Source organism: Odontesthes bonariensis, chromosome 13, assembly GCF_027942865.1.
Source record: "Odontesthes bonariensis isolate fOdoBon6 chromosome 13, fOdoBon6.hap1, whole genome shotgun sequence".
Classification (NCBI taxonomy): Eukaryota; Metazoa; Chordata; class Actinopteri; order Atheriniformes; family Atherinopsidae; genus Odontesthes; species Odontesthes bonariensis.
The window spans coordinates 36,639,838-36,784,016 of NC_134518.1; the positions used below are offsets into that span (position 1 = coordinate 36,639,838).

The 144,179-nt window shown below is 45.0% G+C and overlaps 3 protein-coding genes across 10 annotated transcripts in view; 2 read left to right on the plus strand and 1 right to left on the minus strand.

Moving 5' to 3' along the window:
* Positions 1 to 640: 640 nt before the first annotated feature.
* Positions 641 to 33,382, plus strand: sparc (secreted protein, acidic, cysteine-rich (osteonectin)). The gene is made up of 10 exons (XM_075482018.1): positions 641 to 734; positions 15,191 to 15,256; positions 16,861 to 16,941; positions 20,023 to 20,110; positions 24,018 to 24,139; positions 26,458 to 26,578; positions 29,484 to 29,617; positions 31,094 to 31,242; positions 31,620 to 31,768; positions 32,975 to 33,382. Exons 2-10 carry the CDS (start codon positions 15,200 to 15,202, stop codon positions 33,001 to 33,003), a joined length of 930 nt encoding a protein of 309 aa, XP_075338133.1. The 5' UTR covers positions 641 to 734; positions 15,191 to 15,199; the 3' UTR covers positions 33,004 to 33,382.
* A 6,331-nt stretch (positions 33,383 to 39,713) lies between these two features.
* Positions 39,714 to 58,982, plus strand: g3bp1 (GTPase activating protein (SH3 domain) binding protein 1). Of its 8 annotated transcripts, none has more exons than XR_012772754.1 (14): positions 39,714 to 39,838; positions 43,889 to 44,005; positions 44,103 to 44,184; positions 44,606 to 44,779; positions 44,871 to 44,961; positions 48,221 to 48,311; positions 50,739 to 50,982; positions 51,068 to 51,172; positions 51,352 to 51,469; positions 52,278 to 52,403; positions 53,689 to 53,798; positions 57,268 to 57,928; positions 57,994 to 58,019; positions 58,072 to 58,982. XR_012772754.1 is itself a non-coding variant. In XM_075482020.1 (12 exons), exons 2-12 carry the CDS (start codon positions 43,911 to 43,913, stop codon positions 57,505 to 57,507), a joined length of 1,476 nt encoding a protein of 491 aa, XP_075338135.1. In that variant the 5' UTR covers positions 39,714 to 39,838; positions 43,889 to 43,910; the 3' UTR covers positions 57,508 to 58,982. The 8 variants fall into 8 exon arrangements, 1 of the variants encoding a protein (XP_075338135.1); XR_012772753.1 differs by having other exon boundaries at positions 57,268 to 57,850; positions 57,890 to 57,928; positions 57,994 to 58,982; XR_012772749.1 differs by having other exon boundaries at positions 57,268 to 58,045; positions 58,111 to 58,982.
* Positions 58,983 to 108,652: 49,670 nt separating this feature from the next.
* Positions 108,653 to 144,179, minus strand: part of glra1 (glycine receptor, alpha 1) — a 209,729-nt gene continuing 174,202 nt past the window's right edge. Inside the window, exons 7-9 of the mRNA XM_075482019.1 lie at positions 142,268 to 142,482; positions 137,858 to 138,004; positions 108,653 to 108,978 (exon numbers count right to left, since the gene is read on the minus strand). Of these exons, the coding sequence (XP_075338134.1) occupies positions 108,685 to 108,978; positions 137,858 to 138,004; positions 142,268 to 142,482 (656 nt within the window). The 3' untranslated portion in view covers positions 108,653 to 108,684. The remainder of the gene's footprint in view (positions 108,979 to 137,857; positions 138,005 to 142,267; positions 142,483 to 144,179) is intronic.

A 144,179-nucleotide genomic window follows, 5' to 3' on the forward strand; every position in this document is an offset into this window, starting at 1 on the left:
TATCACAATAAAGGAAAAAAACTACTTCCTTACCAGGAATTTGGAGAAATCGATCAGCTTTTTTTCAAACTGAAATACTTTGAGGTGATTTCATTCACATTTCCCTCCTGATAAAGGGTCAGACTGACTGCTCATACTCACATATATTAAAAATATTCCAAATAAAACATGATATCAGAAGGCTCCAACATTAGATTTACCTGCAAAGATGCACATTAACGGTTATTTATCTGATGAAAATAACATTTATTGACAAAGAACCTTTCAAATTCAGAATATTTGATTAATTAAACCCCTTTTCACTGAATGTATGAGCAGTGATGAAGGTTTTACTGAGTCAGCTTCACCTCTGACCTCTGACCTCTGAGGGAAACAGCTGAGTGGGGATATAAATGGGCAACAGACCTTAAGATAAACACACATGTTTTCCCAAATTCTGTGACTTTATAGCACCAAAAACCTGCTTCTGCTCACTGGAATTGTGTTTTAATGATCTTAAACACAAAAGCTCTGACATGGCGACCCTCACAAACTTTAAAGAAGGCTTTTCTGCTCAGACTGTGGAGGCAGAGAGTTAACATTAAGCCCCTCCCACCCGGGCAGGAAAGCAGAGGGGGGGGTCTGTGTCCACACTGGGACGTCCCACTGGAAATGTCTTCTGCGTGAACTGCTGAGCCAGTTAGATCTTCCCGGGCCCCGCACACGACTGACTTCTCTGCTCTGCAAAGCCGAAGGTAAGAGGTCTCACTCTGTGGCCACTTTTACGGGACTGTTTTATCTCACTTTCAGAGCTCTGAATCAAAGCTTTCCACTTCTCCGTGCAACCCTGCTGCGGCGTGTGGCCGTTTAACCTTTTAAAAATAGAGTAAATTCATGTCATTTCATACAAATCTGCATTTGTAAGGTAAAAGCTTTGGGTTAGTCTTACTTAAGGGCAGTAAAATCTAGTTAAATCACACATTTATCACCTACTATAACTCTCAGAATCCCACCTGAGAGATTCAGCAGCACCTGTTTGCTTTGTTGTTAGATTTCATTTCCAGGTTTAAGAATAATAACTCAGACGTCTGATGTGTGGTTTCAAAGGCAGGCAGCTTGTGTTACTGTTAAAGCAGCTGCAAAGGTCTGTGTTTAGGAGGATTCATTCTCTGAGGGGGCATTGTGTGCCACATCGGCAGCAGGGGGGGGGGGGCTATGGTTTAAGGTTGGGAGGAGGACGGATGCAGACGGTTTCATTATCTAATATCTCTTTGTTTCGTCTCATCCTCTGGGTTCGTGGTCCACTTTTAAATGGTTGGAGTTTAGTTTGGCTCCCTTTGTGAGTCTCAAAAATGGGTTGAACCTGACATGGTCTGCCATACTTTTTATTTGTGTTTTCTTTTTTATGTTCACTTTGACCCTAAGAAGCAATAATCAGAGGGTCTGCTCTGCTGGAAACATGGCGAAAAAAAACATTGTGGCCGTTTTAGTGTATGTACCCTTCATTTTTTTGACAGAAAACGTTGGAAAAATTACAATTTTCCACAAATCCTCAGTGGGTTGGGTCAATAAATGCATTCCAGATGCACAGAACACACGTGGACACGACATCCGATTAAATTATGACTCTTTTGGCTCAATTTAATGCAAAGAAATCAGGCGTTTTTTCCACTTTTTTCCTAATATTTTCATCTTTACTTCATCGGCAATCAATTATTCCCCCAAATTATGACATCAGTCAATATGCCATTCTGTTCACCAAACAGTATACTCATTCCATAGAAAAAAATCCAACCAAAATCATTGGATCTGTGATGATTTCACTGCTCGGCCTCAAGAACCTCAGTAGAGTTTTAGACTATTCTCAAAAATCCGAAAGACTTCCTGGATATTTTGGCTCTTAGTGACTTCTCAGCCACTGACGATAATAAAAGAAGGGAATAATAATAAAAGAAGGGAATAATAATAAAAGAAGGGAATAATAATAAAAGAAGGGAATAATAATAGAAGAAGGGAAAGGGTGGAAGACATTCTAACAAAGCCCGACAGACACAGGCGAGCGTTTTCCCAACAAACATCCCTCTCTGCTCCATCTCCCTCCCTCCATCCCCTCACCCCGACTCCCACTTCTCTGATTACTCCGAAGTGAAGGAATGCGGGTTGCCGTGGCGACCAGCCACCAGCTGTTTCTCCGAGTTAGTTCAGATGCCTTGGAAGTGTCGGGGCTGTGCGACCTACAGAAAAAGCTCTATAAGTTGTTCTTCTGGGAGCAGCTTTTAACCCCAACCCAGAAAAATGGTTTTTAAACGACAAGGGAAACATCAGCTGTGGACCAGAACTCTGTGTCAGAGAAGCTGAAATCACCTTAAAGCTGTGGAAACTGTGGTTCTCACACTTCTTATTTTGGTTATAAGGTAACTATGATGAAAGACTGGGCAAAAGTGGAATAAAAATCACTTAAAATATCTGAATATAATTTTTTTAGATGAAAAATGTTCATTAATTCGTCTTTTTTTATGCACGTTTTCTTTATTCACACTAAAAACATCTTTAGCTGAAATCATCTTAAAGCTGTGGAAACTGTGGTTCTCACACTTCTTATTTGAATTAAGATAACTATGATGAAACTGGACAAAAGTGGAATAAAAAGCACTTAAAATATCTGAATATGTGGAGAAATACATTGATTTTTCTATTTTTAGAAGAAAAATATTCATTAATTCGTCTTTTTTTATGGAGGTTTTCTTTCTTCACACTTCAAACAGCTTTAAAATCTGTTTTTTATCTGTCTTAACTTAGAATTATTCTACACGTCTTTGTGTTTTTCTAACTTTTGGATCATCACCAGTCGTTCGAGTCGTCGTTCCGTCTCTAATTTCTTCTTTTAAGGCTCTAAACCCACAAAACAGCTCGATGCTCTCATCCTCCTTCATGCTCAATTTCACATTTCTTGAGACAAAGTTTCAGAAAACACAGATCTCATCCCCTTCCTTTCAGTCCAGAGGAAGTTCTTCTTTTTTTCCCCGTTTCTCACACCTGTCAAGGATTTCTCTGAGCCCTCTCTGGAAAGACTAAAAAGACTCTGGAAAGTGTAACGTGTTGGCGTCAGCGCCAGCGAGGTGGAGACGGAGCGTCACTGCTGCTTAATTGTTGAGGTGGCAGGCCTGGACTGAACTGAACTGGGAGGAGGAGAAGGAAAAGAAAAGAGGAGGAGGAGGAGGTGTAATAACAGGCCAGCTTGGCAAGCTGCAGAAAAGCGCTAATCCCCCCGACAGGAAGGAAGGATTCTGCTGCCGTCTGAGCTCGATGTGGAGACCAACAATCTGCAGTTTAGTGTCTGTGAAAAGGACAAAAAAAGGAGGAAGAATGAAAGAGAGACAGCAGAGATGAGAAACAGAGTTTAAAAAGTGGACAGACGGTAGACTAACCAACACAAAAAGCAGCAGATGCCACCAGGCGGGACTTTCTTCTGGAAGTTTTATACGTATACTGATGCACGGACAGCTGGAAAAGCTCCTTTTACATGAAGTAAAATGATGAGTTTTTGAATAATGAACTAAAAATGATGATAAAATAATCAAAAAATGAACTAAAAAAATCCTAAAAGTGAGGATAAGTGAATTTAAACTGCAAATTTATCTGATAAGAAAAGCATCGAGATGAACAAATGTTGCTCTGAAATAGTCACAACAATCATGTAAAATAAAGGATGAAAGCAAAGAGAGTTAAGAAGAACGAGAAAGCTGCAAGCAGCCTTGAGCGGGGAGGGGTTTTTGAACATTTCTAGGGGGCGCCACTGAGCCATTTAGCTCCGCCCACACACGATACCCTTTACATACGTACGAGGTCGTCAGGGTGGACGTGTGTGCCAAGTTTCATGACCTCACGATGATGATAAGGCTTTCAAATCACAAACGCCATCACACGATTTTCACCGCCTGGCCACGCCCACACCGTTCAGAGTTTGGAAAAGTTTCTCCATGAATGTTTCCCCCCCCCCCCATGTCTTAAGAGTAACCTGGCCAAGTTTGAAGTCTGTAGCATTAAATCTGTGGGACGAGTTCGATCAAATGCAAGGCGTGGAATCGGTCAAAAATGGCACCAAAACGCACTTTCCATCCAAAATGGCCGCCTTCCTGTGGACGTGGGACCATGGCGGCAAGAGACTTTTTTGTGCGTCTGGGCATGATGAATGAGTGTACCGAATTTCGTAGTCCTACACGAAACGAACCCCATTGCAGGGACCATTTTTAAGCATCGTAGGGGGCGCTACAGAGTCAATGAGCGACTCCCAAAAATATAAAGTTTAGATTCTTTCATGTCGTTGACGCAAAATTTCAAGAGCTTTCGAGCAACTTTTGCAAAGAAGAAGAAAGAAAGAAAGAAGAAACCTTACAGATAGAATAGCAGTTTCTCTGCTCGGTCCCTAATTATCTGGAATGAGCATCACACAGCAGCAAAGGTAGCACGTTCGTTTGGATTCCATTTGCAGAGATGATGACAGAAAACTCAAAAAGATGAAGAAGTTGCAGATTCTGGGCGTGCAGGATCTGATCCGATTAACGGAGGAGGTCAGGTGACTCCCAGCTAACAAAGATTCTGACTATCCCTCCCAGTTCTCCCCCATTCATCCTCCCTTATTCGTGCTCTTTGTGCTCAGTGATACAGGTGACTGCTTCTCCCATTATAACCGCTTCTTTGTCCAGGAAACTGGAAAAGAGCTCCAGCTCGGTCCCTGGAGGGAAACTGAATCTGTCGGGTGTCTAATTACAGCAGTTCAGCCGTCTGACCGAGCGAACCAGCCAGTACAGCGCACATCTGGAATCTGCAGAGCTTCTTTAACTTCTTTAATTCCTCTGCCAGCTTCACACTGCAGATCAAAGAGTGTTTGACTGGAAGAATAATCTGTGGGAAACGTATTTGGAAAGCATATTTCACCATCTGAGCCTTTATAAGGGACTGAGCAGTGAAAAAGTGCAAGGACCCTGTTGTATCTGTAAGGATTCTTCTTTCTTTCTTCTTCTTCTTTGCAAAAGTTGCTCAAAAACTCATGAAATTTTGCGAGCGCCACCTGCCAGCCGACGACATGAAAGAATCTAAACTTTATATTTTTGGGAGTCGCTCATTGGCTCTGTAGCGCCCCCTATGATGCTTAAAAATGGTCCCCGCATTGGGGTTAGTTTAGCATGGGACAACGAAATTCGGTACACTCATTCATCATGCCCAGACGCACAAAAAAGTCTCATACCGCCATGGTCCCACGTACACAGGAATGTGCGTTTTCGTGCCATTTTTGACCGATTCCACGCCTTGCATATGATTGAACTCGTCCTACAGATTTAATGCTACAGACTTCAAACTTGGCCAGGTTACTCTTAAGACATGGGGGGAAAGAATCATGGAGAAACTTTTTCAAAACTTAAAGGGCGTAGCCGTGGCAACGCCTCAAAGTTCGATGACTCGCCACAAAAAATGAAGTCGCTTAAAACTCCCACATACATTATCCAATCTGTCCCAAACTTCATACGGTGAATGCTGGACCCAGCCTGAACGCGCACATATAACATAGTGACATCCTCCTATAGCGCCACCTGCTGGTGGCTGGAAATGTCTTTTTTTTTTCACACCTTGCATTTGATCGAACTCGTCCTACAGATTTAATGCTACAGACTTCAAACTTGGCCAGGTTACTCTTAAGACATGGGGGGAAAAAATCATGGAGAAACTTTTCCAAACTCTGAACGGTGTGGGTGTGGCCAGGCGATGAAAATCGTGTGATGGCGTTTGTTATTTGAAAGCCTTATTATCATCTCAAAGTCATGAAACTTGGCACACACGTCCACCCTGACGACCTCGTACGTATGTAAAGAGTATCGTGTGTGGGCGGCGCAAAATGGCTCAGTGGCGCCCCCTAGAAATTTTCAAAAACCCCTCCGCATTGGGGTTATTATGTGCTCATACGTATGAAAAGGGTATCGTGCGCGTGCCCCAACGTGCGCACATCTCGGTCCCGCATACAGCTGCTCGCAGCTTTCTAGTTTAAAGTTAAAACCATCTTCCATCAGATCACAGACTCTTTGTAATTCACCAAGAAGAGCTCCATCTCTGCTGACTTTCCAGCACCTGGTTGACCTTTTGCACAGCTGTTAGGCCCCTCCCCCTTTTATCCATTTTCTTATTTACGAAGAATAAGCAACGCGTCGATCATGAAATTATCCGACAGATCTGCTGAAAATGAGTGCAGATGGTGCGTATTTGGACGCAGCCTTGAACATTTAAAGTTTATAATTATTTTCAGTGTGGTATCAGCTGCAGTCTTCCTCTCAGAGTTCCGTTCTCAGAGTTTTTAACTGAATATTTGCTCGTGCTCGGAGCGGTTTGTCGTCAGAGAGACGACAACAGGTTGTTTATCCAGGCCTCCGAGGCCCGACTGTTATGTCACCGAGGAGCAGCAGGAGAAGGAGTTCCTCTCAATCTGTTCCCCTTTAAAGCCTCAGCGGAAAAAGCAACAGAAGCACCAGCGTATCGCAGCGACAGCGGGGGGTGATATCTGAATTAGCGACAGTTCCAGCTCGGGTTGTTTTCCTCCAGAGCGAGTTTACACACTTGCTTACCTAACTAACCCAAATTAAATACCTTTGCGGGGGAAAAGGGGCCCCTTTATGAGCCTGAAGTTTCCCTTTTAGCCCGGGTTTCTGTTTGATTATGAGAGCGGCTTTCCAAATAAAATAATTTGCTTTACTGTTACATCAGTTTGCCCGGCCTCCTCCTTCCTGCTGAGCCAAACAGGAACGTTTTAAAGCACATATGATCGGAGCACCGAGTCCCTCCAAACCAAACACTGAGCCCACACTTCCTGGGGAGGAGACCAGACGCTTTTTCCTCCCCTTGCAGTTACATTAAGCTCTATTTTCTTTTACTTATATAATCTGTTGGAGGTTCTTCTCCCTTTTCTTTTTTTATTCTGTCCTGGTGCAGACGTCCCCGTCTGCGTTGCCCTGCCAGGGTTCCTGTAAGTTTCCACGTCCCAGCCTGCTTTTGACTGCTCAGCTTGACGTTTTTTGTGCTCTCACACACAGTGGGCACCACTGTAAAAAGGTTCTGCTCCGACACCGGTGCCAAAAGGTCGCAGCGGCTCTTTGTTCTCAGTCACAAGAAACTGATTTCATTCCTGATTATTTGCACCGAGTTTGCACAGAACCAAACCACGTTATAACTCTAAGGAAACAAGCCACGCTGGTATCCAAACTCCCACATACTTTTAGCTCCAGGCAAGCTTCCAAACAACTGGAAAGTTTGAGCCTTTGTCTGGTGGCACTGTCTAAAGGCAAGGCATCTTTATTAATACAGCGCATTTCATACCACAGGCAACTCAATGTGCTTTACATAAAGACAAGGCATTTAAAAGAACAGCATAAAGCAGCATAAAAACAAGCAATTTAAAGAGAATAAAACAGTTAAAAGCAATCAAAGAAGAGGGGGAAAAAGAAAAATATCAAACAATTTAAGAGGATTTATAGCATTGTGCTTTAAAATGATTTAAAGGAACTCAACCATAAGCAAACGCAAAAGAGAAATGTTTTTAACCTGGATTTTCATACATTTAAAACCTGAAAATCCATTCCCCCATCATAATTACCTCCAAACTAAATTCTAAAAGCCCATTCCTCAGTTAACCTGAACCCTAAAACCTATTCTGAACTCTCAGCAGATCTATGGGCCAAGCTCTGATCTTTTTTCATGTTTTTTTGTCATTTTATCCACATAAAAACGACTTGAAAATCAGTAAAAAGTCTCTCATTTAGATCTTAGTTCTGGCCTCAGTGTTCATATCTGTTGGTTTAATTTGTTATCAGTGTCCAGAAATCATCAGTTCGGAAGAAGGAAAGAAAAAGAAAAAGATAAAAACAAGCAATTTAAAGAGAATAAAAAAATTAAAACACACACTTAAAAGCAATCAAAGAAGACGGGAAAAAGAAAATATAAAACAATTTCAAGAGGATTTATAGGATTGTGCTTTAAAATTATTTAAAGGAACTCAACCATAAGCACACGGAAAGAGAAATGTTTTTAACCTGGATGTAAAAGTGCTTACAGTTGTGGCTGATTTCAGTTCTGCTGGTAGTTTGTTCCAGTTGTGTGCAGCATAACAGCTAAAAGCTGCTTCAGCGGGTCCAGTTTGAACTCTGGGCTCCACTATCTGCCCTGAGTCAGCAGATCTCAGAGCTCTGCTGGGTTTATACTCTGCCAGCATGTCATTCATGTGTTCTGGACCTAAAAGCCCACAAAGATCTGAAAAATCTTTCTTCGTTAAATACGTTTTACAGTCACTTTGATACTAATTAGGATAGATTCAACAACATTTTCAGATTTCTTTTTATCCATCTTCTGCAACCTCGTGCTGCTGCATCAAAGCTACAGGAACAAAAAAAAAAACAACTTGTTTGTGGTTGTTGTTTTCCTAAAAAATATGGTTTTTAATATGATGATGAAAACTCTAAAATCCTTAAACAAGCGGTGAGATTTAGAGCTGCAAACCCCGACAATCACAGCCGATTGTTTCTCTCTGCACCACAGGAAGTGAGGACAATCATACTTTTCAAATCTGAGTTTTTGGGGAATTTTAAACTTCCATCTCAGGGTGAGTAACCATAGCGTACAGGAATCAATCCAGATGTTGCACGGCTGCAGTTCGTTCCACGAACAACAAACTATTTTTGTTTTCTAGCCATCTGAAAACGAAGAGCTGACTGCACCGTTATTTGCATCCTTGGAGTAATGAGATATTATATATGTGCATGTAAGACACGGCTCTTTATAGACCAGACTGCACATTTTACATTGCAAAGTTCTAGTTAACAGTCTGAAAACCAAGAATAGAAGTATTCCTAAGTGCTATAAGGGTAAATGTTCAGTATTTGCATGTAAAACAAAAGATTCCATGAAGAAATATTAAGAAAATACTTTAGAATAATCCCCTTAATTCAGTGTAACTGTAAGAGTAACACGGCTCTCTGGTCATGTTCTGCCATCTGATTGTGAAACTTGCTCCATGGAAAGAATGCCGACTTCAAACAAGCCTTTTCAAGCTAAAGCAAACACGCGTCAGTCCTTTCTATGAGACGACATGGAGTATTTGCAGTGCAGCATACCAAACTTCTATCATCCAAATGTCATGTTTCTCTCCAGGGTTTAACCAAACCACACTTTACTGCACAAATGCAAAAACTTTGCCCTTTTCAGTGCATGTGTCCGAACATGTCGTCCTATTCCCAGCTGGGCGAGGCGTTCCTCCACCCAGGGCCGGCCCAAGCCTTTATGGGGCCTTAAGCAGAATTTCATTTGGGGCCCCCCTACCATCACCTCAGCTCCAGATGCCTCATTATTCCACAGGCTACACTGTTATGTGTGTAACGGACCCACAATCATTAGCATTATTTGTAATCCTCTTACATTATACAGGTGTCATTCTTGTTTTTAACCTTAAAGGGATAGCAAACTCATAAATATGGTTTAATTAACTTCAACATAAAGAGTGATGTATAAGCATGGCTCATTAATTTAACTATTTGAAAGTAACATCAGCAGGCTGGAGACTGCATTTATAATAAACACATTAAATAGTTTAATTTCTTTCAGATGTGCAATGGTGTGCAAAATGTTCAAAATACAAAATAGAATCAAATGACATTCACATTATCTTACAGAAAAATAAAGTTGTAATCAAAATTAAATACTTAAATAATAAATACAATACTTAAATAATTTTGCCCAACAGTGGCAGCAGCCAACAGGAGGCGTAATACAATTTAGTTTAAATTATTCAATGTTATTTTAATTTCATGTATATATTTACTTTTTTATCACAACGTCTCGGTGCTCTCTGGGGCCCCCTGGTAGCGTGGGGGCCCTAAGCGACCGCATAGTTGGCATATGTCTTGAGGCCGATTTACCCCCATGGCGTCGTCGCTGGTGTCATACATACTACATGCACTGGAGGATGGTTTAATTAGGAGGTTTAATTTGTATGGCTAAGCTTTATTAATCCATCGTTGGTTTGGTTTAAAGCTGCTGGCTTCTTAAGCGAGATGCAGGAATTCAAACTATGCACGGCTCTGTTTTGTAAATCTGAACGTCCCTTCCTGATCTCTGCCAGCGTTGGGCATGTTTTACAAACTGTTTCAGCCCACTTCATTGTTGTCACGCCGCATGAGAGATTTCCCTGAAGGCAGACGAGACAAAAAGACTTTTTCATTCCAGACGACAGAGCAGACTTTGAACTGTGAATTCAGCCTTCGCCAAAACACTTAAACTCGCCCCTATCAGTCGGTGATGGGACCGAGATTATTTCAGATGAAACGGCTGATTTCATGGAGATAATATACATCTAGAAACAGGAAGACTAAGCAGTGTAATGGTCCGTTACCAAACCTTAAAGATGAGAGGAAAAGAGAAGCATTTCACACACAATGGAGGCTCAGACGGGCAACAGGATGGGAGAGGGAGGCCGATCCAGACAGAGACTTCTCTCACGACAGCCACATTCAACAGGAAATTTATAAGTTTCCTATCTGAAAGAGTAGATGTTTTCCAACTTATACAGTTTATTGCAGCACCAGGACACCAGGAAACCCAAATAATCCCTTCAGTCAACATGTCCTGAGACTGCTAAAACAAAAAGTACATTTAACAAAGATAAGAGGGCACAGGTGGCTCTGTGAAACCTAAACAGCTCCCAGATATATAAACAGAAATGTTGGCCTGTTGTTATGGGGAAGATGCTCGATGAAGAGTTATTTTAATCATTCATCTCAGAACTACATTTCAGGCTAATCTGTTACACATATGTAAACATTATAAAACAAAATTACTCTTTTATTAGGAAGCTTTTAGACTTTATTTTCAGGGAAAATAAAGTTGAGTAACGTCTGATTTATTTGTTAACACAAGCATTCAATCAGACAGACAAAAATACTAAATAATCATCTTTAGGCAAATTAGAGTTCACCTTATTGATAAAATAAATTAAAATGAATTTATTAATTACAAAATAGCTTAAATTAAAATAATCCAGGTAAATTCAAGAACTTTAATAAAAGATAAAAGAGACTTAGGAAATGTTTAAAACATATGTAACCCATATGTAACCTAAAAAACAAACATTCACCTATCCATGGGGGAAAAACGAGTTTAGGAAACTTAGCGCTACATGTTTCCTCAAGTTAGATGTTGAGTTTCTGCTGAAATGTGCGTTTGTTTTGGTTGACACAGAAGACACATAATGTAGCTGCTGTTTCTCACTCTTTGTAAGGTAAACATGCTTTCAGTATGAGGCCTCGTCTGCGTCTTCATTGTTTGCTACAACTGTAAACTGTAAAGCTAACCCGTCCCGCCGCTGAGATTGAGTATGGTCACGTGACCAGACTGCACGGCTGCGTCTGATTGGTGAAACACAGTCAGGTGGTAGAGCCTTTGGCGGAAGTCTCTGGCTGTGTTCGAAACCGCATACTTCTCCTACTACTCATACTAACTTTCTGAGTTAGTATGTGAGTTTGAGTAAGCAGAAGTTCCCGGATGCATACTAGATTCTCTGAAATGTTGGGTATGCATCATGAGGTTACTACTCATACTCAAACTACCCAAGATGCAACGTAACGTGACGTCGCCGATCGTCATTTCCTGTCAAAACGGCAGTTTCAAGCTAGCTACAACGAGGGTAGGTTCACTTCCTGTTTTCAAAACAAAAGCACCAATTGTATGGTAATGGCTTTCCCTATGATAAAAGGCAACGGGTATTTTATTTTGTGAAAATAACCGGAAGTGCGTTAGCTCACTGCGGCTAGCTTTAGTAGCGCCGAATTCGTGGGAACAAAATTGTAAACAGCCGGTATTTTGTCAGGTTTTCAACACGTTGGGGATCTAAACGACTACTTTCTCACCTGAAAATGTTTCAAATGTTGCTAAAGTTTACAGAGTTTAGAGCTTAAGAGAAATCAGCTTCAGGCCGGCTGAGCGAAATGCATTGTGGGTAAACGCTCTGCATACTGTCTGATCGATGAGTATGTATTATGCAGAATGGAAGTATGCAGTATTTAGTATGCGGTTTCGAAAACAGGCTCTCTCTCTGTCAGAATAAAACATTAAAATGAGGCGTACGCGGGGGGATAAAAATAATGAGGCGTAGAATACCAAAGAGGTAAGAAGAAAAGTAACCAGCTCATTGTAGCCTAATGTAGCGGAGTAAGAGGACAGTTTCTGCTGCACACATCTACTCAAGGAAAAGTAAAAAGCATAGAGATTTAAAACTACTCCTAGAAGTATAATTATTTTTAAAAACTTACTCAAGTAAATGTAACTGGTTACTACCCACCTCTGGCTGAGAGTTAAATAAGTAGATGGGTTCTCACAAAAGTGTGAACTCTGTGAATGTGTTGTAGATGCTGAACACATAAAAGATAAAGGAAAATTTAATGCTACATGCTTGTAGAAATGAGGCGTTTGGCGACAACTGTGCACATTAACTGGAGAGGGAACGAAGTCCTGCTTCATGTTTTAAGGTCCCTGCACTCCATCATCCCGGTCATGTTATTACTTTCCTGTCGGGGTTTTTTCAGAGCGTATGTGTGTTTAGAGAAGCTGTTTCTCCTAAACAGAGGCCTGGAGGAAAAACCAGGGAAAACGTGTTGCCTCAGGCCGTGGAAAAAAGTCGCCGCGAAGGAGCACAGCTGTTTACGGGCCCGTTTTCCACCCAAACGGCAGAACAATGCGCCGAATGCACAGCTGCTTCAGGAAGGCCGTGTGAGACGATTAGAGATGCTCAGATGTATGATTCTTGCTGCTGTGTTGAAGAAAGAAAAGGAATATAGTGTTTTAAATATCAAACTTTACTTTGAGAGAATCCAGGCCCCAGAAAAAGTCTTTTGAAAGCTCAACATTTTGTTCTTTTTCTCCTACTTTGGTTTCATCTTAAACTATTAAAGGGAATATAAACACTGCTCCATTCTGTGTCAAACAGGCCGACTTTTAGTGCTTTTCAGATGCATTACACACATTATAATGTTTTAATCAGTCTGTTAGAGTGAGTTAATACAGCTTAGGTCACATTTACTTAAAGGGATAGTTTGCTAGCCTGATAAACCAGCCTAAATGGATTGGATGTCTAATTTAGTCTGGCACCGATCAATGGATACAACGGAACATTGTTGATGAGCACAACCCGTTGTCTTTCAAATCGCGTCTGTGCCTATAGGCCAACGCTCTGACCAATCAGCACAACTGACTGTGACGTAGTAAGCGCGACAGAAAGCTTTGGTGGGAGGGGACTCTTCCAAAACTGATGCCAAGCACATACTCTATAATAGGACAGATACGCCACTCACGGTGCATTTCCGGTTTCCAACGAGGCGATTTTGGTTGCAGTTCCACCTTCTTTCCACGTGGGGCGCCCAATTTTGGAGACCAGAATTAATGGAGTCCTATGGAGCTATACGCCCTAGCGTGCCCTTATCTCAAGATATAATTTTTTCTCTAGTAATTCGAATGTTGTTTTCGAAAAAGGATGTTTAGAAAATACCCATGGCTGAGTTTTAGATTTTTAGAGCCACTCATTTGCTTAAAAAAAGGATTTGAAGTGTATATGACGTCATACATAGCTGGTCGACCAGCTGTCATTAGCACAATGCTAGCGCGTTGTGGACAACAAGAAGCCAACCAGTAAGAAATCAAAGGGATATATGTACTCGTTCAGTAGATTTTTTACTTGAAACCCATGTTGAGCTCTCAGAAACTACATTCAAATCTGAGCGCTCTTGAGGAGACTTAGGTGAAACTGACCATTTGTAGCATCTAGCTCCATTGGGCCCCATTCATTCTGGTCTCCACCGACGCTCCCAGTGGAATTCTGGTGGAACTGCAGCCAAAAAGCCGGTACAATGGGGCTTAATACAGAGTGGCAAGGCTGTTCGTTATAATGGCTGTGTGCCAAGGCTGAATCAAACGAGCACTGTTCCATCGCCGCCGCCATTTTTCTTGTTGTGCTTTCGCTTGTCTATGTTCGCTTCCACTGCCCAACGTCGCACTGCTCTGTCGTCACTCCCTCAGAACCCTCTGGCCCGCCCGCGTTGATTCAAAACACATCTCTGCGTTGTGATTGGTTTAGTTGCCATCTGCCAGATTCAGGGCAGTATTTTCAAAATGACAAGTGGATCGAGGCCAGACCCAACCGCAGGCAAAACATTTTGCCGTCCAGCAGTTGGCGCTGGTTTTCCAGGCTAATAGTTCGCCTCTTCTGACATGAAGCTGTGTGACATCCCATATCAGCAACATCATTTCTGAACATCTTCTTACCCCCTGCTGCGTCCTGTGAGCAGAGTTCCAGCCTCGTTTTGGTGTTGATGAAGGTAGTCCGGCTAGTTGGCTGGGGTTTAAAAAATAAAGCGTTTTGCTTCTCAGAACAATATGCGTTCAACAGAGTAATACATTTGCATCACAAAATGGTTCTCCAGGAAAAAGTCAGGTATATATATAAAAATATTATATTCTTATAATATTTTATAAAATAATAATATATTTTATTATTATTATTTAATATTATTTATTACATAATTATTAAAATGTATTGAATAATAAATAAATAATAAAGAATTTATTAAATAATAAATTAAATTCGTATCACTGCCTGCTTCCGAGCAGCAAACACCGTAAAAGACGCGGCTGTCGGCAGGCGGCAGCAGGCAGTGATACGAAGGGAGAGAAAATAGGGCCAAGAGATGTGAGGTCTGACTTTTTCCTGGAGAACCATTTTGTGATGCAAATGTATTACTCTGTTGAACGCATATTGTTCTGAGAAGCAAGACGCTTTATTTTTTAAACCCCAGCCAACTAGCCGGACTACCTTCATCAACACCAAAACGAGGCTGGAACTCTGCTCACAGGACGCAGCAGGGGGTAAGAAGATGTTCAGAAATGATGCTGCTGATATGGGATGTTATACAGCTTCATGTTAAAAGAGGCAAACTATCCCTTTAAGGGTTCCTCTTGGTTTCATTCAGACACATGCATGAGAAAGGCAGGAAGAGCGACGGTATGTGCATGGTTTGTCACGTAAAGCTCTCTGAGATTGAATCTGGGAAACCTTCCCCGAGAGGAGTCGATTCTGCTCTGTAAGTTAACGTGAACGCTAACTGGATAAACTTTCTCTCTGTGTTCACAGACTCTGAAGATGAGGGTGTGGATCGTCTTCCTCCTGTGCCTGGCTGGCCACGCCATGGCTGCTCCTGTAAGTTGCACTGAGTGTCTGAGCTGTCGTCCTTTTGGGATTCTGTTTGGTGAACTCTCTCCTTTCCTGTGACATCACCACGAGTGACAGTGCGAGTTAGCGTTTGTTAGCGTTTGTGTGCTATCACAGCTGTGAGTTCCTGTAGGTTATTACATGTGAGTGCAGTCACATATAAAATCTGTTTAGATGAAATGTTTGTTTTCCTAAAGCCAGTCGAGTGTAACTCTACACTGCAAATTAATTTGGTTCTTACCAAGAAAAAAAACCTTACATTTCGAAGTGCTAGATATTTTTTCTTGTTTTAAGTCTTCAACTTAACAGTATAATCTTATATCAAGCAAAACTTTACTTTTTTGTCTCAGGCAGGGAATCATAAAATGAGACAATTAACACTTAAAAATAAGATGTATTACGTTTCTCCTCCAAAGTCTCATCAAAATAAATCTTGTTTTAATATTCAATAACAAACTCAACATGCTTGATTCAAGAGTCACACAGAAAATATCTGAAAACACACTTTATTCCTTGGATTTTAAGCATATGACAAATGTTTGTTCACAAAACTGCCTTTGTTAAATCTAGAAACAAGACTCCTACAATCTCAATTTAAGAAATCTTGCCAAGTCAAATTATCTTGCTGCATGGACAGATTTTTTCACTTGTTTTGAGTACCTTTTCCCTTAGTTTTAATTTTTTTTATCTTGTTTGAAGACCCCTCTTTTTTTGCAGTGTATGTGCTTGTTCATGTGCATGAAGCTTCCCATTTTAGGGATAATCTGTGAGATCATCGTCTGACTCCCTTCACTCGAGTGTGTTATAATGTGTTATAATGTGTGTGTTATAATGTGTGATAATGTGTTATAATGTGTTATAATGTGTTTTAACGTGTTATAACGTGTTATAATGTGTTATAACGTGTTATAACGTGTTATAATGTGTTATAATGTGTTATAACGTGTTATAATTTGTTATAACGTGTTATAATGTGTTATAATGTGTTATAATGTGTGTGTTATAATATGTCATAATGTGTTATAATGTATTATAATGTGTTTTAACGTGTTATAACGTGTTATAATGTGTTATAATGTGTTATAACGTGTTATAACGTGTTATAATTTGTTATAACATGTTATAATGTGTTATAATTGTTATAATGTGTGTGTTATAATGTGTTATAATGTGTTATAATGTGTTGTAATGTGTTATAATTTGTTATAACATGTTATAATGTGTTATAATGTGTGTGTTATAATGTGTTATAATGTGTTATGTGTTGTAATGTGTTATAATTTGTTATAACGTGTTATAATTTGTTATAATGTGTGTGTTATAATGTGTTATAATGTGTTATAATGTGTTATAACGTGTTATAATGTGTTATAATGTGTTATAATTTGTTATAACATGTTATAATGTGTTATAATGTATTATAATGTGTGTCTTATAATGTGTTGTAATGTGTTGTAATGTGTTGTAGTGTGTTATAATGTGTTGTAATGTGTTATAATGTGTTGTAATGTGTTATAATGTGTTGTAATGTGTTGTAGTGTGTTGTAATGTGTTATAATGTGTTGTAATGTGTTATAATGTGTGTGTTGCAGACCGAGGAGGTTGTGGAAGAGCTGGTTACAGAGGAGCCATTTGTTGAGGAGGAGCCAGTTATTGAGGAGCAAGTTGATGAGGTCAGTCCAGATGTTGCTCTGGGTTAGAGAGCTCATCAGTCACGGCTTTCTTTAAAAAAAAAAAAAAATCCTTTTCTGGAGGAAACCAAAACAAGTTCCCCTGAAAAGAGGCGATTTTGAGCCACTTAAAAGAAGACGGTCAACTTATAAATTCTAATTTGTGGGTCCGTCTTCCTCCCTCTCTGCTGTGCTTAAGCTCTGCTTTTAAAAAAAGCCGCTCCCTGCATAGGAGTTTATTATATTATAACGCAAGAAAGTAACCGTGGCACCTGTAGAAATGTCATCAGACACGTTTACACTACCTGTACACTACTCTGCGGGCTAAAACTAGCTTCAAGACAGCGGGTGCATGTGGTCTGGGACCTGGATTATAGCAGTAAAATGCCACCCAGAATATACTACATAAATCCTGTATATACCCTGTAAGTAAAACTGTTCATCGTACAGTTAATGCACAGAGATGTGAAGTCCTCAGAGATGGGCAGTTCTTCTTTTAGCTTGTAGAAGAAGAAGAAAAATCACAAGCTGCAATAGTCCAGCAGCAGAGGGACGGAGCAGTCTCCATGTCCAAGGACCCTGTGAATAACGTCAAACCATTGGAATTCCTTCCCGGAGGCCAGTTTGGGAACTGTGAAGTTTGGCGGCCCGGGCTGGCTTCACAAAGTTCTTTTTCCATTTCTCACAGACCTGCACAGTTGTCTTCTGGATATCCAGCTTGGTTAGATCCACAGCTGTGTCTGTTTCCTCAGACGAGCCGTGCACACCGTCTGTTTTTGGCAGAAAGAATAAGCAGGATGGGCTGCGTAACTTCCTTGTTTTTAAGCAACTAGTCTCCCCACATCACCCCACAGGTAAATCCCTTCTTCTTTGGCGCCTCTTCATAACAGAGTAGCCCCCCGTTTGGCACGTAGGGCGTTTGTCTGGGCCAAGATCCCAAGCTGCGAGGCAGGGAGCTGCGATCGAGCCCTGCAGCAGCACAGGAAGGGAGAGTGGAGATGCGATTTGTCCTGACGTGCACCGGCTCGCTTTGCTCCGATAGTATAGATGCTGCTGCTTCTTCTGGCTATAACTCAGGCAGGATGGATTCTTAAATACTATGAGGGCACCTTCATCAGATACAACAAAAATGTGTTTTTATTCCACTGTGAAGATTTTATGATCAAGGAAGCCACAGATTTCTGATAAAGCAGCTGACGGACTGAGGAACGAAACACTTTAATTCTTTATAATTAAGTTCTTATTTTGGTTTAATGAGCTAAAAATGTGACGACGTCCCCCAAAACAAACCAACATAGCCGTTTATCTCCCAGCTGGATGAATGCTTCTTTAGGATAATCTACTCAAATACTTTTACTGTCATGTGACTGTCATGTGAGTCTGATTTAACATCTGCAGTCTGAGCCACGCAGCTGCTCAAATCTAATCTGTGACGGAGCTTTGGGGTTTTAACTCGACAGCTAAACAACTCGCTCTTAAAGGGACAGTTCGCCTCTTCTGACATGAAGCTGTGTAACATCCCATATCAGCAGCATCATTTCTGAACATCTTCTTACCCCCTGCTGCGTCCTGTGAGCAGAGTTCCAGCCTCGTTTTGGTGCTGATGAAGGTAGTCCGGCTAGTTGGCTGGGGTTTAAAAATAAAGCCTTTTGCTTCTCAGAACAATAGAATAGAATAGAAATAGACACATACTTTATTCATTCATGGGGGAAATTCAAATTAGTCAAGTAGCTCAAAAAATTTATAAATATTTACAATGATTGTATATTAAAAATAACAATAATAATACCAATTCTGGTAAAAATACTACTACTAACTAATAATAATAATAATAATAATAATAATAAACGAGTAAATAAACAAATAAATAAAAAAAATTAAAAATCAATCAATTTGAGAAGAACTCAGCAGTCACTGTTAAAAAGCCTTATGGCTTCCAATATGCGTTCAAAAGAGTAATACGATAATATAGTAATACGCAGTGATACGAAAGGAGAGAAAATAGGGCCAAGCGATTGTGAGGTCTGACTTTTTCCTGGAGAACCATTTTGTGATGCAAATGTATTACTCTGTTGAACGCATATTGTTCTGAGAAGCAAAACGCTTTATTTTTTAAACCCCAGCCAACTAGCCGGACTACCTTCATCAACACCAAAACGAGGCTGGAACTCTGCTCACAGGACGCAGCAGGGGGTAAGAAGATGTTCAGAAATGATGTTGCTGATATGGGATGTCACACAGCTTCATGTCAGAAGAGGCGAACTGTCCCTTTAAAGCCTCAGTCTCAGTAGAAATCAAACAATCAGCCACCACGGTCCCCGTCACTTGGGAGTTAAAACCGTGGCTTTCAATGTTTCTGTGGCCTGTGGATCCTTAAAATAATCCTTCCCTCAAACCTCTGAAGAATTCTGGGCAGTTCAACCAAAGAATATGTTTTTCCTGAGGACAGTTAGAGAAAAACTGTTGTTTCTCTCTCATATTCTAAATTTAAATAGTCAGATTTAGCCGAGCTGCATGGTTATGATTGGTTCCTACTTTAAAGACCTGCTGTCAGCGTAACCTTTTAACGTTGGAGATCCTGAACCAACATCCAAAGCGGTTTCCCCCTGAAGCCTTTTAGCGAATATTCCATCTCTTTCTGTGTTTTTTAACCTTATTAGGGAACGCACAATGCCCTCCCTAATCAGCTGTGACTAACGCCACGCTGCAAACAGAAACTGGAGCTCTCGTGTGAACATTTTACGGTTTCCTGCTCCAGAGGTCCGGCGGGACCAGAGATCCCACAGCTGGTAATTTTAGCCTCTGGTTCGGCTGGTCAGGAAGCCGTTGGTTTTTTTTTTCATAGCCTCACCACATGTGGACCCAGCTGCATGTAAACGTTGGATATTTACAGCCTTCCATCACGTCTTTATTGATGACATTTGAAGGTTTTCTTCAGGGTTACCAGGCAGAGTTAAGTGGTTTAAGTGGACATCATGCAGAGATAATAATAAGTAAATCAGGGGAACAGTTTTTTTCTTTTCTTACTTCAATGATCCATGGAGAACTTAAGCATCTCATCCTCTGACCTTTGACCTTCCCCAGGAGACCGAGGTGGGAGCCAACCCAGTGCAGGTGGAGGTTGGAGACTTTGATGAGGCCATCGATGTTGTTGAAGACGTTGCTGCAGAGAGTAAGTGCACAACTTGTCTGTTACTCAGGAGTCAGCTTGAACTGTTTATCCTAACCATAACATCCCTCACACACGCATAAGCCAGCTTTCAAACAAAAATTCACTGTTATTAGCTCGTAAGGACCAGAATTCCATCTCCAGACGGTGACTGTGTAAACGTTTTCATACATTTAAAACCTGTAAATCCATTCCCCCATCATAATTACCTCCAAACTAAATTCTAAAAGCCCATTCCTCAGTTAACCGGAACCCTAAAACCTATTCTGAACTCTCAGCAGAACTATGGGCCAAGCTCTGATCTTTTTTCATGTTTTTTTGTCATTTTATCTCAATGACTCAAAATAAGTAAAAAGTCTCTCATTTAGATCTTAGTTCTGGCCTCAGTGTTCATATCTGTTGAACTGCATACTGCATACTACATATGCAGTATGTTGTATGTAGTATGCAGTATGTAGTATGCAGTATGCAGTATGCAGTATGCAGTGTGCAGTATGCAGTATGTAGTATGCAGTATGCAGTATGCAGTATGCAGTATGCAGTGTGCAGTATGTTGTATGTAGTATGCAGTATGTAGTATGCAGTATGTAGTATGCAGTATGTAGTATGCAGTATGCAGTGTGCAGTGTGCAGTATGCAGTATGTAGTATGCAGTATGCAGTATGCAGTATGCAGTGTGCAGTGTGCAGTATGTAGTATGTAGTATGTAGTATGCAGTATGCAGTATGCAGTGTGCAGTGTGCAGTATGTAGTATGTAGTATGCAGTATGCAGTATGTAGTATGTAGTATGCAGTATGTAGTATGTAGTATGCAGTATTGGAGTATGTAGTATGTAGTATGCAGTATGCAGTATGTAGTATGTAGTATGCAGTATGCAGTATGTAGTATGTAGTATGCAGTATGCAGTATGTAGTATGCAGTATGTAGTATGTAGTATGCAGTATGCAGTATGTAGTATGTAGTATGTAGTATGTAGTATGCAGTATGTAGTATGTAGTATGCAGTATGCAGTATGTAGTATGTAGTATGCAGTATGCAGTATGTAGTATGTAGTATGCAGTATGCAGTATGTAGTATGTAGTATGCAGTATGCAGTATGTAGTATGTAGTATGCAGTATGTAGTATGTAGTATGCAGTATGCAGTATGTAGTATGCAGTATGTAGTATGTAGTATGCAGTATGCAGTATGTAGTGTGTAGTGTGTAGTATGCAGTATGCAGTATGTAGTATGTAGTATGCAGTATGCAGTATGTAGTATGTAGTATGCAGTATGTAGTATGTAGTATGCAGTATTGGAGTATGTAGTATGTAGTATGCAGTATGCAGTATGTAGTATGTAGTATGCAGTATGCAGTATGTAGTATGTAGTATGCAGTATGCAGTATGTAGTATGTAGTATGCAGTATGCAGTATGTAGTATGCAGTATGTAGTATGCAGTATGCAGTATGCAGTATGTAGTATGTAGTATGCAGTATGTAGTATGTAGTATGTAGTATGCAGTATGTAGTATGTAGTATGCAGTATGCAGTATGTAGTATGTAGTATGCAGTATGCAGTATGTAGTATGTAGTATGCAGTATGCAGTATGTAGTATGTAGTATGCAGTATGTAGTATGTAGTATGCAGTATGCAGTATGTAGTATGCAGTATGCAGTATGTAGTATGTAGTATGTAGTATGCAGTATGCAGTATGTAGTATGTAGTATGCAGTATGTAGTATGTAGTATGCAGTATGCAGTATGTAGTATGCAGTATGTAGTATGTAGTATGTAGTATGCAGTATGTAGTATGCAGTATGTAGTATGCAGTATGCAGTATGTAGTATGTAGTATGCAGTATGTAGTGTGTAGTAGGCGGTTTCGAACACAGCCTGCAGCTCTTTCCTTTATGAGTTCCACCTTATCTGCACACCAAAGACGTCGCTGTTAGCCCACCTCTGCTCCTCTCTCGTAACTCGTACACACTAAGCAGAGGCGTCTCAGCACCTTATCAGCATGTGATCGCATCGCAGAATCAGCTCCAGAGTTACAGCTACAACAGAAGCTCCTCCAGATGAAAAGATTTCAATCCTTCACCGTCGATAAGCCGTCTCCATCTAAGAAAAGCCAAACCTACGTTTACTTATGTTTTGTCTCTCTTTTTTTCCCCCCCATTTTCTTTTTTTTATTAAAATAAAAAGAACAGAGGGATGTAACAGAAACGTACGTGGTATGTTGGGACATCAACATCTGGGTTTCTTTAAACAATTAAATAAAATATCAAATAAAATAAACAGGAGACAGAGCAACCTTTTCCTTAGACAGAAGAGCTGTGTATCAGATTATGAGAAAAACTGAAACAAAACAAATAAATCCCGAGAGTTAAACAAAATCAATAAATAAAACAAACAAAAAGATAAAAACACCGCCACAAAAACCAAATCTATCAATTTGTTAAATCCACGAAATCTGGCCGTGACTGTTGTACATAGGAGACCCATTCTGACTTCTTTTTTCTTTCTTTTTTTAGTCATATAGGTACTTTTAATAATATTAATATTTACTTACCAGGAACTTCCACTGTTAATCTAATAACTGTGCAGGCTACTGCCTCCTTTTTCTTCTTCTTTGCATCGTATGTGGGTGTTTTTTCAATGTCATAGATGTTGCTTTTTCTCACTTTTTCTCATCACTTGTGGAGTTTTCGATATCATAGAAAAGTTTTTCTACAAACTGAACTCCAACTTCCACAAATAACTCGTTTCAGTAACTCGTATTTTCTGCACCGACAGCCTCTACACCACCACAAGTGTTTGATTTAGCTGCGTCTTATTCACCAGATCCTGCACCTACACGGGTTTCAGGGTTCAGAAGAGCCTCAAACTGGCAACTCAAACAGTTATAATGACAGAGTGTCTCGTTCTGCAAGCAGACGGCTGTGATTATATGTTCCACCCGACTTTAAGAGGCAACTCAGCCACAGCCATGACAGCAACTGTGGATGGTACATGCTGTTCTGAGCAGGGCAGCGCCGCTAACTCTACTCTGAAGTGTCAGAAATACAGTCATCAGTCATTAGAAAATACTCAAGCCATCATTTAACATGTTCAGATGATTTTTATTAAGTTTTCAGACTATGTTTGTTAGTTGTTTCTTCTTTTCTGACCCGTTTTTCAAGCCTGATTTAGCATTTATGTCTGATTTCTCTACATATTGATGAAAATAAAGGCAAAAATCAATGTCTGGCAACAAAAACCAGATGGTTTTTATATCATAATGACAGATTCTTCAAAGACAGAGAAAGTGTGATGCCAGTGGACAGATTTATGAAAAATAAAATGTAGAAAAATAGAATTATTTAGAACGGTACATGAACCAAAGTATCTTAATTATCTTATCTTAAATCATAACACTGAAGAAAACGTTTCTCTCCTAAAGATGAACAGTTTGAAGAATTCAATCATTTCATTAAAAGATAAAGATGTTTGAAGTAGTGACATTTATAGTATTTCTGATATCTTTTGACTAATTTTAAATGTATCATATGATTATCAAGCTTATTCTGCTGTAGAATTAATACATGTCATTATTTACACTCTTATTGTGATGACTCAGTTTTAGTGCTACTTGCAATAAAAGGTATTTTATTTAAAAAAAACTGCCATTTTTATCTTTATATAACTTTTGTATCCGTTTGCCTTCATCCTCTCCCACAACCGGGACAAATCTGACCTTATCTGCATGTTGGTTATGATTTCTGGCTGATTTTATCCATGTTACAGCCTATATCAGCTGATACTGATTACACGCCTATATTTTTGTGCATCCCTAATTATGAGTCCACCTTCTGAGCCCAAACCGTCCCAGTTTTCTTTTATCAGTGATAACTGGGTCAGTTTCACAGCTCAGCTTCTGTTTTTCTCCTGCAGATCCCTGTCTGAACTATCACTGCAAGAAGGGCAAAGTGTGCGAGGTCGATGACAGCAACACCCCCATGTGTGTGTGCCAGGACCCCTCCACCTGCCCCGCTGCTGAGGCCGAGTACGAGCACGTAAGTTCAAAATCAGCCTCTTAAAATCTTCATATGATCACAGGACAACAAGTCACCTAATTATTTTAGTTCACGTGGGATGTTAAAAACCATAAAAACACATTTTCATGTAAGTTGATGCATCAATAATGGAACAAAATTCAATGTTTTTGCTACCGTCTCGTGTGACTGAAATTCGGCTAATAGCTAATAGCTAACAGTCACGTGATTATGATGACGCGCGAAGGCGGCGCGAGTTCAGACGGAGGACAGGAAGTAAAAATGGAGAAGCTCATTCATTCTTAGAGATTATAACAAATGTGAAAAATCAACTATTCGGACAAAATACTTAAAATTCCCAGTAGTTAATTAAAAAAAATATAAACAACATCTATCTCTCAAATGAATTTTTAAAAAGAAGATTTAAATTTGTTGTAGAAAACTGTTATAATTGCAAAACAAATCTGGAAACAACATATTTTATGAGTGTGAGACTGTCCAAAATTTGTGGAAATCTCTACATGACTTATTATCGTCCAGTTCCATAAACACAGATTTCTGCTCTTTTCAAAACATCCAAGTAGGTGTAATCCTCAAAGATAAAAAAAAAACAGAGTTCTTGATAAATAACCTCATCATCATCACTAAATATTATATTCACAGGTGTCGATATGCCAAATCCCCACCTTCATGGCTTGCATTAAAAAATTATATATCCTCATTACAAAAATGTCTGAAACATATAAATAATCCCCATGCAGATAAATTATACACACTCATAGAAAATCTTAACCTGTCCTAACCCCCCTGTAACTGTTTAGAATGGACTTACCTTTTATTTTCTCCTCGTTTTTTTTTTAATTTTTAAGATTTTGATAATTTTTTTTATTATTTATTATCACCTTTTTTTTTATGTTGTGCATTTAAGATCCTTCATTTTTTTTTCTATATGTGAAGGTGTGAATATGTAAAGTTAAAAAAACAAACTGTTTACTTTTGAGTACGTCATTGTTTTGTCTTTGTGACATGTTTCAATAAAAAAAAAAAAAAAGAATTTCCCGCTCTCGCGACGCAGCAATGTGACATCACGTGAAAGCGACTTTTTTTAAAACATTTGTTTTTTATTTACTTTATTTAAACAGATATAAGTATACAACAAACAAACGAATGAAGTAAACAATAAAACATGACAGTTATGTAAACAAACAAACAACCAGAAGAAAACATGCAAAGATGTACATATAGAAATTGTCCTTAGAGCCTTTTCATTAGTAGAGTCTGTTATTGATTTAAAGTATAGTTCTATATCTTTAATAAAATGGGGAAAATATGGCGTTTTATTAGCAAATTTCCATTTATGAATATGAAATTTAGTAAAAAGAAGAAGCTAGTTTATTATGAATTTAGCATCCTTTCTGGGGAATCTATAGAAACAAAATAAAACATTTTCCCAGCATAAGGATAAATTCCTTAAAATATGGCCATTAATAAACCTGCTAAACTCCGTCGAAAACCTTCGTGTGAAAGGGCGGAGCCTAAAAAGATGCGTCACAGTTTCTGGAAGGCCAGAATGCAACCTATTCTAAGTTTTTAGCAAAAATGATCAGTGCTTTAAGAAGTATTTAAACCGGACAAAAAATGTCTGAATGACAGAAGTAGAAAAATTAAGTTTTCTTTGAACAGCACAGTGATCTGAATCTGAATCTGAATCTGAATCTGAATCTGAATCTGAATCTGAATCTGGATCTGAAGCTGAATCTGAATCTGGATCTGGATCTGGATCTGAATCTGGATCTGAATCTGAATCTGGATCTGGATCTGAATCTGGATCTGGATCTGGATCTGAATCTGGATCTGAATCTGGATCTGGATCTGAATCTGAATCTGAATCTGAATCTGAATCTGAATCTGGATCTGAATCTGAATCTGAATCTGAATCTGAATCTGGATCTGAATCTGGATCTGAATCTGAATCTGAATCTGGATCTGGATCTGAATCTGAATCTGGATCTGGATCTGAATCTGAATCTGAATCTGGATCTGGATCTGGATCTGGATCTGAATCTGAATCTGAATCAGGATCTGGATCTGGATCTGAATCTGGATCTGGATCTGAATCTGAATCTGAATCTGAATCTGAATCTGAATCTACATCTGAATCTGGATCTGGATCTGGATCTGAATCTGAATCTGAATCTGGATCTGAATCTGAATCTGGATCTGAATCTGAATCTGAATCTGAATCTGAATCTGGATCTGGATCTGGATCTGAATCTGAATCTGAATTGAATCTATTTCTATGTAATGGTCCTTCACAATGAGCCGTTTCCTGTTTCCAGGTCTGTGGCACCGACAACAAGACCTACGACTCCTCTTGCCACTTCTTCGCCACCAAGTGCGCCCTGGAGGGAACCAAGAAGGGCCACAAGCTGCACCTCGACTACATCGGACCTTGCAAATGTGAGTTTTGGTTCAGAAATAAATATTCACATACTCTGTGGCATAAGAAACCCTGTTAGCCTGAACAAAAATCACTTATTTTTATTCTACTTCTACATTTTTTACTCAATAAAAAGTGCGTGGTTATGGTTAGTCATTAGATAGTACTTAGTTATGGTTTTGGAATAACGTTACTTGGTTAAAATGAGGAAAATATCATGGTTTGGCTTTGAAATACACAATGAAATACATTTTATTGTGGAAAGCTTTGCCAAATTTCTGTGTTACAATAATGACGGAACAGGAATAACCTGCAAATCCAAGAAAAAACTCTCAGTTTGGCACAAAGAATTCAGCTGGTTCCTGAGTAAAACATGTAAGCAGACCTACGAATTTTCCCTTATTTTTTATTCTACTTCTACATTTTTTACTCAATAAAAAGTACATGGTTAAGGTTAGTCATTAGAAAGTACTTAGTTATGGTTATGGAATAACGTTACTTGGTTAAAATGAGGAAAGTATCATGGTTTGGCTTTGAAATAATAATTATAATAATGTTGTATTTTATCTATAAAGCACTTTACATCAATTTAATGACCTCAGAGTGCGAAATACAGAATGCACAAAGAATTCAGCTGGTTCCTGAGCAAAAACATCAGTGTCTGAGGAGCTGATTTCAGTCTTTAACTGGGTTATAACTGGGATACAGTTACTGCAGAACGGGCACACGCTACAGTGATAAAGTTGTAATGAACCAGAGAACAGTACTGAGTGGATCAGAACAGCTGATGATCATTTGTGTGAAATGCAAAACAAATGAAAAATCTACGAGTGTTAAAAGTGTCAAACCTTAAAAAGCAGACGAAATAAGGAGTCGCTTAACGACAGGCGATGTTTAAAAGTGTCATTAAGTTAAGCTGCTAATCCAGCCCGGTCTGAGGGCTGGTGGGAATTAAAGCGTCTGAGAGTAAAATGATGCTTTGTTTGTTTGCACATTTCATTGTTTTCAGCTGAAATACTACCATTTGGGATGGAAAGCTGAAAACGGGTTTGAGAACTCTTCTGTTTGTTCTGACACGGTGGCCTAGGTTTCTGTTTTAAAGTCTGTTTGCTGACGTGGAGAAATCAGACGTCTGATATGTTCCTGCTCTGTTCCGCTCGCTGTCTTCTCACGTGTGTGATAAGTTAAAGAGCTGAAGGCGTGCTGTTTGTTCTCCGTGTCTGCGCCCTGAAAGCTGTGATGGATGGCTGGGTGGGCCCGCGGCAGGGAGGACCCGTCGGGGCACGCAGGCTGCGTTTCTCCCCCTGAAAGACGCACAGAGTGTGGGGAGATGAGCCAGGGCTGAGGGGCTGGGATGGAGCTCCTGGCAGGGTCGAGTGCACGGGAAGAAAAGTGGACTCAGGGTGTGGCTGTGGCACGTTTCTGGCTGAACATTTCCAGGAAGACTGCAGAAGACTGCATGCAGGATTCAAATGAACCTTAAAGGGACAGTTCACCTCTTTAAAGGGACAGTTCGCCTCTTCTGACATGAAGCTGTGTAACATCCCATATCAGCAGCATCATTTCTGAACATCTTCTTACCCCCTGCTGCGTCCTGTGAGCAGAGTTCCAGCCTCGTTTTGGTGTTGATGAAGGTAGTCCGGCTAGTTGGCTGGGGTTTAAAAAATAAAGCGTTTTGCTTCTCAGAACAATATGCGTTCAACAGAGTAATACATTTACATCACAAAATCGTTCTCGGAGGGCCTGGACTGAACTGTTGTTAGTTTCTGGGTCTCTTTGGACTGTTTTAGGACTCTTTGGGACTGTTATAGGACTCTTTGAGACCGTTTTAGGACTCTTTGGGACTGTGTTAGGTTTCTTTGGGCTGTTTTAGGACTCTTTGGGCTGTTTTAGGACTCTTTGGGACTGTTTTGGGACTCTTTGGGCTGTTTTAGGACTCTTTGGGCTGTTTTAGGACTCTTTGGGACTGTTTTAGGACTCTTTGGGACTGTTTTGGGACTCTTTGGGCTGTTTTAGGACTCTTTGGGCTGTTTTAGGACTCTTTGGGACTGTTTTGGGACTCTTTGGGCTGTTTTAGGACTCTTTGGGACTGTTTTGGGACTCTTTGGGCTGTTTTAGGACTCTTTGGACTGTTTTAGGACTCTTTGGGACTGTTTTGGGACTCTTTGGGCTGTTTTAGGACTCTTTGGGCTGTTTTAGGACTCTTTGGGACTGTTTTAGGACTCTTTGGGACTATTTTAGGTCTCTTTAGGACTGTTTTGGGACTCTTTGGGACTGTTTTAGGACTCTTTGTGACTGTTTTAGGACTCTTTGGGACTGTGTTAGATTTCTTTGGGCTGTTTTAGGACTCTTTGGGACTGTTTTAGGTCTCTTTGGGCTGTTTTAGGACTCTTTGGGACTGTTTTAGGACTCTTTGGGACTATTTTAGGTCTCTTTAGGACTGTTTTGGGACTCTTTGGGACTGTTTTAGGACTCTTTGGGACTATTTTAGGACTCTTTGGGACTGTTTTAGGACTCTTTGGGACCGTTTTAGGACTCTTTGGGACTGTTTTAGGTCTCTTTGGGCCTGTTTTAGGTCTCTTTGGGACTGTTTTGGGACTCTTTGGGACTGTTTTAGGTCTCTTTGGGACTGTTTTGGGACTCTTTGGGACTGTTTTAGGTCTCTTTGGGACTGTTTTAGGACTCTTTGGGACTGTTTTAGGTCTCTTTGGGACTGTTTTGGGACTCTTTGGGACTGTTTTAGGACTCTTTGTGACTGTTTTAGGACTCTTTGGGACTATTTTATGTCTCTTTGTAACACAAAGTCAGTGCATAACGACTGTTTGGTCTCTAAATCCTCTTGTTTTGTGTGAAATACCTTTTTGGGAGCAGAAAATGGAGCCGCTGTGCTCGGGTTTGTCTCACTGACTCGTTCCCGTCCCGCAGACATCGAGCCCTGCCTGGACAGCGAGCTGAGCGAGTTCCCCCTGCGCATGAGGGACTGGCTGAAGAACGTCCTGGTGACCCTGTACGAGCGCGACGAGGACAACAACCTGCTGACCGAGAAGCAGAAGCTCAGGGTGAGGAAAACCTGCATTTCCTTTTCTGTTGTTTTAAACAGCCATTACGCCCTGAAATGCAGAAGAAGAAGAGAAATATCATTTATTTATTCCACTGACTGATCATTTCCTCACTGTTGGGCTTATTAGATAGATAGATAGATAGATAGATGGATAGATGGATAGATGGATGGATGGATGGATGGATGGATGGATAGATAGATAGATAGATAGATAGATAGATAGATAGATAGATAGATAGATAGATAGATAGATAGATAGATAGATAGATAGATAGATAGATAGATAGATAGATAGATAGAGATAATTACTTTATTCATCCCAATTTGGGTAATTGTTTTGTTGCAGCAGCATACAGTAAAGATATGAAAATCATTTAAATTAATTTAAAAACAAGCAACAATAGTGAATAAACATTAGCTATAGATTAAACTTATATATTTATACAATGTACTTTTTCTTCTACTCCTCCGAGAGACATATTATAGACAAAAACAGCAACAACAAAACAAAGAAGAACTGTTAATGATAAGAACTAATGTCCACAGCAACATGCTGCCCAGTGCAGGATATATAAATGTAAATGTGCTTTATTCATACAGCCCTTTACAGACAATCCTTACGGTGTATCAAAGTGCTTTACAGCAGGTAATAGATTAAGAGAAGAAGAAGTAAAACAATAAAAGAACAGTGAAAGCAATAAAACAAAATCAATCGATTAAAAGGGCAGCAGCGTTCTGCACAGGCTGGATATATGATGCTGTTACATGCTGTGAGCGTTCCACCATCCATCCAACTCCTTTATTCTCACGTATCGTCCCTCTTGATGTTCTTTTAGCCGATAAACTGAAAGCATTTCCATCAACAAAGAGTGAAAACACAACATGGATCCATCGCAGCTTTTCTCCATTTAGCTGAAAGCTAAAACTACCTATACACTGGAAAAAATGCCTCTCCAAAAATAAGTAAAAAACAACAAATAAAAGACGTTTTTGCTTGAAATAAGCAAATAAATCTGCCAATGGAACTAGTGAAAATCGGCTTGTCCAGATTTCTTGAAATAAGATGTGATATTTGGGACTTTTGAGATAAAAGTGATCTTGAAATTAGCTTAAAAACCTCTTCAAATGTAAAAAAAAAAAGCTTGTTTCATATGAAATCCGATTCAAAACAATTTGTTTTCAAGACTTTTTCACTTAACAAGATATTCCAGATGTATTGTCTTCAAACAAGTCCCTATATCTGGCTGAAATGGTGCTTGTTAGGCAGTTGTGTCTGATATTAAGTGTAATGAGATATTTTGACGAGAAATGAGACAAATATACTTAATAAGACTTTGATTTTTTCCAGTGTATAGAATATGTATTTCCCCCCACACTGCACTGTGTAAACCCCTTCTTACTGCTTGTGGATGATGATTCAGTGACTTCATTCTGGGTTTTCTGAGCTGTTGACCTGATGAAATGAATCCTTCAGGTGAAGAAGATCTTCGAGAACGAGAAGAGGCTGCAGGCGGGTCAACACTCTCTGGACCTGCTGGCCCACGACTTCGAGAAGAACTACAACATGTACATCTTCCCCGTCCACTGGCAGTTCGGCCAGCTCGACCAGCACCCCGTCGACGAGTACGTGCACGTTAAAAGATGTTAAAAAGATGGTTTTATGGACGATGCAGCCTCTGATGTCACAAAAGATCAGAACTAAAGTCTGAAGCATATAAATGTGCACCAGGACAGACTTATGGATCTAAACTGCAGCTCTGAACTGAAACCAGAGAAGGAGCCTTTAGAATTTCGCCAGTGCAATATATATATATATATCTATATATATATATAGATATATATATATAGTGGTAATATATCTAGTTTTTTATATCTAGTATCCACCAGTTACAGAAACACAAAGTCCTCACAGCTTTTAGACCAGTCCAACAACCCTGGTGATGGACACAGTTTCATTTAATGCATTAAATCCCTGCCTGTGTCTGTTCTGACGTCCTCAGGTACCTGACCCACTCAGAGCTCGCCCCCCTGCGCGCCCCCCTCATCCCCATGGAGCATTGCACCACCCGCTTCTTCGAGGCGTGCGACGCCGACAGCGATAAATACATCGCCCTGGAGGAGTGGGCCGGCTGCTTCGGCATCAAGGAGCGTGAGTGTCCATCAGCCGACCACCGCCACACCGGTTCTTACATCCGTGTTTTATTTTAGACACAATCTGCCCTGAGAGGCACTTTATTACCTCTGCAGGACAGTTCCAGGTGTGCTGCCCCCAGCTTCAGAGAGGACGTTTCTCTGGGGTCGGATTATAAATAACGTTACAAATATTTAGCCTCTGAAACGTCCTGAAGATGCTGTGGGCCAAATAGTTTCATTTTAGGAAACGTCCTTAAGAAGGCAATAAAATCATTAAAAATAAAAATAAATTAAAAATAAATAAAAATAAAAATAAAAATAAAAATAAAAATAAAAATAAAAATAAAAATAAAAATAAAAATAAAAACAAAAATAATAAATACTTAAAAAAAAACATTGAAAATAATAATTAATTAATTTAAAAGTGAAGAGTGCAGATAAAATACTTTCAGGTGTCATATGCACAGCTAAACAGAACTGTTTTCAGCCTGGATTTAAACATTGTCAGAGTTGAGGCCTGTCTCACATCTTTTGGAACACTGTTACAAACACTGAAACATCCTTTCTTTGGTGTCAGATTATAAATAACGTTACAAATATTTAGCCACTGAAACATCCTGAAGATGCTGTGGGCCAAACAGTTTCATTTTAGGATTTAGTTGCCGTTTCTTTACACTTTTCACTCACCGTTTTTTTTAACCTAACGTGGTTAAGTTTAGGAAAACATCTTTGTTTCCATGGCAACAGACTCTGTAATAACGTTACATTTACAGATAAGGATCTGTTTCACTTTATATCAGTTAAATATGTGTTCAGACACACGTTTCTCTCCTTCATATGACGGAGCTGTAGATAAGTAGTAGCATTTAGCTCTGAATAAGCTCATCACAAATCTTTATTTTGATATTATCTGCATTAATAATAATAATAATAATTAACAGACTGTGAAACACTTTAAAACAGGCCTGACAGTCTTTCTTTTTACCCAATGTTTTTAATGATCTATCCTGTATTTATTTCGTTTTTGCATTTAAAGGACTCACTACTTTTATTTGTGTATCTTATTTGCATTTTACTGTCCCTGCTTTTGAACCTAATATCTGTCTTTTATCCCACTGTAGCACTTTGAGATTTTATTGTAAATGTAGAGTGCGTTATAAGTAAAATCTATTATTATAATTAATAAAGTTATTAACCTGTCCTGACTTCTTTGTGTTTGCAGAGGATGTGGATAAAGACCTCATCATCTAAGCTCCTCTGACCAGCAGCAGCATGGCAGACAACTCTGGTCGCTACTAACCGGACAAGGTGCTGATTCAGAATTAAAAATAAAAGACACACCTGAGGTGCTAATTGCAAATTCTTCTTATTCTTATTGTCTAAAGATGATCTTTCTTACCTATACCACTAAAAAATGATTCCAAAAGAGAAATGTGCACAGTCTGTACTAACATTTGTTGAACAAAAAAAACACCCAGTAAAGAAAAACTGAAGACCTCTGATGTAAATTTACGTCGTTGACCATATTTTATGCTGTATTTGTGTGTTCAGGGCTTTTAAATTGGATCAGGTTGACTCATTATCTTAAGGAGACGAAGCTGTAAAGTCAGAAATAAAGTTTCTAAATAAACGCTCCCTCCGCTTGCTTTCTACAACTCAAATTGTTCAGTTTCTGCACTCTTTCCGTGGTTTTTTCTTTGGTCATTTTGTGTTTTTGAGTTCTTTTTGAAACCTTTTGCCTCCTGAACTGGAAAAAATCTAAATCTTACCAAGTATATTTGTCTCATTGAGTCTCTCATTACACTTAATATGAGACACAACTGCCTAACAAGCACCATTTCAGCCAGATATAGGGACTTGTTTGAAGACAATACATCTGGAATATCTTGTTAAGTGAAAAAGTCTTGAAAACAAATTGTTTTGAGTCACATATCATATGAAACAAACTTTTTTTGACATTTGAAGAGGTTTTTAAGCTAATTTCAAGATCACTTTTATCTCAAAAGTCCTAAATATCACATCTTATTTCAAGAAATCTTAACAAGCCGATTTTCACTAGTTCCATTGGCAGATTTATTTTGCTTATTTCAAGCAAAAACGTCTTTTATTTGTTGTTTTTTTACTTATTTTTGGAGGGGCATTTTTTCCAGTGTGCTGGAAGGGTTTTGGTCCTCCGTGCAGGTTTCCGTGTCCTCGACGCTGTTTCGTTGTTTAACTGAGGGGGAAATCTCGCAGGCTGAGAGTTTTCCCCATAAATCACATGCTTGTTCTGACACTGAGAACAGGACGATTTCTCTCCACGAATAAAAGACTATGAAAAGATCTGGAAATCTCTGCATGCCTTCGTATCTGCATCACGAGCGTGTTTACAGGACAGAGTTTGCTGTGTCATCGGTAGGGATGGGAATCGAAAACCGGTTCTTGTAGAGAATTCTTTGGAATTGGTTGCCAATTTTGCCAACGATTCCCTTATCGATTCCAGTGGGCGCGAAAGATATCCGCCGCAGCCAGCAGTCAGCAGTAACCATGGCGCCCGAGCGCTACACACGCTCAAAAGTTTGGTCACACTTCACTAAAAAAAGAGGACAACCGGGCAACTTGTAATACTTTCAAAGTGGATATTTCATCAAAGGGAGGAAATACACATATGAAATGACTATGAATGAATGTCGCGCTTTCGATCCGCTCCGGACTAACGTTGGTGAATCTGAACCCAGCAACGTTAGCAACGTTAGCAGCGTTAGCAACGTTAGCATGTCCTCGGCTAACACTGCAGGTCACTAACTAACTAACACTGCCTATCATGTTAGCGCCATTTGCCTCATTGTAAAACCTGTTAGTAACGGTTAATGTTAAATGAATGCCTTCTCATGCATTACAAATTATGCTAAGTCAGAGAATGTCAAAGTTGCATGTTTTCCTCTAAGTTAACCAGATGTTTCAGTCAGTCATTCATTCCCATTAATATATTTTCTAGGGAGACGACAAAGATTCTCAACCCTGAGTAAAAAGCCCCAAACACAGACGGTTTAACTAACATGACTCGTGATACTTCTAAACTAAACAAAGTTGATGCTAATCAACCTGTTTGTTGTCCTTTTTCCTCCAAATGAGAATCAATAAGGGAACCGAATCATTAAGCAGAATCGAAAATGGAATTGGAATCATAAAAATCTTATCCATTCCCATCCCTAGTCATCGGTTACATTTTCTATTTCCTGTGAAACACAAAAATCTGTTTTTAAGCAGCTTATCTTCTCGTATTTTAGTGCCGCCTTCAACACTTCCACGAGCTTCTTCATCAGCTTCCACTGCACCTTTAATCCCACAGAACATCTGCTTTTTCCTTCATCGGTCTGCAGAATCAATTGGGAGTCGTTTGGACTCCATCTTATTATCATTGCGGCTCATTTATAATCAACGAGGGGAAACAGCAGTTGTGAGAGTTTCGGAGGATCCTGGAAACGAGTTGATGTATGAAACCGTGATGTTCTTCTGTGTTGAGCTTCATCATCTGATCTTCTCCATGATTTACCACTTAAACAATGCTGATCAATAAGAATCCTTATTAATAATAAGGGCGATCAGCTGGTGCTTATAAAACGCTCGATGCAGGAATACATTTACACATCATCAAATCAAATCAAGTCAAATTTATTTATAGCTCATTTCATGTACAAATAGTTCAAAGTGCTTCACATAAAATAAAAGCATTGCAGCAGGCAGTGGAAGAAGCATTAAGATACAAAAAAGAATATAAAGAGAAACAAATAAAGTAGTTTAAATGAATTTAAAAACCAGCAACAGTCCAGATAAGTTCAAAGATATCGTGCAGATTTCATCCATAGACACATGAGAACAGAAATGGAGCCACTGACTCTCTACTGGGTCAACCTACACTTAAAACAGGCAGAAAACAGGCAGAAAACAGGCAGAAAACAGGCAGAAAACAAGCAGAAAACAGGCAGAAAACAGGCAAAAAACAGGCAGAAAACAGGCAGAAAACAGGCTGAAAACAGGCAGAAAACAGGCAGAAAACAGGCAGAAAACAGGCAGAAAACAGGCAGAAAACAGGCTGAAAACAGGCAGAAAACAAGCAGAAAACAGGCTGAAAACAGGCAGAAAACAAGCAGAAAACAGGCAAAAAACAGGCAGAAAACAGGCAGAAAACAGGCAGAAAACAGGCTGAAAACAGGCTGAAAACAGGCAGAAAACAGGCAGAAAACAAGCAGAAAACAGGCTGAAAACAGGCAGAAAACAAGCAGAAAACAGGCAAAAAACAGGCAGAAAACAGGCAGAAAACAGGCAGAAAACAGGCAGAAAACAAGCAGAAAACAGGCAGAAAACAGGCAGAAAACAGGCAGAAAACAGGCAGAAAACAGGCAGAAAACAGGCTGAAAACAGGCAGAAAACAGGCAGAAAACAGGCAGAAAACAAGCAGAAAACAGGCAGAAAACAGACAGAAAACAGGCAGAAAACAGGCTGAAAACAGGCAGAAAACAAGCAGAAAACAGGCAAAAAACAGGCTGAAAACAGGCTGAAAACAAGCAGAAAACAAGCAGAAAACAGGCAGAAAACAGGCAGAAAACAGGCAGAAAACAGGCAGAAAACAGGCAGAAAACAGGCTGAAAACAGGCTGAAAACAAGCAGAAAACAGGCAGAAAACAGGCAGAAAACAGGCAGAAAACAGGCAGAAAACAGGCAGAAAACAGGCTGAAAACAGGCAGAAAACAGGCTGAAAACAGGCAGAAAACAGGCTGAAAACAAGCAGAAAACAAGCAGAAAACAGGCTGAAAACAGGCTGAAAACAAGCAGAAAACAAGCAGAAAACAGGCAGAAAACAGGCAGAAAACAGGCAGAAAACAGGCTGCATAATATCCCGACACGACAACCAGTAACGAAGTAGAGCAAAGACTTCAACTTTGTTCAACAAAACATGAAAAATTAATTGTAGAAAAACTTAAATCAATACAATCTCAAGTCCCTGTTGCTAAACAAAACCCCAGCAGGTGACATTTCATAGAAAAGCATAGAAATATATCAGTTTCATGAAAGGATCATATGTAGTGTAAATATCTAAGGCTGGAACATTCCCACGGAAACATGCATGTAGCCAACAAAATCAGATCCAACTTTTATAAAAGATCCAACACTGAACTAGTAATGAAGAATGAATGATGTGGTGGACAATGCAGATTAAAAATACTCAATAAAAGCTCTTAATTCGTCCTTTTGGACTCCACAAAACGTCCCATTTGCCTAGAAGAAGCAGCTAAAAACTCGCACTTCAGAGGCACAACTTCAGCTTCTTAAAATCTCAGGAAACAAACATGTTAAGACGTCGAGCCTCCAGAGACTTTTCACCATAATATGATGCTTTTTCCAGGGTTTCCTGAGCCTAACCCTGTAACATGCTGTAACAAGTGAAGCCCAAACAGTTTCAGCTGGCTTATTAGCTCAATTCTGCGAGTCTTTAAGAGTGCGGCCTGTTGAAGGATCACTAGATAAGATACGTTAGTGTTTATTAACACATTTCTTTATCTCGTTTAATAAGGGGGAAACATAGACGACACAATTACAGAATGTAAAAACACCCCAAAACATTGATAACACACCAATTTTACAAGGCTAAAATAGTCTTTCATGCTCCATCAAGCACCATAAAAACTAACTTTATTGGGCTCTAGTGTGCATAATAAATCATATGAGGATATATGGGTCATAAAGGCAGTTGGATACCGTCTGAAAAGCTTTATATTTCAAACATAAACACCTTTTATTTGTGTCTTTTTTCTTCTTTAGACCATTTAACACTGCATCTGGAACAAATTACACATATATGAGTGTATGTTTGTGCAAAGAGGATGTAAAATAAGGCAGATTAAAAGATGAGAACATTGTGTTCGCACAGAAATGATGTGACGCCCGTACATGGCTGAGCCTGTACGTGCAGCATTCTTCTGTCTGGTGTCGGCGTGTTCAACTGTGTTGCACTTTGGCTGTTTGAGTTTTCACTGGCTGACTGTGCACAAAGCTGTTCATGGTCCCCTGGGAGGCTGCAGAGGGAGAGACAGAGCACCCTGTTACCATCCCCACCCGCTCATCCAGGCTCCAGCGTCAAGAATGTGAAACAACAGCCGGGCCTCCTCCACAAAGCCTGAAGCCTCCCCGTCTGCCACAGCAGGAACAGCTCCTCCTGCACGCCGTCTCCAGCCGGGGCCGAGCAAACAAAGGGGCTGCTGGGAACGTCAGACGGCTGGAGTCCCTCCACTGGGAGCTGGCTTAGTTAGTCCTTCATGGGCTGCAGACAGAGCACAAACCAGGGTGGATATTTAGGAAGTTAGTTGGTGGGATTACCTTATCTTCTACTTAAAAATGTCAGATTGTACCTGATTTGATCAAATAAAATAAGATAAAATCAATTTATATAGCACATTTCATGTCCAAAACAGTTCAAAGTGCTTTACATAAAATAAAAGCATTGCAGCAGGGAGTGGAAGAAGCATTAAAAATACATAAAAGAATATAAAGAGAAACAAATAAAAGAATTTAAAAACAAGCAACAGTCCAGATAAGTTCAAAGATATCGTGCAGATTTCATGCATAGACACAGGATTTAAAAATGTCTACATTTGGTGAAAGTTTAATCTATTGATTGAATTATATATATATATAATATATGTATATCTGTACATCTCCTGAATAATCCATCCTACCATACTGTGAACTCTGTATTCATATTTATATTTACTATCCATCCTTGCACCATGCACCAATTTGCACTTTCTACTTTAGCCTTGTTCTCTGTCTATTTTTGTCTATCTTTGTATTTGTTGCACTAAAGAGAGCGAGGTGTAACCGGAGTCTAATTCCTCATGTGTGTCCACATACCTGGCAATAAAAGCGATTCTGATTCTGATTCTGATTCTGAATTGATGACAATTCAATTAGATTTTCTAAATAAAAGGTCATAAATAGAAGAATTATTACAAAGAAAATATATGTAGAACACATAAACGTTGGATATTAACCTACATGATTGTTTCTTGCAAACTTTTTCCATAATAAACAGCAACTCTAAACCACAATAGTCTATTATATTGGATTAAATTCATTCACCTTGTTGCAAAATAAAATAATCTTTACTCGTCTTTGTACAACGAATGTGTCAAAAAGAATTGAATGAATCGCCTGATCTAATCAACTAGTATTTTTGGTTTTATAAAGAGTGATGCTCCCACTGAAAAAAGAATATTTTTTAATTAATCTCATTTTAATTCTTGCTAAGTATTACATCCACAAATGTAAATTTGCCAAAGTGAAACCCAATTTTTGTGCTTTTATGATAGAACTCCAGATGTATTTCAATTTTCAAATTTCCTCCTCTAATAACAAGAAAGCTATCAAAACTATAAATCTAGTCACTTTGAAATCTTTAACTCAATGTAACCCTCATTGTTCATGTCCCCTGGTATATTCTCTCTCTCTCTCTCTCTCTCTCTCTTCATTTATTATTTAAACTACTTATGTATGTATTTATTTTGGTATGCTTATTTGTTCTTCATTTATTATTAATTATACTTGTCATGTTTTTGCACTGTTTTTGTATCTTGTAAAGCAAAATAAAGTTGTATTAAAAAAAAAAAAAAAAAAAAAAAAAGACCTAATCAACTAACTGCACACTTTTGTCGCCTCCAAGCGTGGAAACGGCTCCAGTGCACTGCGTGCTGTACAAAAACACCGGCAGACGCCGGCTCTTAAAACCACCGCACCTTCAACCATTGCTGCGATGCGATTGGTCCACTTGAGAAACCAACTGGCAATATGACGCGTAACGATTGGCTGTACGTGTGGAATCCCTGTTAACGTATCAGCCCATTGGTCACTTACTTACAAAGGCTGAATCCTATTGGTTAGAAAAGGTTTAACAGGCGGGACCTTCATGTTTGGTTGCAGGGGGTGAAACCGGTACCCGGGCAGTCCAGCACGTTGTGAAGCCGCTAGTGGTCTGGCTGCCGCTAAAAAGCAACAAAAACTCACTTGTTACGAAACAACGTCGTTTAAAAAAAACTAATTGACCCCATTGGTAAGTTCTTATTTTCTCTAAAGTGTTTATTATACGACAGAAATGTTAAAATTTGATACGTTAAGCTTGGTTGGTTTGCTGGGGTCGCTCCTCTGGGGGTCCGTCTACATCCTGGAAACGGAATGGTCGTCGTTAGCTTCCTTTTGACATTGTTGCTCCTTTTATCACGTTTTTAAGAGCTCAAATTAAACAACCGAGCTCTGAATTTACAATAAAACGATGTAGTAGAGCATCCGAAGTTGATTTGTGGGATTTTTAACGACCGCATTGAGCGCTTGGTTTCACTTTAAGGCCCCGGGAAATACCCACCGCCCATGTGTAGCCCACTTTTAGCCTCGTTTCGGTCGTGACTCCCTCCCTCCCTGACTTTTAATTCCCATTTTTTCTTATTCCTTTATAATTTTAACAATTTTTATTTATTTATTAATTTTGGTTCGGCTTTCTTCGTGTTTTAGACTAAAATAACCGGCTCGGGAGGATTGTTGGAAGTGTGTCTGAGGACACGTGTTTGGGGGGGCTGGAGCTCCTCTTTGCCCCAGTTTGGGGGGCCGTGGGCCCGTTCAGCTGTCACGGTTTGGCCCCGCAGTGTGGCCAGGCAGCGGGCCATGTGAGCCCAGGTTATATCTGGAGCCTGCCGGCGGACTGGCCCCCCGGGTCCCCGGGAGTGGCGGCGCCGCCATGTGTAGGCCGGTGTCCGCTCTGAGTGGCCCCATCACTCCCGGCGTGGCCTTTTGTTTGTGATGCAGATTGTGGAAACACGGAGTTCCCTTCCTTTTCCTTTTTAACCTTCGTCTTGTGTTGGGGTCGGCACCGACCCGTTTTTAGGTTTTAAATGGGACCCAGATTTAGCCAGAAACACATTAAGAACTCATGTAGAAGTCATCTGTATATGTAATATCCAATGATTATAACACCAAATTATTGCATAAAATATGAAAAGTTGTTCAAAACGTTACCTTGGTTTAGGTAACTTTTTACTAAAATAAAAGCTTACCTTTTCAACATTCATTACCAATTACTATTAATTACTGGAAAACATCCATACAAATATCAAAAACACATAAGGATATTATTATTATTATTATTATTATTAACACAGGATATTACATATACACAGGGTGCTTTGCGCAAGTCTTGAAAGTCTTAATAAGTATGGAATTTTGTAGCACTGTTTTCCAGACCTTGAAAAGTTGAATTTTGTGTGAAAGTCTTAATAAAGTATGGAAAATAAATGTATGGTAGAATTTCACAGTATGCTCAAAGGCATTGTGAAATGAGAAATAGGAAGGTGGGCTATAAGTATCAGTATTAAAAAAAAGTCTGGAATTTTAATTTGGAAAAAGAGCAAGCACCCTGTATACGGATGACTTCTACAAGAGTTCTTAATGTGTATCTGGGTCCGTTCCGGTCTGTTCCTACCCTAACCCATTATTTTTTTTATTGAAATTGAGGGGTATGCTGACAAAAACAAGGCCGAGGGGCCCACACCAAAAATATTAAAACCAATATTTTTATGGATAAGGAAGCCTAACAAGGTAACCAGGAGATGAGAAACAAATGGGATGATAGATCATTGTTTTTAGTGTATTTTCCAACTAAATTAAAACGCGGGTCAAAACCGACCCGTTAACACAAAAGGACTCGCTTAGCCCGGTTGGATCAGTTAATCCGTGTTGGTTGTGTGCAGGGTTGCTAACTCCCTGAAAAATAAAACGGGGACCCCTCATTAGAAGGGCCGGTCGACCCAATTGCCTTCACCTTTCCTGGCCTGGTGAATTTTTTAGCCCCTTTTTTTTGTGAGTGAAACTATTTTTAACTATTTTTTTTTTTTAAACTATTTAACTCTCACCTGAATTGAATTAGATGCATATTTTTTTGAGTGACATGAACACATGGAAAACAAATTATTATTCAGGAATTCACTTTAATGCAAAATAACAAAATTAACTGAATAAAATAAGTATCTTTCTTAAAGGAGAAGTTCTTTTTTTTTTTTAAACCTGGACCTTATTTCTGGCATAAAATACCTTCATCTACTCACCGATAACAGTTTGGTGAAAGCCGGCGTCCTTCGGGAGATATTTAGATCACTGGAGATCAGCGTATATCCATATAACGGGAGAGAACAGGGCAGAGACAGAACAGCCTCTAAATAAGGCATTATCTGTCTTTATTTCACCAATGAATGAATGAATGAACGCGTACTGTTAGCTGTTAGCTCAGAGCTGCCGTGTTGTTGTTATTTTGTAGCAGAGTGGTGCAAAAAGTCTACATTAAGTGGTTTCAGAGCTGGTTTAAAAGCTGTAAAAGCATTCAGAAAACAATACAGCAACGTACTGATATTAGAAAACGTACTTTGTACTTTTGAATACTTACGTATTTTTAAAAGTAAGTTCAACAGTACCTCCTCGACCAATGAGCTGACAGCTCGTGTGTGACTATGCTGTCAGCTCATTGGTCACAGAGCAGGACAGGGCCTGGGAACAAGTTTACATTTTCATATAAAGCCCCGTTATTCATTTCCATTGGCATGATACTGACTATTTTTAGACTCTCACAGTAATACGGGACAAAGTGCTTTTGTTTCTAAATACGGGACGATTCCGTTTTTCAAGGGACGGTTGGCAACCCTAGTTGTGTGTGTTGGAACAGCAGATTTCATGCACAGGTGTGGCTGACCGACCATTTTAATAAAAACCCCGGTTCCCATTGGTTTGGAGAACTTGTGTTTGCACCCTTTTAATTCTCATTAAATAAATTCATCATTTGGGTGCTGCTGGGAGATATTTCCCTTCCAGGCAGACATGTGGCTTTAATTCCTGTCGGAACAGAGTGAAGCAACACAAGCAGAGACCTGTAGCTGTGTTTTAATGGATGTTCTGTCACGTTCCCCCAACAGCAGCAGCAGCGTTTAACACTTATTCTATCACATCTGAGGAAAGCGTGCAGAAACACAACCTGCTGCAACCTGTAATGAACCCGAGCAGGTTAATCAGAGCCCTGATTTTATAATATTTATAATGTTAAAATCAGACATCTTGTTTCATTACAACCTGAGCCATCAGTTTATTTACTGCAGAGATTTCACATGAATCCCTCAGATGTTTCTCACAGCAGGATGAACATTTCTGCCTTCTGAAAATCAGATTGAGGAGCATTAAAGGTGCCAAACTTTGACTGCACACCTGGAGGGGCTCAGAGTTGGATACCCTAGAACATTTGGAGGCTCCTGTGCACGTCTGAAAATGTCCTCAAACAAATAATTAACTCCCCTGTGAGTTTATTGTTGATTGCTAACTTATCCAGAACCCCGTTTTGGATCCTAACTGCACCTCTGAGAGCAACCGGTGCATCTTTAGGTGTGAATAAGGCAGCAGAAGTGGAACAGATCCTGTTGGAAGTGATGGAGCTCGAGTCTTTCTAATGTCCCGGTTTGTTTCTCCTGGCCGGAACGAGCCGCTTCCACGTCTGTGCACCCAGATGGGCAATAAGCGCCCGTCAGGTTCAGCTCGTTTTGCACCACAGACCCAAAGAAACATATTTAAAAATGAGCAGATAATAACGCGGTGAGTCAGGACATGTTTACTGCGCCCCAGATGGCTCAGAGGATGGAACGAGTCCTCGTGACTCATCACAACACGATCCATTCTGAGCTTTTTCTCATGAAACTTTAACCGATGCTCGAGTGAAATGTGGAACAACTGTGACCGACTCCTGGTTTTAAAGTTAATTAATTACATTCGTGCATCTGTTGTTCTGTCGTGTGGGATCGAGTTGCGCTGCTTATCCGCTGTCGGTCGCGTTTGTAACTAAAGTTTCAGCCTGAAACATCCAAAATGAGCCTGTTTTCTCTCCTCGTGATGTCTCCACCCCCTGAAAAGTGACCTGTTGATTAAACCAAACGGCTTTGGAGCTCATTCTGGTTATTATGAAATACTTCTCTAACAAACCGAGCAGGAGACGGATTCTAACGGGCAGATATGAGACTTTATTGGACCACTTTGTTCTGCTTACAGTTTAACTTGAGCTCACTCTCTCCCGTTTCTGCAGAGACTTCCAGTTGACCAAAGAAATGGTGATGGAGAAGCCAAGTGCCCAGCTGGTCGGGCGAGAGTTTGTCCGACAGTATTACACGCTGCTGAACCAGGCCCCCGACTACCTGCACAGGTGAGGCCTTCGTCTCTGGAGCTAAGTTCTACTGAAGAATAAGACCTGTGATCATCAGAACTGTGCGTTTAAAGCGCGTCTGTGTGTGTTTGCTCAGGTTTTATGGGAAGAACTCCTCGTACGTGCACGGAGGGCTGGACGGCAACGGCAAACCGGTGGAGGCCGTTTATGGACAGTCTGTAAGTGGGCCTGATAAGAGCTTTTAAAGTGTTTTTAAAGGGTTTTCAGCGAGCTTCAGGCTCCAGTGGAAGTAAAGCAACGGATAAAAGTTTCTTTAATGGATTTTAAAGGGAAATCAGAGTTTAATCTTTTTAGAAAGATTTTAAATCTGAATTTCTTGGGCCATTAATGAGTTGCTTTATCCTTATTTATAAATGTATCCTGATTCTAATTCAGTCTTTGTGGCTGATGCAGAATATAAAAGAGCAGGAATGTAACTGCAGCCAGTTTTAACAGCAACATGTTTTCCTCTTTTATGGCTGGATGAATGGTGGATTCTTTAGATAACTATTAATCATGTGGATCGTTCCGTTCTTTTCTTGCTCCTCCGTCGGGCGTAAACTGTTGGAGGTCTTTTGTTGAACCTCTTCTCTTCTGCAGGAGATCCATAAGCGGGTGATGGCTCTGAGCTTCAGGGACTGTCACACTAAGATCCGGCACGTGGACGCCCACGCCACCCTGAATGAGGGGGTGGTGGTGCAGGTGATGGGGGAGCTCTCCAACAACATGCAGCCCATGAGGAAGTTCATGCAGACCTTCGTGCTGGCGCCTGAGGTCGGTGAAACGGATCATCTTCATGCTCGTTTTGCTTTAAAAGATGTGTTTAGAACTAACTGGTTTGTGGTTTTTGTTGCTTTCCTTTCAGGGCACAGTTGCAAATAAATTCTACGTCCATAACGACGTGTTTCGTTACCAAGACGAGGTGTTCGGCGACTCCGACTCGGAGCCCCCAGAAGGTCTGAACCTTTTTCTAACATTTTTCAGCTCGTAAAAGTCATTTTTCTGGCTTCTTCTGGTCGTATTTCATTGATCTGTTATCTAGTTACAGAGAAATTAAGTGTGAGATCAATGCCGGCTGGACAAAATGTGTTGAATCCGAAGCACAGCAAGAATAATTTTATCAGAAAACAACACACTGCGAGTACGAGCTCCACTTTCTGGCTTCATAGTCGATTCAGACGTGAATCGTACTAGAATAGAAAAATACTTTATTCATCCCCCAATGGGGGAAATTCAATTTAGTCAAGTAGCTCAACATTTTTTTTAAATATTTACAATGGTTATTAACCATAATAATACCAATTCTAGTAAAAAAAAAATACTACTACTAACTAATAATAATAATAGACTAAATAAACAAATAAATAAAATAGTTGTTTATGTATTTGATGTTTTTGTCAGGTTTCACACCTCAGAGCTAAGATGGAAGGTTAAAAATAAAGGGAGAAACATAAAGTTTACCCCAAAAGGAAACTATAAATGCAGAATAAGTCGGATATCTTATCCGGGAAGCTGCAACAAACATGTCTGGAAGTACAGGAGATGCGTCTGTTCAGTGGTTTGGGTGAAGCGATGATTAATTATGGCGAGCTACACGGGCTGCGTGTAGAAAAGGAACGCTTTCTGTTTGAGTTTCCTTAAAGGGACAGTTCGCCTCCTTAAAGGGACAGTTCGCCTCCTTAAAGGGACAGTTCGCCTCTTCTGACATGAAGCTGTGTAACATCCCATATCAGCAGCATCATTTCTGAACATCTTCTTACCCCCTGCTGCGTCCTGTGAGGAGAGTTCCAGCCTCGTTTTGGTGTTGATGAAGGTAGTCCGGCTAGTTGGCTGGGGTTTAAAAAATAAAGCGTTTTGCTTCTCAGAACAATATGCGTTCAACAGAGTAATACATTTGCATCACAAAATGGTTCTCCAGGAAAAAGTCAGACCTCACAATCTCTTGGCCCTATTTTCTCTCCCTTCGTATCACTGCCTGCTGCCGACAGCCGCGCCTGTTACTGTGTTTGCTGCTCGGAAGCAGGAGACTGCTCGCTCTGTGCTTTGCTCTGCACAGCAGGCAGTGATATGAATTTAATTTATTATTTAATAAATAATTTATTATTTGATACATTTTTATAATTTAATAAATATTAATATATTTAATCATGATGAAATAATAATTATTTTAATAATATTATTCTTGTAATATTTTATACAATTATATAAAAATATAATATCTCTACAAAATATATTTTATACATGGCACTAGCTGGAGAGAAAATAGGGCCAAGCGATTGCGAGGTCAAAATCAATCAATCAATTTGAGAAGAACTCAGCAGTCACTGTTAAAAAGCCTTCTGGCTTCCAATATGCGTTCAAAAGAGTAATACGATAATATAGTAATACGCAGTGATACGAAGGGAGAGAAAATAGGGCCAAGAGATTGTGAGGTCTGACTTTTTCCTGGAGAACCATTTTGTGATGCAAATGTATTACTCTGTTGAACGCATATTGTTCTGAGAAGCAAAACGCTTTATTTTTTAAACCCCAGCCAACTAGCCGGACTACCTTCATCAGCACCAAAACGAGGCTGGAACTCTGCTCACAGGACGCAGCAGGGGGTAAGAAGATGTTCAGAAATGATGTTGCTGATATGGGATGTTACACAGCTTCATGTCAGAAGAGGCGAACTGTCCCTTTAAGGTTTATCATCTCTTTGCTGCTCTTCAGATTTCTGACGTGGTTTTAAAGCTGCTTTCCTTTGATTATGGTGGAAGCTGAACATGTCTGGTGCGTAAATGAGTTTTGGTGCTTTTCTGTAACGTCTGGAGATGATAATCGGATGAGGGCGACCCGGTAGAGTGCGCAGAATCTGCTCTGCTGCGGCGGCGGTTAATTTTATCTTCTGATGAGCTGCTCAGAGGACGTCTGTTCACTGGCTGAAGCTTCGTGTTCTCACCCACATTCATTCGGTTACTGTAACACTGAGAAAGAGGTGAGAACCGCACCGACTGCTCCCTTCAACACTTTGCACCGTCGCCGTGTGAATATGAAATTCCATGGTGACACGATGTGTGAAAACTGTAGAAGGACTCGAACATTCCTGAGAAGCTGAGAGGAACATGAAGGGAAACGGGACTAATGGCCGTCGTTAACAAACTGAAGCCGTTAATGTTTCTGGGTCTGAGCGAGCGAGATGATGCTGAACACCAACGGAAGTCATCACAGCTGATCCGAACGGCTCGCTTCATGTGCGTTTCACCATCTGAAAGTGCTCGTTTAGTATTGTAAGTAAGCTTTATTTGTACAGCGCCTTTCACAGAGCAGGGTCACAAACACCGAACATCAGAAAAAAGAGGCAGAGTTTAGGCGGGACCGTGTATTTAGTCACAGATGTTGCTCCCCCATAAAAGAATGTACAGAAACCGAAAAAGAAAACAAAAGTTCCACCTGACTAGTCTTTATAAATGTCTTAAAAACAATAATTTTGTGGAATTATACACGAGCCAAATTAACCCTTGTTACACAAGTACACTGAAAAAAATGCCTCTCCAAAAATAAGTTAAAAAAAACAACAAATAAAAGATGTTTTTGCTTGAAATAAACAAAAAAATCTGCCAATGGAACTAGTGAAAATCAGCTTGTCCAGATTTCTTGAAATAAAATGTGATATTTAGGACTTTTGAGATAAAAGTGATCTTGAAATTAGCTTAAAAACCTCTTCAAATGAAAAAAAAAAAGCTTGTTTCATACGATATGTGACTCAAAACAATTTGTTTTCAAGACTTTTTCATTTATTTAGATATTCTAGATGTATTGTATTAAAACAAGTCCCTATATCTGGCTGAAATGGTGCTTGTTAGGCAGTTGTGTCTTATATTAAGTGTAATGAGATACTCAATGAGACAAATATACTTGGTAAGATTTAGATTTTTTCCAGTGTATAAGTTTAAAAGGCAACTTGGTGACAATCATAGCAGCCCCAAGACAATTAAGCAAAAACCTGAACCAATAAATAGGTCTTAAGTTGCCTTTTGAAGGCGTGGACAGATGGTTCCAAAGCCTGGGAGCAACAGCCTGGAAGGTAATAAATAAAGACAAAAATAAGTAAAAACAATAAAAGAACAGTGAAAGCAATAAAATATAACAAAATCAATTAAGATAAAATAAAAGTGTCATCATACTACTGGGTATTAAAAGCCATCCTAAATATTCCCCGCTTTTGTTTTTCAGAGTCTGAGGATGAGGTGGAGGAACTGGAGAGGGTCCCCTCCCCCGATGTGGCTCCAGAGGAGTCGGCTCCCTTCTACGACCCGGCGATCTGGTACGTCAACAGAACCGCGTCTTCCACCTGTTGCAAACGGTCACATGACTCTGTAGAAGCCCAACTTCGTACATTTGATGCACTGCAACACGTTTGCAAGTCTCAACGTAGCCTGTAACCCACCGGCGGCCATTTTCCAACAACACTGGATGTGTTCGAAACCGCATACTACATATTACATACTACATACTTCCATACTACATACTCATCGATCAGACAGTATGCAGAGCGTTTACCCACAATGCATTTCGCTCCTGCCCGAGCCGAAATCAGCCGGCCTGAAGCTGATTTCTCTTAAGCTCTAAACTCTGTAAACTTTAGCAACACTTGAAACATTTTCAGGCGAGAAAGTAGTCGTTTAGATCCCCAACGTGTTGAAAATCTGACAAAATATCAAGATGTCAAATGTGGCAACTGTTGAGGTCATCAGTGGAAACATCAGCAGCAGCAGCAATGACGAGTGTATGGCTCTATATTTTATGATTTGTCATTCGGGGCTTGGCTCTAGGGACCATTGTTGCCGAGATGATTCACAATAACAATACTCAGAGCCGTTTCTAGCTTTGTGGGGGCCCTCAGCATTCGCCTAGTTCGCCTATAGCAAGAAACGGGCCTAACAATACTGTCATGATGTGGATGTAAAACCTGAAAATGATTTTCTTCGTTGTTTTTTGCAGTTGAATTCAATTTAAAAATTTTCACAACGGGGTGGGTTGGTAGGACACGGACTGGGTTTTATTCACAAAAAACTAAGTTAAACTAAAGGCGCGGCTCAACTGGATAACAAGACTAAACTGTGGATTAAATACATGAATATTATTGAGACAAAACAAAAAGACTTGACATGAAAGACACTTTAAGGTCGTAGCTTCACGTGGTAAAGGAGAGGTGATATCTGGGGAAAAGATCTCACAAAAAGACAGGGCAGCCTGGAAACTAAATGGGGAACTGGGAGTGATTGTGAATGAGTGCAGCTGGGGACAATGAACAAACAGGTGACGTGAGTGACAACTAATAACCTGGCATGGGAAGTGAGGGGGAAAAGAAATGGCAAGACCTGACCAAAACATCAAACTAAAAACATGGGGAAAACCCCATGGGCGTAACAACAATTTTCAGGTGAGAAAGTAGTCGTTTAGATCCCCAACGTGTTGAAAACCTGACAAAATACCGGCTGTTTACCATTTTGTTCCCACGAATTCGGCGCTACTAAAGCTAGCTGCAGTGAGCAACGCACTTCCTGTTATTTTCACAAAATAAAATACCCGTTGCCTTTTATCATAGGGAAAGCCATTACCATACAATTGGTGCTTTTGTTTTGAAAACAGGAAGTGAACCTACCCTCGTTGTAGCTAGCTTGAAACTGCCGTTTTGACAGGAAATGACGATCGGCAACGTCACGTTACGTTGCATCTTGGGTAGTTTGAGTATGAGGAGTAACCTCATGATGCATACCCAACATTTAGGAGAATCTAGTATGCATCTGTTACCGGCACCAGACCTAGGGGAAAGCACTGCGCAGCCAAGATGTACATGAGCTAACTCTGTGGATCAACAAGGAGAGGACGAGAGTTGGTGTTGCTCATCCTCGTTTATTTCTGATACAAATGCAAAATATAAACTCAACACATTCCATAAAAGAAATTGGTTTAACTCGTAATATGCATCAAACAATACATATTCACTTTTCTTTCTGAATTAATCAAACTCACATCATACATATACAATCCTACTTAAACTTATCCTACACTAACACCATATAAACATCTGTACAATACGATTACCATCTCTCTCTTTCTCACACACACGTATGGACGACGCTTAACAAAATGCCGATATCGTGCCATAACCGTGAATGTCGTTGTAACCTGGCGTTTCCTCTGATTTCAGCTTCTACACCGCTCACAGATACTTTTAACAATAGTTCCCCACATTTTCTCATGTTACAGATGGCTACTATTGCTTATACTCTCACAAGCAACACTCAGTGAAACCAAGCTGATGAAAACAACTCGCCGACACATGTCGGGACAATTAACTCAAAAACGAACTTACAACGCATTCGACTGGTCTCAAAATCATCTCGAAATATTGCAGAGTAATTGATGAAGCATTCACAGTAGTTATGGATCTATGCTGAAAACCAAAATATGAATTTTTACTGTAAATCAACAAGGAGAGGACGAGAGTAAGCGTTGCTCATGCTCGTTTATTTCTGAGCGGAGCCAGATGGCTGTTCTCCCTGGTGATATCTACAGCAGCACAGTTTACATTAAAAACTAAATATAGCATTTTCCAACCTATTACACATCCGGGAACTTCTGGCTTACTCAAACTCGCATACTAACTCAGAAAGTTAGTATGAGTAGTAGGAGAAGTATGCTGTTTGGAACAGCCTCTGACTCGCCCTCTTCCTCGGTTGTGCAGTTCAGAGCCGGCAGCTCCCGGTGAGGAGGAGGAAGTGGCTGCGGCGAGTCCGGAGCCAGAACCGGAGGTGGAGAAGGAGGCGGAGGCCGCTGAGGTGGAGCTGAAGGCGGAGACGCTGCTGGAGACGCAGACCGAAACGCACACGGCCGACGAGCCCACGGAGAAGAGCCCCGCCACCCCTGTCCCCCCCACAGAACCCGCCTCTGCACCTGAACCTGCCCCCAGCGCTCCAGAAGACAACAGGGTGGGTCTGAGGGGCTTAATCAGAGACCACCGGCGGTGCTGGTGTCTCAGCGAGGCGTAACTTTCTGCTCTGATTTCTTCTGCAGCCGTTCTCCTGGGCGTCCGTCACCAGTAAGAACCTCCCTCCCAGCGGGGCCGTCCCCGTCTCAGGACTCTCCCCACATGTCGTCAAAATCACTCCCACAGCACCAGTAGGTCCATGTTCCTCTCTTTGTTGTATTAATCTGAGGATTATCTCACACCAGGTCACAGATGTGTCAAATAAGCAAAGAAACTGTAAAGATGGAAGTGTTGATCGGAGCAGAGAATCTCCTGTTGGCTCCGACTTTACTCTGAATTCATCATTTATCTATTTTCTTCACTCTTGCAGCCGAGAGCGGAAGTCAAGTCAGAGTCCCAAACAGCAACACAGAGACCACAGAGAGACCAGAGGCCGCGGGAACAGAGGCCTGGAGGGCCGCCGCCGGCCCACAGAGGCCCCAGACCAGGTAAGGGCCTCCAGGCTCAGGTGGAACAAACACCTGGAACTGACCAGCAACCTTCAGGCCTTTAGATGATGCGCGTTATCTTAGAAGAGTCGGGGTGTGCCAGAACCAGAGCTCAGTTCTGCTTCTGTGTTTGATACCATGTTTACTTAAAGGGACAGTTCACCTCTTTTACCATGAAGCTGTGTAACATCCCATATCAGCAGCATCATTTCTGAACATCTTCTTACCCCCTGCTGCGTCCTGTGAGCAGAGTTCCAGCCTCGTTTTGGTGTTGATGAAGGTAGTCCGGCTAGTTGGCTGGGGTTTAAAAAATAAAACGTTTTGCTTCTCAAAACAATATGCGTTCAACAGAGTAATACATTTGCATCACAAAATCGTTCTCCAGGATAAAGTCAGACCTCACAATCTCATGGCCCTATTTTGTCTCCCTTCGTATCACTGCCTGCTGCCGCCTGCCGACAGCCGCACCTGTTACGCTGTTTGCTGCTCGGAAGCAGGGGACTGCTGGGACTGCACAGCAGGCAGTGATACGGATTTAATTTATTATTTAATACATTTTTATCATTTAATAAATAATAGATAATATTAAATAATTTTTTGATAATAATGAAATGATTATTATTAAAATAATCTATTCTATATAAAATTATATAAAAATACAATATTTTTATAAAATATATTTTATACATGTCGCTAGCCGGAGAGAAAATAGCACCAATGAAACCTGTAGCTGAGCCACATGATTCAGACTTTTTCAGAGTTTCCTCAGAACGGCTCATGAGTTTTCTGTTTGTTCTGTTTGTTTCAGCTCGAGAAGGTGAGCAGGGCGAGACGGAGAGTCGCAGGGTGGTCCGGTATCCTGACGCCCACCAGCTCTTCGTGGGCAACGTTCCCCACGACGTGGATAAGAACGAACTCAAGGAGTTCTTTGAACGTGAGTCGGATGTGATGAAGTTGGTGTAAAACTCATGATCTGTTGTGTGAGGCGTTCATAAAAGGGAGAAGGGTTCCGTTTAAACGTTGGAACAAAGTAAATGTATTTTATTCATACAGCCCTTTACAGACGATCATTACGATGTACCAAAGTGCTTTACAGCAGGTAATAAATAAAGAGAAGAAGAAGTAACAACAATAAAAGAACAGTTACACTGACCTTGAACTTATTTCTCAAGGTCATGACCACTTAAAAACATTTTAAGTTTGGCCAGGAGACGCAGCTGGAAAAAAAACTAGTCCTGACCACATTGTTCATTTGTTTGTTCAGATTAAAGGTCAAAGGTCACTCCCAGATTTCTTTTTACATAGATATCTTTATTAGGTTGTGAATATACAGTCCAAGATCAATCTGAAAGGATACATTTCACCTATTTTTCCCCTTTTTTTTAAAAAACTCCCACAACCACCTCCCCAACCTAGAGTCACATTTACTCGACTTAGTCACATAACAATGGGTAATAATGCTAATAAGCAAACAACTCTAACCCTAACCCCAAAGGAAAAATAAATAATAATAATAATAATAAAAGGGGAACATTCAGAGGAGTCCAAACAGCACAAATACGTTCTGACCACCACTACATTGAATCATAAACACACCGGCTTCTTACAGAACTCTGACAGGATATACACCCCCAGATTTCTGACGGTTGAACAAATTAAACATGAATGAAGGATTAAAATGAGCCTTTTTGTTCCAGCAGGGTGGCCGCGGGTCCTTAAAAAGTCGTAAATCAATTTTCCTGAAAATAAGACCTTTAAAAAGTATTAAATTGACTTAAATTCAGATTGCATGGGTCTTAAATATTTGTGTATTTTTCTTTTTGCTCTAAAGGAACAGTATTTTTTTTATTTTTTTTTAATATATTTACTTGATTTTAGAAGCATTTGTTAACTAAATGTTCTGAAAATAATGTAATAAATTTAATTTAGGACAGTGATGACATTTTTGATGTTTTCGCATGACACACATTTAGTCGATGTTCTTAAACTCAACCGTCATTTTACCGTTTTACTGTCAGCGTGTTTACTTGGTGTTTCCATCGTACGTTTGCTCTTAAATTTCATTTAGAAGTGGTATTAAAAGGTCTTAAAGTCTTAAATTTAACTTGTTTATACCTGTATACACCATGCTCCCAGATTTCTGGCGGTTGAACTGAGATAAACATGAATGGATGGATGGATGAATGAATGAAGGGTTAAAATGAGCCTTTCTGTTCCAGAGTACGGCACAGTCCTGGAGCTGAGGATCAACAGTGGAGGGAAGCTGCCCAACTTTGGCTTCGTGGTGTTTGACGACTCTGAACCTGTGCAGAAGATCCTCAGCAACAGGGTGAGGAAGGCCACTTGTCAACACTGAAATATGGGCAAAAGACTGCAGGAAACACACTGAAATATGGGGAAAAGACTGCAGGAAACACACTGAAATATGGGGAAAAGACTGCAGGAAACACACTGAAATATGGGCAAAAGACTGCAGGAAACACACTGAAATATGGGCAAAAGACTGCAGGAAACACACTGAAATATGGGGAAAAGACTGCAGGAAACACACTGAAATATGGGCAAAAGACTGCAGGAAACACACTGAAATATGGGGAAAAGACTGCAGGAAACACACTGAAATATGGGCAAAAGACTGCAGGAAACACTGAAATATGGGCAAAAGACTGCAGGAAACACACTGAAATATGGGCAAAAGACTGCAGGAAACACACTGAAATATGGGCAAAAGACTGCAGGAAACACTGAAATATGGGCAAAAGACTGCAGGAAACACACTGAAATATGGGCAAAAGACTGCAGGAAACACACTGAAATATGGGGAAAAGACTGCAGGAAACACTGAAATATGGGCAAAAGACTGCAGGAGACACACTGAAATATGGGCAAAAGACTGCAGGAAACACACTGAAATATGGGCAAAAGACTGCAGGAAACACACTGAAATATGGGCAAAAGACTGCAGGAAACACACTGAAATATGGGGAAAAGACTGCAGGAAACACACTGAAATATGGGCAAAAGACTGCAGGAAACACACTGAAATATGGGGAAAAGACTGCAGGAGACACTGAAATATGGGGAAAAGACTGCAGGAGACACTGAAATATGGGCAAAAGACTGCAGGAAACACACTGAAATATGGGGAAAAGACTGCAGGAGACACACTGAAATATGGGGAAAAGACTGCAGGAGACACACTGAAATATGGGCAAAAGACTGCAGGAGACACACTGAAATATGGGCAAAAGACTGCAGGAGACACACTGAAATATGGGGAAAAGACTGCAGGAAACACACTGAAATATGGGGAAAAGACTGCAGGAAACACACTGAAATATGGGGAAAAGACTGCAGGAAACACACTGAAATATGGGCAAAAGACTGCAGGAGACACACTGAAATATGGGGAAAAGACTGCAGGAAACACACTGAAATATGGGCAAAAGACTGCAGGAAACACACTGAAATATGGGGAAAAGACTGCAGGAGACACACTGAAATATGGGCAAAAGACTGCAGGAGACACACTGAAATATGGGCAAAAGACTGCAGGAGACACACTGAAATATGGGGAAAAGACTGCAGGAAATACACTGAAATATGGGGAAAAGACTGCAGGAAACACACTGAAATATGGGGAAAAGACTGCAGGAGACACACTGAAATATGGGGAAAAGACTGCAGGAAACACTGAAATATGGGCAAAAGACTGCAGGAGACACACTGAAATATGGGCAAAAGACTGCAGGAAACACACTGAAATATGGGCAAAAGACTGCAGGAAACACACTGAAATATGGGCAAAAGACTGCAGGAAACACACTGAAATATGGGGAAAAGACTGCAGGAAACACACTGAAATATGGGCAAAAGACTGCAGGAAACACACTGAAATATGGGGAAAAGACTGCAGGAGACACTGAAATATGGGGAAAAGACTGCAGGAGACACTGAAATATGGGCAAAAGACTGCAGGAAACACACTGAAATATGGGGAAAAGACTGCAGGAGACACACTGAAATATGGGGAAAAGACTGCAGGAGACACACTGAAATATGGGCAAAAGACTGCAGGAGACACACTGAAATATGGGCAAAAGACTGCAGGAGACACACTGAAATATGGGGAAAAGACTGCAGGAAACACACTGAAATATGGGGAAAAGACTGCAGGAAACACACTGAAATATGGGGAAAAGACTGCAGGAAACACACTGAAATATGGGCAAAAGACTGCAGGAGACACACTGAAATATGGGGAAAAGACTGCAGGAAACACACTGAAATATGGGCAAAAGACTGCAGGAAACACACTGAAATATGGGGAAAAGACTGCAGGAGACACACTGAAATATGGGCAAAAGACTGCAGGAGACACACTGAAATATGGGCAAAAGACTGCAGGAGACACACTGAAATATGGGGAAAAGACTGCAGGAAATACACTGAAATATGGGGAAAAGACTGCAGGAAACACACTGAAATATGGGGAAAAGACTGCAGGAGACACACTGAAATATGGGGAAAAGACTGCAGGAGACACACTGAAATATGGGGAAAAGACTGCAGGAAACACTGAAATATGGGGAAAAGACTGCAGGAAACACACTGAAATATGGGCAAAAGACTGCAGGAAACACTGAAATATGGGGAAAAGACTGCAGGAAACACACTGAAATATGGGGAAAAGACTGCAGGAAACACACTGAAATATGGGCAAAAGACTGCAGGAAACACACTGAAATATGGGCAAAAGACTGCAGGAAACACACTGAAATATGGGGAAAAGACTGCAGGAAACACACTGAAATATGGGCAAAAGACTGCAGGAAACACACTGAAATATGGGCAAAAGACTGCAGGAAACACTGAAATATGGGGAAAAGACTGCAGGAAACACACTGAAATATGGGCAAAAGACTGCAGGAAACACACTGAAATATGGGCAAAAGACTGCAGGAAATACACTGAAATATGGGCAAAAGACTGCAGGAAACACACTGAAATATGGGCAAAAGACTGCAGGAAACACTGAAATATGGGGAAAAGACTGCAGGAAACACACTGAAATATGGGGAAAAGACTGCAGGAAACACACTGAAATATGGGCAAAAGACTGCAGGAAACACACTGAAATATGGGCAAAAGACTGCAGGAAACACACTGAAATATGGGCAAAAGACTGCAGGAAACACACTGAAATATGGGCAAAAGACTGCAGGAAACACTGAAATATGGGCAAAAGACTGCAGGAAACACTGAAATATGGGGAAAAGACTGCAGGAAACACACTGAAATATGGGGAAAAGACTGCAGGAAACACACTGAAATATGGGGAAAAGACTGCAGGAAACACACTGAAATATGGGCAAAAGACTGCAGGAAACACACTGAAATATGGGCAAAAGACTGCAGGAAACACACTGAAATATGGGGAAAAGACTGCAGGAAACACACTGAAATATGGGGAAAAGACTGCAGGAAACACACTGAAATATGGGCAAAAGACTGCAGGAAACACACTGAAATATGGGCAAAAGACTGCAGGAAACACTGAAATATGGGGAAAAGACTGCAGGAAACACACTGAAATATGGGCAAAAGACTGCAGGAAATACACTGAAATATGGGCAAAAGACTGCAGGAAACACACTGAAATATGGGGAAAAGACTGCAGGAAACACACTGAAATATGGGGAAAAGACTGCAGGAAATATGGGGAAAAGACTCGGGTCCAGGTGTTCTGGGGGGGTTTGCTGTACTCTGACGCTCACTGTGGTTCTGTCTCTGCTCAGCCCATCAAGTTCCGAGGCGACGTCCGGCTGAACGTGGAGGAGAAGAAGACCCGCTCGGCCCGGGAGGGCGACCGGCGGGACGTGAGGCCCCGCGGGCCCGGCGGCCCCAGGGAGCGAGTGGGAGGCGGCGGCGGGCCCAGAGGCCCCCCGACCCGCGGAGGCATGGCACAGAAACCCAGCTTTGGTTCCGGACGGGGCGCCGGGCCCAGCGAGGGGCGCTACTCTGCCCCACGCCAGTGAGCCGCCCCCCCGGACCCCCCACCTGAGCTAGATTACTGTTTGGATTCAGTTTACATGCAAGGTCACCGATTAGCTGATTGGACAAATTTTAAAAAAGCCGTTCCCTTTACGTCCGGGAGACGGAATCTGTAAGGGGGTCCTGGTGGGTCGCTGTCCACGGACCGACTCCTCCTGGTTCTGTCTCTAGGTTCTGTCTCTAGGTTCTGTCTCTAGGTTCTGTCTCTAGGTTCTGCCTCTAGGTTCTGCCTCTAGGTTCTGCCTCTAGGTTCTGCCTCTAGGTTCTGTCTCTAGGTTCTGCCTCTAGGTTCTGTCTCCTGCTTCTGCCTCTAGGTTCTGCCTCTAGGTTCTGCCTCTAGGTTCTGCCTCCTGCTTCTGCCTCTAGGTTCTGCCTCTAGGTTCTGTCTCTAGGTTCTGTCTCTAGGTTCTGCCTCTAGGTTCTGTCTCTAGGTTCTGTCTCTAGGTTCTGTCTCTAGGTTCTGCCTCTAGCTTCTGCCTCCTGCTTCTGTCTCTAGGTTCTGTCTCTAGGTTCTGTCTCTAGGTTCTGTCTCTAGGTTCTGTCTCTAGGTTCTGCCTCTAGGTTCTGCCTCTAGGTTCTGCCTCTAGTTTCTGCCTCTAGGTTCTGTCCCTAGGTTCTGTCCCTAGTTTCTGTCTCTAGGTTCTGCCTCTAGTTTCTGTCTCTAGGTTCTGCCTCTAGGTTCTGTCTCTCTCCTGGTTCTGTCTCCTGGACGTTAAAGCGACTCCAGGAGGTTCTGTTTGGTCGAGTCCCGGCCAGACTCGCCCGTGTCCTGGGGGACGGCTGCTGTCTCACCCCCCCACCATCCCATCGCTGTCTGAGCATCCTGAGCGGCGCCCCGTCGGCGTGCGAGCGCTCTGCTCCCCGGTTCATTTTAGTCTCCCGGTTCATTTTAAGTCTCTTTTCTCTACGACTCGTTTCTCCTGTCACCCCGCGGTTGCCCCCGGAGACGCCCCCGGCTCCTCAGTCGGATCATCCACGTAGATGTTTTATTGCTTTTCACGTGTTCTTATCTGGACTCAAGTCGATATTATTATAACTTTTTATTCATGCTGAACTTGAATGATCAAATCCAAACACACAAGCAGATGAAAAAAGGGTAACTACTACTTGAATCGGGGATGAAAAGCCCAGAGGTTAGTATTTTTTTTTTCGCGTTCTCTCCCTGTTTCTTAAAGGAACGTGTACTTTACTGCTTGAGCAATCCTGTGTATTGCTGCCACCGTTGTATCTGGCGATGGATCTGTCTTATCTTTTTATTCTATCAGGTCAAGCGCTGAACTGTAGTGGTTTTATTTGAGTAATGTTAGCTTGTGAAATGTGGATTTACAGACGCGTCTGAATGGAGCATGTATTAAAACCTGTTAGGCTTCTACTACCGATGCACTTCATTTGTCATCATGTTTAAGATAAGCTCACATGCCGATGAGAGAACTAAATTAAAAGTGATTTACTGTTTTAACTTTCTGTCTGTTTGGATCTTTGAATGGTTAGTTTGTGTGGGGGGGGGGGACACTTTTAAATATAGAAATAAATAGGCAAACCTACGGCTGCTCAGGAAGGCGTCATGAGTCCCTGCACCAAGTTTGGCATCAATACAACAATGCATCGCAGAGATACGGCCTCACTTCCTGTTTGCGTGTCAGCGCAGATTTTGATTGGCTGCTACGGACAAACGGAAGCGAAATGAAAAAATCCACATGATAACTTTTGTGCGGCTTAGTCTGAAGATTCTATGTGTTAAGTCCTGTGGAAATCAGACAATCTGTGTGACTTGAAATGCTTTTTGAAGGTTTTTGATCCAATTCAAAATGGCGGAAAATCCAACATGGCGCAGATGACCTCATGGACTACGTTGACCTCGTCTGCATCCAAGGATTCCAACACTACCTCATTTGTGAAATTTGGACCAACGGGTCCAAAGATGAGAGCAAAAATGCATTTTTGCTACATATAGCGCCCCCTAGAGGCCAAACGTCACCAGACTTCTTGGTTGTCTCAAAGATGTGGTCATGAGGCTGCGTGTACACCAAGAGCGACGGAAATCATTATTTCTCTATGGAGGGTGAGCGAACTGGCTACCAGGGCGGATTCCAGCGATTAAACTCAAGCTAACATGGTAATGAGCTATGACGCGTTTTGGCGAAAACCAATGACAATCCACAGATTGTAGGGGTCCGACAATCCGCGGGGTTCGCGGAAACAGACGTGTAAACTTTAGTTCCTATCCAAACAATAGTCGTTTAATCCTGAGACTGTTACAATTGCCGTGTCGAGTGCTTCAATACAATAGTGTAGTAACCCCACACATACCTTTCTCACTGCAATTAAGTTTTATTTCGGATTTAGTTTCTTTTTCACAGCTGCCTCTGCTATTCCTGCTCTTCTCAGGTGTACCTAATGCAGTTTTACATCATTTGTAACGTGATGTATAACAAATTGTAAATAACAACACGTTTATTCGTGTCCCTGCCCTCTCTTTCCTCATGTTTTTTTCGCGGGGGTGCTGCACAGCTTTAAGAATTGAACTTTCTAAATGTGACGTCACGAGCTACCAAAGCAAATTCTCAAGCGAAGCTTCTCCAGCGACCAGGCAGCGTAGGTCGCTCTTTGTGTACACGCAGCATTAGAAGTTTGACGTCAAAAGAGTAAACGTTTTCAGAGTCATGGCCTAACTTCCTGTTTGGCGGCGTTGCCGCCGAGTTTTATCCCTGCTCTGTTTGGAGCTGTCATAGATTCACAAAAGGCCAAAATACTCGCAGTCGGTGTCACAAAAATAGATTATTTCTGTGAGCCGAATGACGATTTCCAGTCCAGTTGGTAAGATTAATAAAAACCTGATTTCCCTTAATAGTCGACTTCTTCGTGGGATTCCTGCTCATCCAATTATCGTGACTGCAGATGAGAACAATCAGCGGGGCCGGAACAGAGTTACAGTCCCGTTTCTTTCTTTCCTCTGTGGGATCAGCACTGATCTCACAGGGGTTCACTTAGTTTCTCACTCACTGCTGCTACCAGCTGCTGGATCGGGGGTTCACTTAGTTTCTCACTCACTGCTGCTACCAGCTGCTGGATCAGGGGTTCACTTAGTTTCTCACTCACTGCTGCTACCAGCTGCTGGATCAGGGGTTCACTTAGTTTCTCACTCACTACTGCTACCAGCTGCTGGATCAGGGGTTCACTTAGTTTCTCACGCACTGCTGCTACCAGCTGCTGGATCAGGGGTTCACTTAGTTTCTCACTCACTGCTGCTACCAGCTGCTGGATCAGGGGTTCACTTAGTTTCTCACGCACTGCTGCTACCAGCTGCTGGATCAGGGGTTCACTTAGTTACTCCCTCACTGCTGCTACCAGCTGCTGGATCAGGGGTTCATTTAGTTTTTTCCCTCACTGCTGCTACCAGCTGCTGGGTCAGGGGTTCACTTAGTTTCTCCCTCACTGCTGCTACCAGCTGCTGGATCAGGGGTTCACTTAGTTTCTCACACACTGCTGCTACCAGCTGACGGATCAGGGGTTCACTTAGTTTCTCCCTCACTGCTGCTACCAGCTGCTGGATCAGGGGTTCACTTAGTTTCTCACTCACTGCTGCTACCGGCTGCTGGATCAGGGGTTCACTTAGTTTCTCACTCACTGCTGCTACCGGCTGCTGGATCAGGGGTTCACTTAGTTTCTCACACACTGCTGCTACCGGCTGCTGGATCAGGGGTTCACTTAGTTTCTCACACACTGCTGCTACCGGCTGCTGGATCAGGGGTTCACTTAGTTTCTCACTCACTGCTGCTGCTGGATCAGGGGTTCACTTAGTTTCTCACTGCTGCTACCAGCTGCTGGATCAGGGGTTCACTTAGTTTCTCACTCACTGCTGCTACCGGCTGCTGGACCAGGGGTTCACTTAGTTTCTCACACACTGCTGCTACCAGCTGCTGGATCAGGGGTTCACTTAGTTTCTCACTCACTGCTGCTACCGGCTGCTGGATCAGGGGTTCACTTAGTTTCTCATGCACTGCTGCTACCAGCTGCTGGATCAGGGGTTCACTTAGTTTCTCCTCACTGCTGCTACCAACTGCTGGATCAGGGGTTCACTTAGTTTCTCACTCACTGCTGCTACCAGCTGCTGGATCAGGGGTTCACTTAGTTTCTCACTCACTGCTGCTACCGGCTGCTGGATCAGGGGTTCACTTAGTTTCTCACTCACTGCTGCTGCTGGATCATGGGTTCACTTAGTTTCTCACACACTGCTGCTACCGGCTGCTGGATCAGGGGTTCACTTAGTTTCTCACTCACTGCTGCTGCTGGATCAGGGGTTCACTTAGTTTCTCACTCACTGCTGCTGCTGGATCAGGGGTTCACTTAGTTTCTCACACACTGCTGCTACCAGCTGCTGGATCAGGGGTTCACTTAGTTTCTCACACACTGCTGCTACCGGCTGCTGGATCAGGGGTTCACTTAGTTTCTCACACACTGCTGCTACCGGCTGCTGGATCAGGGGTTCACTTAGTTTCTCACTCACTGCTGCTGCTGGATCAGGGGTTCACTTAGTTTCTCACTGCTGCTACCAGCTGCTGGATCAGGGGTTCACTTAGTTTCTCACTGCTGCTACCAGCTGCTGGATCAGGGGTTCACTTAGTTTCTCACACACTGCTGCTACCAGCTGCTGGATCAGGGGTTCACTTAGTTTCTCACTCACTGCTGCTACCAGCTGTTGGATCAGGGGTTCACTTAGTTTCTCACTCACTGCTGCTACCAGCTGCTGGATCAGGGGTTCACTTAGTTTCTCACACACTGCTGCTACCGGCTGCTGGATCAGGGGTTCACTTAGTTTCTCCCTCACTGCTGCTACCAGCTGCTGGATCAGGGGTTCACTTAGTTTCTCACTCACTGCTGCTACCAGCTGCTGGATCAGGGGTTCACTTAGTTTCTCACTCACTGCTGCTACCAGCTGCTGGATCAGGGGTTCACTTAGTTTCTCACACACTGCTGCTACCGGCTGCTGGATCAGGGGTCACTTAGTTTCTCCTCACTGCTGCTACCAGCTGCTGGATCAGGGGTTCACTTAGTTTCTCACTCACTGCTGCTACCAGCTGCTGGATCAGGGGTTCACTTAGTTTCTCCCTCACTGCTGCTACCAGCTGCTGGATCAGGGGTTCACTTAGTTTCTCACTGCTGCTACCAGCTGCTGGATCAGGGGTTCACTTAGTTTCTCACACACTGCTGCTACCAGCTGCTGGATCAGGGGTTCACTTAGTTTCTCACTGCTGCTACCAGCTGCTGGATCAGGGGTTCACTTAGTTTCTCACTGCTGCTACCAGCTGCTGGATCAGGGGTTCACTTAGTTTCTCACTCACTGCTGCTACCGGCTGCTGGACCAGGGGTTCACTTAGTTTCTCACACACTGCTGCTACCAGCTGCTGGATCAGGGGTTCACTTAGTTTCTCACTCACTGCTGCTACCGGCTGCTGGATCAGGGGTTCACTTAGTTTCTCACTCACTGCTGCTACCAGCTGCTGGATCAGGGGTTCACTTAGTTTCTCACGCACTGCTGCTACCAGCTGCTGGATCAGGGGTTCACTTAATTTCTCCCTCACTGCTGCTACCAACTGCTGGATCAGGGGTTCACTTAGTTTCTCACTCACTGCTGCTACCAGCTGCTGGATCAGGGGTTCACTTAGTTTCTCACTCACTGCTGCTACCGGCTGCTGGATCAGGGGTTCACTTAGTTTCTCACTCACTGCTGCTGCTGGATCATGGGTTCACTTAGTTTCTCACACACTGCTGCTACCGGCTGCTGGATCAGGGGTTCACTTAGTTTCTCACTCACTGCTGCTGCTGGATCAGGGGTTCACTTAGTTTCTCACACACTGCTGCTACCAGCTGCTGGATCAGGGGTTCACTTAGTTTCTCACACACTGCTGCTACCGGCTGCTGGATCAGGGGTTCACTTAGTTTCTCACACACTGCTGCTACCGGCTGCTGGATCAGGGGTTCACTTAGTTTCTCACTCACTGCTGCTGCTGGATCAGGGGTTCACTTAGTTTCTCACTGCTGCTACCAGCTGCTGGATCAGGGGTTCACTTAGTTTCTCACTGCTGCTACCAGCTGCTGGATCAGGGGTTCACTTAGTTTCTCACTCACTGCTGCTACCAGCTGCTGGATCAGGGGTTCACTTAGTTTCTCACACACTGCTGCTACCAGCTGCTGGATCAGGGGTTCACTTAGTTTCTCACTCACTGCTGCTACCAGCTGCTGGATCAGGGGTTCACTTAGTTTCTCACTCACTGCTGCTACCGGCTGCTGGATCAGGGGTTCACTTAGTTTCTCATTCACTGCTGCTACCGGCTGCTGGATCAGGGGTTCACTTAGTTTCTCACACACTGCTGCTACCGGCTGCTGGATCAGGGGTTCACTTAGTTTCTCCCTCACTGCTGCTACCAGCTGCTGGATCAGGGGTTCACTTAGTTTCTCACTCACTGCTGCTACCGGCTGCTGGATCAGGGGTTCACTTAGTTTCTCACACACTGCTGCTACCGGCTGCTGGATCAAGGGTTCATGTTTCTCACACACTGCTGCTACCGGCTGCTGGATCAGGGGTTCACTTAGTTTCTCACTCACTGCTGCTGCTGGATCAGGGGTTCACTTAGTTTCTCACTGCTGCTACCAGCTGCTGGATCAGGGGTTCACTTAGTTTCTCACTGCTGCTACCAGCTGCTGGATCAGGGGTTCACTTAGTTTCTCGACTCACTGCTGCTACCAGCTGCTGGATCAGGGGTTCACTTAGTTTCTCCCTCACTGCTGCTACCAGCTGCTGGATCAGGGGTTCACTTAGTTTCTCACTGCTGCTACCAGCTGCTGGATCAGGGGTTCACTTAGTTTCTCACACACTGCTGCTACCAGCTGCTGGATCAGGGGTTCACTTAGTTTCTCACACACTGCTGCTACCAGCTGCTGGATCAGGGGTTCACTTAGTTTCTCACTCACTAGCTGCTACCAGCTGCTGGATCAGAGGTTCACTTAGTTTCTCACTCACTGCTGCTGCTGATCAGGGGTTCACTTAGTTTCTCACACACTGCTGCTACCAGCTGCTGGATCAGGGGTTCACTTAGTTTCTCACACACTGCTGCTACCGGCTGCTGGATCAGGGCTTCACTTAGTTTCTCACACACTGCTGCTACCGGCTGCTGGATCAGGGGTTCACTTAGTTTCTCACTCACTGCTGCTGCTGGATCATGGGTTCACTTAGTTTCTCACACACTGCTGCTACCGGCTGCTGGATCAGGGGTTCACTTAGTTTCTCACTCACTGCTGCTGCTGGATCAGGGTTCACTTAGTTTCTCACTGCTGCTACCAGCTGCTGGATCAGGGGTTCACTTAGTTTCTCACTGCTGCTACCAGCTGCTGGATCAGGGGTTCACTTAGTTTCTCACTCACTGCTTGCTACCGGCTGCTGGACCAGGGGTTCACTTAGTTTCTCACACACTGCTGCTACCAGCTGCTGGATCAGGGGTTCACTTAGTTTCTCACTCACTGCTGCTACCGGCTGCTGGATCAGGGGTTCACTTAGTTTCTCCCTCACTGCTGCTACCAGCTGCTGGATCAGGGGTTCACTTAGTTTCTCACACACTGCTGCTACCAGCTGCTGGATCAGGGGTTCACTTAGTTTCTCACTCACTGCTGCTGCCAGCTGCTGGATCAGGGGTTCATTTAGTTTCTCACTCACTGCTGCTACCAGCTGCTGGATCAGGGGTTCATTTAGTTTCTCACTCACTGCTGCTACCAAGCTGCTGGATCGGGGGTTCACTTAGTTTCTCACTCACTGCTGCTACCAGCTGCTGGATCGGGGGTTCACTTAGTTTTCTCACTCACTGCTGCTACCAGCTTGCTGGATCAGGGGTTCACTTAGTTTCTCACTCACTGCTGCTGACTGGATCATGGGTTCACTTAGTTTCTCACACACTGCTGCTACCGGCTGCTGATCAGGGGTTCACTTAGTTTCTCACTCACTGCTGCTGCTGGATCAGGGTTCACTTAGTTTCTCACTCACTGCTGCTACCAGCTGCTGGATCAGGGGTTCACTTAGTTTCTCACACACTGCTGCTACCGGCTGCTGGATCAGGGGTTCACTTAGTTTCTCACACACTGCTGCTACCGGCTGCTGGATCAGGGGTTCACTTAGTTTCTCACTCACTGCTGCTGCTGGATCAGGGGTTCACTTAGTTTCTCACTGCTGCTACCAGCTGCTGGATCAGGGGTTCACTTAGTTTCTCACTCACTGCTGCTACCAGCTGCTGGATCAGGGGTTCACTTAGTTTCTCACTCACTGCTGCTACCAGCTGCTGGATCAGGGGTTCACTTAGTTTCTCACACACTGCTGCTACCAGCTGCTGGATCAGGGGTTCACTTAGTTTCTCACTCACTGCTGCTACCGGCTGCTGGATCAGGGGTTCACTTAGTTTCTCATTCACTGCTGCTACCGGCTGCTGGATCAGGGGTTCACTTAGTTTCTCACTGCTGCTACCAGCTGATGGATCAGGGGTTCACTTAGTTTCTCCCTCACTGCTGCTACCAGCTGCTGGATCAGGGGTTCACTTAGTTTCTCACTCACTGCTGCTACCGGCTGCTGGATCAGGGGTTCACTTAGTTTCTCACACACTGCTGCTACCGGCTGCTGGATCAAGGGTTCACTTAGTTTCTCACACACTGCTGCTACCAGCTGCTGGATCAGGGGTTCACTTAGTTTCTCACTCACTGCTGCTACCGGCTGCTGGATCAGGGGTTCACTTAGTTTCTCACTCACTGCTGCTACCGGCTGCTGGATCAGGGGTTCACTTAGTTTCTCACACACTGCTGCTACCGGCTGCTGGATCAGGGGTTCACTTAGTTTCTCACTCACTGCTGCTGCTGGATCAGGGGTTCACTTAGTTTCTCACTGCTGCTACCATCTGCTGGATCAGGGGTTCACTTAGTTTCTCACACACTGCTGCTACCAGCTGCTGGATCAGGGGTTCACTTAGTTTCTCACTGCTGCTACCAGCTGCTGGATCAGGGGTTCACTTAGTTTCTCACTGCTGCTACCAGCTGCTGGATCAGGGGTTCACTTAGTTTCTCACTGCTGCTACCAGCTGCTGGATCAGGGGTTCACTTAGTTTCTCACTGCTGCTACCAGCTGCTGGATCAGGGGTTCACTTAGTTTCTCACTGCTGCTACCAGCTGCTGGATCAGGGGTTCACTTAGTTTCTCACTCACTGCTGCTACCGGCTGCTGGATCAGGGGTTCACTTAGTTTCTCACACACTGCTGCTACCGGCTGCTGGATCAGGGGTTCACTTAGTTTCTCACTCACTGCTGCTACCGGCTGCTGGATCAGGGGTTCACTTAGTTTCTCACACACTGCTGCTACCAGCTGCTGGATCAGGGGTTCACTTAGTTTCTCACTCATTGCTGCTACCAGCTGCTGGATCAGGGGTTCACTTAGTTTCTCAGACACTGCTGCTACCAGCTGCTGGATCAGGGGTTCACTTAGTTTCTCACTGCTGCTACCAGCTGCTGGATCAGGGGTTCACTTAGTTTCTCACTCACTGCTGCTACCGGCTGCTGGATCAGGGGTTCACTTAGTTTCTCACTGCTGCTACCAGCTGCTGGATCAGAGGTTCACTTAGTTTCTCACTCACTGCTGCTACCAGCTGCTGGATCAGGGGTTCACTTAGTTTCTTACTCACTGCTGCTACCGGCTGCTGGATCAGGGGTTCACTTAGTTTCTCACTGCTGCTCCCAGCTGCTGGATCAGGGGTTCACTTAGTTTCTCACTGCTGCTCCCAGCTGCTGGATCAGGGGTTCACTTAGTTTCTCACTCACTGCTGCTGCCAGCTGCTGGATCAGGGGTTCACTTAGTTTCTCACTCACTGCTGCTACCAGCTGCTGGATCAGGGGTTCACTTAGTTTCTCACTGCTGCTACCAGCTGCTGGATCAGGGGTTCACTTAGTTTCTCACACACTGCTGCTACCAGCTGCTGGATCAGGGGTTCACTTAGTTTCTCACACACTGCTGCTACCGGCTGCTGGATCAGGGCTTCACTTAGTTTCTCACACACTGCTGCTACCGGCTGCTGGATCAGGGGTTCACTTAGTTTCTCACTCACTGCTGCTGCTGGATCATGGGTTCACTTAGTTTCTCACACACTGCTGCTACCGGCTGCTGGATCAGGGGTTCACTTAGTTTCTCACTCACTGCTGCTGCTGGATCAGGGGTTCACTTAGTTTCTCACTGCTGCTACCAGCTGCTGGATCAGGGGTTCACTTAGTTTCTCACTGCTGCTACCAGCTGCTGGATCAGGGGTTCACTTAGTTTCTCACTCACTGCTGCTACCGGCTGCTGGACCAGGGGTTCACTTAGTTTCTCACACACTGCTGCTACCAGCTGCTGGATCAGGGGTTCACTTAGTTTCTCACTCACTGCTGCTACCGGCTGCTGGATCAGGGGTTCACTTAGTTTCTCCCTCACTGCTGCTACCAGCTGCTGGATCAGGGGTTCATTTAGTTTCTCACTCACTGCTGCTACCAGCTGCTGGATCGGGGGTTCACTTAGTTTCTCACTCACTGCTGCTACCAGCTGCTGGATCGGGGGTTCACTTAGTTTCTCACTCACTGCTGCTACCAGCTGCTGGATCAGGGGTTCACTTAGTTTCTCACTCACTGCTGCTGCTGGATCATGGGTTCACTTAGTTTCTCACACACTGCTGCTACCGGCTGCTGGATCAGGGGTTCACTTAGTTTCTCACTCACTGCTGCTGCTGGATCAGGGGTTCACTTAGTTTCTCACTCACTGCTGCTACCAGCTGCTGGATCAGGGGTTCACTTAGTTTCTCACACACTGCTGCTACCGGCTGCTGGATCAGGGGTTCACTTAGTTTCTCACACACTGCTGCTACCGGCTGCTGGATCAGGGGTTCACTTAGTTTCTCACTCACTGCTGCTGCTGGATCAGGGGTTCACTTAGTTTCTCACTGCTGCTACCAGCTGCTGGATCAGGGGTTCACTTAGTTTCTCACTCACTGCTGCTACCAGCTGCTGGATCAGGGGTTCACTTAGTTTCTCACTCACTGCTGCTACCAGCTGCTGGATCAGGGGTTCACTTAGTTTCTCACACACTGCTGCTACCAGCTGCTGGATCAGGGGTTCACTTAGTTTCTCACTCACTGCTGCTACCGGCTGCTGGATCAGGGGTTCACTTAGTTTCTCATTCACTGCTGCTACCAGCTGCTGGATCAGGGGTTCACTTAGTTTCTCACTGCTGCTACCAGCTGATGGATCAGGGGTTCACTTAGTTTCTCCCTCACTGCTGCTACCAGCTGCTGGATCAGGGGTTCACTTAGTTTCTCACTCACTGCTGCTACCGGCTGCTGGATCAGGGGTTCACTTAGTTTCTCACACACTGCTGCTACCGGCTGCTGGATCAAGGGTTCACTTAGTTTCTCACACACTGCTGCTACCAGCTGCTGGATCAGGGGTTCACTTAGTTTCTCACTCACTGCTGCTACCGGCTGCTGGATCAGGGGTTCACTTAGTTTCTCACTCACTGCTGCTACCGGCTGCTGGATCAGGGGTTCACTTAGTTTCTCACACACTGCTGCTACCGGCTGCTGGATCAGGGGTTCACTTAGTTTCTCACTGCTGCTACCAGCTGCTGGATCAGGGGTTCACTTAGTTTCTCACACACTGCTGCTACCAGCTGCTGGATCAGGGGTTCACTTAGTTTCTCACTGCTGCTACCAGCTGCTGGATCAGGGGTTCACTTAGTTTCTCACTGCTGCTACCAGCTGCTGGATCAGGGGTTCACTTAGTTTCTCACTGCTGCTACCAGCTGCTGGATCAGGGGTTCACTTAGTTTCTCACTGCTGCTACCAGCTGCTGGATCAGGGGTTCACTTAGTTTCTCACTGCTGCTACCAGCTGCTGGATCAGGGGTTCACTTAGTTTCTCACTCACTGCTGCTACCGGCTGCTGGATCAGGGGTTCACTTAGTTTCTCACACACTGCTGCTACCGGCTGCTGGATCAGGGGTTCACTTAGTTTCTCACTCACTGCTGCTACCGGCTGCTGGATCAGGGGTTCACTTAGTTTCTCACACACTGCTGCTACCAGCTGCTGGATCAGGGGTTCACTTAGTTTCTCACTCATTGCTGCTACCAGCTGCTGGATCAGGGGTTCACTTAGTTTCTCAGACACTGCTGCTACCAGCTGCTGGATCAGGGGTTCACTTAGTTTCTCACTGCTGCTACCAGCTGCTGGATCAGGGGTTCACTTAGTTTCTCACTCACTGCTGCTACCGGCTGCTGGATCAGGGGTTCACTTAGTTTCTCACTGCTGCTACCAGCTGCTGGATCAGAGGTTCACTTAGTTTCTCACTCACTGCTGCTACCAGCTGCTGGATCAGGGGTTCACTTAGTTTCTTACTCACTGCTGCTACCGGCTGCTGGATCAGGGGTTCACTTAGTTTCTCACTGCTGCTCCCAGCTGCTGGATCAGGGGTTCACTTAGTTTCTCACTGCTGCTCCCAGCTGCTGGATCAGGGGTTCACTTAGTTTCTCACTCACTGCTGCTGCCAGCTGCTGGATCAGGGGTTCACTTAGTTTCTCACTCACTGCTACTACCAGCTGCTGGATCATGGGTTCACTTATTTCCTCACTCACTGCTGCTACCAGCTGCTGGATCAGGGGTTCACTTAGTTTCTCACTCACTGCTGCTACCAGCTGCTGGATCAGGGGTTCACTTAGTTTCTCACTGCTGCTACCAGCTGCTGGATCAGGGGTTCACTTAGTTTCTCACACACTGCTGCTACCAGCTGCTGGATCAGGGGTTCACTTAGTTTCTCACTCACTGCTGCTACCAGCTGCTGGATCAGGGGTTCACTTAGTTTCTCACTCACTGCTGCTACCAGCTGCTGGATCAGGGGTTCACTTAGTTTCTCACTCACTGCGGCTGCCAGCTGCTGGATCAGGGGTTCACTTAGTTTCTCACACACTGCTGCTACCAGCTGCTGGATCAGGGGTTCACTTAGTTTCTCACTCACTGCGGCTGCCAGCTGCTGGATCAGGGGTTCACTTAGTTTCTCACACACTGCTGCTACCAGCTGCTGGATCAGGGGTTCACTTAGTTTCTCACTCACTGCTGCTACCGGCTGCTGGATCAGGGGTTCACTTAGTTTCTCACTGCTGCTCCCAGCTGCTGGATCAGGGGTTCACTTAGTTTCTCACTCACTGCTGCTGCCAGCTGCTGGATCAGGGGTTCACTTAGTTTCTCACTCACTGCTGCTGCCAGCTGATGGATCAGGGGTTCACTTAGTTTCTCACTCACTGCTGCTCCCAGCTGCTGGATCAGGGGTTCACTTAGTTTCTCACTCACTGCTGCTGCCAGCTGCTGGATCAGGGGTTCACTTAGTTTCTCACTCACTGCTGCTACCGGCTGCTGGATCAGGGGTTCATTTAGTTTCTCACTCACTGCTGCTACCGGCTGCTGGATCAGGGGTTCATTTAGTTTCTCACTCACTGCTGCTCCCAGCTGCTGGATCAGGGGTTCACTTAGTTTCTCACTCACTGCTGCTACCAGCTGCTGGATCAGGGGTTCACTTAGTTTCTCACTCACTGCTGCTGCCAGCTGCTGGATCAGGGGTTCACTTAGTTACTCACTGCTGCTACCAGCTGCTGGATCAGGGGTTCACTTAGTTTCTCACTCACTGCTGCTACCAGCTGCTGGATCAGGGGTTCACTTAGTTTCTCACTCACTGCTGCTACCGGCTGCTGGATCAGGGGTTCACTTAGTTTCTCACTCACTGCTGCTGCTGGATCAGGGGTTCACTTAGTTTCTCACTCACTGCTGCTACCAGCTGCTGGATCAGGGGTTCACTTAGTTTCTCACTCACTGCTGCTACCGGCTGCTGGACCAGGGGTTCACTTAGTTTCTCACACACTGCTGCTACCAGCTGCTGGATCAGGGGTTCACTTAGTTTCTCACTCACTGCTGCTACCGGCTGCTGGATCAGGGGTTCACTTAGTTTCTCCCTCACTGCTGCTACCAGCTGCTGGATCAGGGGTTCATTTAGTTTCTCACTCACTGCTGCTACCAGCTGCTGGATCGGGGGTTCACTTAGTTTCTCACTCACTGCTGCTACCAGCTGCTGGATCGGGGGTTCACTTAGTTTCTCACTCACTGCTGCTACCAGCTGCTGGATCAGGGGTTCACTTAGTTTCTCACTCACTGCTGCTGCTGGATCATGGGTTCACTTAGTTTCTCACACACTGCTGCTACCGGCTGCTGGATCAGGGGTTCACTTAGTTTCTCACTCACTGCTGCTGCTGGATCAGGGGTTCACTTAGTTTCTCACTCACTGCTGCTACCAGCTGCTGGATCAGGGGTTCACTTAGTTTCTCACACACTGCTGCTACCGGCTGCTGGATCAGGGGTTCACTTAGTTTCTCACACACTGCTGCTACCGGCTGCTGGATCAGGGGTTCACTTAGTTTCTCACTCACTGCTGCTGCTGGATCAGGGGTTCACTTAGTTTCTCACTGCTGCTACCAGCTGCTGGATCAGGGGTTCACTTAGTTTCTCACTCACTGCTGCTACCAGCTGCTGGATCAGGGGTTCACTTAGTTTCTCACTCACTGCTGCTACCAGCTGCTGGATCAGGGGTTCACTTAGTTTCTCACACACTGCTGCTACCAGCTGCTGGATCAGGGGTTCACTTAGTTTCTCACTCACTGCTGCTACCGGCTGCTGGATCAGGGGTTCACTTAGTTTCTCATTCACTGCTGCTACCAGCTGCTGGATCAGGGGTTCACTTAGTTTCTCACTGCTGCTACCAGCTGATGGATCAGGGGTTCACTTAGTTTCTCCCTCACTGCTGCTACCAGCTGCTGGATCAGGGGTTCACTTAGTTTCTCACTCACTGCTGCTACCGGCTGCTGGATCAGGGGTTCACTTAGTTTCTCACACACTGCTGCTACCGGCTGCTGGATCAAGGGTTCACTTAGTTTCTCACACACTGCTGCTACCAGCTGCTGGATCAGGGGTTCACTTAGTTTCTCACTCACTGCTGCTACCGGCTGCTGGATCAGGGGTTCACTTAGTTTCTCACTCACTGCTGCTACCGGCTGCTGGATCAGGGGTTCACTTAGTTTCTCACACACTGCTGCTACCGGCTGCTGGATCAGGGGTTCACTTAGTTTCTCACTGCTGCTACCAGCTGCTGGATCAGGGGTTCACTTAGTTTCTCACACACTGCTGCTACCAGCTGCTGGATCAGGGGTTCACTTAGTTTCTCACTGCTGCTACCAGCTGCTGGATCAGGGGTTCACTTAGTTTCTCACTGCTGCTACCAGCTGCTGGATCAGGGGTTCACTTAGTTTCTCACTGCTGCTACCAGCTGCTGGATCAGGGGTTCACTTAGTTTCTCACTGCTGCTACCAGCTGCTGGATCAGGGGTTCACTTAGTTTCTCACTGCTGCTACCAGCTGCTGGATCAGGGGTTCACTTAGTTTCTCACTCACTGCTGCTACCGGCTGCTGGATCAGGGGTTCACTTAGTTTCTCACACACTGCTGCTACCGGCTGCTGGATCAGGGGTTCACTTAGTTTCTCACTCACTGCTGCTACCGGCTGCTGGATCAGGGGTTCACTTAGTTTCTCACACACTGCTGCTACCAGCTGCTGGATCAGGGGTTCACTTAGTTTCTCACTCATTGCTGCTACCAGCTGCTGGATCAGGGGTTCACTTAGTTTCTCAGACACTGCTGCTACCAGCTGCTGGATCAGGGGTTCACTTAGTTTCTCACTGCTGCTACCAGCTGCTGGATCAGGGGTTCACTTAGTTTCTCACTCACTGCTGCTACCGGCTGCTGGATCAGGGGTTCACTTAGTTTCTCACTGCTGCTACCAGCTGCTGGATCAGAGGTTCACTTAGTTTCTCACTCACTGCTGCTACCAGCTGCTGGATCAGGGGTTCACTTAGTTTCTTACTCACTGCTGCTACCGGCTGCTGGATCAGGGGTTCACTTAGTTTCTCACTGCTGCTCCCAGCTGCTGGATCAGGGGTTCACTTAGTTTCTCACTGCTGCTCCCAGCTGCTGGATCAGGGGTTCACTTAGTTTCTCACTCACTGCTGCTGCCAGCTGCTGGATCAGGGGTTCACTTAGTTTCTCACTCACTGCTACTACCAGCTGCTGGATCATGGGTTCACTTATTTCCTCACTCACTGCTGCTACCAGCTGCTGGATCAGGGGTTCACTTAGTTTCTCACTCACTGCTGCTACCAGCTGCTGGATCAGGGGTTCACTTAGTTTCTCACTGCTGCTACCAGCTGCTGGATCAGGGGTTCACTTAGTTTCTCACACACTGCTGCTACCAGCTGCTGGATCAGGGGTTCACTTAGTTTCTCACTCACTGCTGCTACCAGCTGCTGGATCAGGGGTTCACTTAGTTTCTCACTCACTGCTGCTACCAGCTGCTGGATCAGGGGTTCACTTAGTTTCTCACTCACTGCGGCTGCCAGCTGCTGGATCAGGGGTTCACTTAGTTTCTCACACACTGCTGCTACCAGCTGCTGGATCAGGGGTTCACTTAGTTTCTCACTCACTGCGGCTGCCAGCTGCTGGATCAGGGGTTCACTTAGTTTCTCACACACTGCTGCTACCAGCTGCTGGATCAGGGGTTCACTTAGTTTCTCACTCACTGCTGCTACCGGCTGCTGGATCAGGGGTTCACTTAGTTTCTCACTGCTGCTCCCAGCTGCTGGATCAGGGGTTCACTTAGTTTCTCACTCACTGCTGCTGCCAGCTGCTGGATCAGGGGTTCACTTAGTTTCTCACTCACTGCTGCTGCCAGCTGATGGATCAGGGGTTCACTTAGTTTCTCACTCACTGCTGCTCCCAGCTGCTGGATCAGGGGTTCACTTAGTTTCTCACTCACTGCTGCTGCCAGCTGCTGGATCAGGGGTTCACTTAGTTTCTCACTCACTGCTGCTACCGGCTGCTGGATCAGGGGTTCATTTAGTTTCTCACTCACTGCTGCTACCGGCTGCTGGATCAGGGGTTCATTTAGTTTCTCACTCACTGCTGCTCCCAGCTGCTGGATCAGGGGTTCACTTAGTTTCTCACTCACTGCTGCTACCAGCTGCTGGATCAGGGGTTCACTTAGTTTCTCACTCACTGCTGCTGCCAGCTGCTGGATCAGGGGTTCACTTAGTTACTCACTGCTGCTACCAGCTGCTGGATCAGGGGTTCACTTAGTTTCTCACTCACTGCTGCTACCAGCTGCTGGATCAGGGGTTCACTTAGTTTCTCACTCACTGCTGCTACCGGCTGCTGGATCAGGGGTTCACTTAGTTTCTCACTCACTGCTGCTGCTGGATCATGGGTTCACTTAGTTTCTCACACACTGCTGCTACCGGCTGCTGGATCAGGGGTTCACTTAGTTTCTCACTCACTGCTGCTGCTGGATCAGGGGTTCACTTAGTTTCTCACACACTGCTGCTACCAGCTGCTGGATCAGGGGTTCACTTAGTTTCTCACACACTGCTGCTACCGGCTGCTGGATCAGGGGTTCACTTAGTTTCTCACACACTGCTGCTACCGGCTGCTGGATCAGGGGTTCACTTAGTTTCTCACTCACTGCTGCTGCTGGATCAGGGGTTCACTTAGTTTCTCACTGCTGCTACCAGCTGCTGGATCAGGGGTTCACTTAGTTTCTCACTGCTGCTACCAGCTGCTGGATCAGGGGTTCACTTAGTTTCTCACTCACTGCTGCTACCAGCTGCTGGATCAGGGGTTCACTTAGTTTCTCACACACTGCTGCTACCAGCTGCTGGATCAGGGGTTCACTTAGTTTCTCACTCACTGCTGCTACCAGCTGCTGGATCAGGGGTTCACTTAGTTTCTCACTCACTGCTGCTACCGGCTGCTGGATCAGGGGTTCACTTAGTTTCTCATTCACTGCTGCTACCGGCTGCTGGATCAGGGGTTCACTTAGTTTCTCACACACTGCTGCTACCGGCTGCTGGATCAGGGGTTCACTTAGTTTCTCCCTCACTGCTGCTACCAGCTGCTGGATCAGGGGTTCACTTAGTTTCTCACTCACTGCTGCTACCGGCTGCTGGATCAGGGGTTCACTTAGTTTCTCACACACTGCTGCTACCGGCTGCTGGATCAAGGGTTCACTTAGTTTCTCACACACTGCTGCTACCGGCTGCTGGATCAGGGGTTCACTTAGTTTCTCACTCACTGCTGCTGCTGGATCAGGGGTTCACTTAGTTTCTCACTGCTGCTACCAGCTGCTGGATCAGGGGTTCACTTAGTTTCTCACTGCTGCTACCAGCTGCTGGATCAGGGGTTCACTTAGTTTCTCACTCACTGCTGCTACCAGCTGCTGGATCAGGGGTTCACTTAGTTTCTCCCTCACTGCTGCTACCAGCTGCTGGATCAGGGGTTCACTTAGTTTCTCACTGCTGCTACCAGCTGCTGGATCAGGGGTTCACTTAGTTTCTCACACACTGCTGCTACCAGCTGCTGGATCAGGGGTTCACTTAGTTTCTCACACACTGCTGCTACCAGCTGCTGGATCAGGGGTTCACTTAGTTTCTCACTCACTGCTGCTACCAGCTGCTGGATCAGAGGTTCACTTAGTTTCTCACTCACTGCTGCTGCTGGATCAGGGGTTCACTTAGTTTCTCACACACTGCTGCTACCAGCTGCTGGATCAGGGGTTCACTTAGTTTCTCACACACTGCTGCTACCGGCTGCTGGATCAGGGCTTCACTTAGTTTCTCACACACTGCTGCTACCGGCTGCTGGATCAGGGGTTCACTTAGTTTCTCACTCACTGCTGCTGCTGGATCATGGGTTCACTTAGTTTCTCACACACTGCTGCTACCGGCTGCTGGATCAGGGGTTCACTTAGTTTCTCACTCACTGCTGCTGCTGGATCAGGGGTTCACTTAGTTTCTCACTGCTGCTACCAGCTGCTGGATCAGGGGTTCACTTAGTTTCTCACTGCTGCTACCAGCTGCTGGATCAGGGGTTCACTTAGTTTCTCACTCACTGCTGCTACCGGCTGCTGGACCAGGGGTTCACTTAGTTTCTCACACACTGCTGCTACCAGCTGCTGGATCAGGGGTTCACTTAGTTTCTCACTCACTGCTGCTACCGGCTGCTGGATCAGGGGTTCACTTAGTTTCTCCCTCACTGCTGCTACCAGCTGCTGGATCAGGGGTTCACTTAGTTTCTCACACACTGCTGCTACCAGCTGCTGGATCAGGGGTTCACTTAGTTTCTCACTCACTGCTGCTGCCAGCTGCTGGATCAGGGGTTCATTTAGTTTCTCACTCACTGCTGCTACCAGCTGCTGGATCAGGGGTTCATTTAGTTTCTCACTCACTGCTGCTACCAGCTGCTGGATCGGGGGTTCACTTAGTTTCTCACTCACTGCTGCTACCAGCTGCTGGATCGGGGGTTCACTTAGTTTCTCACTCACTGCTGCTACCAGCTGCTGGATCAGGGGTTCACTTAGTTTCTCACTCACTGCTGCTGCTGGATCATGGGTTCACTTAGTTTCTCACACACTGCTGCTACCGGCTGCTGGATCAGGGGTTCACTTAGTTTCTCACTCACTGCTGCTGCTGGATCAGGGGTTCACTTAGTTTCTCACTCACTGCTGCTACCAGCTGCTGGATCAGGGGTTCACTTAGTTTCTCACACACTGCTGCTACCGGCTGCTGGATCAGGGGTTCACTTAGTTTCTCACACACTGCTGCTACCGGCTGCTGGATCAGGGGTTCACTTAGTTTCTCACTCACTGCTGCTGCTGGATCAGGGGTTCACTTAGTTTCTCACTGCTGCTACCAGCTGCTGGATCAGGGGTTCACTTAGTTTCTCACTCACTGCTGCTACCAGCTGCTGGATCAGGGGTTCACTTAGTTTCTCACTCACTGCTGCTACCAGCTGCTGGATCAGGGGTTCACTTAGTTTCTCACACACTGCTGCTACCAGCTGCTGGATCAGGGGTTCACTTAGTTTCTCACTCACTGCTGCTACCGGCTGCTGGATCAGGGGTTCACTTAGTTTCTCATTCACTGCTGCTACCGGCTGCTGGATCAGGGGTTCACTTAGTTTCTCACTGCTGCTACCAGCTGATGGATCAGGGGTTCACTTAGTTTCTCCCTCACTGCTGCTACCAGCTGCTGGATCAGGGGTTCACTTAGTTTCTCACTCACTGCTGCTACCGGCTGCTGGATCAGGGGTTCACTTAGTTTCTCACACACTGCTGCTACCGGCTGCTGGATCAAGGGTTCACTTAGTTTCTCACACACTGCTGCTACCAGCTGCTGGATCAGGGGTTCACTTAGTTTCTCACTCACTGCTGCTACCGGCTGCTGGATCAGGGGTTCACTTAGTTTCTCACTCACTGCTGCTACCGGCTGCTGGATCAGGGGTTCACTTAGTTTCTCACACACTGCTGCTACCGGCTGCTGGATCAGGGGTTCACTTAGTTTCTCACTCACTGCTGCTGCTGGATCAGGGGTTCACTTAGTTTCTCACTGCTGCTACCATCTGCTGGATCAGGGGTTCACTTAGTTTCTCACACACTGCTGCTACCAGCTGCTGGATCAGGGGTTCACTTAGTTTCTCACTGCTGCTACCAGCTGCTGGATCAGGGGTTCACTTAGTTTCTCACTGCTGCTACCAGCTGCTGGATCAGGGGTTCACTTAGTTTCTCACTGCTGCTACCAGCTGCTGGATCAGGGGTTCACTTAGTTTCTCACTGCTGCTACCAGCTGCTGGATCAGGGGTTCACTTAGTTTCTCACTGCTGCTACCAGCTGCTGGATCAGGGGTTCACTTAGTTTCTCACTCACTGCTGCTACCGGCTGCTGGATCAGGGGTTCACTTAGTTTCTCACACACTGCTGCTACCGGCTGCTGGATCAGGGGTTCACTTAGTTTCTCACTCACTGCTGCTACCGGCTGCTGGATCAGGGGTTCACTTAGTTTCTCACACACTGCTGCTACCAGCTGCTGGATCAGGGGTTCACTTAGTTTCTCACTCATTGCTGCTACCAGCTGCTGGATCAGGGGTTCACTTAGTTTCTCAGACACTGCTGCTACCAGCTGCTGGATCAGGGGTTCACTTAGTTTCTCACTGCTGCTACCAGCTGCTGGATCAGGGGTTCACTTAGTTTCTCACTCACTGCTGCTACCGGCTGCTGGATCAGGGGTTCACTTAGTTTCTCACTGCTGCTACCAGCTGCTGGATCAGAGGTTCACTTAGTTTCTCACTCACTGCTGCTACCAGCTGCTGGATCAGGGGTTCACTTAGTTTCTTACTCACTGCTGCTACCGGCTGCTGGATCAGGGGTTCACTTAGTTTCTCACTGCTGCTCCCAGCTGCTGGATCAGGGGTTCACTTAGTTTCTCACTGCTGCTCCCAGCTGCTGGATCAGGGGTTCACTTAGTTTCTCACTCACTGCTGCTGCCAGCTGCTGGATCAGGGGTTCACTTAGTTTCTCACTCACTGCTGCTACCAGCTGCTGGATCAGGGGTTCACTTAGTTTCTCACTGCTGCTACCAGCTGCTGGATCAGGGGTTCACTTAGTTTCTCACACACTGCTGCTACCAGCTGCTGGATCAGGGGTTCACTTAGTTTCTCACACACTGCTGCTACCGGCTGCTGGATCAGGGCTTCACTTAGTTTCTCACACACTGCTGCTACCGGCTGCTGGATCAGGGGTTCACTTAGTTTCTCACTCACTGCTGCTGCTGGATCATGGGTTCACTTAGTTTCTCACACACTGCTGCTACCGGCTGCTGGATCAGGGGTTCACTTAGTTTCTCACTCACTGCTGCTGCTGGATCAGGGGTTCACTTAGTTTCTCACTGCTGCTACCAGCTGCTGGATCAGGGGTTCACTTAGTTTCTCACTGCTGCTACCAGCTGCTGGATCAGGGGTTCACTTAGTTTCTCACTCACTGCTGCTACCGGCTGCTGGACCAGGGGTTCACTTAGTTTCTCACACACTGCTGCTACCAGCTGCTGGATCAGGGGTTCACTTAGTTTCTCACTCACTGCTGCTACCGGCTGCTGGATCAGGGGTTCACTTAGTTTCTCCCTCACTGCTGCTACCAGCTGCTGGATCAGGGGTTCATTTAGTTTCTCACTCACTGCTGCTACCAGCTGCTGGATCGGGGGTTCACTTAGTTTCTCACTCACTGCTGCTACCAGCTGCTGGATCGGGGGTTCACTTAGTTTCTCACTCACTGCTGCTACCAGCTGCTGGATCAGGGGTTCACTTAGTTTCTCACTCACTGCTGCTGCTGGATCATGGGTTCACTTAGTTTCTCACACACTGCTGCTACCGGCTGCTGGATCAGGGGTTCACTTAGTTTCTCACTCACTGCTGCTGCTGGATCAGGGGTTCACTTAGTTTCTCACTCACTGCTGCTACCAGCTGCTGGATCAGGGGTTCACTTAGTTTCTCACACACTGCTGCTACCGGCTGCTGGATCAGGGGTTCACTTAGTTTCTCACACACTGCTGCTACCGGCTGCTGGATCAGGGGTTCACTTAGTTTCTCACTCACTGCTGCTGCTGGATCAGGGGTTCACTTAGTTTCTCACTGCTGCTACCAGCTGCTGGATCAGGGGTTCACTTAGTTTCTCACTCACTGCTGCTACCAGCTGCTGGATCAGGGGTTCACTTAGTTTCTCACTCACTGCTGCTACCAGCTGCTGGATCAGGGGTTCACTTAGTTTCTCACACACTGCTGCTACCAGCTGCTGGATCAGGGGTTCACTTAGTTTCTCACTCACTGCTGCTACCGGCTGCTGGATCAGGGGTTCACTTAGTTTCTCATTCACTGCTGCTACCAGCTGCTGGATCAGGGGTTCACTTAGTTTCTCACTGCTGCTACCAGCTGATGGATCAGGGGTTCACTTAGTTTCTCCCTCACTGCTGCTACCAGCTGCTGGATCAGGGGTTCACTTAGTTTCTCACTCACTGCTGCTACCGGCTGCTGGATCAGGGGTTCACTTAGTTTCTCACACACTGCTGCTACCGGCTGCTGGATCAAGGGTTCACTTAGTTTCTCACACACTGCTGCTACCAGCTGCTGGATCAGGGGTTCACTTAGTTTCTCACTCACTGCTGCTACCGGCTGCTGGATCAGGGGTTCACTTAGTTTCTCACTCACTGCTGCTACCGGCTGCTGGATCAGGGGTTCACTTAGTTTCTCACACACTGCTGCTACCGGCTGCTGGATCAGGGGTTCACTTAGTTTCTCACTGCTGCTACCAGCTGCTGGATCAGGGGTTCACTTAGTTTCTCACACACTGCTGCTACCAGCTGCTGGATCAGGGGTTCACTTAGTTTCTCACTGCTGCTACCAGCTGCTGGATCAGGGGTTCACTTAGTTTCTCACTGCTGCTACCAGCTGCTGGATCAGGGGTTCACTTAGTTTCTCACTGCTGCTACCAGCTGCTGGATCAGGGGTTCACTTAGTTTCTCACTGCTGCTACCAGCTGCTGGATCAGGGGTTCACTTAGTTTCTCACTGCTGCTACCAGCTGCTGGATCAGGGGTTCACTTAGTTTCTCACTCACTGCTGCTACCGGCTGCTGGATCAGGGGTTCACTTAGTTTCTCACACACTGCTGCTACCGGCTGCTGGATCAGGGGTTCACTTAGTTTCTCACTCACTGCTGCTACCGGCTGCTGGATCAGGGGTTCACTTAGTTTCTCACACACTGCTGCTACCAGCTGCTGGATCAGGGGTTCACTTAGTTTCTCACTCATTGCTGCTACCAGCTGCTGGATCAGGGGTTCACTTAGTTTCTCAGACACTGCTGCTACCAGCTGCTGGATCAGGGGTTCACTTAGTTTCTCACTGCTGCTACCAGCTGCTGGATCAGGGGTTCACTTAGTTTCTCACTCACTGCTGCTACCGGCTGCTGGATCAGGGGTTCACTTAGTTTCTCACTGCTGCTACCAGCTGCTGGATCAGAGGTTCACTTAGTTTCTCACTCACTGCTGCTACCAGCTGCTGGATCAGGGGTTCACTTAGTTTCTTACTCACTGCTGCTACCGGCTGCTGGATCAGGGGTTCACTTAGTTTCTCACTGCTGCTCCCAGCTGCTGGATCAGGGGTTCACTTAGTTTCTCACTGCTGCTCCCAGCTGCTGGATCAGGGGTTCACTTAGTTTCTCACTCACTGCTGCTGCCAGCTGCTGGATCAGGGGTTCACTTAGTTTCTCACTCACTGCTACTACCAGCTGCTGGATCATGGGTTCACTTATTTCCTCACTCACTGCTGCTACCAGCTGCTGGATCAGGGGTTCACTTAGTTTCTCACTCACTGCTGCTACCAGCTGCTGGATCAGGGGTTCACTTAGTTTCTCACTGCTGCTACCAGCTGCTGGATCAGGGGTTCACTTAGTTTCTCACACACTGCTGCTACCAGCTGCTGGATCAGGGGTTCACTTAGTTTCTCACTCACTGCTGCTACCAGCTGCTGGATCAGGGGTTCACTTAGTTTCTCACTCACTGCTGCTACCAGCTGCTGGATCAGGGGTTCACTTAGTTTCTCACTCACTGCGGCTGCCAGCTGCTGGATCAGGGGTTCACTTAGTTTCTCACACACTGCTGCTACCAGCTGCTGGATCAGGGGTTCACTTAGTTTCTCACTCACTGCGGCTGCCAGCTGCTGGATCAGGGGTTCACTTAGTTTCTCACACACTGCTGCTACCAGCTGCTGGATCAGGGGTTCACTTAGTTTCTCACTCACTGCTGCTACCGGCTGCTGGATCAGGGGTTCACTTAGTTTCTCACTGCTGCTCCCAGCTGCTGGATCAGGGGTTCACTTAGTTTCTCACTCACTGCTGCTGCCAGCTGCTGGATCAGGGGTTCACTTAGTTTCTCACTCACTGCTGCTGCCAGCTGATGGATCAGGGGTTCACTTAGTTTCTCACTCACTGCTGCTCCCAGCTGCTGGATCAGGGGTTCACTTAGTTTCTCACTCACTGCTGCTGCCAGCTGCTGGATCAGGGGTTCACTTAGTTTCTCACTCACTGCTGCTACCGGCTGCTGGATCAGGGGTTCATTTAGTTTCTCACTCACTGCTGCTACCGGCTGCTGGATCAGGGGTTCATTTAGTTTCTCACTCACTGCTGCTCCCAGCTGCTGGATCAGGGGTTCACTTAGTTTCTCACTCACTGCTGCTACCAGCTGCTGGATCAGGGGTTCACTTAGTTTCTCACTCACTGCTGCTGCCAGCTGCTGGATCAGGGGTTCACTTAGTTACTCACTGCTGCTACCAGCTGCTGGATCAGGGGTTCACTTAGTTTCTCACTCACTGCTGCTACCAGCTGCTGGATCAGGGGTTCACTTAGTTTCTCACTCACTGCTGCTACCGGCTGCTGGATCAGGGGTTCACTTAGTTTCTCACTCACTGCTGCTGCTGGATCAGGGGTTCACTTAGTTTCTCACTCACTGCTGCTACCAGCTGCTGGATCAGGGGTTCACTTAGTTTCTCACTCACTGCTGCTACCGGCTGCTGGACCAGGGGTTCACTTAGTTTCTCACACACTGCTGCTACCAGCTGCTGGATCAGGGGTTCACTTAGTTTCTCACTCACTGCTGCTACCGGCTGCTGGATCAGGGGTTCACTTAGTTTCTCCCTCACTGCTGCTACCAGCTGCTGGATCAGGGGTTCATTTAGTTTCTCACTCACTGCTGCTACCAGCTGCTGGATCGGGGGTTCACTTAGTTTCTCACTCACTGCTGCTACCAGCTGCTGGATCGGGGGTTCACTTAGTTTCTCACTCACTGCTGCTACCAGCTGCTGGATCAGGGGTTCACTTAGTTTCTCACTCACTGCTGCTGCTGGATCATGGGTTCACTTAGTTTCTCACACACTGCTGCTACCGGCTGCTGGATCAGGGGTTCACTTAGTTTCTCACTCACTGCTGCTGCTGGATCAGGGGTTCACTTAGTTTCTCACTCACTGCTGCTACCAGCTGCTGGATCAGGGGTTCACTTAGTTTCTCACACACTGCTGCTACCGGCTGCTGGATCAGGGGTTCACTTAGTTTCTCACACACTGCTGCTACCGGCTGCTGGATCAGGGGTTCACTTAGTTTCTCACTCACTGCTGCTGCTGGATCAGGGGTTCACTTAGTTTCTCACTGCTGCTACCAGCTGCTGGATCAGGGGTTCACTTAGTTTCTCACTCACTGCTGCTACCAGCTGCTGGATCAGGGGTTCACTTAGTTTCTCACTCACTGCTGCTACCAGCTGCTGGATCAGGGGTTCACTTAGTTTCTCACACACTGCTGCTACCAGCTGCTGGATCAGGGGTTCACTTAGTTTCTCACTCACTGCTGCTACCGGCTGCTGGATCAGGGGTTCACTTAGTTTCTCATTCACTGCTGCTACCAGCTGCTGGATCAGGGGTTCACTTAGTTTCTCACTGCTGCTACCAGCTGATGGATCAGGGGTTCACTTAGTTTCTCCCTCACTGCTGCTACCAGCTGCTGGATCAGGGGTTCACTTAGTTTCTCACTCACTGCTGCTACCGGCTGCTGGATCAGGGGTTCACTTAGTTTCTCACACACTGCTGCTACCGGCTGCTGGATCAAGGGTTCACTTAGTTTCTCACACACTGCTGCTACCAGCTGCTGGATCAGGGGTTCACTTAGTTTCTCACTCACTGCTGCTACCGGCTGCTGGATCAGGGGTTCACTTAGTTTCTCACTCACTGCTGCTACCGGCTGCTGGATCAGGGGTTCACTTAGTTTCTCACACACTGCTGCTACCGGCTGCTGGATCAGGGGTTCACTTAGTTTCTCACTGCTGCTACCAGCTGCTGGATCAGGGGTTCACTTAGTTTCTCACACACTGCTGCTACCAGCTGCTGGATCAGGGGTTCACTTAGTTTCTCACTGCTGCTACCAGCTGCTGGATCAGGGGTTCACTTAGTTTCTCACTGCTGCTACCAGCTGCTGGATCAGGGGTTCACTTAGTTTCTCACTGCTGCTACCAGCTGCTGGATCAGGGGTTCACTTAGTTTCTCACTGCTGCTACCAGCTGCTGGATCAGGGGTTCACTTAGTTTCTCACTGCTGCTACCAGCTGCTGGATCAGGGGTTCACTTAGTTTCTCACTCACTGCTGCTACCGGCTGCTGGATCAGGGGTTCACTTAGTTTCTCACACACTGCTGCTACCGGCTGCTGGATCAGGGGTTCACTTAGTTTCTCACTCACTGCTGCTACCGGCTGCTGGATCAGGGGTTCACTTAGTTTCTCACACACTGCTGCTACCAGCTGCTGGATCAGGGGTTCACTTAGTTTCTCACTCATTGCTGCTACCAGCTGCTGGATCAGGGGTTCACTTAGTTTCTCAGACACTGCTGCTACCAGCTGCTGGATCAGGGGTTCACTTAGTTTCTCACTGCTGCTACCAGCTGCTGGATCAGGGGTTCACTTAGTTTCTCACTCACTGCTGCTACCGGCTGCTGGATCAGGGGTTCACTTAGTTTCTCACTGCTGCTACCAGCTGCTGGATCAGAGGTTCACTTAGTTTCTCACTCACTGCTGCTACCAGCTGCTGGATCAGGGGTTCACTTAGTTTCTTACTCACTGCTGCTACCGGCTGCTGGATCAGGGGTTCACTTAGTTTCTCACTGCTGCTCCCAGCTGCTGGATCAGGGGTTCACTTAGTTTCTCACTGCTGCTCCCAGCTGCTGGATCAGGGGTTCACTTAGTTTCTCACTCACTGCTGCTGCCAGCTGCTGGATCAGGGGTTCACTTAGTTTCTCACTCACTGCTACTACCAGCTGCTGGATCATGGGTTCACTTATTTCCTCACTCACTGCTGCTACCAGCTGCTGGATCAGGGGTTCACTTAGTTTCTCACTCACTGCTGCTACCAGCTGCTGGATCAGGGGTTCACTTAGTTTCTCACTGCTGCTACCAGCTGCTGGATCAGGGGTTCACTTAGTTTCTCACACACTGCTGCTACCAGCTGCTGGATCAGGGGTTCACTTAGTTTCTCACTCACTGCTGCTACCAGCTGCTGGATCAGGGGTTCACTTAGTTTCTCACTCACTGCTGCTACCAGCTGCTGGATCAGGGGTTCACTTAGTTTCTCACTCACTGCGGCTGCCAGCTGCTGGATCAGGGGTTCACTTAGTTTCTCACACACTGCTGCTACCAGCTGCTGGATCAGGGGTTCACTTAGTTTCTCACTCACTGCGGCTGCCAGCTGCTGGATCAGGGGTTCACTTAGTTTCTCACACACTGCTGCTACCAGCTGCTGGATCAGGGGTTCACTTAGTTTCTCACTCACTGCTGCTACCGGCTGCTGGATCAGGGGTTCACTTAGTTTCTCACTGCTGCTCCCAGCTGCTGGATCAGGGGTTCACTTAGTTTCTCACTCACTGCTGCTGCCAGCTGCTGGATCAGGGGTTCACTTAGTTTCTCACTCACTGCTGCTGCCAGCTGATGGATCAGGGGTTCACTTAGTTTCTCACTCACTGCTGCTCCCAGCTGCTGGATCAGGGGTTCACTTAGTTTCTCACTCACTGCTGCTGCCAGCTGCTGGATCAGGGGTTCACTTAGTTTCTCACTCACTGCTGCTACCGGCTGCTGGATCAGGGGTTCATTTAGTTTCTCACTCACTGCTGCTACCGGCTGCTGGATCAGGGGTTCATTTAGTTTCTCACTCACTGCTGCTCCCAGCTGCTGGATCAGGGGTTCACTTAGTTTCTCACTCACTGCTGCTACCAGCTGCTGGATCAGGGGTTCACTTAGTTTCTCACTCACTGCTGCTGCCAGCTGCTGGATCAGGGGTTCACTTAGTTACTCACTGCTGCTACCAGCTGCTGGATCAGGGGTTCACTTAGTTTCTCACTCACTGCTGCTACCAGCTGCTGGATCAGGGGTTCACTTAGTTTCTCACTCACTGCTGCTACCGGCTGCTGGATCAGGGGTTCACTTAGTTTCTCACTCACTGCTGCTGCTGGATCAGGGGTTCACTTAGTTTCTCACTCACTGCTGCTGCCAGCTGCTGGATCAGGGGTTCACTTAGTTTCTCACTGCTGCTACCAGCTGCTGGATCAGGGGTTCACTTAGTTCCTCACTCACTGCTGCTACCAGCTGCTGGATCAGGGGTTCACTTAGTTTCTCACTGCTGCTACCAGCTGCTGGATCAGGGGTTCACTTAGTTTCTCACACACTGCTGCTACCAGCTGCTGGATCAGGGGTTCACTTAGTTTCTCACACACTGCTGCTACCAGCTGCTGGATCAGGGGTTCACTTAGTTTCTCACTCACTGCTGCTACCAGCTGCTGGATCAGAGGTTCACTTAGTTTCTCACTCACTGCTGCTGCTGGATCATGGGTTCACTTAGTTTCTCACACACTGCTGCTACCGGCTGCTGGATCAGGGGTTCACTTAGTTTCTCACACACTGCTGCTACCGGCTGCTGGATCAGGGGTTCACTTAGTTTCTCACTCACTGCTGCTGCTGGATCAGGGGTTCACTTAGTTTCTCACTGCTGCTACCAGCTGCTGGATCAGGGGTTCACTTAGTTTCTCACTGCTGCTACCAGCTGCTGGATCAGGGGTTCACTTAGTTTCTCACTCACTGCTGCTACCGGCTGCTGGACCAGGGGTTCACTTAGTTTCTCACACACTGCTGCTACCAGCTGCTGGATCAGGGGTTCACTTAGTTTCTCACTCACTGCTGCTACCGGCTGCTGGATCAGGGGTTCACTTAGTTTCTCACTCACTGCTGCTACCAGCTGCTGGATCAGGGGTTCACTTAGTTTCTCCCTCACTGCTGCTACCAACTGCTGGATCAGGGGTTCACTTAGTTTCTCACTCACTGCTGCTACCAGCTGCTGGATCAGGGGTTCACTTAGTTTCTCACTCACTGCTGCTACCGGCTGCTGGATCAGGGGTTCACTTAGTTTCTCACTCACTGCTGCTGCTGGATCATGGGTTCACTTAGTTTCTCACACACTGCTGCTACCGGCTGCTGGATCAGGGGTTCACTTAGTTTCTCACTCACTGCTGCTGCTGGATCAGGGGTTCACTTAGTTTCTCACTCACTGCTGCTGCTGGATCAGGGGTTCACTTAGTTTCTCACACACTGCTGCTACCAGCTGCTGGATCAGGGGTTCACTTAGTTTCTCACACACTGCTGCTACCGGCTGCTGGATCAGGGGTTCACTTAGTTTCTCACACACTGCTGCTACCGGCTGCTGGATCAGGGGTTCACTTAGTTTCTCACTCACTGCTGCTGCTGGATCAGGGGTTCACTTAGTTTCTCACTGCTGCTACCAGCTGCTGGATCAGGGGTTCACTTAGTTTCTCACTGCTGCTACCAGCTGCTGGATCAGGGGTTCACTTAGTTTCTCACTCACTGCTGCTACCAGCTGCTGGATCAGGGGTTCACTTAGTTTCTCACACACTGCTGCTACCAGCTGCTGGATCAGGGGTTCACTTAGTTTCTCACTCACTGCTGCTACCAGCTGCTGGATCAGGGGTTCACTTAGTTTCTCATTCACTGCTGCTACCGGCTGCTGGATCAGGGGTTCACTTAGTTTCTCACACACTGCTGCTACCGGCTGCTGGATCAGGGGTTCACTTAGTTTCTCCCTCACTGCTGCTACCAGCTGCTGGATCAGGGGTTCACTTAGTTTCTCACTCACTGCTGCTACCGGCTGCTGGATCAGGGGTTCACTTAGTTTCTCACACACTGCTGCTACCGGCTGCTGGATCAAGGGTTCACTTAGTTTCTCACACACTGCTGCTACCGGCTGCTGGATCAGGGGTTCACTTAGTTTCTCACTCACTGCTGCTGCTGGATCAGGGGTTCACTTAGTTTCTCACTGCTGCTACCAGCTGCTGGATCAGGGGTTCACTTAGTTTCTCACTGCTGCTACCAGCTGCTGGATCAGGGGTTCACTTAGTTTCTCACTCACTGCTGCTACCAGCTGCTGGATCAGGGGTTCACTTAGTTTCTCCCTCACTGCTGCTACCAGCTGCTGGATCAGGGGTTCACTTAGTTTCTCACTGCTGCTACCAGCTGCTGGATCAGGGGTTCACTTAGTTTCTCACACACTGCTGCTACCAGCTGCTGGATCAGGGGTTCACTTAGTTTCTCACTGCTGCTACCAGCTGCTGGATCAGGGGTTCACTTAGTTTCTCACTGCTGCTACCAGCTGCTGGATCAGGGGTTCACTTAGTTTCTCACTCACTGCTGCTACCGGCTGCTGGACCAGGGGTTCACTTAGTTTCTCACACACTGCTGCTACCAGCTGCTGGATCAGGGGTTCACTTAGTTTCTCACTCACTGCTGCTACCGGCTGCTGGATCAGGGGTTCACTTAGTTTCTCACTCACTGCTGCTACCAGCTGCTGGATCAGGGGTTCACTTAGTTTCTCACGCACTGCTGCTACCAGCTGCTGGATCAGGGGTTCACTTAGTTTCTCCCTCACTGCTGCTACCAACTGCTGGATCAGGGGTTCACTTAGTTTCTCACTCACTGCTGCTACCAGCTGCTGGATCAGGGGTTCACTTAGTTTCTCACTCACTGCTGCTACCGGCTGCTGGATCAGGGGTTCACTTAGTTTCTCACTCACTGCTGCTGCTGGATCATGGGTTCACTTAGTTTCTCACACACTGCTGCTACCGGCTGCTGGATCAGGGGTTCACTTAGTTTCTCACTCACTGCTGCTGCTGGATCAGGGGTTCACTTAGTTTCTCACACACTGCTGCTACCAGCTGCTGGATCAGGGGTTCACTTAGTTTCTCACACACTGCTGCTACCGGCTGCTGGATCAGGGGTTCACTTAGTTTCTCACACACTGCTGCTACCGGCTGCTGGATCAGGGGTTCACTTAGTTTCTCACTCACTGCTGCTGCTGGATCAGGGGTTCACTTAGTTTCTCACTGCTGCTACCAGCTGCTGGATCAGGGGTTCACTTAGTTTCTCACTGCTGCTACCAGCTGCTGGATCAGGGGTTCACTTAGTTTCTCACTCACTGCTGCTACCAGCTGCTGGATCAGGGGTTCACTTAGTTTCTCACACACTGCTGCTACCAGCTGCTGGATCAGGGGTTCACTTAGTTTCTCACTCACTGCTGCTACCAGCTGCTGGATCAGGGGTTCACTTAGTTTCTCACTCACTGCTGCTACCGGCTGCTGGATCAGGGGTTCACTTAGTTTCTCATTCACTGCTGCTACCGGCTGCTGGATCAGGGGTTCACTTAGTTTCTCACACACTGCTGCTACCGGCTGCTGGATCAGGGGTTCACTTAGTTTCTCCCTCACTGCTGCTACCAGCTGCTGGATCAGGGGTTCACTTAGTTTCTCACTCACTGCTGCTACCGGCTGCTGGATCAGGGGTTCACTTAGTTTCTCACACACTGCTGCTACCGGCTGCTGGATCAAGGGTTCACTTAGTTTCTCACACACTGCTGCTACCGGCTGCTGGATCAGGGGTTCACTTAGTTTCTCACTCACTGCTGCTGCTGGATCAGGGGTTCACTTAGTTTCTCACTGCTGCTACCAGCTGCTGGATCAGGGGTTCACTTAGTTTCTCACTGCTGCTACCAGCTGCTGGATCAGGGGTTCACTTAGTTTCTCACTCACTGCTGCTACCAGCTGCTGGATCAGGGGTTCACTTAGTTTCTCCCTCACTGCTGCTACCAGCTGCTGGATCAGGGGTTCACTTAGTTTCTCACTGCTGCTACCAGCTGCTGGATCAGGGGTTCACTTAGTTTCTCACACACTGCTGCTACCAGCTGCTGGATCAGGGGTTCACTTAGTTTCTCACACACTGCTGCTACCAGCTGCTGGATCAGGGGTTCACTTAGTTTCTCACTCACTGCTGCTACCAGCTGCTGGATCAGAGGTTCACTTAGTTTCTCACTCACTGCTGCTGCTGGATCAGGGGTTCACTTAGTTTCTCACACACTGCTGCTACCAGCTGCTGGATCAGGGGTTCACTTAGTTTCTCACACACTGCTGCTACCGGCTGCTGGATCAGGGCTTCACTTAGTTTCTCACACACTGCTGCTACCGGCTGCTGGATCAGGGGTTCACTTAGTTTCTCACTCACTGCTGCTGCTGGATCATGGGTTCACTTAGTTTCTCACACACTGCTGCTACCGGCTGCTGGATCAGGGGTTCACTTAGTTTCTCACTCACTGCTGCTGCTGGATCAGGGGTTCACTTAGTTTCTCACTGCTGCTACCAGCTGCTGGATCAGGGGTTCACTTAGTTTCTCACTGCTGCTACCAGCTGCTGGATCAGGGGTTCACTTAGTTTCTCACTCACTGCTGCTACCGGCTGCTGGACCAGGGGTTCACTTAGTTTCTCACACACTGCTGCTACCAGCTGCTGGATCAGGGGTTCACTTAGTTTCTCACTCACTGCTGCTACCGGCTGCTGGATCAGGGGTTCACTTAGTTTCTCCCTCACTGCTGCTACCAGCTGCTGGATCAGGGGTTCACTTAGTTTCTCACACACTGCTGCTACCAGCTGCTGGATCAGGGGTTCACTTAGTTTCTCACTCACTGCTGCTGCCAGCTGCTGGATCAGGGGTTCATTTAGTTTCTCACTCACTGCTGCTACCAGCTGCTGGATCAGGGGTTCATTTAGTTTCTCACTCACTGCTGCTACCAGCTGCTGGATCGGGGGTTCACTTAGTTTCTCACTCACTGCTGCTACCAGCTGCTGGATCGGGGGTTCACTTAGTTTCTCACTCACTGCTGCTACCAGCTGCTGGATCAGGGGTTCACTTAGTTTCTCACTCACTGCTGCTGCTGGATCATGGGTTCACTTAGTTTCTCACACACTGCTGCTACCGGCTGCTGGATCAGGGGTTCACTTAGTTTCTCACTCACTGCTGCTGCTGGATCAGGGGTTCACTTAGTTTCTCACTCACTGCTGCTGCCAGCTGCTGGATCAGGGGTTCACTTAGTTTCTCACACACTGCTGCTACCGGCTGCTGGATCAGGGGTTCACTTAGTTTCTCACACACTGCTGCTACCGGCTGCTGGATCAGGGGTTCACTTAGTTTCTCACTCACTGCTGCTGCTGGATCAGGGGTTCACTTAGTTTCTCACTGCTGCTACCAGCTGCTGGATCAGGGGTTCACTTAGTTTCTCACTCACTGCTGCTACCAGCTGCTGGATCAGGGGTTCACTTAGTTTCTCACTCACTGCTGCTACCAGCTGCTGGATCAGGGGTTCACTTAGTTTCTCACACACTGCTGCTACCAGCTGCTGGATCAGGGGTTCACTTAGTTTCTCACTCACTGCTGCTACCGGCTGCTGGATCAGGGGTTCACTTAGTTTCTCATTCACTGCTGCTACCAGCTGCTGGATCAGGGGTTCACTTAGTTTCTCACTGCTGCTACCAGCTGATGGATCAGGGGTTCACTTAGTTTCTCCCTCACTGCTGCTACCAGCTGCTGGATCAGGGGTTCACTTAGTTTCTCACTCACTGCTGCTACCGGCTGCTGGATCAGGGGTTCACTTAGTTTCTCACACACTGCTGCTACCGGCTGCTGGATCAAGGGTTCACTTAGTTTCTCACACACTGCTGCTACCAGCTGCTGGATCAGGGGTTCACTTAGTTTCTCACTCACTGCTGCTACCGGCTGCTGGATCAGGGGTTCACTTAGTTTCTCACTCACTGCTGCTACCGGCTGCTGGATCAGGGGTTCACTTAGTTTCTCACACACTGCTGCTACCGGCTGCTGGATCAGGGGTTCACTTAGTTTCTCACTCACTGCTGCTGCTGGATCAGGGGTTCACTTAGTTTCTCACTGCTGCTACCAGCTGCTGGATCAGGGGTTCACTTAGTTTCTCACACACTGCTGCTACCAGCTGCTGGATCAGGGGTTCACTTAGTTTCTCACTGCTGCTACCAGCTGCTGGATCAGGGGTTCACTTAGTTTCTCACTGCTGCTACCAGCTGCTGGATCAGGGGTTCACTTAGTTTCTCACTGCTGCTACCAGCTGCTGGATCAGGGGTTCACTTAGTTTCTCACTGCTGCTACCAGCTGCTGGATCAGGGGTTCACTTAGTTTCTCACTCACTGCTGCTACCGGCTGCTGGATCAGGGGTTCACTTAGTTTCTCACACACTGCTGCTACCGGCTGCTGGATCAGGGGTTCACTTAGTTTCTCACTCACTGCTGCTACCGGCTGCTGGATCAGGGGTTCACTTAGTTTCTCACACACTGCTGCTACCAGCTGCTGGATCAGGGGTTCACTTAGTTTCTCACTCATTGCTGCTACCAGCTGCTGGATCAGGGGTTCACTTAGTTTCTCAGACACTGCTGCTACCAGCTGCTGGATCAGGGGTTCACTTAGTTTCTCACTGCTGCTACCAGCTGCTGGATCAGGGGTTCACTTAGTTTCTCACTCACTGCTGCTACCGGCTGCTGGATCAGGGGTTCACTTAGTTTCTCACTGCTGCTACCAGCTGCTGGATCAGAGGTTCACTTAGTTTCTCACTCACTGCTGCTACCAGCTGCTGGATCAGGGGTTCACTTAGTTTCTTACTCACTGCTGCTACCGGCTGCTGGATCAGGGGTTCACTTAGTTTCTCACTGCTGCTCCCAGCTGCTGGATCAGGGGTTCACTTAGTTTCTCACTGCTGCTCCCAGCTGCTGGATCAGGGGTTCACTTAGTTTCTCACTCACTGCTGCTGCCAGCTGCTGGATCAGGGGTTCACTTAGTTTCTCACTCACTGCTGCTACCAGCTGCTGGATCAGGGGTTCACTTAGTTTCTCACTGCTGCTACCAGCTGCTGGATCAGGGGTTCACTTAGTTTCTCACACACTGCTGCTACCAGCTGCTGGATCAGGGGTTCACTTAGTTTCTCACACACTGCTGCTACCGGCTGCTGGATCAGGGCTTCACTTAGTTTCTCACACACTGCTGCTACCGGCTGCTGGATCAGGGGTTCACTTAGTTTCTCACTCACTGCTGCTGCTGGATCATGGGTTCACTTAGTTTCTCACACACTGCTGCTACCGGCTGCTGGATCAGGGGTTCACTTAGTTTCTCACTCACTGCTGCTGCTGGATCAGGGGCTCACTTAGTTTCTCACTGCTGCTACCAGCTGCTGGATCAGGGGTTCACTTAGTTTCTCACTGCTGCTACCAGCTGCTGGATCAGGGGTTCACTTAGTTTCTCACTCACTGCTGCTACCGGCTGCTGGACCAGGGGTTCACTTAGTTTCTCACACACTGCTGCTACCAGCTGCTGGATCAGGGGTTCACTTAGTTTCTCACTCACTGCTGCTACCGGCTGCTGGATCAGGGGTTCACTTAGTTTCTCCCTCACTGCTGCTACCAGCTGCTGGATCAGGGGTTCATTTAGTTTCTCACTCACTGCTGCTACCAGCTGCTGGATCGGGGGTTCACTTAGTTTCTCACTCACTGCTGCTACCAGCTGCTGGATCGGGGGTTCACTTAGTTTCTCACTCACTGCTGCTACCAGCTGCTGGATCAGGGGTTCACTTAGTTTCTCACTCACTGCTGCTGCTGGATCATGGGTTCACTTAGTTTCTCACACACTGCTGCTACCGGCTGCTGGATCAGGGGTTCACTTAGTTTCTCACTCACTGCTGCTGCTGGATCAGGGGTTCACTTAGTTTCTCACTCACTGCTGCTACCAGCTGCTGGATCAGGGGTTCACTTAGTTTCTCACACACTGCTGCTACCGGCTGCTGGATCAGGGGTTCACTTAGTTTCTCACACACTGCTGCTACCGGCTGCTGGATCAGGGGTTCACTTAGTTTCTCACTCACTGCTGCTGCTGGATCAGGGGTTCACTTAGTTTCTCACTGCTGCTACCAGCTGCTGGATCAGGGGTTCACTTAGTTTCTCACTCACTGCTGCTACCAGCTGCTGGATCAGGGGTTCACTTAGTTTCTCACTCACTGCTGCTACCAGCTGCTGGATCAGGGGTTCACTTAGTTTCTCACACACTGCTGCTACCAGCTGCTGGATCAGGGGTTCACTTAGTTTCTCACTCACTGCTGCTACCGGCTGCTGGATCAGGGGTTCACTTAGTTTCTCATTCACTGCTGCTACCAGCTGCTGGATCAGGGGTTCACTTAGTTTCTCACTGCTGCTACCAGCTGATGGATCAGGGGTTCACTTAGTTTCTCCCTCACTGCTGCTACCAGCTGCTGGATCAGGGGTTCACTTAGTTTCTCACTCACTGCTGCTACCGGCTGCTGGATCAGGGGTTCACTTAGTTTCTCACACACTGCTGCTACCGGCTGCTGGATCAAGGGTTCACTTAGTTTCTCACACACTGCTGCTACCAGCTGCTGGATCAGGGGTTCACTTAGTTTCTCACTCACTGCTGCTACCGGCTGCTGGATCAGGGGTTCACTTAGTTTCTCACTCACTGCTGCTACCGGCTGCTGGATCAGGGGTTCACTTAGTTTCTCACACACTGCTGCTACCGGCTGCTGGATCAGGGGTTCACTTAGTTTCTCACTCACTGCTGCTGCTGGATCAGGGGTTCACTTAGTTTCTCACTGCTGCTACCAGCTGCTGGATCAGGGGTTCACTTAGTTTCTCACACACTGCTGCTACCAGCTGCTGGATCAGGGGTTCACTTAGTTTCTCACTGCTGCTACCAGCTGCTGGATCAGGGGTTCACTTAGTTTCTCACTGCTGCTACCAGCTGCTGGATCAGGGGTTCACTTAGTTTCTCACTGCTGCTACCAGCTGCTGGATCAGGGGTTCACTTAGTTTCTCACTGCTGCTACCAGCTGCTGGATCAGGGGTTCACTTAGTTTCTCACTCACTGCTGCTACCGGCTGCTGGATCAGGGGTTCACTTAGTTTCTCACACACTGCTGCTACCGGCTGCTGGATCAGGGGTTCACTTAGTTTCTCACTCACTGCTGCTACCGGCTGCTGGATCAGGGGTTCACTTAGTTTCTCACACACTGCTGCTACCAGCTGCTGGATCAGGGGTTCACTTAGTTTCTCACTCATTGCTGCTACCAGCTGCTGGATCAGGGGTTCACTTAGTTTCTCAGACACTGCTGCTACCAGCTGCTGGATCAGGGGTTCACTTAGTTTCTCACTGCTGCTACCAGCTGCTGGATCAGGGGTTCACTTAGTTTCTCACTCACTGCTGCTACCGGCTGCTGGATCAGGGGTTCACTTAGTTTCTAACTCACTGCTGCTACCAGCTGCTGGATCAGGGGTTCACTTAGTTTCTTACTCACTGCTGCTACCGGCTGCTGGATCAGGGGTTCACTTAGTTTCTAACTCACTGCTGCTACCAGCTGCTGGATCAGGGGTTCACTTAGTTTCTTACTCACTGCTGCTACCGGCTGCTGGATCAGGGGTTCACTTAGTTTCTCACTGCTGCTCCCAGCTGCTGGATCAGGGGTTCACTTAGTTTCTCACTGCTGCTCCCAGCTGCTGGATCAGGGGTTCACTTAGTTTCTCACTCACTGCTGCTGCCAGCTGCTGGATCAGGGGTTCACTTAGTTTCTCACTCACTGCTACTACCAGCTGCTGGATCATGGGTTCACTTATTTCCTCACTCACTGCTGCTACCAGCTGCTGGATCAGGGGTTCACTTAGTTTCTCACTCACTGCTGCTACCAGCTGCTGGATCAGGGGTTCACTTAGTTTCTCACTGCTGCTACCAGCTGCTGGATCAGGGGTTCACTTAGTTTCTCACACACTGCTGCTACCAGCTGCTGGATCAGGGGTTCACTTAGTTTCTCACTCACTGCTGCTACCAGCTGCTGGATCAGGGGTTCACTTAGTTTCTCACTCACTGCTGCTACCAGCTGCTGGATCAGGGGTTCACTTAGTTTCTCACTCACTGCGGCTGCCAGCTGCTGGATCAGGGGTTCACTTAGTTTCTCACACACTGCTGCTACCAGCTGCTGGATCAGGGGTTCACTTAGTTTCTCACTCACTGCGGCTGCCAGCTGCTGGATCAGGGGTTCACTTAGTTTCTCACACACTGCTGCTACCAGCTGCTGGATCAGGGGTTCACTTAGTTTCTCACTGCTGCTACCAGCTGCTGGATCAGGGGTTCACTTAGTTTCTCACTCACTGCTGCTACCGGCTGCTGGATCAGGGGTTCACTTAGTTTCTCACTGCTGCTCCCAGCTGCTGGATCAGGGGTTCACTTAGTTTCTCACTCACTGCTGCTGCCAGCTGCTGGATCAGGGGTTCACTTAGTTTCTCACTCACTGCTGCTGCCAGCTGATGGATCAGGGGTTCACTTAGTTTCTCACTCACTGCTGCTCCCAGCTGCTGGATCAGGGGTTCACTTAGTTTCTCACTCACTGCTGCTGCCAGCTGCTGGATCAGGGGTTCACTTAGTTTCTCACTCACTGCTGCTACCGGCTGCTGGATCAGGGGTTCATTTAGTTTCTCACTCACTGCTGCTACCGGCTGCTGGATCAGGGGTTCATTTAGTTTCTCACTCACTGCTGCTCCCAGCTGCTGGATCAGGGGTTCACTTAGTTTCTCACTCACTGCTGCTACCAGCTGCTGGATCAGGGGTTCACTTAGTTTCTCACTCACTGCTGCTGCCAGCTGCTGGATCAGGGGTTCACTTAGTTACTCACTGCTGCTACCAGCTGCTGGATCAGGGGTTCACTTAGTTTCTCACTCACTGCTGCTACCAGCTGCTGGATCAGGGGTTCACTTAGTTTCTCACTCACTGCTGCTACCGGCTGCTGGATCAGGGGTTCACTTAGTTTCTCACTCACTGCTGCTGCTGGATCAGGGGTTCACTTAGTTTCTCACTCACTGCTGCTGCCAGCTGCTGGATCAGGGGTTCACTTAGTTTCTCACTGCTGCTACCAGCTGCTGGATCAGGGGTTCACTTAGTTCCTCACTCACTGCTGCTACCAGCTGCTGGATCAGGGGTTCACTTAGTTTCTCACTGCTGCTACCAGCTGCTGGATCAGGGGTTCACTTAGTTTCTCACACACTGCTGCTACCAGCTGCTGGATCAGGGGTTCACTTAGTTTCTCACACACTGCTGCTACCAGCTGCTGGATCAGGGGTTCACTTAGTTTCTCACTCACTGCTGCTACCAGCTGCTGGATCAGAGGTTCACTTAGTTTCTCACTCACTGCTGCTGCTGGATCATGGGTTCACTTAGTTTCTCACACACTGCTGCTACCGGCTGCTGGATCAGGGGTTCACTTAGTTTCTCACTCACTGCTGCTGCTGGATCAGGGGTTCACTTAGTTTCTCACACACTGCTGCTACCAGCTGCTGGATCAGGGGTTCACTTAGTTTCTCACACACTGCTGCTACCGGCTGCTGGATCAGGGGTTCACTTAGTTTCTCACACACTGCTGCTACCGGCTGCTGGATCAGGGGTTCACTTAGTTTCTCACTCACTGCTGCTGCTGGATCATGGGTTCACTTAGTTTCTCACACACTGCTGCTACCGGCTGCTGGATCAGGGGTTCACTTAGTTTCTCACTCACTGCTGCTGCTGGATCAGGGGTTCACTTAGTTTCTCACTGCTGCTACCAGCTGCTGGATCAGGGGTTCACTTAGTTTCTCACTGCTGCTACCAGCTGCTGGATCAGGGGTTCACTTAGTTTCTCACTCACTGCTGCTACCGGCTGCTGGACCAGGGGTTCACTTAGTTTCTCACACACTGCTGCTACCAGCTGCTGGATCAGGGGTTCACTTAGTTTCTCACTCACTGCTGCTACCGGCTGCTGGATCAGGGGTTCACTTAGTTTCTCCCTCACTGCTGCTACCAGCTGCTGGATCAGGGGTTCATTTAGTTTCTCACTCACTGCTGCTACCAGCTGCTGGATCGGGGGTTCACTTAGTTTCTCACTCACTGCTGCTACCAGCTGCTGGATCGGGGGTTCACTTAGTTTCTCACTCACTGCTGCTACCAGCTGCTGGATCAGGGGTTCACTTAGTTTCTCACTCACTGCTGCTGCTGGATCATGGGTTCACTTAGTTTCTCACACACTGCTGCTACCGGCTGCTGGATCAGGGGTTCACTTAGTTTCTCACTCACTGCTGCTGCTGGATCAGGGGTTCACTTAGTTTCTCACACACTGCTGCTACCGGCTGCTGGATCAGGGGTTCACTTAGTTTCTCACTCACTGCTGCTGCTGGATCAGGGGTTCACTTAGTTTCTCACTGCTGCTACCAGCTGCTGGATCAGGGGTTCACTTAGTTTCTCACTCACTGCTGCTACCAGCTGCTGGATCAGGGGTTCACTTAGTTTCTCACTCACTGCTGCTACCAGCTGCTGGATCAGGGGTTCACTTAGTTTCTCACACACTGCTGCTACCAGCTGCTGGATCAGGGGTTCACTTAGTTTCTCACTCACTGCTGCTACCGGCTGCTGGATCAGGGGTTCACTTAGTTTCTCACACACTGCTGCTACCGGCTGCTGGATCAAGGGTTCACTTAGTTTCTCACACACTGCTGCTACCAGCTGCTGGATCAGGGGTTCACTTAGTTTCTCACTCACTGCTGCTACCGGCTGCTGGATCAGGGGTTCACTTAGTTTCTCACTCACTGCTGCTACCGGCTGCTGGATCAGGGGTTCACTTAGTTTCTCACACACTGCTGCTACCGGCTGCTGGATCAGGGGTTCACTTAGTTTCTCACTCACTGCTGCTGCTGGATCAGGGGTTCACTTAGTTTCTCACTGCTGCTACCAGCTGCTGGATCAGGGGTTCACTTAGTTTCTCACACACTGCTGCTACCAGCTGCTGGATCAGGGGTTCACTTAGTTTCTCACTGCTGCTACCAGCTGCTGGATCAGGGGTTCACTTAGTTTCTCACTGCTGCTACCAGCTGCTGGATCAGGGGTTCACTTAGTTTCTCACTGCTGCTACCAGCTGCTGGATCAGGGGTTCACTTAGTTTCTCACTGCTGCTACCAGCTGCTGGATCAGGGTTTCACTTAGTTTCTCACTGCTGCTACCAGCTGCTGGATCAGGGGTTCACTTAGTTTCTCACTCACTGCTGCTACCGGCTGCTGGATCAGGGGTTCACTTAGTTTCTCACACACTGCTGCTACCGGCTGCTGGATCAGGGGTTCACTTAGTTTCTCACACACTGCTGCTACCAGCTGCTGGATCAGGGGTTCACTTAGTTTCTCACTCATTGCTGCTACCAGCTGCTGGATCAGGGGTTCACTTAGTTTCTCAGACACTGCTGCTACCAGCTGCTGGATCAGGGGTTCACTTAGTTTCTCACTGCTGCTACCAGCTGCTGGATCAGGGGTTCACTTAGTTTCTCACTCACTGCTGCTACCGGCTGCTGGATCAGGGGTTCACTTAGTTTCTCACTGCTGCTACCAGCTGCTGGATCAGAGGTTCACTTAGTTTCTCACTCACTGCTGCTACCAGCTGCTGGATCAGGGGTTCACTTAGTTTCTTACTCACTGCTGCTACCGGCTGCTGGATCAGGGGTTCACTTAGTTTCTCACTGCTGCTCCCAGCTGCTGGATCAGGGGTTCACTTAGTTTCTCACTGCTGCTCCCAGCTGCTGGATCAGGGGTTCACTTAGTTTCTCACTCACTGCTGCTGCCAGCTGCTGGATCAGGGGTTCACTTAGTTTCTCACTCACTGCTACTACCAGCTGCTGGATCATGGGTTCACTTATTTCCTCACTCACTGCTGCTACCAGCTGCTGGATCAGGGGTTCACTTAGTTTCTCACTCACTGCTGCTACCAGCTGCTGGATCAGGGGTTCACTTAGTTTCTCACTGCTGCTACCAGCTGCTGGATCAGGGGTTCACTTAGTTTCTCACACACTGCTGCTACCAGCTGCTGGATCAGGGGTTCACTTAGTTTCTCACTCACTGCTGCTACCAGCTGCTGGATCAGGGGTTCACTTAGTTTCTCACTCACTGCTGCTACCAGCTGCTGGATCAGGGGTTCACTTAGTTTCTCACTCACTGCTGCTACCAGCTGCTGGATCAGGGGTTCACTTAGTTTCTCACACACTGCTGCTACCAGCTGCTGGATCAGGGGTTCACTTAGTTTCTCACTCACTGCTGCTACCGGCTGCTGGATCAGGGGTTCACTTAGTTTCTCATTCACTGCTGCTACCAGCTGCTGGATCAGGGGTTCACTTAGTTTCTCACTGCTGCTACCAGCTGATGGATCAGGGGTTCACTTAGTTTCTCACACACTGCTGCTACCCGCTGCTGGATCAGGGGTTCACTTAGTTTCTCACTGCTGCTACCAGCTGATGGATCAGGGGTTCACTTAGTTTCTCCCTCACTGCTGCTACCAGCTGCTGGATCAGGGGTTCACTTAGTTTCTCACTCACTGCTGCTACCGGCTGCTGGATCAGGGGTTCACTTAGTTTCTCACACACTGCTGCTACCGGCTGCTGGATCAAGGGTTCACTTAGTTTCTCACACACTGCTGCTACCAGCTGCTGGATCAGGGGTTCACTTAGTTTCTCACTCACTGCTGCTACCGGCTGCTGGATCAGGGGTTCACTTAGTTTCTCACTCACTGCTGCTACCGGCTGCTGGATCAGGGGTTCACTTAGTTTCTCACACACTGCTGCTACCGGCTGCTGGATCAGGGGTTCACTTAGTTTCTCACTCACTGCTGCTGCTGGATCAGGGGTTCACTTAGTTTCTCACTGCTGCTACCAGCTGCTGGATCAGGGGTTCACTTAGTTTCTCACACACTGCTGCTACCAGCTGCTGGATCAGGGGTTCACTTAGTTTCTCACTGCTGCTACCAGCTGCTGGATCAGGGGTTCACTTAGTTTCTCACTGCTGCTACCAGCTGCTGGATCAGGGGTTCACTTAGTTTCTCACTGCTGCTACCAGCTGCTGGATCAGGGGTTCACTTAGTTTCTCACTGCTGCTACCAGCTGCTGGATCAGGGGTTCACTTAGTTTCTCACTGCTGCTACCAGCTGCTGGATCAGGGGTTCACTTAGTTTCTCACTCACTGCTGCTACCGGCTGCTGGATCAGGGGTTCACTTAGTTTCTCACACACTGCTGCTACCGGCTGCTGGATCAGGGGTTCACTTAGTTTCTCACACACTGCTGCTACCAGCTGCTGGATCAGGGGTTCACTTAGTTTCTCACTCATTGCTGCTACCAGCTGCTGGATCAGGGGTTCACTTAGTTTCTCAGACACTGCTGCTACCAGCTGCTGGATCAGGGGTTCACTTAGTTTCTCACTGCTGCTACCAGCTGCTGGATCAGGGGTTCACTTAGTTTCTCACTCACTGCTGCTACCGGCTGCTGGATCAGGGGTTCACTTAGTTTCTCACTGCTGCTACCAGCTGCTGGATCAGGGGTTCACTTAGTTTCTCACTCACTGCTGCTACCAGCTGCTGGATCAGGGGTTCACTTAGTTTCTTACTCACTGCTGCTACCGGCTGCTGGATCAGGGGTTCACTTAGTTTCTCACTGCTGCTCCCAGCTGCTGGATCAGGGGTTCACTTAGTTTCTCACTGCTGCTCCCAGCTGCTGGATCAGGGGTTCACTTAGTTTCTCACTCACTGCTGCTGCCAGCTGCTGGATCAGGGGTTCACTTAGTTTCTCACTCACTGCTACTACCAGCTGCTGGATCATGGGTTCACTTATTTCCTCACTCACTGCTGCTACCAGCTGCTGGATCAGGGGTTCACTTAGTTTCTCACTCACTGCTGCTACCAGCTGCTGGATCAGGGGTTCACTTAGTTTCTCACTGCTGCTACCAGCTGCTGGATCAGGGGTTCACTTAGTTTCTCACACACTGCTGCTACCAGCTGCTGGATCAGGGGTTCACTTAGTTTCTCACTCACTGCTGCTACCAGCTGCTGGATCAGGGGTTCACTTAGTTTCTCACTCACTGCTGCTACCAGCTGCTGGATCAGGGGTTCACTTAGTTTCTCACTCACTGCGGCTGCCAGCTGCTGGATCAGGGGTTCACTTAGTTTCTCACACACTGCTGCTACCAGCTGCTGGATCAGGGGTTCACTTAGTTTCTCACTCACTGCGGCTGCCAGCTGCTGGATCAGGGGTTCACTTAGTTTCTCACACACTGCTGCTACCGGCTGCTGGATCAGGGGTTCACTTAGTTTCTCACTGCTGCTACCAGCTGCTGGATCAGGGGTTCACTTAGTTTCTCACTCACTGCTGCTACCGGCTGCTGGATCAGGGGTTCACTTAGTTTCTCACTGCTGCTCCCAGCTGCTGGATCAGGGGTTCACTTAGTTTCTCACTCACTGCTGCTGCCAGCTGCTGGATCAGGGGTTCACTTAGTTTCTCACTCACTGCTGCTGCCAGCTGATGGATCAGGGGTTCACTTAGTTTCTCACTCACTGCTGCTCCCAGCTGCTGGATCAGGGGTTCACTTAGTTTCTCACTCACTGCTGCTGCCAGCTGCTGGATCAGGGGTTCACTTAGTTTCTCACTCACTGCTGCTACCGGCTGCTGGATCAGGGGTTCATTTAGTTTCTCACTCACTGCTGCTACCGGCTGCTGGATCAGGGGTTCATTTAGTTTCTCACTCACTGCTGCTCCCAGCTGCTGGATCAGGGGTTCACTTAGTTTCTCACTCACTGCTGCTACCAGCTGCTGGATCAGGGGTTCACTTAGTTTCTCACTCACTGCTGCTGCCAGCTGCTGGATCAGGGGTTCACTTAGTTACTCACTGCTGCTACCAGCTGCTGGATCAGGGGTTCACTTAGTTTCTCACTCACTGCTGCTACCAGCTGCTGGATCAGGGGTTCACTTAGTTTCTCACTCACTGCTGCTACCAGCTGCTGGATCAGGGGTTCACTTAGTTTCTCACTCACTGCTGCTCCCAGCTGCTGGATCAGGGGTTCACTTAGTTTCTCACTCACTGCTGCTACCAGCTGCTGGATCAGGGGTTCACTTAGTTTCTCACTCACTGCTGCTACCAGCTGCTGGATCAGGGGTTCATTTAGTTTCTCACTCACTGCTGCTACCAGCTGCTGGATCAGGGGTTCACTTAGTTTCTCACTCACTGCTGCTACCGGCTGCTGGATCAGGGGTTCACTTAGTTTCTCACTCACTGCTGCTGCTGGATCAGGGGTTCACTTAGTTTCTCACTCACTGCTGCTGCCAGCTGCTGGATCAGGGGTTCACTTAGTTTCTCACTGCTGCTACCAGCTGCTGGATCAGGGGTTCACTTAGTTTCTCAAATGAAGACGCCTCACAGAGGGAGTTTTTTGCCGTTTTTAATACCTTTTTCTGGTTACACAGATCCTTGAGTCGAGTAACAGAAAGCAGAATCCAACTCCAACAACCTTTTGACAATGTTCAAAAACAGGTAAAGTAGAGATTTTTGTTCAGAAAACCTTTAATCGTTAATAGAATTAGTAGTATGACATATTTCAATAAATACTCAGATATATACAGATACAGCAGAAACGGTACATTCTTTTTTTCTCTTCAAATTTGCTTCACTTTTTTTTTTGTACAAGCCAAAATATCTGCCATTTTGTATTTATATTCATGCAAAATTTCTCAGATTAATGAAAAATAAAAAGGAATTCGCTAAACTCTTTTTTTTTCTTTTTTCTTCCAGCCTGCTTTTGATGTGCGCTCTCAGATTTAAAAAGCGTCGTAAATGAGCAATCGGAAACTCTTTTTGCAAATCAAACGGGCGCACGCACTTTGTGCCAATACACGATAGAAGCTAGTAAACGCTAAATTAAGGCCATTCCAACTTTTCTGTGCAAAGAATAAGATCCAATAAATGAAGAATATAACTACAACACTTCCTTTAGTTCGCAGCGGTTTCGGGTGCGCTGCTGCTTCTTCTTCGGGGGGCATCAGATTTTTATTATACATACAATAAAATACACGTGAATCCAACAAAAGCCCCTTAAAAAAATAAAAGGAGAATTGAATCATTAATTATCAACAAATGAAACCATGCTTCTTTGCTTTTTCTTCCAGGAACTCTTCCGTCTGCATCGCACTACATCATGATGCAATATAAATATAAATATAAAGCCCCCCGGTATGGTTGGGCCCCCCCGACCCCAAAGGAATGACCAATGATTAATACAGTGATTCACTCCCGAAGCGGCGGTCCAATGAACGCACGATATGCTCCACGGTCCTCGCTTTTTCATTTTTCTGGTTGCATTTTCAACCCCGTATGGCACGAGAAGATGTGCACGTGTGCTACAGAGCGTGCACGGCTGCTGCTGGCTGGTGGACAGAAGTGCTTCCAGTTTATGGCACAGAAGGAGAAATGAGTCATGCTGATTTAGTCCAGGCGAGCCGCGGCCTCCTGGCCGCCGTCAGAGGTCCATTCTGAGGTCCGAACGGCAGCCATTTTGTTTTGGCGTCAGCAGCGAGACTGTGAGAGAGAGAGCTTCTGTCCACAGCTTTTTTTTTTATTACAAAAGATAGGTTTAAAGTCCTAAAATATACATGTTTCAGACTTTTATCTTTCAGATTAATTGCAGGAGGAGGTTAGAACCTCTGTTTAAAAACGTCGTGGTGTCCAACGTACTTTTGAATTTTAACAGGCAGGAAATGATAAAAGATAACGTTTAAAAGGACTAAAACTACACGGAGAAAGGAAGCTTGTTAAATCTCTGAGCTGGTTTTTAGGGCGTCTAAGAGCTTTTTGTTGGAGTAGAGCCTGCATGAAGGATAAAAACGAAGAGAAAACTCCAGTTTCCCACAGTTTGCTACATGTGTCAGCAGAACGCCACAAATTTATTTATCATCTGTGAAAACAGAAATTCTATCTGCATTTAGCATCATTATCAAGAAATCTTAATAGCATGCTGGTCCTTCCTTTCCTGACGAGCTTATTAGCTTATTTTTTTTTAACCTCTATGCCTATTTTTTTTCCTCCCAACGTAACCATCGGGCTTCAAACTCAGTAGATTAAGATTCCAGTGAGGAACAAATCTGTGTCCATTCCTTTTAAGCTACTTTGTGCTAACAGTTCGGATTTCAGAAGGAGCCTCGATGCTGCTAAGAAAGCCTTTTGTTTGTCTGCTTTTATGCAACTTAATTAACTTGATTAAAGACCAAAAAGCAATGCTATGCTAGCGCAGCTTAGACTGGTTCAGCTTAGGCTAGCGTAGCTTAGGCTGGCGCAGCGTAGGCTGGCGCAGCGTAGTTTGGCACAGTTTAGGCCTTAGGCTGGCGCAGCGTAGGCTGGCGCAGCGTAGGCTGGCGCAGCGTAGGCTGGCGCAGCTTAGACTGGCGCAGCGTAGGCTGGCGCAGCTTAGGCTGGCGCAGCTTAGGCTAGCGCAGTTTAGGCTGGCACAGCTTAGTCTGGTTTAGCGTAGTTTGAGGTCATTAGACGCTTCTCAAAGTCAAGGAATGACCTTCAGCGGCTACATCTCAAGGACACCAGGTCATTAAATCTTGCATTAGTTATTTCTTTGTTCTGTGAAGTTTCAGGGATATTTCGGTGACTCCTCGGCATCATCACAGCACTGGAGGGTTTTTAGCATTGTAATGTGTTCAATCAAAGGACGGCTAGCAGCTGCTAGCTGGCTGCTAGCAGCCATGTTAGTTCTTCAGCTGCCGCGTGAATGTTGGGGCTAATCGATGAATCCAAGAAAGTAGTCTTTCCCAGCCGTGACATAAAGGACCCTCCTGGAAGGACCACCGACCTTGAGAAGCAGCTAATGCTGATAAAACGTCTTCAGTTTAGCTAGCTACGCCACAGCCTCAGGCTGGAGTTTATGAGGAGGTGAACTTCAGAGTTTTCACTAAAGGCTCAACATGAAACTGAAACAGCAACTTTAGCTCTGCAGGAAGTCTCAGTTTCTGTGGATTCTGCTTTGAAAGGTTGATATATTTTATCTCTGTCTGAATGAAACGCAGCCTTTCTGGAGTCTGTGGCACTTTTCAAAGTCAACACACGCTGGAACATGAACAGAGGAGTAAATGTGCAGCAAAAGCCCTTCGGATCAGTCCGTCATTCCCTCAAAAAAACTCGTAAAAGTCAGATGAACAGATTTCTGGTCTCATTCAAACAACCGTCCTGTGAAGAAAGGTTGAAGGAAACACAGAGACTCAAAGAAAAAGCTGTTCGAGGCTCTGGGTGGCGTCGCTCTGGGGTTCCCGGGTGGATTTGGCACAGAATCGTTGGGGGAAACCTCGGAAACGATACTACAGGATGGGTATCTCAGCTTTTATTGCACCATGGCTCTTATTGAACGATCTTTTAAGGTTGAATAAGTGAAAATAAAGTCCATTTTAAAGTGGACTCTGGTCAAACCAGCGCATGATGCCTGTGTGTCTGTGTGTGAAACTATTAATCATCTTCTTTCCTAGAACTCAACAAAAGATGGAAGCTGGAGCTGCTAGCTTAGCATCAAGTGAGATCAGCTCGTAAATCTACATGGAACACCATATGTCACCAATGAACCCAGATTTAAAAGCAAATAGTTACAAACTGCCAGCTAAGCTAAGCTAAGCTAAGCTAAGCTAAGCTAAGGTGATCCTCTCTTCTCAGGTTGCCTAAACTAAAAACCCTTCCTTTGAGAACTTGGTGTTAAGACACTTTATGTCACAGCAAACTCCCTTTTTGAATGAAAAATGTCAGAAATTCAAAGAGTAAAAACGCTGTTTTTATAGATCTGAACTGGAAGTGTCCCCTCTGCCGCTCTCACTCACCTTGTGTTCTGTGTGAATCTCAGCAGTAAAGAAGCACTTTGGGATATTTTGAGTATGACTGAGGTAAAATACTGAATAAGTGTGTTTGGAACTTTCTTCCCGGTTCTGATGGACTCACCTGGGCTCGGTCTGGTTCTGCAGGTTCCTGCAGGCCTTCAGCAGAAGTCTAAGTTCTCAGAAATAATCATGAAGGACTTAGTCTGGCGGAGGGATACCAAACGGAAATCTCACAGAAGAGTGGCTGTTTGGGATGGAAGCGCTAACAAGAGAACTCATGATTGCATATACTGATCATTGCATAGAGAAGCCCGGTGCAAAGCGAAATCATTAATCATTAATCCACCCGTCCAACGGATGGAATCATCCCGGTGAGTGATGGAGTTTTATGAGCTTTATGGGTTTACTGTGGATGAGATGGAAGTACAGTTAATTAAGGTATAACAGGTCTTATAATCTTTATAAGTTAGGACGTATTATCTTCTGAGCTGCGGCCGGGGGGGGCGGGGTCACATTTAGGTGGGGTCAAAGCAAGGAAGCACTACGAGGATGTAAACGTGTCGATGTTTCAGTCCCAGTTAGAGCGGCTTCTGTGTGTTCACTCTGCCGCCGGCGCCCCCCCCGCTGCCCCTCCCTCCGGACGAAAAGCTCCAGAGACGTGTTCGTTGGCACATGAGAGAATCAAAGTACAAAAAAAACAAGATGGAGGAACACGTGGGGCACGGGTTCTGCCGCTCCTCCAGCGGTTTTCTTTCTTTTTTCTTGCTGCCGTCTTCCTCTTTTCTTTTTGTCCGGTCTCGTGCCGCGGCGGCGGCGGTTTGTGGCGCCGGCAGCGGGCGGGACGGGAAGCTTTGCTCGCAGTAACACGTTGGAAGCAGATCTGGATACGCGGAGTTGCTCGGCTCAGAGGAAGCGCCGCCTCCTTCCCGCCTCTTTTTTTCTGTGAAGCATCCTTCAGTCCAGATGTTCACCTCTGGAGACAAAGTCAGTATTTTCCCCTCCTGGTAGATACGAGTATATTACACGGCTGCACGCCTCCTGCACATCAGGTTTCATATAGAATTATATATCTGTCTTCACACAAAAATCTAAAATCAAATACAAGATCTTCGTCTCCTTTTTGTTCCCAAACACAGTTCGTCGGGGTTTGTTTGTTTGTTTGCTCGGCCGCTTTTCATCTTTTCTTTAATATATTGCCACATTCATATATCATGCATTTTACTGCATTGCTATTGCACTGGTCCGGGGTAATTCGGGGGGGGGGGAAGCGATGGGAACCGGGACGGGGAAGGAAGACAAAGAAAGGATCGGGTCAGAGAAAGCAAGTATTCCGTGACCGAAAGAGGAAGAATGTGAAAGAAGAGGAAGTGAAGCTGAGAAAAAAGGGCGATCGCACCTCCTGTTAAAGTCCTTTTCCTTTCTTTCTGCACGCCCTCTCGCCCTCTTCTTGCCCCTCTTCTTGCCCCTCCTGCCCTCCTCCTCCGCTCCACTACTGCTTGTGGATGTCCTCGCTGCGGATGATCTTGTACGTGATCCAGTAGAAAATATTAAAAATGAGGAAGACGAGCGGGAAGGCCACGCGGGACACCGTGTCGATGCGCTTGGCCCGGCCGATGAACAGCTTCTTCATCTCCTCGACCGTCTTCTCGGGCGCGGCCGAGCCCGTGGTGGGGGCGTTGTTGTTGTTGTTGCCCTTGATGGCCATGCCGTCCTTGGCCTGCAGGCAGGTGGGGCCCATGCCGTAGCCGGGGAAGCTGAAGCGCCCGTCGCCCGTCTCATCCTCCTGCAACACAGGCCAAGACTCAGGCTGTTAGGAACCAAAGAAAGACGTTACTACGTGCGTGGGTACAGATGTGAAAACAGATGTGAGCTGCAGGAAACACCAACAACAAATCTGCCTCCTTTAACCCTTCCTTTTGTCTTGCAGGTCAAAAGTGACCCACGACCATGTTTAGCTGTAGAAAAAACACCTTAAACTATCTTTTTCATTTTCCTAAAGGGGCCCCATCATTAGAAAAAGTCAGACTTTATTTTTGTTCATGTTTCCATGTGGGCTGTACACCACTAGGGTACAAAGATTGTCTTATGGGTCATTTTTGACCCGTGAATTATAAAAACATTTAAACACCAGAGAAAAGTTTACTGTTTTTTTTCCCTTTCAATATAATTAATTCAGAAGTTATTACTTCACATGTATATAATAGCAATAATAAACCTTTATTATGTAAAAGAAAACTGAGAAAACAAGAAAACTGTTGGTCCAACTGACCAAAAAAAAAAAAAAAAGTGTAATCCTGAAAACTGGTGATTGTCTTTTTGTATTGTGTAACAAAAAATACATGATAAAAAATGTATTGAGTTGAGTTGAATAGATAAATAACAGGTGGTTTCATCATACTAAATAGATTTTGGATTTAAAATTCTATTAAGTTGCTTTATTTTGGGGCTTTGGTAGGGCGGGTCATCGCTGAGCCTCACATACTGAACATAAAAGGGAAATTCAGCTGAACTTCTCTGGGTTCTCCGGGTCAGGGTTGGTCATTAAGGTTGGTTTGGATTTAGTTTAGCATGACACAAAAGAATCAGACCGTGATGCGAATAGAATATTAATAATAATGTGAATAGTCTCGTTCAGGGGGAAGATCAGCCCGGGCCATGTTTTAGTGTGGCGTAGAAAGAAGTCAGATTGTAATCAAATGATGGATAAAATGAAGGTTTTGAAGCCAATTTTGATCTTTTTAAAGAAAAAACTAGGACTGAGCGAGTTAACTCGTTATTATGGCGTTAACTTGGTAATTATTTAACACCGGTAAATATTTTACTGCGCATTTAAAAAAAACTTTAATATAATTTTTTTGGGCTTTTGTGCCTTTATTGGAAAGTTCAGAGAGACAGGAAGCAGGGGGCAGAGAGAGGGGGAACAACATGCAGCACAGGGCCGTCCGATGTGGGACTCGAACCGGGTTTTTATTTTGGCTTTTATTCTGTAAAAGTCTGTTGCTCACAGGCTTTTATTTTGTAAAAGTCTGCTGCTCACAGGCTTTTATTCTGTAAAAGTCTGTTGCTCACAGGCTTTTATTCTGTAAAAGTCTGCTGCTCACAGGCTTTTATTCTGTAAAAGTCTGCTGCTTACAGGCTTTTATTCTGTAAAAGTCTGCTGCTGTCTGCTGTGGAACAGGAAAAGAAAGTAATCGGCGGATCCACCAAACATGGAGAAGGGTACGGAACTTTTACTCGGCCATTTTCATTTTAAAGTTCTTCCAGACGGCGGAGTCGACAGAACCAAAGTCATCTGTAAACACTGCCAAGTTGAATTGTCTTCTCAGCGTAGTAGTTCCAGTCTAAAATATCACTTAAAGGCAAAACACACAACTGATAGCAGCAAGTCATTCAAGGAAACAGACAGTGGAGCGAGGCTTCTACATAAAAACTACAGAAAGATGCTGATGTTAAAAGTGTGTTTGCACAACAAATGTTATGGCACTTTCATTCATATGGCAGCACATTTAAAATAAAGCTAAATGCTAAAGGCTATACGCTACTTTTGGATTCATTTTGGGATTCTGCGTACAAATGCGATTAATCGTGATTAATCAGGGAAATCATGTGATTAATTAGATTAAACATTTTAATCGTTGCCCAGCCCTAGAAAAAAACCAAACATGACATCAGAGTTCCCTTTAAGGACTTAAAGGGAACTCTGATGGAGAAGACTCGGTTATAGGACCCGCAGAACAACAAGATGACGGAGCTTCAGACATGTTCACTTTGGTGACTGCACCATGCTAACGATCGGCTTCCCATCACATCTGGAGCGCCGGGGAACATATGTCTGCCTCGTGTTACACACTCTTGGCATTGTTGGACTCCATTCGGCATCTGGTGAGTCAGTCAGGGAGATTTAATTGGTTGTTCAACATAACGATGAGTGCATGAGAACTGCGAGGAAGTGACAACAGAAGGCAAACGGCTGACTTCACTTATTGAACTCAATCTGAAACCCAAAGCAAAGAAACAAAAAAAGACCAACGTCCTGCACAGGTTTAGATGATAACTTACGCTAAATGTATTGATGTTCTAGTATAAATAACAATATACTTGTTGGTTGTCCCGTACGTGCACGGTGGAGGTACGGCCAGAGGTTGGTAGTAATGAGCTACATTTACGTAAGTTTTTGAAAAAATTATACTTCTGGGAGTAGTTTTTAAATCTCTATACTTTTTCCTTTTCCTTGAGTAGATGTGTGCAGCAGAAACTGTCCTCTTACTCCGCTACATTAGGCTACAATGAGCTGGTTACTTTTCTTCTTACCTGTTTACAAAGGGAGAGAAAATAGGGCCAAGAGATTGTGAGGTCTGAATTTCATTTGTAGTTAATTTAGATGTATTAAATAATAATAAAAAAAAAAAGAAAAACGAACATTTACATTTTCCCCTGGAGCCAAGGTGTGGCAGCTGCCATGTGTAGGGATGGGAATCGAAAAATCGAAAAATTCCCAGCGTTTCAATTCCTTGGAATCGTTTGGCCATTTTGCAAACGATTCCCTTATCGATTCCAGTGGGCGCGAATGACGTCACCACGCAACGCTGCGTGGCGAGTCCAGCGCAGCCAGCAGCCAACAGTAACCATGGCGCCCAAGCGGTACAAATGCTGGAAAGTTTGGTTCCACATCCCTAAAAAAGACGACAACAGGGCAACTTGCAAAGTGAATATTTCACCAAAGGGAGGAAATACTACCAACATGCAATAACTATGAATGAATGATTAACGTTGGTGAATCTGAACCCAGCAACGTTAGCAACGTTAGCAACGTTAGCATGTCCTCGGCTAACACTGCAGGTAACTAACTAACAAACACTGCCTATCATGTTAGCACCATTTGCCTGATTGTAAAAGCTGCTGTTAGTAACGGTTAAGGTTAAATGAATGCCTTCTCAGGCATTACATTTAGATGAAATCATGAGAGACAGAGCCTGACTGGCTCAGAGCCAGAGGCTGGTGGTACTACCCCCAGTTCACCTCTACCTCCAGCTTCTCCTTTCACCAGAGCAGGAAGAGTTAAATTACCCAGGCCAGGATAGACCAATGTGGACCTCACCGTTGTTGGGTTTGTGAGGTCATGACTCGTGTTACTTCTAAACTAAACAAAGTTGATGCTAATCGACCGGTTTGTTGTCCTTTTTCTCCAAATGAGAATCGATAAGGGAACCGATAAAGAACCGAATCGTGAAGCAGAATCGAAAATGGAACTGGAATCTTAAAAATCTTATCAATTCCCATCCCTAGTTATGTGGCAGTTTCGGTGCAATCTGTTAGTTTCCTTAGCTGGGAAATTGTTTTTGAATTGGCTCTATATGAATAAATTGGATTATTTTATAAATAATTATGATTACAATGAATTGAATTCCAATGGCTTGAATTGGACTTTATTATTTAACTCATTGGCTGCCAGCCATTTTCAGTTCAGAGCCACCCATACTGCCAAGTGTTTTTCAGTATTTTGACTGATTTTCCAAGACCCACAGAAAAGTGTGTCTTATGACTATGTACACACCGAAATTACCAAACGAAAGAGTAGACTCTCTTCTTTGATCAGGAACAAAAAGTTTGTTTCTACCATTTTCAGTCCTTTAGTAATAGACAGTAGAACATAGGTTGGTTTCACCAAAATCAGCTGTTTGACCCAAAAAACGGAGAAAACACGCTTTTTCTTTTTTTGTGCAAAGTGGCACTGCTGCCACCTAGCGGGTAATTTTGCCAGTATATTCTCTGTTTAGTGTTTACAAGCCTAAGATTTAGTGACGAACTCCGCTAGATTGTCCCCCAGCCGGCTCCGTTAAAAAACGCAATTGATGTCTATAGACGTCTTTGGCAGTCAACGTTTTTTTTTAAATTGACGTCTATAGACGTCAATGGCACCGAAAGAGTTAAGTGCCTTGAGATGACATTTGTTGTATTTGGCGCTATATAAATAAAACTGAATTTAATTGAATTGAATTGAATTGAAAACCTTGGCATACCCAATTGACGCCCATGTATCACCCGCTGGTGAAAGTCATCAACAGGAGCTGGAGCTGCTCACGGAATCTCACCAGTTAAGGGGCAGGAAGGGGGCAGCCGAGGTGGCTGAATGGAGTGGATTGATTGACACGAGCTGCACTCAAAGCGCGCTGCTGCGTTTCCACCCGAGGACGGCGAGATACCGAGCGTCCTATCTGCATCGCCACCCTGCCCTTTCATTACCGGAGACACGGCATCTTCCTTATCTGCAGCCGAGACTCCGACACGGAGACTCTGGGCTGGGAGTGGAAGCACGACCAGGAGAATAACAAGCAGAACCAAACGAATGAGGCGGCGCCATCTTTGTTTGGTTTGATAACACACGAATATGAATGTTTCCCCCTCCGAGTCTCCGTGGGAGACCGTTTATGGCAGGAAATCCTTCCAGTTCCAGCCTTTTGGGCAGGTAAAACAAACTGAAAGCAAGCAGGAATGCAGCTGGAATCAGGAGAAACTGACTGTTGGCAGCAGGAGAAGTTAAGCGATGCAAAAGCTCTGCAGCAACAACAAATCAAGCTGCCAATAAAAGGCAGCCCAACACTCCTCTGTGAGACCCACCGTCCCGCTTTACATCCAGCACAGGGAGGACGAAACCCTGGGAAATCAAACGAAGCTAAATCAGCCGCAGATGGGAATTGTGTGCACGTGCAGCATTCATGTGTGCACGATGTGCGTCTGCAGATATGTACGTTAACGTGTGTTAAAACACAAGGTAGGGATCCATTTTTAGAGCCGCGTGTCCCCGTTCTGTCCTTACATCCACACCAGGCCATCCATTACTGCTAATACATGCACACGTGCGCACACACACACACACACACACACACACACACACACACACACACACACACACACACACACACACACACACACACACATACACACACACACACACACACTACCCCGGGTGCCCACACATTAGCCGCGATGCTAGCCGACCTCTGCGTGTCCTTCAGTGATGCTGCTAAACTATTACAGATGCTCTGCTTTATTCTCTCTGCCATGTGATTAATGTGGAGGGAGGAGGGACGTGAGGAGGAGGCGCAATGAGGAGAACAGCCGAGGGAGGCAGGGGTGAGGGGGGTAGGGGGAGGAGGGAGAACAAGAAGTGAGGGTGAGGAAGTCCTGCAGACAACGCTCAGGGAAAAAAAGTCACCAGAACCCAAGGATGGCCCAGGTGATTCATTCAGTGACTAATTACAGAAACACCCCCCCCCCCATTAATACAAGCAGGACCGGGCCAGCAGCCCGTGGGTGGAGGGGAGGTGGAGAAGATGAACTGTTGAAGGAGGGAAGCCTGAATTCAATGATAACAGTTTATTTACAGACGCCTTTCAAGACCCTCAAGGTCAGATAAAAAGGATCAATAAAGCGTAAAACACAACAATAAAAGATCTACAGGGAGGTCATTCTCAATATGTCTGAGTTCCAGAGGCGGGGGGCCGAGGGGCCTAAAGGCCGAGGGGCCGGGGGGCCTAAAGGCCGAGGGGCCGAAAGGCCTAAAGGCCGAGGGGCAGAAAGGCCGGGGGGCCGAGGGGCCGAAGGGCCGGGGGGCCGAAAGGCCGAAAGGCCTAAAGGCCGAGGGGCCGAAAGGCCTAAAGGCCGAGGGGCCGAAGGGCCGGGGGGCCTAAAGGCCTAAAGGCCGAGGGGCCGAAGGGCCGGGGGGCCTAAAGGCCGAGGGGCCGAAAGGCCGGGGGGCCGAGGGGCCGAAGGGCCGGGGGGCCGAAAGGCCGAAAGGCCTAAAGGCCGAGGGGCCGAAAGGCCTAAAGGCCGAGGGGCCGAAGGACCGGGGGGCCGAAAGGCCGAAGACTCTCAACCTCATGGTGGACGAGCGAGCCGGAGAGTTCAGCTTAAGCCTGATTTATGGTCGCCTACAGAGACCCTCCCAGAGACGCTCTCCTATCTATCCGTCGAGGAGGCGGAGACTCGCGGAGACTCGCGGAGACCGCTAGGGTTGTGATTGGTCGGCTAACAGCATAGTTTCCGGAATCCCTTTCCCGGTTTAGCTCCTTCCTCTCAGAACAACAACGCCGCCATTTCTGAAAGAGTTTACTGTGTGCCGGGCAACATTTGGTCAGAATTATTTGCATTTCAGCATCAACGAGCTCCGACTCCAACAACAGTCTTTCTCTGTCGGTCACCATCGTTCACTGTGAGGAGGAACGAAGCCGGAAGGTGAACAACCAATCAAACACTTTCACCATAGACGTCGCCAGATTGGGTCGTCTAACATAGCGCCGCCTGCTGATCGGGAGGTGAACTGCCTTGAATGGGATCAGAGGCACAAAGCGTGTCATACCCCGGTATGATAGGTGGCGCTGTACCCATTCCAGCTGTTGCTAACAGAGCCACTTCCTGTTGACCTCTTCACCACCAACAACAACAGCAAACTCAGGCATTGGAGAAAGATGGAGAACGCAGAGCCAGATGAAGCTACGTCCCTCTACATTTGGTCTGTGATGAGCTGCTTGTTGCACAAACTCGATGCCCAACGGAGCATTCTCCATCGCGTTGTTTGTTTCTTTCTGACGGCGACAACAACAGGAATATCGTCTCCTTTGACTTCCGGGTCACGACCCCGGGGAAACATCTGGAGCATGCGCAGAACGCAAAGTCTGATTCACCACGAGCTTCAGCGTCTACAAGCAGGTTTAGAGTGACTTTCAACCCAGTTATCTCGGGGTCTGAATCCCATCCGATCCAGTTCTTAGTCAGATTAAGGTGTCTACATGCACTTAATAACTCAGTCTGATTGTGATTTAGCCAATAATCCGATCCTTTCAGTGCCGTGTGACCCCACTGAGTGACATGATCTATGTGGGACTGGAGTGATAGATTAGTTTTAAACATTTTTTATAGTTTTCTAACCTTCATAATGCAGAAAATCAGGGAAACAACACTGAGCGTTTGTGAAATATCGTCCACAGAAAGGCGCCGAAGGAGGGATGGAGAGAACAGACTGAAAGAAAAAGGATTAAAAGACTCTTTGCTCGCTCATCTGTCATGTTTTCGTCTCATGATTGAAGCCCTGTTATCTCTGCCTCTGCCTCTGATTAATCGGGCAGATTAGGAGGCAGAAAGCGAGCCGTGTCAGTCCTGCTACTCTCCGCCGGCTCCTCTGCAATTATTACCCTCGGACGCTTGTTTTGGAGACCCGGATTTGCATAAAACACGATTTAGAGGTGTCAGCCTCCACCCACGCAGGCATCCGTCTCCTGAAAAAGGCAAAAAGAGGGATTCCACTGCTGGCGTTCTGCTTCATGATTTCCCCCTGGAAGCAATTCAGCCAGCAGCGAAGGAGGAAATATATCCTTTTTCTGCTGGATTCATCTCACACTATCCTCCCTGCCTCCCCCTCCCTGCCTCCCCCTCCCTGCCTCCTCCTCCCTGCCTCCTCCCCCCTGCCTCCTCCTCCCTGCCTCCCCCCTGCCTCCTCCTCCCTGCCCCCCCCCCTGTCTCCCCCTCCCTGCCTCCCCCCTGCCCCCCCGCCTCCCCTCTGCCTCTCACCTCCATTTAGGCCATTTAAGGCTTATTAGGATGTTTCAGAAGCTCCATGTCAGCGGTGAGTGGATTCTGTGCTGCAGGAGGAATGTTTAAGTAAAGAGTCTTAAACATATTTTCTTCTGGTCAAAGGTTTTACTTACAGAACTGAAATAGTTCTGTAAGTAAATAGAATTTACACCTGAGGACCCGTCGTAGATCTATCCGGACCGACCGCCTGGGGTTAGATTCTGGATCTCAGCTTAGTTTGGATTTCATCTGAAAGGACTCTGTGTATTATATTTATTATATTATATTTGCGGGTGAATGTGTTGCTAAAGTCTGTGAGAGCAACCTGGTTTTAACCTGATTTGAACTGTTTTTAACCCGGTTTTAACCTGTTTTTAACCCGGTTTTAACTGTTTTAACATGGTTAACTGTTTTTAACCTGGTTTTACATGGTTTTACCTGGTTTTACATGGTTTTAACCTGGTTTAACTGTTTTAACCTGGTTTTACATGGTTTTAACCTGGTATTAACTGGTTTTAAACTGGTTTTAACTAGTTTTAACTGGTTTTAACCTGGTTTAAACTAGTTTTAACTGGTTTTAACCTGGTTTTAACCTGGTTTAACTGTTTTTAACCTGGTTTTACATGGTTTTAACCTGGTTTAACTGTTTTTAACCTGGTTTTACATGGTTTTAACCTGGTTTAACTGTTTTTAACCTGGTTTTACATGGTTTTAACCTGGTATTAACTGGTTTTAAACTGGTTTTAACTAGTTTTAACTGGTTTTAACCTGGTTTAACCTGGTTTTAACTAATTTAACCTGGTTTTAACTGTTTAACTGGTTTTAACCTGGTTTTAACCTGGTTTAACCTGGTTTTAACTAATTTAACCTGGTTTGAACTGTTTAACTGGTTTTAACTAATTTAACCTGGTTTTAACTGTTTAACTGTTTAACTGGTTTTAACTAATTTAACCTGGTTTTAACTAATTTAATCTGGTTTTAACCTGGTTTTAACTGTTTGACTGGTTTTAACTGTTTTTTACCTGGTTTTTAACTGGTTCTAACTGGTTTTAACCTGGTTTTAACTAATTTAATCTGGTTTTAACCTGGTTTTAACTGTTTAACTGGTTTTAACTGTTTTTTACCTGGTTTTTAACTGGTTCTAACTGGTTTTAACCTGGTTTTAACTGGTTTTAACCTGGTTTTAACTGTTTTTTACCTGTTTTTTAACTGGTTCTAACTGGTTTTAACCTGGTTTTAACTAATTTAATCTGGTTTTAACCTGGTTTTAACTGTTTTTAACCTGGTTTTAACCGCTCCTGGTTAAAACAACTGAAGCACATACAACTCTGGCCGGTAACCATGGAAACCGTAGAAGCATCCGCAAAAACAATGGAAATATATATCCCATTGTGAATGCTGCTGTCCTGTTAAATCTGTGACACTTTCTCCCACAAAGTTATTTAATCACTCGTCTAATCACATTTGTCACTGTTGCCATGCCGACCGGGCAGACAATACTCATTACTTTTGCTTTTATTAAACATTTATATCAAAAAGTGTTTGAGTTTGGACCAAAAATAGAAATAAAACTCACAGATAAAATACTGTAAGTATTATTTTATTTAGATGAAAATAAATATTTAAATTTTTTTTTTTTTTTTAAAGAAAATTAGCTTCCAGACCAAAGAAGTCAATTATTAGTAAACGATTTTCTCAGGAAATGGATGTGGAAGGGGAAGGTCACACGGGGTCAGAACAGGTCCTGAACTGCTCATCAGCCTGTGTTAATAAAGTTGATTTGATTTAGCAACATGCTATCAGAACGACCCTCAGAGCAGAGCGGCTGTGGGAGTTTATATAATTACATACGTATTAATCCCATTACACCAGAACCGAGGAATAGTTTCCCAGCTGTGCGTCGCTGGCTTTTGATTGGCCCGCTCAGGTTTCCACAGATTCCTGCCTGGACTCTTCTCCCAGGTTCAGCTAATTATCCGATCCTTTCAGCGCCACCTAACCCCACTGAGTGCTGCATCCATCCCTGCTTTTCCAGCCCTCCTCCGTTCCTTCCATTCGTCCCCTCCTGCATTAAACCGTGCCGTGTTCACGTCTCTTGCTCATCAAACCGCTGACCTGGAATGATTATCCACATGATCTGCTGCTCTGTTCTGCTCTTTCCGCTTCTCCTTTCTTTCTGTTCCTCCATTAGATATGAACAACATTCAGGGGAAGCCATATTCCCTTCAGCTCGTGCATTTATATCTTAATGTCAGTTCAGGTTCGGTGCATCATAACGTGGGCTTAAATTTAGCCTCGGATCTGAGGAAAACTCTGACCGTGTTAACGCTGTACAGAAATGTAGATCCTCCAGATCTGTACAGGATCCACAGACTGCCTCTAAAAGATGAACAAGTGTAGGTCAGCAGAGGTCTTAAACGTCTTAAAGTGAAATGCACAAGACTTTTTCTTAGGTTTAAACTAGGGCTGGGCAACGATTAAAATGTTTAATCTAATTAATCACATGATTTCCCTGATTAATCACGATTAATCGCATTTGTACCCAGAATCCAAAAATGAATCCAAAAGTAGCGTATAGCTTTTAGCATTTAGCTTTATTTTAAATGTGCTGCCATATGAATGAAAGTGCCATAACATTTGTTGTGCAAACACACTTTTAACATCAGCATCTTTCTGTAGTTTTTATGTAGAAGCCTCGCTCCACTGTCTGTTTCCTTGAATGACTTGCTGCTATCAGTTGTGTGTTTTGCCTTTAAGTGATATTTTAGACTGGAACTACTACGCTGAGAAGACAATTCAACTTGGCAGAGTTTACAGATGACTTTGGTTCTGTCGACTCCGCCGTCTGGAAGAACTTTAAAATGAAAATGGCCGAGTAAAAGTTCCGTACCCTTCTCCATGTTTGGTGGATCCGCCGATTACTTTCTTTTCCTGTTCCACAGCAGACAGCAACAGACTTTTACAGAATAAAAGCCTGTGAGCAACAGACTTTTACAGAATAAAAGCCTGTGAGCAACAGACTTTTACAAAATAAAAGCCTGTGAGCAGCAGACTTTTACAAAATAAAAGCCTGTGAGCAGCAGACTTTTACAAAATAAAAGCCTGTGAGCAACAGACTTTTACAAAATAAAAGCCTGTGAGCAGCAGACTTTTTATTGATCATTAATCAATAATAATATAATAAAATTAAAAAAAACAAAACATAAAAAACAATATTAATAACATTAATAATAAAACAGGGGGGGTCCGTGGCGTAGTGGGCTGAGCAGGCGCCCCATGTACAGAGGCTGTAGTCCTCGCTGCAGCGGGCCCCGGTTCAAGTCCCACATCGGACGGCCCTGTGCTGCGTGTTGTTCCCCCTCTCTCTGCCCCCTGCTTCCTGTCTCTCTGAACTTTCCATTAAAAGCACAAAAGCCCCTAAAAATAATTAAAAAAAACTGCGTTAATGCGCAATAAAATATTAATCGGCGTTAAATAATAACGAGTTAACTCGCCCAGCCCGAGTTTAAACTTGTGGAGGAAACTCGAGGACAACTTTGAGGACATTGTAACAGAAAACCTGAAACATTAATCTGTATTTCTTTCTTCTCTGTGTCTCAGCTGGACACGAGTTCATGGCTTAATTGGGATAAATCCTGTATTTACTGACAGAGTTTATCACTGGATGTGCAAACATGCAGGGATAACAATGATAATAATCCCAGAAATCCTGCATAATCATTCTGTCATAATCAACTTTATGTACAAGAGAAAGACCTTTTAGTCTGGTAAAAAAAACACGGAGCCTCATGAAAATTCATATCCTTCGTGATTCTGTGGCTTTTTTACGCTGTAATAAGGGGAAGAGGTCAAAGCATTGTCCAACAGGGAAGCACATAATTACGGATATTAACATAAAAATGTGAGCGGTAATTTGGTTCCATCGAGTTAAACTCCAGAAACAAGTGTCCTCATTATAAATACAGATTACATGCTTAAAGCTGAGTGAAAACAACGCCCTCCACAGCGGTTAAGGAGCTCTTCTGTCTAATCGGGACGCAGTGAGAGTGTCGCCCGGCACTTGACTGCCAGCCTGTCAGTCCAGAGGTTGATTTCAGCCTTCGGAGATCACTGATCACTCCCACTGAGCCGCAGGCCTCCTAATCCCTCAGCTCTCTTATCTGCCTCTGTTCTCAAAGCTGCTGAGCAGCCTGGGAGATCAAGGCATTTAGAGCAAACCAGCAAACCCCCCCACCCACTGAAATACACCAAAGCACGGCTAACGAGCTGATTACAGGCGCTCAATAAGGACGTCAGCTCCCCTAATGAGACAATGGCTGTGTTCCAAACCGCATACTTCTCCTACTTCTCCTACTACTCATACTAACTTTCTGAGTTAGTATGCGAGCTTGAGTAAGCAGAAGTTCCCGGATGCATACTAGATTCTCTGAAATGTTGGGTATGCATCATGAGGTTACTACTCATACTCAAACTACCCAAGATGCAACATAACGTGACGTCGCAGATTGTCATTTCCTGTCAAAACGGCAGTTTCAAGCTAGCTACAACGAGGGTAGGTTCACTTCCTGTTTTCAAAACAAAAGCACCAATTGTATGGTAATGGCTTTCCCTATGATAAAAGGCAACGGGTATTTTATTTTGTGAAAATAACAGGAAGTGCGTTAGCTCACTGCGGCTAGCTTTAGTAGCGCCGAATTCGTGGGAACAAAATTGTAAACAGCCGGTATTTTGTCAGGTTTTCAACACGTTGGGGATCTAAACGACTACTTTCTCACCTGAAAATGTTTCAAATGTTGCTAAAGTTTACAGAGTTTAGAGCTTAAGGGAAATCAGCTTCAGGCCGGCTGATTTCAGCTCGGGCAGGAGAGAAATGCATTGTGGGTAAACACTCTGCATACTGTCTGATAGATCAGTATGTAGTATGGAAGTATGCGGTTTGCATGTAGTATGTTGTATGTAGTATATAGTACGTACTATATAGTATGTAGTATGCAGTTTGTAGTATGCAGTATATAGTATGCAGTATATAGTATGTAGTACATAGTACGTAGTATGCAGTATGAAGTATGTAGTATATAGTATGCAGTATATAGTATGTAGTATATAGTATGCAGTATATAGTATGCAGTATGTAGTATGCAGTATATAGTATGTAGTATATAGTACGTAGTATGCTGTATGCAGTATATACTATGCAGTTTGCAGTATGAAGTATGTAGTATATAGTATGCAGTATATAGTATGTAGTATATAGTATGCAGTATATAGTATGCAGTATATAGTATGCAGTATATAGTATGTAGTACATAGTACGTAGTATGCAGTATATAGTACGTAGTACATAGTATGTAGTATGCAGTATATAGTATGTAGTATGAAGTATGTAGTATATAGTATGCATTATATGGTATGTAGTACATAGTACGTAGTATGCAGTATATAGTATGTAGTATGGAAGTATGTAGTATACAGTATGTAGTATGCTGTATGCAGTATATAGTATGTAGTATGTAGTACGTAGTATGTAGTATGCAGTATGTAGTATGCAGTATATAGTATGTAGTATGCAGTACGTAGTATGTAGTACGTAGTATGTAGTATGCAGTATGTAGTATGCAGTATACAGTATGTAGTATGTAGTATGTAGTATATAGTATATAGTATGTAGTATGTAGTTTGCAGTATACAGTATGTAGTATATAGTATGTAGTATGTAGTATGTAGTATGCAGTATGCAGTATGTAGTACGTAGTATGCAGTATGTAGTATGTAGTATGCAGTATGCAGTATGTAGTATGCAGTATGTAGTAGGTAGTATGCAGTATGTAGTATGCAGTATGCAGTATGTAGTGTGTAGTATGCAGTATGTAGTATGTAGTATGCAGTATGTAGTATGTAGTATATAGTATATAGTAGGTAGAATGCAGTATGTAGTACGTAGTATATAGTATATAGTACGTAGTAGGTAGTATGCAGTATGTAGTATGCAGTATGTAGTATGCAGTATGCAGTATGTAGTATGTAGTATGCAGTATGCAGTATGTAGTATGCAGTATGTAGTAGGTAGTATGCAGTATGCAGTATGTAGTATGCAGTATGTAGTATGTAGTATGCAGTATGCAGTATGTAGTACGTAGTATATAGTATATAGTACGTAGTAGGTAGTATGCAGTATGTAGTACGTAGTATATAGTATATAGTACGTAGTAGGTAGTATGCAGTATGTAGTATGTAGTATGCAGTATGCAGTATGCAGTATGTAGTACGTAGTATATAGTATATAGTACGTAGTAGGTAGTATGCAGTATGTAGTACGTAGTATATAGTATATAGTACGTAGTAGGTAGTATGTAGTATGCATATGTAGTATGTAGTATGCAGTATGCAGTATGTAGTACGTAGTATATAGTATATAGTACGTAGTAGGTAGTATGCAGTATGTAGTACGTAGTATATAGTATATAGTACGTAGTAGGTAGTACGTAGTATATAGTATATAGTATATAGTACGTAGTAGGTAGTATGCAGTATGTAGTAGGTAGTATGCAGTATGTAGTATGTAGTATGCAGTATGCAGTATGCGGTTTTGAACACAGCCTCTGTCATGGTGCAACAGTGGGGGGGCGTCTGTGGCCGCAGAGGGGGGGTCACCTCCTGCTGACCACTGCTCCCAATGAGCAGCTTTGTCCCGGGGGGCCGAGTGTGCCACAAACAGAGTCGTCTGCAGGGGACGGAGGATTTGAAGGTTGCTCCGCTTTCTGTTTCCTTCTCCTCGTGACAGAGGAAGAGGACACTCGTCAGGCTTCAGCAGCTCCGAGCTAAACCAAACAAGCCTCCTTTATTTTGACTGATCCAGGATGTTAGAGGATGTTTGTGTTGCCAGGCAGGTGCTGCTGATGCACCTGACTACAGCGCTCGTACCCCAAAGGGGATAAATTTCCCCCCAAATGATTAATTATAATGAAAAGCTGTCCTGATCTGGAGACACTGATTTGCATTCTGTGTGTTGAACTCCACACCAGCGCTGAAGACATCTGAGAGGCGGCGACGTTAGACTCTCCTTTGAGTCCTAAAGAGGCTCTTTCTCAGTCTGAAGAGCTCGTCTGTGTTTAACAAGCGAGCTGCTGCCAGGCGGCCCGATCCTTCCAGGAACAGCAGCAGCATTGATCTGATCTGGGTGCAGTGGCTCTGCTCGCCCAGCAGGGGGCGGTGTCTCTCTGCCTCATAGGAGCCCGCTCTGCTCTCTCAGGGCTGCGGTATCCGTCCATTTCATGGCCTCTCACTCCGTCTTCCTAATTAGAAAGCCTTCTGAGGCAGGCAGCCTCGGTCCAATCGTCTCTCCGGACCATCAGCGTCACTAACGAATCAATAACGCATCGGGGCAGAAACCACAGAAATCAGTGCGGGGGTGGGGGGGCAGCTGCAGCTGCTGCAGGTACCTGCATTGCAGCGACAGGTTCGGCTCTGAAATACGAGCTGAAGTGCACCAGCGGCTGCACGTCCAGGCAGAGACGGCAGCACCCAAGCATGAATTCTGCATCACACGTCGGCCGCTTTCAGCCGAGCAAACCGGGCTAATCAGACAGGTTTTATCTGCTCCCACAGCCTCCTGGAAAACTGGAATATTTGCTGCTGGATATCACAGACCTCTTTGCTTTCCTCTCCTTTGGAGCACTCGGGTGCCACAAAGTGCACTTTCCAGGCGGCGTGCACGCATCACAACAGTTTCATATAAAGGCCACAAAGCCCTCAGGGACATTGTTCACTCGAATCATAGAGACTTCCAACTGCACCTCAGAGCTGCTCATCACCGCCGCTGCAATGATGGAAGCAAAGAATTCCCTTTATGGAAACGCTGTCCTGATCCCATACGCCGTGCAATCAGTGCAAACCTGCAGATGTGTGCCAACCATCATGGTTTCCATAAAATGTAAATGTACTTCATTCTTTTATCCTACCCTTTACAGACGATCCGATGTACCAAAGTGCTTTCCAGCAGGTAATAAATAAAGAGAAGAAGAAGTAAAAACAATAAAAGAACAGTCAAAGCAATAAAATACAACAAAATCGAATGAGATAAAATAAGATAAAAGTGTCATCATACTACTGCAATAAAAGCAATCCTAAATAAGTAGGTTTTTAGCCTAGATCTGAAGAAGCAAGCAGGTGTAAATATCAGCGATAAATCTGATCCCAATGCACCGTTTGAACTGGAAATCCCACAAAGTGTCACTGCATTACATGCAAGGGTTAGACTGACCCTACTGTAACTCACTCAGCGGGGTCACATGGCCCTGAAAGGATCGGATTATTGGCTAAATTACAATCAGACTGAGTTATTAAGTGCATGTAGACATTCGAGTTAAAGCATTTTCACCTGTCAAAACGTGTCCTTTTAAAACATACATGCTAAGAGGAAAGTGTAAGCAAATTTCAGAATGTTTCCCCAAAAACATTTGAAACTAGAAATGCACTCAGAGAGTGCAGACCTCCGCCAACCGCCAACCTACCTGTGGATAGCGAGCCATGTATGGACATACGTTCCTGATGTGGGCTACTTGTTCTTTGGCGCTGTCAGCAGAAGAGGCATTCCCTTCTCCCTATTCATTATTGAACAGCAGTGTTCGCCGTTATTAATTATTATTAATATTATTATTATTATTATAATGTTTTGTGGGGACGCAGTGTTCTGTCGGGAAGCAGTGTTCGCTGTTATTATTAAGCTATATGCAGTTATGCACACTGGCTTGCCGTGCAAGTAAATCCGCGCACTATGCATTCTGTCTGGCTTTGGCACCTTGAGGTCGCGCCACCTTGTGGCAGGTCGCAATATTGCAGCACGAACAGACGAACGAACATCCAGACAAACTCGGGCGATCGCATAACCTCCTTGGCGGAGGTAATAAGTCCAACCGGAAAGCTTCTCCTTCATTGGGTTAAGCTTCAATCACAGGTGATGGAGAAGGCTCCACAGTTTCTGTGAAAAAGGTGGACATTTGTCATGAACATGGGGTTTTGCGCCATGTTTTTAGTTATTAGTTTTGTGTTTTATCATGATTTAGTTTCTCATGCCTTGGTGTTTAGTTCCTGTTTAGTCTTTAGTTTTCTAGCTAATTGATTTTAGTTTTAGTTTTGCCATTGTTTTGTCCCCACAGTTTCAGTGAAAAATGTGGAGATTAATGTGTTGTGTTGTTTTTCCATGTAAACTGGGGCTTCACCAAGAACAATTTTCCTCTGTCGCCTAAACCTAACCAAGAACTGTTGATAACAAAAATAAAAGTTAGCTTTACTACTCGGGATGGGATTCAGACCCCGAGATAACTGGGTTGAAAGTCACTCTAAACCTGCTTATAGACGCTGAAGCACGTGGTGAATCAACGCAAAGTCTGATTCACCACGTGCTTCAGCGTCTACAAGCAGGTTTAGAGTGACTTTCAACCCAGTTATCTCGGGGTCTTAATCCGATCCGATCCAGTTCTTAGTCAGATTAAGGTGTCTACATGCACTTAATAACTCAGTCTGATTGTAATTTAGCCAATAATCCGATCCTTTCAGTGCCATGTGACCCCACTGTGAGGAGTTTCTCTGCCTCAGAACTCTAAGAAAACCCAGAAATATGAGGCAGGATTTCATTCAGAAGTTTGTGTAAATGGAGAAATCATTTAAAACTGTAAATTCAGCTTCTCATTATATTTGAAGTGCAATTAAAGAAAACTATATTAAAACTATGAGCCCGCTCAATAAGATCTTCGTCATTAATCCTGAATGTGGTGAAAACACTGAGGCGCAGTTCCTGGTCGTCACACATTCTTAATTAACGTCTCCGGTCAGTCCTTCTAATGTGAGTCTAATGTGAGCCTCCATTACGGCTCCTGGAGGCCCATCAGTCAGGCTTCAGCTCACTGCGGGCCTCCGGCACATTAAAACCAGCCTGCTGAGGGGCTCCAGGTTCCACCGTCCACACACCGACCGGTTTTCCTTTTCTAGAGACGGTAAAAACAAAGAGACCGACCGGTTTTCCTTTTCTAGAGACGGTAAAAACAAAGAGACCGACCGGTTTTCCTTTTTTAGAGACGGTAAAAACAAAGAGACCGACCGGTTTTCCTTTTTTAGAGACGTAAAAACAAAGAGACCGACCGGTTTTCCTTTTTTAGAGACGGTAAAAACAAAGAGACCGACCGGTTTTCCTTTTTTAGAGACGTAAAAACAAAGAGACCGACCGGTTTTCCTTTTTTAGAGACGTAAAAACAAAGAGACCGACAGGTTTTCCTTTTTTAGAGACGTAAAAACAAAGAGACCGACCGGTTTTCCTTTTTTAGAGACGTAAAAACAAAGAGACCGACCGGTTTTCCTTTTTTAGAGACGTAAAAACAAAGAGACCGACCGGTTTTCCTTTTTTAGAGACGGTAAAAACAAAGAGACCGACCGGTTTTCCTTCTTTAGAGACGGTAAAAACAAAGAGACCGACCGGTTTTCCTTCTTTAGAGACGGTAAAAACAAAGAGACCGACAGGTTTTCCTTTTTTAGAGACGGTAAAAACAAAGAGACCGACCGGTTTTCCTTTTTTAGAGACGGTAAAAACAAAGAGACCGACCGGTTTTCCTTCTTTAGAGACGGTAAAAACAAAGAGACCGACCGGTTTTCCTTTTTTAGAGACGTAAAAACAAAGAGACCGACCGGTTTTCCTTTTTTAGAGACGGTAAAAACAAAGAGACCGACCGGTTTTCCTTCTTTAGAGACGGTAAAAACAAAGAGACCGACCGGTTTTCCTTTTTTAGAGACGGTAAAAACAAAGAGACCGACAGGTTTTCCTTTTTTAGAGACGTAAAAACAAAGAGACCGACCGGTTTTCCTTTTTTAGAGACGGTAAAAACAAAGAGACCGACCGGTTTTCCTTTTTTAGAGACGTAAAAACAAAGAGACCGACCGGTTTTCCTTTTTTAGAGACGTAAAAACAAAGAGACCGACCGGTTTTCCTTTTTTAGAGACGGTAAAAACAAAGAGACCGACCGGTTTTCCTTTTTTAGAGACGGTAAAAACAAAGAGACCGACCGGTTTTCCTTTTTTAGAGACGGTAAAAACAAAGAGACCGACCGGTTTTCCTTTTTTAGAGACGTAAAAACAAAGAGACCGACCGGTTTTCCTTTTTTAGAGACGGTAAAAACAAAGAGACCGACCGGTTTTCCTTTTTTAGAGACGGTAAAAACAAAGAGACCGACCGGTTTTCCTTTTTTAGAGACGGTAAAAACAAAGAGACGAGCTTCACTGTCGGTTAACAGCAGAGCTCGACTCGTACCCCAGGAGGTAAAGCCGTTGTTATTCAGTCTGAAGGTTCCATCCTGACCTTCCACATTCTGCATGTCCGAGCATCCTTGGGCGAGACACTGAACCCTTTATTGTGCTCCTCGCTCATAAGTTGCTTTGGATAACAGCGCCTGCTAAATGCCTGCAGTGTAATCAGAATCATAATCCCTCATATCTGCTGGAGCTTCCTAATCCTTTCCACTTCTTATAGCTGCATAAGGGCATCTTTTTCAGGCGTTGTGGAGCAACGGCTCTTTGAAAAATTACGTCTGCACCTACTGAACCTGTTTTAAATTGCTTCAGCCAGTTACAGGTGTTTTTAGAGCAGCTCAGGTTGAATAATGAGAAACTAAGTGGCAGCTCGTGGAGGACGACAGGCTCAGATGAGGGCTCTGTGAGCTCTGTGGCCACCCCGTTGTATTCCCACAGCTTTAACCTTTTTTTATCTGCCAAAACCACGTCTAATCAGAATCAGAAAATATTTTATTGCCAAGTAATTTTCACATCACAAGGAATTTGGCCTGGTCTGTTTGGTGCAATAAAACAGAAAATATAATAAAATATAAAATATAAAATAATAAAAATATATGTACAAAGTATTAGTAATCCTCATCTGAACCGCATTAAAGATGAATAGTATAGAAGAAGTAATTTTGGTTATTTTACATGGCTGGTTGGTTATTACATTTTATGAAGGATTTAGCTGAAATTTCAACGATACTTTTTTAGTTCAAAGTTTTGTTTTTTTAGGCCCTTTTTCCACCAAAATGAACTAACCTGTTTCAACAGAAATACTAAAGAGATGCTAATGAAGCTGCAGCTTTGTATTGTAGACGCATAGATTCCCTTGATGATGGCAGAGTAGACTTTCAACCAAATAATCCTGGTTCAGCGCTGTAGTAAAGCTAAGTTTTATTTTTGTTATCAACCGTTAATTTATTTATTGTTGGCACCTGTTGGCACCTGTTGGCCCCATGTTGGCCCCATGTTGGCACCTGTTGGCACCTGTTGGCACCTGTTGGCCCCATGTTGGCACCTGTTGGCACCTGTTGGCCCCATGTTGGCACCTGTTGGCACCTGTTGGCCCCTGTTGGCACCTGTTGGCCCCATGTTGGCACATGTTGGCACCTGTTGGCCCCATGTTGGCACCTGTTGGCACCTGTTGGCCCCTGTTGGCACCTGTTGGCCCCATGTTGGCACCTGTTGGCACCTGTTGGCCCCATGTTGGCACCTGTTGGCCCCATGTTGGCCCCATGTTGGCACCTGTTGGCCCCATGTTGGCACCTGTTGGCACCTGTTGGCCCCATGTTGGCACCTGTTGGCACCTGTTGGCCCCATGTTGGCACCTGTTGGCCCCATGTTGGCACCTGTTGGCACCTGTTGGCACCTGTTGGCACCTGTTGGCCCCATGTTGGCACCTGTTGGCCCCATGTTGGCCCCTGTTGGCCCCTTTTGGCCCCTGTTGGCACCTGTTGGCCCCTGTTGTCACCTGTTGGCCCCTGTTGGCACCTGTTGGCACCTGTTGGCCCCATGTTGGCACCTGTTGGCACCTGTTGGCCCCATGTTGGCACCTGTTGGCACCTGTTGGCACCTGTTGGCCCCTGTTGACCCCTGTTGTCCCCTGTTGGCACCTGTTGGCCCCATGTTGGCACCTGTTGGCCCCATGTTGGCACCTGTTGGCCCCATGTTGGCACCTGTTGGCCCCATGTTGTCACCTGTTGGCCCCATGTTGGCACCTATTGGCCCCATGTTGTCACCTGTTGGCCCCATGTTGGCACCTGTTGGCCCCATGTTGGCACCTGCTGGCCCCATGTTGTCACCTGTTGGCCCCATGTTGGCACCTGTTGGCCCCATGTTGGCACCTGTTGGCCCCATGTTGGCCCCTGTTGGCACCTGTTGGCCCCATGTTGGCACCTGTTGGCCCCATGTTGGCCCCTGTTGGCCCCTTTTGGCCCCTTTTGGCACCTATTGGCCCCTATTGGCCCCTATTGGCCCCTGTTGGCCCCTGTTGGCCCCTGTTGTCACCTGTTGGCACTTGCTGCAATGATAACTGGTAAAAAGTACATGAACTGAAGTGCATTCTGAACCATTTCTGATTTTCATGCCACTTTTCTGGGGCCGATGCTGTTTTTTTTCCTTTAAAAAAAAAAACCAAACTAAGAATTGTGCCTTTTCCCCATTGACGCCTGGTGCTGGGTCAGGTTAATCTTTTCCGAGTAATTACCCGTCAACAAATCACACGCCGATGCAAATGGAGGTAAGATACACTGTGAAAATCAATTCTGTTGACACTGCCGGGCAGTCCGGCATGTCATCGGTTTCCAGGGGATTGATTTCTACTTCCCGCTGGTAAAGTTTATAATCCTCACAGCCGTGCAAATGGAAAACACTTGTGCTGCAGAAAATTAATAAGGAATGCAAACAGGGAAACACACTGAAAATACCACAAACAGCAGAGAAATCACCCCTATTCCTGGCTTCTCTCCACCGGCTGCCCGTGCATTTTAGGGAATTTTAAGATTCTTTTATTTGTTTTTAAAAGTTTACATGGGCTGTGTTCGAAACCACATACTTCCATACTGCATACTACATACTGCATACTTCCATACTGCATACTACATACTACATACTGCCTACTCATTGATCAGACAGTATGCAGAGCGTTTACCCACAATGCATCTCGCTCCTGCCCGAGCCGAAATCAGCCGGCCTGAAGCTGATTTCCCTTAAGCTCTAAACTCTGTAAACTTTAGCAACATTTGAAACATTTTCAGGAGAGAAAGTAGTCGTTTAGATCCCCAACGTGTTGAAAACCTGACAAAATACCGTCTGTTTACAATGTTGTTCCCACGAATTCGGCGCTACTAAAGCTAGCCGCACTGAGCAACGCACTTCCTGTTATTTTCACAAAATAAAATACCCGTTGCCTTTTATCATAGGGAAAGCCATTACCATACAATTGGTGCTTTTGTTTTGAAAACAGGAAGTGAACCTACCCTCGTTGTAGCTAGCTTGAAACTGACGTTTTGACAGGAAATGACGATCGGTGACGTCACGTTACGTTGCATCTTGGGTAGTTTGAGTAGTAACTTCATGATGCATACCCAACATTTAGGAGAATCTAGTATACATCCGGGAACTTCTCGCTTACTCAAACTCGCTTACTAACTCAGAAAGTTAGTATGAGTAGTAGGAGAAGTATGCGGTTCCGAACACAGCCTTGGTCTTGGCTATTCTTTGGCTTTTAACACATGTTGAGACTTTTGCTCTCACTTCTGTCATCGTGTTTTATTGTTTCCGTCGTCTTTTCCATATTTTGCATGTTTATTGATTTTCGTCTGTACAGCTGCTGTTGTTTTAAAGTGCTTTATAAATAAAGAAGTAGTAGTTAGCTGAAACCTTTGGTGTTTAACGGCGTGACACTGCTCGCCGACTCCTTTCCTCACATCTCAGTAACTCTCATTATCATGCTGAGCAAACTGAAGAAGAAGAAACAAGGAGAGAGACACATTACACGATCCTGGCCTCAGAACTGTCATGTTAAACATGTCAGTTTAATCCAACATGTGATACAGCTGCAGTCAGATGAGCAACAACAATATAAAACTATTTTCTCTCTGTTTCTTTCCCTTAAAAGCGGGTTTTTGCATCGTCTCTGTTCAGGATTAAACCGAAGAGAAGATCGGATCCGCTGCTGTTTTTTCACACTATATAAATTAGATTAATTTAGATTTTAATGACTTTGATTTGATTGGATTAGATGCAGTAAAATCATTGGATTTACTTGGATTGCATCTTTAATTGCTTTGAGATGATTTTTTTAGTTGTGAATCGATTCTTCACAGATTAAAACAGAATCCGGGACTAACTTGTCAGGAAAACGCATCGCCTTCCAGCTGCTTCGACAGAATATCTTCTCTAGATGCTTTTCAGGAACTGAAACATTCCTCAAAATGTTTTGCCAGCATTGATTTTTCAGTTCCAAACAAAAAAAGGAAAAGGAAAATAGTTTCATTTAGCTGTGGTTTTGGTGCATAATAAAACTCTATCAGTGCTTATATTTGCATTTTGCTCTGAGTTTTTTACGATGTAGTCGTTTGTCTGCACAAGATTTCTGAAGTTAGAGTGGCTTGAACTCTCTCAGCCACCGTAGTTTTCTATCGAATACTTTCTCTCCACCTGGATCATATCTGCTGGGATGGAACTTAATCTGCTTTCATGACATTTGTTGTTGCTTTTATTCAAATCGACTGAATAATCAAAGTTCATTTTTTAACATCCAAGGCTCCAGTGTGTAAAAGTTGAAGCAGCTGGTTTTCCTAAGAAGTTGGATGTTGTTGATAAAAAATGGCTGTGTTCCAAACAGCATACTTCTCCTACTAAGCGAGAAGTTCCCGGATGCATACTAGATTCTCCTAAATGTTGGGTATATATCATGAGGTTACTACTCATACTCAAACTACCCAAGATGCAACGTAACGTGACGTCGCCGATCGTCATTTCCTGTCAAAACAGCAGTTTCAAGCTAGCTACAACGAGGGTAGGTTCACTTCCTGTTTTCAAAACAAAAGCACCAATTGTATGGTAATGGCTTTCCCTATGATAAAAGGCAACGGGTATTTTATTTTGTGAAAATAACAGGAAGTGCGTTGCTCACTGCGGCTAGCTTTAGTAGCGCCGAATTCGTGGGAACAAAATTGTAAACAGCCGGTATTTTGTCAGGTTTTCAACACGTTGGGGATCTAAACGACTACTTTCTCACCTGAAAATGTTTCAAATGTTGCTAAAGTTTACAGAGTTTAGAGCTTAAGAGAAATCAGCTTCAGGCCGGCTGATTTCAGCTCGGGCAGGAGCGAAATGCATTGTGGGTAAACGCTCTGCATACTGTCTGATCGATGAGTATGCAGTATGTAGTATGTAGTATGCAGTATGCAGTATGTAGTATGCATTATGTAGTATGTAGTATGCAGTATGCGGTATGTAGTATGCAGTATGCAGTATGTAGTATGTAGTATGAATTATGTAGTATGTAGTATGCAGTATGTAGTATGTAGTATGCAGTATGTAGTATGAGGTATGCAGTATGTAGTATGTAGTATGCATTATGTAGTATGTAGTATGTAGTATGCAGTATGTAGTATGTAGTATGCAGTATGTAGTATGCAGTATGTAGTATGCAGTATGCAGTATGTAGTATGCAGTATGAGGTATGCAGTATGTGGTATGTAGTATGTAGTATGCGGTTTGCGGTATGTAGTATGCAGTATGCGGTATGTGGTATGCAGTATGTAGTATGCAGTATGTGGTATGTAGTATGCAGTATGTAGTATGCAGTATGAGGTATGCAGTATGTAGTATGTAGTATGCAGTATGTAGTATGCGGTATGCAGTATGTAGTATGCAGTATGTAGTATGCAGTATGTAGTATGTAGTATGCAGTATGTAGTATGCAGTATGAGGTATGCAGTATGTAGTATGTAGTATGTAGTATGCGGTATGTAGTATGCAGTATGTAGTATGCGGTATGCAGTATGTAGTATGCAGTATGTAGTATGCAGTATGTGGTATGCAGTATGTAGTATGTAGTATGCAGTATGCAGTATGCAGTATGTAGTATGCAGTATGCAGTATGTAGTATGCAGTATGTAGTATGCAGTATGCAGTATGTAGTATGCAGTATGCAGTATGTAGTATGCAGTATGTAGTATGTAGTATGCAGTATGCAGTATGTAGTATGCGGTATGCAGTATGTAGTATGCAGTATGCAGTATGTAGTATGCAGTATGTAGTATGTGGTATGTAGTATGCGGGATGTGGTATGCAGTATGTAGTATGCAGTATGCAGTATGTAGTATGCAGTATGTAGTATGTAGTATGCGGTATGTGGTATGCAGTATGCAGTATGCAGTATGTAGTATGTAGTATGCAGTATGCAGTATGTAGTATGCAGTATGTAGTATGCGGTATGTAGTATGCGGTATGTAGTATGCAGTATGTAGTATGCGGTATGTAGTATGCAGTATGTAGTATGCGGTATGTAGTATGTAGTATGTAGTATGCGGTATGCAGTATGCAGTATGTAGTATGTAGTATGCGGTATGTAGTATGCAGTATGTAGTATGCAGTATGTAGTATGCAGTATGTAGTATGCGGTATGTAGTATGCGGTATGTAGTATGTAGTATGCGGTATGTAGTATGCGGTATGTAGTATGCGGTATGTAGTATGTAGTATGTAGTGTGTAGTATGTAGTATGCAGTATGTAGTATATAGTATACAGTATGTAGTATACAGTATGTAGTATGCAGTATGTAGTATGTAGTATGCAGTATGTAGTATACAGTATGTAGTATGCAGTATGCAGTATGTAGTATGCAGTATGCAGTATGTAGTATGCAGTATGTAGTATGCAGTATGCAGTATGTAGTATGCAGTATGTAGTATGCAGTATGCAGTATGTAGTATACAGTATGCAGTATGTAGTATGCAGTATGCAGTATGTAGTATGCAGTATGTAGTATGCAGTATGCAGTATGTAGTATACAGTATGTAGTATGCAGTATGCAGTATGTAGTATGCAGTATGTAGTATGTAGTATGCAGTATGTAGTATGCAGTATGCAGTATGTAGTATGCAGTATGTAGTATACAGTATGTAGTATACAGTATGTAGTATGTAGTATGTAGTATGTAGTATGTGGTTTCCAACACAGCCATTGTCTCCTGGATGAATCTCACGCTGTGACGAGCAGAGAAAGTCCAAAACAATCGTGTCATGTAAGAAACTGACAAACTGGATTTACATATTTTGTTATAGGATCTTAAGAAATCACTTGTAGGGATTCCTCTGAAACTCAAAGGCCGTCAGCTGACCTCAGCGGAACAGACCAGCGCTGTCATTATGATGCAACAGCGACGCCTGAGCTCCCATCCTGAGCAGAAATCAAACGTGTGAGAGGGAAACCGTGCCAAAGGTTGGCCGTGCCAGATGTGGGTCAACCCTGAGCCCGTGGACCTCCTTCCTGCTCAGGGTTTTGTATCCGACTGCCCCGAAAGTGCAGCAGCAGCTGGGCTGCTAATCCTCCGCTTCACCTGCCGTCAGGGCTCAGGGGATTGGGGGGTAGCAACAATGAGATTATGGATTAATAGAGTTTTTTATTGTCATATTTCCCCACTTTCCTGCCACACTCCCTTACTGAGCTTATATCAGGAATTCTGCATCTTGGTTTGGGGCTCTTGCACAAGCGAGGATGACGACGTCTGCCGACATAAAACTCAAACTTAGACTTTAGATGACAACACCGCCATTTCTGAAAGAGTTTACTGTGTGCCGGTCAACATTTGGTCAAAATTATTTGCATTTCAACATCAACAGATGGAACGGAGCCGGAAGGTGAACAATCAATCAATGACTTTCACAATAGACATCTAGAGATTGGGTCGTCTAGCGTAGCGCCGCCTACTGATCGGGAGGTGAACTGCCTTGCGTATCCATCATCCCGACGGAGAACTTCGAAAGGTTTAACAGCCTCTGCGTGACCACGAAGTTGGATTGACGGATAGCGACGGAGACGCATACCAAGGCCTTTAGCTGATCTGTGTGAAAAAAAAAAACATTTGCTCCGAATTCAGTCAGTCAAGATGAATTTAAATCAAAGCACTCTGTTATAAAAACCAACGTTACCGGCCTTGTGAGGACACAAGAGGTCCTCACAAATACAGGAACACGTGATCCATGCTCACACACTATAAAACACGTCAGAATCAATCAGGCAGCTGGAGTCACAGCGGGCCTGAACACATGCCCTTCAACGCCAAAACACACCAAAACACACGACACGCTGTGGGAAGCACTCATGCATGGTCACCGGCTGCAAAGATCACACACACACACACACACACATTCTTGCACTTATAGCTGAGTGAGGACCGCGGAAAACCACCCACAAAGTGAGGACCAGTATTTCTAGTTTACTTAGAAACAAACAAAGTGTCATTCCAGATACTCGGTGGCGTAGTGATCCAATACACTGCTTCAGATTTTGAGAAGCACAAAAGATTTTAAATCTGTGTTAAACTTTAGGGGTGAAAAATTGACACTTGGGACATTCTGAGGTCCTACTGAGAAAATTTGAGGATAGCATCTATATAACCTAAGGAGGTCATCTAGAGCAGTGATACTCACTATTTTTTTCACAAGAGCCACATTGGCAGCAAAATCAAGGGAAGAGCCACTTTCACCACAACATACTAAAGTCCCCTTTTGCAAATATGCATTTCTACAAAAAAAGAAACAACACAGCCAATACATTTTCAATTCAGACCACATTTACCTTAATACTGGGATGAGCAGAAGCTGGCGTGCATGTGCTCGACTTTCTTCATGTTGTATTTGTAGTTTGTTGTTGTAATCATAGTGAGACATTCAGGATGAGCATGGTTTTTGTGCTGCTTTTTGCCCTTTTTTAATTAAAAACCGATCCATTGTGCCTGCATCTCGCGCTGGCTAAAGGAGCTAGCTTGCTCTGCGGTCAGGTGTGAGGTGGTTTAAGCGGGCTGTGTTCCCAGGTTTAACAGTGTGCCCCCTTTAGGAAACACCATTAAGCCTTAATTCAGAGATACTCATTACGCGGCTCGCGAGCCACATGCGGCTCCTCAAGCTTTAATTGGCGGCTCGCACTCGCATAGTAGCTTATAACAATATAGTAACAATAACAATACATTTTTTCAAATAACATACAGCTAATACTGCACAGTATTAAGTATTTTTATTAAGTATTAATTAAGGCTTAATGGTGTTTCCTAAAGGGGGCACACTGTTAAACCTGGCAACGCAGCCCGCTTAAACCACCGTCACACTTGACCGCAGTGCACGCTAGCTCCTTTAGCCAGCGCGAGATGCAGGCACAATGGATCGGTTTTTAATTAAAAAAGGGCAAAAACCAGCACAAAAAACATGCTCATCCTGAATATCTCACTATGATTACAACAACAAACTACAAATACAACATGAAGAAGAAGAACTCTCCCTCTTTCCCCAAAGTTCTGCCCATCTCTGTGCACCAGTTTTGGGAGTTTACGTTGCTCCCTGTGCTGTTTCCCTGCAGTTTCGTACAGCTGCCTGTACAAACGCACCTCCTGACTGAGCCGGTCTCACAACTGTCCATCCGGTTTTTCGTTCTCGGTGCCGCCAAGTTACAAAAATCGACTGGTGCACGACAACGCGCTGCGCCGTCTTTTCAAGGCAAGCGCCAGGCCTGAAACGCCATTTTGACGTCACGGGTCGGCTGTGCCGTGAGCGACGCGTCAACTGTAAATCCGCATTAACCCTTGCTCAACTCAGTCTGATTGTAATTTAGCCAATAATCCGATCCTTTCAGAGCCATGTGACCCCACTGACTGATAGCTGTAGTATCTGAACTAGTCTCCATCCATTTCGGGCGGTCAGAGAAGACATTTGACTACATTTTGACCCTGGAACACAGACTGATGGGTTTATTTCTCAGCTCCTGAGCTCCTTTTTGCATCTTTCTTTCCGGTGAAAACCAGAATGTAATGAGCTGAACTGATCAGCATTCACCTTTGTTTTCATTTAGTATTATCTCTGTAATTATTATGAAGTTTGATCACTCAGAATCGGCTTCGTCGGGCAGATAGAATCTAACTCGTAACTTCAGCCGGTTGCCGTGGTGACAGCGACAGAGAGGACAGGCGTGGACAGATAAGGAAAACAAATGGAAATGTGAATGCTAATGTTAGATGGTATCGCGGCCGCGTGGGAGCCACTCACCTTCATGTGTCGTCGCCTCCGCCTGAAGCGCAGCAGCTCCTTATGTTGGCGGGCGATGAAGTTGACGGCGGCGTACTCCAGCAAGGCCGAGAACACGAACAGCAGACAGACGGCCATCCAGATATCGATGGCTTTCACGTAGGACACCTGCGGGTGGAGAGCAGAAGGCGTCAGGCGGCTGCAGGCCGCGTGCTTACATCGCTAACTGTTGATTAATAAAGCAGCACAAAGACGTCCCAAGGTTTTATTCTCTCTGGATGAAGGCAACTCTACTGGAAACCGGCCTGAATAATAACATTTCTAATTAAAAAAACAACATTTCAGGGGATAATTTAGTCATTCAGGGATACTAATGTCTTTATTAATTAAATATGAAGGTGAGATAAATTTGCAATATAATTCTGAAAACATTTAAAAGAATGATTTATTAAAAATGTTACATTTCTGCGGCTTTGAATCGTAAACGTTGTGGAAAAAAAAAATATTACTTTTTTTTATAAATATTAATTAAAGCGGGACTGTGAGCTGTTTATCTGCTTTTTACCTGCTTTTTATCGGCTTTTTTTCAGCTGTTTCTCAGATGTTTGTCGCCTGTTTCTCGCTTTTTTTTGGCTGCTTATCAGCTGTTTATCAGCTGTTTATCAGCTGTTTATCTGCTGTTTATCACCTGTTTATCGGCTGTTTATCGGCTGTTTATCAGCTGTTTATCTGCTGTTTATCAGCTGTTTATCAGCTGTTTATCTGCTGTTTATCACCTGTTTATCGGCTGTTTATCGGCTGTTTATCAGCTGTTTATCGGCTGCTTATCAGCTGTTTATCAGCTGTTTATCAGCTGTTTATCAGCTGTTTATCTGCTGTTTATCGGCTGTTTATCGGCTGTTTATCTGCTGTTTATCAGCTGTTTATCAGCTGTTTATCTGCTGTTTATCACCTGTTTATCAGCTGTTTATCACCTGTTTATCAGCTGTTTATCAGCTGTTTATCGGCTGTTTATCAGCTGTTTATCAGATGTTTATCAGCTGTTTATCTGCTGTTTATCTGCTGTTTATCAGCTGTTTATCTGCTGTTTATCGGCTGCTTATCTGCTGTTTATCAGCCTGTTTATCTGCTGTTTATCACCTGTTTATCAGCTGTTTATCTGCTGTTTATCACCTGTTTATCACCTGTTTATCGGCTGTTTATCAGCTGTTTATCGGCTGCTTATCTGCTGTTTATCAGCCTGTTTATATGCTGTTTATCAGCTGTTTATCGGCTGCTTATCTGCTGTTTATCTGCTGTTTATTAGCTGTTTATCAGCTGTTTATCTGCTCCAACATGCTGTGCGTGGCAGCACTTTTATTATTGTAAAAGTCTGTTGAATGCATCACATTCACACAGTTACAGCAAACACCACGAAGCATGGAGGAATAAAATAAAGATAAACTAGCAGCTAACATCACCGCTACAGGTGTGAAGCTCACGGAGCTAACCGGCGCTAACCGGCGCTACTTCCTGTTTTACTTGTTTCAACATAAAAGCACGTATTTCAAAATATTTTTTTTTAAAAACTCCTGCATTTACAGCCAAGTTGAATTGTCTTCTCAGCGTAGTAGTTCCAGTCTAAAATATCACTTAAAGGCAAAACACACAACTGATAGCAGCAAGTCATTCAAGGAAACAGACAGTGGAGCGAGGCTTCTACATAAAAACTACAGAAAGATGCTGATGTTAAAAGTGTGTTTGCACAACAAATGTTATGGCACTTTCATTCATATGGCAGCACATTTAAAATAAAACTAAATGCTAAAAGCTATACGCTACTTTTGGATTAATTTTCTGAGGCGTTGGGACCCCAGATGGGGAAACAGTCTGGGGGGAAAAGAGTCTTATTTCTTTGATTAGCTGCTTTTATCTGAAAGGGTCAGGTTGGTGCGGTGCTAAACGATATCTTTTAATTTATCTGGACTGTTCCTCGTTTTTAAATCAATTTAAATTATTTTCTCTTTATATTCTTTTATGTATTTTTAATGCTTCTTCCACTCCCTGCTGCAATGCTTTTATTTCATGTGAAGCACTTTGAATTGTTTTGTACATGAAATGTGCTACAAATAAATTTGATTTGATAAGCGCAGATACTCGCAGAGTTAGAGACACATGCAACTAACACACACTGTGGAAATGTGCTAAGGTCACAGGTTCATGATGCTCTGGGTGCATTAATAAGTCTAACTTACATCCAGGGATGGCCAGAAAAACAACACAAGAAACATAATCTGCACCCAAATGTCAACAGCTCGTTGTTTGGTATTAAATACGAGGCGCAGGGTGAGGACTTTCCTTATCAAGAAGCACTAAGTGAAGTCTGGTAGGATCATTGTCTGATAGCTATCTGCCCGCCAAGTGCTGTTATTTAAGTCCATTCACCCCGGCCGGTCATTACAACTCTCCCTCTCCACTGGAATTAGGCCGTGCAGCCTGAGAGAGAGATCCGCCTCCTCTGTGACGCGCAGGAAACCCACAATAAGCCTTTTAAAATCCAATTAAACTATGACTTCACATCTTTTATATAAACACACAGCGCTGAGCAGCAGCCTGGCTGTGGAAGCACTGATTCTCCCAGTGACCTCCACCTCCCAAGCTGCTGAGAACTGGTGTGGAACTGGTGTGGAACTGGTGTGGACCTGGTGTGGACCTGGTGTGGAACTGGTGTGGAACTGGTTTGGACCTGGTTTGGACTTGGTTTGGACCTGGTGTGGACCTGGTGTGGAACTGGTGTGGAACTGGTTTGGACCTGGTTTGGACTTGGTTTGGACCTGGTGTGGACCTGGTGTGGAACTGGTGTGGAACTGGTGTGGAACTGGTGTGGACCTGGTGTGGAACTGGTGTGGAACTGGTTTGGACCTGTTTTGAACCCGATTTGAACCCGGTTTGGACCCGGTTTGAACCTGGTTTGAACCTAGTTTGAATCTGATTTGGACCCGGTTTGGACCTGTTTTGAACCCGATTTGGACCCGGTTTGGACCTGTTTTGAACCCGATTTGAACCCGGTTTGGATCTGGTTTGAACCTGGTTTGGATCTGGTTTGAACCTGGTTTGGATCTGGTTTGAACCTGGTTTGGATCTGGTTTCTAAGAAGATAAACGCACTAAGCAGGGAGGAGAGCATTTCTGTTTCCTTTCAGTGATCCAACTTTAAAAGTTTGAAGCAACGTCTCAATTGTGTCCCTCCTCTGTGGCGTCCCGTGTGGCGTCTGATGGACGAGCTGAGCAGCAGCGAGCTGAGGTGGCGTCACTCGGCCTGATGCCACCTCGCTGTGAGCATCATTCTGAGCTGCAGAGGAATCCCTCTTAGAGCGAAGCCCCAAGTGTGTGTGGATTACAGTTTAACATAATCTTACAAACTACGACCGTTTCCCCTTTAATCTGTGAAGCCCCTGCAGGAGAAGTTTGTTTTCTTGGATTTCCTGTTTCGTCAGATCATCCCTCCATCAGTCTGCCTCTCGTCTTCCCTCCACTCCATCACTAATTAATCGAGGAACCATGTTTTCTGTGCCTCACATCTTTTTTTATTCATGGTTCGCCTTTCCCTCATCTTTTATTTAATCCCTCTCCATGTCCACTTTGTCCTTTCCTGTGGTTTGTTTCAGACACACACACAGAGCCGGCCTCAAGGCATATGCCAACTATGCGGTCGCTTAGGGCCCCCACGCCACCAGGGGGCCCCAGAGAGCACCGAGACGTTGTGACAAAAAAGTAAATATATACATGAAATTAAAATAACATTGAATAATTTAAACGAAATTGTTTTACACCAGAAATTTTTATTTTTATTTTAACAAAATACTAATAATAGGTTAATTTATGCCTCCTGTTGGCTGCTGCCACCGTTGGGCAAAATTATTTAAGTATTGTATTTATTATTTAAGTATTTAATTTTGATTACAACTTTATTTTCTGTAAGATAATGTGAATGCCATTTGATTCTATTTTGTATTTTGAACATTTTGCACACCATTGCACATCTGAAAGAAATTAAACTATTTAACGTGTTTACTATAAATGCAGTCTCCAGCCTGCTGATGTTACTTTCAAATAGTTAAATTAATGAGACATACTTATACATCACTCTTTATGTAGAAGTTAATTAAACCATATTTATGAGTTTGCTCTCCCTTTAAGGTTAAAAACAAGAATGACACCTGTATACTGTAAGATGATTACAAATAATGCTAATGATTGTGGGTCCGTTACACACAGGACAGTGCAGCCTGTGGAATAATGAGGCATCTGGAGCTGAGGTGATGGTAGGGGGGCCCCAAATGAAATTCTGCTTAAGGCCCCATCAAGGCTTGGGCCGGCCCTGCACACACATAAACTCTACATTTCATGGGCTGCTGAAACAGGAAGGGTTAGACGTTTGATCGGCTGGCACCTTGGGCAGGGAGGCTCTGGAACCGGAGCTCTGCGTGGTCATGGTCAGCACGGTGGTGATGCCCAGACCCACCCGGGCCGGAGCGGCGTCCATGTTGATCCAGAAGGAAACCCAGGACAGGATCACGATGAGCAGAGAGGGGATGTACATCTGGATCAGGTAGTACCCCATCTGACGCTCCAGGTGGAAACGAGCCTCGATGCAGGTGAATTTACCTGAGGGGGGGAGAAGGTCAGGATTTCATTTGATTTCTGTCTTTTTCTTATTAACGGGGAGAAGAAGTGAGACAGACGTAAAGAAAAGGAGCAGCAGAGTTATCTGACGGTAGATCCACCTGCAGGACTCAGGGAATGATGGAAATTAATAATGCTGCGATATGGAATTAGTCATCAGCGTTACCAGAGATTACAGATCAAGAATCTGAAGTAGGGATGCAGCGATACCGCTTTTTTCAAACCGATACGATACGACCAGGGCTCTAAATTAACTTTTTTGATGACCAGCCAATGTGGCTAGTAAGTTTCTGAAGTTACCAGCCAATCAGAATCTCCACCAGCCACATATTTTTCCGTGGAAAAAAGACAGATGAGAGCCACTGAATTCATTTGATCAATTTATCAACTAAAGCTTTAAATTCATTTTACAGTGAAATTGGGAATGTATATCCAATCAAAATAATTACAATAATTAAACTTATTCTCACATTTCATTACTCATTCGGGCACTCTCATGATCCTTTACCGCCTCTACTTTGAAATGATTAGTTCCTGCCACAAAATGATTCGTTTTGTGTTTTTCTTCAGCATACATTCAGCAATCCTGACAGAACATTACGTTGTTTTCGTGATCATACACGAGCCACTCACGACCAGTTAGCCATTTACAGTTAAATTTCCTTTTTTTTGTTTCGTGAGGTTCCATATCATCCTCCTCCCTTCCTTTGGCAGGCAAATCTTTTCTCTTCACGGCCGGCTGTCCCAACCATCGCCACATTTTGTTAGTGTTTGCGTCTGTATTTGTATTTGTACCGGCGTCTATCGTATTTCCAAACCAAGAGTGACCCACGCCCGCTCCCCTAGTACGGCAGCCTCGGCGGATACGTTCCCATGGAAACTGCGCATAGACTGTATATAATAATTGCGCGTCCCGCGAAATAGATGGTAAAGTTCCTCATTTATCATCGGCCAAGCCGGCTAGTGATTTTTTTTTAATACAAGCCAAAAATAACTTTCACCCGCATTTGGCGGGTGTTAATTTAATTTCGTATCATAGACACTTGGATCTGAGTACTTACCGATGCCGATACTTCTACCACAAAAAATGCAATGAATTGGAAGGTTTCGGTCTCACTAGCCTAACCACACTGTTCCTGATTAGCTCGGCATCTCCCCGAGCCGCCAATCTAAAAAAAATACAACAAGAATGACAAGCCACCCGCTGATCGCAGTCTTTATGCAATAAATTGGTGGAATGGTATCGGTTAACTTTAACGAGTACGATGGATGGATGGATGGATGGATGGATGGATGGATGGATGGATGGATGGATGGATGGATGGATGGATAGATAGATAGATGGATGGATGAATAGATAGATACTTTATTCATCCCAATTTGGGAAATTGTTGTGTTGCAGCAGAATACAGTAAAAGATATGAAAACAATTAAAGTAAAAAGAAAGCAAATAGAATAAAATAAAATGAAATGAAATAAAATAAAATAAAATAAAAATAGTGAATAAACATTCGCTATATACAAATATATAATAGAATAGTATCGGTGCATCCCTAATCTGAAGCTTCCCTTTTTAAAGCTACCAGATGGGAACTTTGGTCCACATCCAAAGATCTTCGGCGGTCACTGTGCTGGATAACGAGGTGACTTCTTATTTCTGTTTTTACATAAAGTAAGTT

Coding starts and splice junctions, on each gene's coding strand:
- sparc (XM_075482018.1), top strand. CDS start 15,200: ATGAGGGTGTGGATCGTCTTCCTCCTGTGCCTGGCTGGCCACGCCATG. Junction 16,942..20,022: donor TTGAGGAGCAAGTTGATGAG/GTCAGTCCAGAT, acceptor GACCTTCCCCAG/GAGACCGAGGTGGGAGCCAA. Junction 26,579..29,483: donor CTACATCGGACCTTGCAAAT/GTGAGTTTTGGT, acceptor CCCGTCCCGCAG/ACATCGAGCCCTGCCTGGAC.
- g3bp1 (XM_075482020.1), top strand. CDS start 43,911: ATGGTGATGGAGAAGCCAAGTGCCCAGCTGGTCGGGCGAGAGTTTGTC. Junction 50,983..51,067: donor GCGCTCCAGAAGACAACAGG/GTGGGTCTGAGG, acceptor TTTCTTCTGCAG/CCGTTCTCCTGGGCGTCCGT. Junction 53,799..57,267: donor AGAAGATCCTCAGCAACAGG/GTGAGGAAGGCC, acceptor GTCTCTGCTCAG/CCCATCAAGTTCCGAGGCGA.